We start from the raw sequence: 127,061 nt of genomic DNA on the forward strand, positions 1-127,061 counted from the left end.
TCTGGAACATTAGGCTCCTCAAGAAGTCCCCGTACATGCCCTTGAGCAGAGGAATGCCCATGACCAGCGTGTTGGGCGGAGTCGACAGAGAGAACAGATTAACAGTCCACTCCATGACGGTGACAATGGGAGCTTGGCACCGGGGATCTCCCATTACCACCATGTTCTCACGGAGGCGAAGCTAGAGCCCATCAAGGACATGTGGGACTAATGTCGTCGGCCGTCCTCTTGACTGCCGGCAGTGGAGGAAACCACTGAGACAATGGTGGGTGGGTGCACAAAGACTCTAGTAATGGGTACGTGGGCTTTTTTATGCGGATTATATCCGGAACATTTCTCGATTTTACGCTGCTCCAAATATTAGGTAGAATTAAATTACACTATCTAGAGTTATTTCCAGACCGATTAAATACAGCATAAATTTCTTGATCATGGTATAGATTGCCATCTAGTTTAGTTAAATATAATCCTCTCGATAGTTTCTTGGAGTTCGACAGCAACAGTTTCGGCAATACCTTGGAAGTTCCTTTTAATACGTCTTTCCGAAGCCTCTTCTTGAGCTTCTCGGTATTGTCAACCTTTCTGCTTTTCTTGAATGGTCTAAGAGAGAGACATTGTATCAGTTATGATTTGGGTAGACGTTGTTCTCCTGCCACCATTTTTGGAACAATTTTATCCGGTGAACTCAGACAACGCAAGCCCAGCACACGAGAATCACCGGATCATATCGATCCTAACATCACGGGGGACCAATCTGATATGCATGAGTTTACATGAACTGGGTGTAATAGTTCGTACCTTGATGCTTTTCAATCATTGAATCCAATTTGATTTTTCGTTTTGGAAATTGCACTAACATGGTTTGACCAAAGAAAGGAAAAGACCAAATCAAAATCTGCTGGTACCCTAGAAATGTCAGCTTGAATGTCAAAGAATGAAAGTCGATAAGCAATTGATGACATTGACTATGCAACGACTACAGCTTTGAATATGATATGGACTCGGACCGTTGTTGATAAGAGAGTACTAAGACTAGTGAAGCAAGAGAGAAGTCCTGAAAGCCTGAGCTCTAGTGGTAAAGCAGAGTCATCAACTACAACAATTTAAGGCCAAACTGTGAGCATTGACAGAGTAAGAGAACATGTTGAGTGTCCACACGGGAGGGAGTAAATGGTATCGATCTGATACTGATTGTTGATAGAGTCAACAGAGAAACTCCAATATTGGCTGTCAGAAGCCAATCAAATTAAGGGTGCTTCACAAACAGTAGCTGCACTTGGGTAGAGAGTCTATCAAACAAGCAAATTGCTCAGGAACATTTTGTCCACTAACCGATAGTCGATCCAATGTCAATCAAGTAAATGTCGAGCCAAGAAGCAGTGACAAACCACAATTAGCATTTTCAACTGTCAATGAGGGAAAAGGCTGATCGATGACTCGGAATTGACGATTTCCAAAATCGCGCTGCAGCCCTCATAACAATTAATAGATGATCACAACCGAGGACTGTGATAGCGAGCAAAGTGGGATCACAACTGGTTTTGTAGGTCGTGATCGTCTGTCGATCAATTACACGGACTGCCCCTAAAGAAAGAAAAGAAGTAGCTTCAACCACCACAGACTTAACAAAAGGTCAATCTCCTCCTTCCCCATCCAAAACTCGACGCGTTTTTCGAGATGTTTACCTGTGGTTCCCAACAAAGTTAGTGGGCCTGCACTAAGAGAATAGGATAGGCCTACCCTTCTTCAATGGCTTGTAAAGGTTAGCTAAAGAGATTTTCAGTTCAGTTTAGACCACTTTTCAACGACCCAACAAAACACAGGATTTCCAAATTTTTTAATCATTTGCTCCTCTACTTGTTTTGCTATCCTATAATTATTGAGTAATGAGAACAGTAGACACCCATCAGAAGTATGAATAGAAAACATAAGAGGCAAATCATGAATATAGAGATCTGAATAGCAACTGTTAAATGAACATAGGGTTGTAACTTTTCGACAGGATGGAGGACATTTTTGCCTCATTGACTTCATCCACCCACAGTTACAAATCTCAAGAGAACAGCTGCCAGAGTTTTACAAGTGCAAGATCATTCACTTACAGCTCTCGTGTGATCTATTTTGCCTCGTTGAGAAACTTCAAGCACTAGAAGGAAAAACTTTCTGTCATAATTTTTGTTTATAGCACACGAGACATTGAATAAATACAAATCTCTCCAGCGGGCTTTCTGGGGGAGCTCTGCGCCGGAACCCAAATGCCGCCCGACTAACCATATTTTGTACTTAACAGAACCTAGCAAAGCTCTTTAGCTGCCGCAACGACGGCCTCGGCGGTGATGCCGAACTCCTTGTAGATTTTACCTGCCGGAGCGCTGGCCCCAAAGTGGTCGATTCCAATAGCCTTCCCTCCGCTTCCGACCATTTTCGTCCATCCAAAGGTTGACCCAGCTTCAATGCTAACCCTAGCGGATACGGCAGCTGGCAAAACGCTTTCTTTATACTCATCAGATTGCTCATCAAAGAGCTCCCATGAAACGAATGATACAACCCTCACGGCCTTCCCTTCCTTTCTCAGTTCATCTGCTGCTTTCACAGCAATTTCCAACTCGGAACCAGTTCCCATCAAGATGACGTCAGGCTTATTGCCGGAAGAATTGTCCGAAATGATGTAACCACCCTTTTCAACTCCTTCAATGGAAGTTCCAGGAAGCTGGGGCAGCTTTTGCCTGGAGAGAGCAAGGATAGAAGGTCTCTTCCTGTTGATGACAGCAACCTTGTATGCACCCGCAGTTTCATTCCCATCAGCCGGTCGAAGCATTAGAATATTGGGCATAGCACGGAAGCTGGCCAAGTGCTCAATAGGTTGATGGGTCGGCCCGTCCTCTCCAAGACCAATCGAATCATGGGTCATCACGTAGATAACTCCAGCTTCACAAAGGGCAGAGATCCTTATCGCAGCCCTCATGTAGTCAGTGAAGACAAAGAACGTGGCGCAGTATGGAAGGAGACCGGGGCTGTGTAAGGCAATCCCATTGCAAATAGCTCCCATTCCGTGCTCCCTAACACCGAACCTGACATTGCGTTCCTCAGGGGTGTCTTTTTGGAAATCACCAAACATCTTAAGCAGTGTCATGTTGGAAGAAGCAAGATCAGCACTGCCACCCAGAAGACCGGGCAGCACTTTAGCAAGGGCATTCAGGCATTGCTGAGAGAGATTTCTGGTGGCATCAGCAGGACTCTCAGGAGTATAAGTCTGAAAAATGGAGCAAACAATTACCACGATGTTGAAGTACACTAAATACCGATAGTTTAACAGAATTTACGTGTGTTAATCTCAGATTATAGACAGCGACAAGATAACTATGATACTGCCAGACTATGATTCCCATAGGGGAAAATAGAAAGGATTAGAAGCTAGAAGCATTTAGAAGGTTGTAAAACAAAGCTAGGGAGAATTAATGATTGGATGACGAATACAACTAAGAAGGGTCAGCGTGCCACTTGCTTGAATGTCTTCCCTCAGTATTAAATCCCTTCTCTTCTTTTAAAAGCTCCATAAACCTCATATATTATAAGTGGAATTCTGCAATAAAAGGCTACAATACTCCATAATTTTCTTACCGGAAGTGCTTTTTCCCAACCAGCAGGCAGTTCACCCTTGAAAATGGACTTCAGTTCTGCAGCATCCTCCTTGTACTTCTTCTCATACTCCGCAAACTTGGCATTCCATTCAGCTTCAAGATTAGCCCCACCAGGGACATGGCGACTCCAGTGCCTAGAGAGAGCCACAGAAGTTTATCAGGAGCTCAATTTCGATATCAAATTCGTCTCCATCACATGGCAGAGAGATGGATGGTTCTCAAGATTTTACTTACGCTTTGACATCCTCAGGCACATGGAAAGGCTCGTACGGCCAACCAAGGTTCTTCCTTGTTGCATCGACTTCCTTGGCACCCAGTGCACTGCCATGCACGCTGTATGAGTTGGACTTGTTGGGTGAACCGTAGCCAATGGTGGTAGTCACCTGCAAAGAAAAAGCACGGTTCATCAACAGCTTAAAAAGATGATTATCAAGTGAAAATAAATGAAATTCTTTCAAAAGCAATATAAGAAATACGAATTAGTTGTACTGCGATAAATACTAATATTTCAAATATAGCCTCCACTATATCCTACCAAAAATACATATGATAATATTAATCATAAAGAGTACTTTCTGAAAGTCCATTCCCATGAACTGCTTTTAGCTTCTTTGGATAAGCAAGGACCACATGCCCATGGATACAGTAACTTCAAACTTTGCAAGCCTCGCATAAACAAATACAATTCACATTCCATCAGATTTAGGAGTGGGACCTTAATTAAAGTAGGCTTATCCTTTACAGCCTTCGCTTCCTTAATAGCAGCACGTATTTCGTCATAACCAGTGTTTCCGTTTTTCACCCATATGACATGCCACCCAAGGCCCTCGAAACGGGTGTCAACACTCTCAGTGAATGCAATCTCCGTATCACCATCAATAGAGATGTGGTTGTCGTCATAAAAAGCAATCAACTTCCCGAGTCCCCAGTGCCCAGCAAGTGAACAAGCTTCGTTAGCAATACCCTCCATCTGGCAACCATCTCCAAGGATGACATATCTAAAGAAAAACCACCGAATCACAAGTCACAATGCTAATCATTGTCGAACTCAAAAAGGCACAGTGAAAAGTATCATGGAGGATTGATTTACGTGTAGTGGTCAACTATTTCACAGTCCGGTTTGTTGAAGCGAGCAGCCAAATGCTTCTCTGCGAGTGCCAAACCAACCCCATTGGCAACTCCTTGCCCAAGTGGACCTAATAAACCAAATCATCAAATCAATTACATATCTCTTGTAGAAAATCAGAATGCACGTCTAACACCGCCTAAGTCACATAAAACTACGGAAAAAGGTCAATTTCGAACCTGTCGTAACTTCGACACCAGTTGTCTCAAAGTTCTCCGGATGCCCAGGGGTCTTGCTTCCCCACTGCCGGAAGCCTTTCAAGTCTTCCTCCTAAAATGATTTTCACAAAACAAACACTTCAAATGGAAAAGCTTCGGACAATAAATCATTTAGCACTAGCAACGTGATGTAATCACAAGACAAGCCAACTCTTTTGTTTTTCTCTCAAAAACTTCAGGTGATGGACAACAATAAAACCACTTGGAGACCAACAATTCTCATTTCTAACACCAACCAGTCTAAAAATCCAAAATATTCGGCGTCTAAATGCTCCAACAAAACTAAATTGAGCACACATGTCAATCATAACGACGAGAGAATCCTCGATTCGAAATCAAGAACGATTCACGGTAGCCAAAAAAGGAAAGCACGAACCTTGACGCTGTCATACCCAGCGAGATGCAGCAGGGCGTACTGCAACATGCAACCGTGCCCGGCCGACAGCACGAACCGGTCGCGGTTGAACCAGTAGGGGTTCTTGGGGTTGTACCTCATGACCTCGTCGTACAGGATGTGACCCATCGGGGCGCAGCCCATGGGCAGGCCCGGGTGTCCCGAGTTCGCCTTCTCGACGGCGTCGATGGCCAGGAACCGGATGGTGTTGACCGACTTCTCGACGAGGGAGGCCTCGGTGGCGGTGTCGAGGGTCTCGACGGCGGCGGCCCTGATGGGTCGGGCGGCGGCGAGGCGGCGGCGGCGGCGTCGGGGGGCCGAGCCGGCGGCGCGCCCGGCGGAGGAGGAGGAGAGGGGGGAGAACTTGAGGGCGGAGAGGGAGAGGGAGACGCGGTCGGAGGAGGAGGAACTGGAGGCGTTGCTGGAGATGGGTCGGGCCAAGATGGCCTGGCTGAGAGTCGGGGACGAAGTGGAAGCCATTGCTGACCCTCTGAGAGAGAGAGAGAGAGAGAGAAGTGTGGTCTCTGGTTCGAGCGTCTGCGAGCGACCACAGTTTTTAGTTCAGTTACCAGGATGAATACCGTTTGTGTTCCATGATGTTGGGGTAGTTGCGAGGGAGATGCCAGCTTGGGAAACGATGTCTTCCTGTTTTTGTGTGGACGAAGTGAGGATCAGGACTGGGGGACCACCGGTTTTCCGTCTGGTCTGCTCGGGTACCCGAAAGGCCGTGGCCCTTGGATCGCGGGAGGGACGGCATCGCGGCCGTTGACTCCGGATAGGAAATGCTCGGCCTTTCGTTCCTGCTTAGAGCTCCATTTCTTGGCCCGGAGTAAGGGGGGCAACGCTAAAATCAGTGAAGGATTTAAAGAGCCATAAGCCACTCAAAAGTAAGTTATAAGGAAACATTCTTGTTAACGGAAATGTTATAAACAAGTTAGATCCTATGCTTTGGATATTAGTAGAAAGTAATCAAATTGTGATATCGGTCCTGTTTTATCGTACATCGAAGAAATTATTGTTATGTCAAGCTGAATAGCATTTCTTTTACAAGTCCATAACGAGCCTTCATGTGTGATAACTACCAACTCCCCTCCCCCTAACTCAACGATAGCCATCGATATCTTAGCCTGCTATCGTCTCAACCACGATCAACCTTAGATCGAGGCCAATTGAAGGTGATTGATCCCATTCTGAGATTTGGGACGAGTCAATATCCGAGGCTCGTGCTTGGATGTTCATCTCTATGATCATCCATCATTGTGGAAAGAACTTCTGAATGGAAAATTTCTTCTCCTTGTCGATAAAGGATGAGGCGGTACAAACATTGTGATTGCCTTCTTTGGGCATTATTATAAAGACTCCACGTTTCAACACGGAATGCTCGACTTGCAAGTCTCCCGCGCCTCTCGTGGCATCGTCACACCGGACCTCTATAGCATTAGAACCGTCAACCAACTTTTGAAAAAGTTTTCTTAGGATGGACTAGCACGTCACCGCGATGAGTTCAAATTCCGAACAAGCAAGATTCAAACCTCTGAACGAAAATCGTGTGAGAGTGAATCTTTATCTAGTGGAGTTCCCACTTTGATATTAACTTACTAAGTAAAGTAATTAGGCGTGTCATACTTTCTTGAAGACGAGGGCTGCTCAATTTCATATGCACGCATATTTTTTTGTCAGAAAGAATATGCACAAGCGCATGCTGAATATGCTTTGGTTTTCGAGTTCCGAAGATTTGTACATACAAAACCCAAAGCATATACCATAGCATCTTTCGTGAACGACCTATCGGGTGGTGATAGAGAAGACAATGGAGGACAGAGAGGAGATCAAAAGGAGTTCAGAGCTTAAGCGTTGGCCCCCACAAAACTCGGGAACAAATGGGTCAACCTCTCCCTTTTCCCCGGACAACAGAGTTGGCCACTAGTGGGTCCCATTGTTAGAGGAATAATAAAATAGTACACAAATTTTTTAGGCCTAATCCCCTAAAAAAAACCTCAATTTTAACTCGAGACAATTCTGTCCCAAACTTTTTTTATTTTAAAAAATCTCAAACTTTAGGTTCAATCGAATCCACCACATACTTTAACTCTAGTACTAAATCAACTCTTAGCCGTTAATCGTCCCTAATTTCCCTAATTTGCATATCAAATAACTATTTCATTTTACAGATAATTATCCACATCGCAACATGTTACCGACGTGGAAATGCCACATCAAACAACCAATGGCGATTTTTGGATAGAAAGTTAACGGAGACAGATTTGAGACTTGATTGAAAGTTGGTGAATATTTTTTTAGATAAAAAAAGTTTAGGACAAATTTGAGACTAGAGTTAAAGTTTGTGATTTTTTTTAAACAATAAAAAGTCTAGAGCATTGGGTTTTTAGACAAAAAGAAAATTAATAGAATTCGAATTTGATATAAAGTTAGGGGGATAAGGACATTAGGAGTGCCATAACTTTCGTACGGCTCTCACTTGAGAGCCACAACTTTTTTTTTTGCTCACTTGAGTGCCACATCGAAGTAAAATAGATCATTTGAGTGTCACTTCCGGCGAAAATAGATCATTTGAGCGCCATTTCCGACAAATGAGCTGACGTGGATTTTTTAATTAATTTTTCATCCAACGTGGATTTTTTTAATGTTATTTTATTTTATTGATTTTATTGATTTTTTTAAAATTTTCTTTTTCTTTATCTTTCTTATTTTTCTTTTTCTTTTTTTTAAGGTTGGCAAGGGTCGCCGGTGACCCTCGCCGGAGGCCTCGCCCTCGGCCAAACTAGGCGAGGGCCACCTTGCCATCGGCCGGTATGGCCACGAAGGCTCTTGGCAAGGCCATCGCGGCCTTGCCGCCACGAGCGAGATGGCGAAGACTCTCGCCAGATCCGATGAGGCCGCCTTGCTCGCGGCTACGAACGCCCTTGGCGAGGCCATCGCGGCAGCGAACGCGGTGGCGAAGGCTCTTGCCAGATCCGGCGAGGCTGCCTTGCCCGCGGCCGCGAAAGTCCTTGGAAAGGCCATCGCGGCCTCGCCGGCGCGGGCGAGGTGGCAAAGGCTATCGCCAGATCTGGCGAGGCTGACTCACCCGCGACGGTGAAGGCTCTTGCCAAATCTGGCGAGGCCGCCTCGCTCGTGACCGGCGAGACGGCCTTCGTGGCCAAGGGCAAGGCGGCCCTCGCTCAATCTGGGCCAGGCCTACACAACTGGCAAGGGTCGCCGATGACCCTCGCTAGCATTAAAAAAAATTTTGCAAAATTTAAAAAAATTTGATAATAATAAAATTCAAAAATTCAAAAAAAATATTAAAATATTGTCCATGTCAGTCCGGCGAAGTCATGTCGGATTTTCCGGCTGCCAAATGGCATTTGGCACTCAAATGATCACTTTTTCAAATTTTTCGCACTTAAGTGAGTGAAAAAAAAGTTATGGCACTCAAGTGAGCGCCGTACGAAAGTTATGGCAGTCCTAGTGTCCTTATCCCAAAGTTAAGGTAAAGACAAAAAAAGTTTAAGGCAGAATTAAGACTAAAGTTAAAGTTAAGGGATTTTTTTATGGGACCAAGCCAATTTTTCTCCTTTAGAGCAAATCTTGGAATTGCATCAAGGTTTGATTTTTCTGGGAAGATCACAGGAACTTATAAGAATGATGCAGTAATTTTCATGCGATACTCACTTTAGTGCTATTATTTTTCAATGGATTACTATAATGCCATGACTTTCAAAATTCATCCATTTGAGTTACTTTGGCCACATATTTTCGAAGACGATACGTGGATTTATTGATGCCGGGGCGGGGTGGACAAATGCGTTTTAAGTGACAAGGTATAAATTATGATCACCACCAAGACCTAGAGGATGCGTCGCTAGTCGAGGATAAACTCAGAATTAATAAAATTCACCACTAAGGCTTAAAGAATAAGCCACCTACCAAGGATCTATATAGCGCCGACACGCTTTGGAAGCCTACGTGTCCGTGTCGAACACCAACACGCGTTGGACACGCGGTCAACAAGTGTCAGACATTCGACACGCGGTCAACGCATCAGACACGCCGGCGAACGCAAGTCCATTCATCACCAAGAGAGAGATGAGGAAGAAGGTGCAGATCTCTAGCGCCAAGGATGAAGCCCTCCACGCCGTCATCTCCTTCGCCTCCCGCTTCTCCGGCGCCGAGGACAACGCCCCTCACGCCATCATCTCCTTTGCCTTGTGCTTCACCGACGACGAAGAAGAAGGAAGAGGTGGGAGGAGGCTGTAAGTCACGCGAAGAGAAGCTAGAGAGAGAAGGAAGAGGAGGAATAGAGAAGGAGGATGTTATTAGGGTTTTGACAAAGTGAAAGTGGGTTAGGCTTCCAATAATGGGCTGTGTTTTTTTTATTTTTGATCTTGTATTTTCTTTTTTTGCAAATTTGACTGTGTACTTTTAGTTTCTTATCTAATACATTTATACATAATTATTTTTTGAAAATTTATGCTTACTAAGCTTGCGTGTGTATAATGTTTTTAGGGTAATATATATAAATATATATTTAATATGTAACGTGTCCCAACATGTCGAAATTTTTTATGTTTTAAGAAATAACGTGTCGACGTGTCGTGTCGTGTCGTGTCGTGTCGCATGTCGATGCTACTTAGCCAAGGATAAAGAAGGAAAATTTCAAATAAGGGCATGAAGTGTCCTCATTTTCTCAAATAGGGTCTGAAGTGGACTTTGTGTCAAATAATGACCTGAAATAGCATGTCAGTATCAAATAAGGGATTCAAGTGGCCATGAGAGTTTTAAATAAAGGACTAACTTCGCCGGTCACCGGACAGCGAAATATTCCAGCCGACGACCGACGAGACCAAGGGCATTTTCATCCAAAAATAATTTTAATTTTAAATAATTTTATTTTTTTTTCTTTTTTCCTTTCTTTTCTTTTTTTCCTTTTTTGATCATCTCTTTGTTTTGCCGATGGCCAGGCTGGCCACTGGCAAAGCCCGAGAAGGGCTAGGCGAGGGTGGCCCTCGCCCGATCTGGCGAAGGTTACCCTTGCCAGCTGAAGAAAGAAAAAAGAAAAAAATTCAAAAAAAAGTTAAAAGACGTAAATGCCCCCTACCACTCAAAAAGTTAGGACCTTCTTTGAAACAGAAATAGCCACTTCATGCCTTTATTTGACACAAAATTCCCTTCAGGTCCTTATTTGAGAAAATTATGGCACTTCGGGCCTTTATTTGACGCAAAGTCCACTTCAGGTCCTTATTTGAGAAAATGATAGCACTTCAAACCCTTATTTGAAATTTTCTCGATAAAGAACTTTGGGATAAGAGAAGTCCGCCACCAAGGCCTAAAGGAAAACCACCAGCCAAGGATAAAGGGTTTCTTGATTCACCACCAAGGAAGAATCCACTTTCTAAGGATAAAGAACACAGATAAAAATTCGCTCACACGAAGAAAAATCCCATATATTCTCAATATTCAAGTCATATCCCCTTGACAAATGAGATTACATCTTTATTTATAAAGAAACTAAAGCCTAGGAAAGGCACTAGAAAACACAATAAAGACATAGGAACTAGAAATTGCACACATAGAAACTTGAATTTTGACTCTTTTAAATTTGTGCACTAGCCTTGGAAGCCGAATAGTCATCGTACAAGATCATCAAATGGTACAGTCGGCTAGCACAACCTCCAGTCATTAGGTAGTCGATTGGAAGTCTCGAAATCGTAAACAAATCTTGTAAATCGGCAACTTCATCCTTGAACCAACATAATTAAATTGTAGCGGAATCGGCTTTTGCTTTCATAGTAGCCTGTATGAGCTTCAAGGTGAAACAACGAAAAGTTGCACCACGGAGATGTCGGATGTATCCGTTCGAGTGTCTAAATTGTGGCATCTGCATTTATGGCATATTGGCGAGAAAAGCCTGAAGGTTCTGAGTGAAAGGAATTTGCTGTATAGTTATGTTGCTGACAAACTGAACGTATGCAGGTGCTCTGACTTAGATCAATGGCAAAAACTACAATCCAATACTACTGTCAAAGAAACCACAAAGATTGTAGAGTTAATTTACTTGGATGTACGCAGGTTGTCGCGATTTCTTTTGAGAAAAAAGTGTTGGATTTATACTAACAGTTGTGAACGACTACTCAAGGAAGACTTGGGTATTTGTGCTTAGGCGTTAGGATGAAGCGGTTGAAAGCTTTGATAAACAAGGAGATTGGTAAGATAATTAAGCATGTGTGGACAAACAGTAGCATGGAGTTTTGCTCGGAACTATCAAATAAAATGTGTATGAAGAAAAGTATAGTGAAACACCGCACTAATGCCAATGAACCACAACTAGTTGCAGAGTTAATGAGAAAAACATTACTAAAGACGGCCCATAAAATGCTCTTTACTTGATGAATATGGGTGTTGGACTTCCAAAGAAGTGTGGTCAAATTACATTTCTGATTATTCTATTCTTAAAATATTTGGTTGCTTGTGTTATATTCGAGTGAGCGATGGTAAGCAATGATGAGCGCGACGAGATGGCAAGAAAGTGCACGTTGCTAAGTTACGCACAAGGTGAAAGAGGCTATTGGCTGTGGTGTCCAAAATTAAATTTACCTGTTATCAGCAGGGAAGTTACATTTGATGAGTTTCCAATACTTTTGGCTATGAGTGATCATGGCAATATCCATAAGAATCTAAATGGTGTTCAGCTCAAGGTGGAGTTGTAATAAGAAACCCCTAAGGTAGCGAATACTAGCAAAGTAATCAACATAAATGGTACTTGTAGAGAGGTGGAGCATGTAGAACCAACGGTTGTTGTAACTGCTAATATTGACAAGGTATGTGTTCGATCTCTCAACAAATATGGATGCAATAATGATTTTGCTTTATCTTTGGTATAGGAACTTGCGTCTAGAAATCCTTGTAGAGTAGTTAAGGCTGCGAATGATAACCATTCTGTTTCTCTATTTCTATTCCAGAAATAGATTTGGAATAGAAATTCGTTTGGTAACGCAATTTTAATTTCTATTTCTGGAACAAATTTTCGTTCCAAAAATAGATTTTGAACAGAAATCAGAAGTTAAAATTTTTCGCTTTTCTATTTCTGAAACAGAAATATAAACAATTTCTATATCTTCAGCCTTAAAAGACGTCCACCAAAGACGAAGACCGGCTTTGAACGAAATCTCCACCTCTTCAACAGAGAGACCACAAAAACCCTAGGCTATCCTCCTTGCCGCAACGCCGTCCTCCTCACCACCATCAACGCCGTCCTTCTCGCCGTCGACGCCGTCTTCCTCGCCGCCGCAGGAACGTAGGGAGGAGGAGGAGGAGGAGGGCCGAGAAGAGACGAAGACGGAGCTCCCCCCGAGACCTCAAGCGCGCTGGTTTCCTCACCGCCGCCCATGCTCCACCTCTCGTCGCCGTCGTTGCTCCGCCTCTCGTTGCCGCACTCGTCGCCTTGTCTCCTCTCTGTCTCACTCCAGGTGCGCCACTTTCCTCATTCCTTGACTCTGCCATAGCGCCGTTGCCTTTGCGCTCTCTATGTGCGGAATGACGCGGTCTTGTCAAACGTGTTTGAGTGTCGTGTGGAATTTGTCGAAGTGGATGGCTATGTTATGGTGCTATATGTTAGATTACGTTAGTTGGCTCATGACCGTGGAAGAGTGCTGGAGACATACTTCGGATTCATGTTTTCTTTTTGATGAACTCGAAAGCCGAGAAGAAAATGAAGAAGGATGATTTGTTGGATAGGCTGATTCACATATCCTACCACCGACCCGGTTCTGCGTTGATGTTGTTGTTGTTAGAGAAGGAGCAATTTGCTTAGCTTTGCATGATTACATTCATTGCAAGGCTAATTTCCGCTTCAAGAATAGAAAATTGCGCCTGTTCATTCGATAGTTGAGTATAGGACCAGTTCACTGTTATGTGTCATTAATTGTGCATTGTTGAATTTGAATTTGTTGTGCTGTGTTTGAATGCCTCTGTTTCACATAATTTCTAGTGTTTCCAATAAGTCAATCTTTTTTCATATGCTATGGAATGTGTATTGCTTGCTTGTCTTGGACTAGTCAATGATTGTGGGTTTTTCAAAAGGATTGATCCTAAGTCCTCATTACATGACAGAAAAGTGATTTTTGGATTGATCAATGAAAAGAAATCATTGGAAAGTATGGAAGTCAGTTGAAAGTATCTGAGGAGAAGTGATTTTTGGCTTGATCAATAACCTCTCTTGCTAGTTTGGATTGGATATGTTGGTGATGGTTGTCTATCTCTTTTGCTTTTAGGTAGCATAAGTAGGGGTAGATGCTAGGCAAGACCAATGTTATGATGCAAAAAAAGTGAAACTGTATTCAACTGTGTTAGCAAATCCAATTTCAATTGTGTTTAATTGTTTACAATGAAAGATGTCTTGTTCTGTGTACTGCATACTTATTTCAAATTTGTAGTAATACTATCATGTTATTATGTCGCACGATAAAGGATTTAAGTTCTTAAGCTTTTCAAAACTATGGTGGATTTGCTTGGAGACGAAAAAAGAAAAGAACAGAACAACCATGCATCTACAAACAGAACAACAATCACCAATTTTATGCTTCAGACGAGGTCTAAAAACCTCTTTTCTTGGAGAACTCGAATGATTACATTAAAAAAAACCAACTGGACAAGTTGGCATATGGTTCAGAAAACAGTAAAGAAAAGAAAATTACAACCTACTTAAATGATTACAACAGAAAAAAAATCCAACTAGACATTAGCTACAAAGTTGAATTGGTAGGAGGATGTTTTCTTTCAATTTGACTGGCGCGATATATGCTTGCTTGATATGATAGGATTTGGTTTATTAACAGTCATTACATATTATTGTGATCTTGATATCAAAGCTTCTGCACTTGAATTGGTACATCATATGATGTGGCTCATTTGATGCTCAATCAGTTAAGGTTAAATGGCATCCAACAAAGAGGTTCTTATGGCAAAGTGGACCGAGCCTTTGACCAATATGCTTGTAAATTTGTTGGTAGAAGAGGTAAAAAAAGAAAATCGCACCACATTTACTTTCAACAAAGCAGGGTGGAATTGATGGGGGTGTATAGAAAATCGAATCTGAACGATCAAGCAGAGAATAGAATAAAATTGAATGATGCACGAGTTTACCCAAGTTCACCCCTGAATAGGGTTACGTCCTGCAAATGGATTCCACTATGATTTAGGTTTACAACCACAGCCACTCGTTAAAATAATCTGTCATACGAGTACAATATATATATGACTTAAAATGGGCCCAAAGCCCAAGCCTATCCGAATCCCTTTAATCCCACAACAAATGAACCAGCAAACCCGATGTTGTTTCGGGGGCGCTGCCCCCGCCCGCTCACCGGCGAGCGGGGCCGCCGTCCGCTCACCGGGGAGCGGAACCCCCGCCCGCTGTCCAATCAACGAGACCCCCGTGTCGGGGGCGCTACCCCCAAACCCCCGCATTCCGTGCGCAAGGGTCACATGTCGTCAGATCATACTTCGGTTTCCCTAAGCTTATGATGGCGTGCCCGGTATAAGAAACAAGGGTCCCCGAAGTATTCGTCAACTCCAACATTCTCCCACTTGGTGGATACTTCGCGCAAATGAGAGCCTTTCCAACATCACTCCTCTTCAATCCAATCGCAGCAGAGCACCATTCAAACTTCACAACCGTGACGGCTTTAGTAAGGAAGTCTGAACTATTTTTCACAGTGTGTCGATCTTTTCAAGCCGAACCACTTTCTTCTCAACCTTCTCTCGGATAAATTGATATTGAATGTCAATGTGCTTTGTACGTGAGTGAAACGCTGGATTCTTAGCTAAATAAATAGCCCCTTGATTGTCGCATCTCATCTCTACGGCACCTTGCTCAAAACCAAGCTCCAAGCACAACCGTCGTAACCATATGGCCTCTTTTCCAGCATGAGTAAGAGCCATGTACTCAGCCTCCGTAGAAGAGAGCACTACCACGCTCTGCCTCCTACTCATCCAACTCACCGCAGCCCCAAATAATGTGAAAACATACCCGCTAGTGGACCGTCTACTATCAATATCTCCACCCCAATCTGCATGACCTACGATATCGAGGATGTTTCCATTCCCTGTACCTTCAAAACATAAAGAAAAATTCCAAGTTCCACGAAGATACCTAAAAACCCTTTTTATTGCATTCCAATGTTCTCTACCCGGGTTGAACATATATCGGCTCAAGACTCCCACTGCTTGGGCTATATCCGGACGCGTGCACACCATAGCGTACATTAAGCTACCCACTGCACTTGCGTACGAAACTCGGGCCATCTCTTCAGTCTCCTCATCTGTTTTAGGGCACTGTTCCGCAGATAATTTGGTTCCTAAAGGTATGGGGGTACCAACAAGCTTGCAGTCCGTCATGTTAAATTTCTTCAACATTTCTTTGATGTATTTCTCTTGCCCTAGCCATAACTTCCGTTTTTCGCGGTCCCTCGTAATTTGCATACCCAAAATAAAATTTGCAGGCCCCAAATCTTTCATATCGAACTTCCTAACCAACAAATTTTTCACGGATTTTACCATCTTCACGCTATTCCCAATTAAAAGCATATCATCCACGTATAGCATGAGAATGACAAACTGATCGCCCGCCCTCTTCACATAAACGCAATGGTCAGAATTTGAACGCACAAAATCAAGCTGGAGCATGTATGTATCAAACTTTTGGTACCACATCCTCGGTGACTGTTTTAGCCCTTATAGGGACTTTTTCAGTTTGCATACTAGATTCTCCTTTCCTTTTGCTTCAAAGCCTTCTGGTTGCATCATATAAATCTCCTCCTCCAAATCCCCATGAAGGAAAGCTGTTTTTACATCCATCTGTTCCATCTCAAAATCGTATGCAGCTGCTACGGACAAAACAAATCGTATCGAGGTCAATTTCGCCACTGGAGAGAAAACCTCGTCATAATTAATTCCCTCGATCTGAGAATACCCCTTGGCCACGAGCCTTGCCTTGTACTTCTCCACAGTCCCATCCGGTTTTAGCTTTCGCTTGAACACCCATTTGCACCCAATTGCCTTTCTATCCTTAGGCAATTTACATAAGCTCCATGTCTTGTTTTGATCAAGCAACTGCATCTCATCTATCATTGCGAGCTCTCACTGATTCGCGTCATCCATGGATCTTGCCTCTTTTACAGAACTAGGATCATCTCCGGTAATGCTTAAGGCATGAAACGTACTCAATGCACTAAGTGAGTACCGAAGTGGTTTCCACCTTTCCCGTGTTGATCATTTCGTGAATCGGACTCAGAAACTCGTTGCTCTCGTCCTGGTGTGTTAGAAACTAACTCGGTTACGGGCTTTTTCCATGAAGACGAGTGTTCATAGAACCCGAAACCCATAGAGCAACCTGGTACTCCCTCTACCATTTGACTCGAAGCTAAGGTAGACAAGCCCTTTTCACCAATATGCCCTAGCCTCTGATACCACAACATGGACGTGTCATATCCATCTTCCTTTGCCTTTTCAGAGACGAACCCGCCACCAACAATCACCGTTTCCCCGAGCAGCTTGTACAACGTTCCATAATGGACTCCTTGTGCAATCACAATAGAACCTCGAGTCATCTTACACGATTTTTTATCATAGCTGAAAGTAACCCCTGAGTCAGCCATTGTACCGACTGATAACAGGTTTCTACTCATCGAGGGTATGTGCATCACGTGCGGAAGAGTTTTCACACGTGCCATTACTCGTCCTCGGCTTCACCCCGCCACGCCCGACAATCGAGCTGCAGTGTCATCTCCGAGCACGACATCTCCACCATCATATTTCTCATATTCACAAAACCAGTGTCTATGAGGCGTCATATGATATGAAGCACCGGTGTCAACAAACCAAATATCCTTGTCTGACTGCGCCATACATGCAACAACCACATACATATCTCCTGTCTCGTCCTCCTTTTTGCCCGAGGATAATTCAGCTTCTTTCTTAGAAACGGGTTTGTTTTTACAATCTCGCTTCACATGGCCCCACTCTTGACATCTCCAGCACTGTACACTCCTCTCCCTACTCTTCGATCGTCCATGAGATTTGGATCTAGACCCTCTCCGATTTAGAGCCTTCTCTGCTGGCCTACCCCTAGCAGCCAGCGCCTCTTTACTAGAATTCCCTGACCCCTTTCTTCGTGTCTCCTCTGATAACAAGGCCGAACACACATTATCATACGACAATTCCTTGTCCCCACCACCGATTACCACAATTAGGTTATCCCATGAATCCGGCAGTGAACAGAGTAGTGTTATCGCCTTATCATCATCCTGGAACTTAACACCGATTGATACGAGTTGACTTATCAACGTGTTAAAGTTATACAGATGTGCAGAAAACGAATCGCCCTCATGCATCCGAAGATTATATAGTTTCTTCCTTATGAACAACTTATTTACCAGCGACTTACTTTGGTACGACTCTAGTTTCTGCCATAAATCCCTGGCTATAGGTTCTTTCATCACGTTCGTCAGAATGGAATCTTCGAGACAAAGCCGGATCAAACCTTTTGCTCTTCGATTGATCTGATCCCAGTCCTCAATCTCCTTTGGATCTGGCTGTTTGGAAGTTGCATCCGCATCCTTGCCAATCACGACACTAGCCGTCGCGACAACCGGCCTTTCCCTTACGATTGCTGACCAGAGATCTCGATCACAAAGTAGATCCTCCATCTTCATCTTCCACAGGTCGAACCGCGTCCCATCGAATGTTTCTATCTCAATCCGTGACCCTCCTGACATCTCAAATAAATCCTAATTCCTCGACCTTGGCTTTGATACCAATTGATGGGGGTGTATAGAAAATCAAATCAGAACGATCACGCAGAAAATAGAAGAAAATTGAATGATGCATGAGTTTACCCAGGTTCACCCCCGAATAGAGCTACGTCCTGCAAAGGGATTCCACTATGATTTAGGTTTACAACCACAGCTACTCGTTACAATGATCTCTCATATAAGTACAATATATATAGGACTTAAAATGGGCCCAAAGCCCAAGCATATCCGAATCCCTTTAATCCCACAACAAACGGACCAGCAAACCCGATGTTGTTTCGGGGGCGCTGCCCCCGAGCCCCCGCCCGCTCACCGGCGAGCGGGGCCGCCGTCCGCTCACCGGCGAGCGGGGCCACCGTCCGCTCTCCAGCGAGCGGGGCCGCCGTCCGCTCATCAGGGAGCGGAACCCCCGTCCTCTGTCCGGTCAGCGGGACCCCCATGTCGAGGGCGCTACCCCCGAACCCCCGCATTCCGTGCGTAAGGGTCACATATCGTCGGATCATACTTCGATTTCCCTAAGCTCATGTGGGCGTGCCCGATATGAGAAACAAGGATCCCCGAAGTATTCGCCAACTCCAACAGGAATAACATACATACTGAATTCAATAAACAAGCAGGACTCCAATTTAGTGTAATTCAATTGAAGAACGGGGTAAACAAACTGAAGAGACAGTATGGTAGTTTTAAGAAGCTTATTTCGCAATCTGGATTTGTATGGGATAATGTAAACAAAAAGGTTATTGTAGACGATGCAATTATATGAGAGTCTCACATCAAGGTATTACTTTATTTGGGTCATTTTGTTTTCATTAAGGATGTAAGCTTCAATTATGTTGTTGACGTATGCCATTATTGTGAAAATTGTAGGACAATAGCGAATGGGCTAAATTCAAGAATGATGAATTTCCTTTGTATCCCCAGCTGTGTATTGTGTTTGGTGATACATATACTACTGAGGAGTATGCAGCAGGAAATGTAGAAGACTTGTTAATGTCGGAGGGAGAAGACAATGGTGGTGGTGGTGGTGGTGGTGGTGGTGTTGGGTAGGTGATTCAGAGGAATTTAATGAACACCATATTAATGAGGGAGTCTTTACACTTGACATGACTGCCACCCAAGTTCGTGAGAAGCACAAGTTGGATAGGACTCCAAATTCCAAGAGGAGGAGAAAGAGCAACACATATGATGTTAGTGGCACATGCAAAGCCATAAATGATCAAATTCAGGACGGGTCAATCAACAAGTGGCTCCGTCACCGCACATGCCCCACTACCTCTAGACCCCTACTTAATATGAGTTGTGGTTGCCATCCTAAATGGCATGCCTAACTTGGAGCAGGATCTTTATAACAAAGCTGTGAACCAGGCATGCCTGAATGCCACTTGGAGAGAGGCTTTCATCATATCTCTACCTAAAAGGAGGCGTGAACTTCTTGAATCTCTTTAAGTAGTTGTTGAGAAATATGCTACGGATTTATATTTGGCTTAATTTCATTGTATGACTTATGTACTTGAGACTTTGGTTTTTTTATGATGCAACTACAATGACATTGTAGCTATTATTTGGTTTTTTCTTATGATGTAACTATGATGACATTGTGGCTATTGTTAATTGTTATTGGAGTCCTTATCTGATGTGTTTATGTTTTTATTTCGTGTGATGGCATAGGTAATATGGAGGGGGGTGAAAGTAGCAATTATAACGATGAAATAGCATCGGTCGAATCAGTTGAACAAGACTTTGATGATTTTGATCTTGATATATTGATATCCTGGTTGTGCACTATTACGGTGGATATGTCCATGCACACGAGAGAACCTACTAGAGACAGCGTATTGTCGGGACTCGAATGGGTAAGAGAGGTTATATATGGACATTCAGATAGAGTATATGAAGCTTTTAGAATGGAGAGACATGTCTTTCTCAATCTTTGTGAATTAATGAAAGCAAAAGGTTGGTTGAAAGATAATCGATATATTAGGGTAGATGAACAAGTTAAGATTTTCTTATCTATGATTTATCACAAAAACTCGAATAGAGATTTATGTGAGAGATTTCAACATTCGAGACAAACTATCAGTAAGTACTTTATTATAGTGTTGAAAGCAGTTCTCAAACTGGCAAGAGAGGTTATTGTACCCCCTTCCTTTGATGTCGTCCTAGGGGAGATTCTTATGAATCCTAACCATAAACGTTACTTTAAGGTAGGATTCTCACACATTCCTTTATACCATCAGTTTTATTTTGTTGATAATAATGCATAATATTAGTCTTTGATAAAATGACAGGGTTGCGTAGGCGCTATTGATGGCTCCCATGTTCATGCTTATGTACTTATGGAGAAGTAGATCCCAATTAGAGGAAGGAAAGGAATTACTACTCGGAATGTGTTGTGTTTTTGTTCGTTTGATATGAAATTTATTTTTGTGTATGCTGGTTGGGAAGGCTCTGCCAACGATTGTCGGGTGCTCTCGGCAGCACTTGACTCCTTGCTTGAAATTTCCTCGACCACCACTAGGTATTTGCTTGTTCTTTAAGTAGCAATTTTCTTTATGATTGGATGGCAATTGCAAATCATGACCAATAAATGAATACCTTGTTATAGGCAAATACTACGTGGTAGATTCTGATTATACAGCAACTCCGGGATTTTTAACTCCTTTCAAATGTGAACTATATCATCTAAATGATTATAAGGGTAGAGCAACACGGCCAAGAACAACAAGAGAATTGTTCAACTATAGGCATTCTTCACTAAGGAATGTTATTGAGAGATCATTTGGAGCATTAAAGAATCGTTTTTTCATCTTAAGACACATGCTTTCATTTACAATTTGAAAGAAAGCAGGTATTGTAATTGCATGTTGTGCTATTCATAATTACATCCATGATCAAGATAAGATGGATAAGAACTTTTCCCTATATGGAGATCCGAATTACGAGTTTGAACCAACACAACATGAGGTTACGGATGATACATCGATCGGGGAAAGAACCGAGATGAACATGCTTAGAAAAAGTATTGGCAATAAAATGGCAAGGGATCATTATATGCAGGAGATTCCATGAAATTGTATTTTCGACTTATGTAATGTATTTCCATTATGTTGCCTTTTCCTTCTTGGACTTTCCATGGTTGCAAGTCTTCTGCTACAACAATTATTCTCCATGACATTGTTTTGGAGGCATCTTCAGTCTAACAAGTTGGCTCTTGTAAGGTGATGTGGTATTTGAGGACTATGTTATCAAATGAATTTCTGTTCTAGGAAATTGAAATTTTATGCGGTTATCAAACGAATTTCTGTTCCAAAAATAGAAATTTTGTGTCGTTATCAAACGTATTTTTTTGCTTAGAAACTCGTCCAGAAACAGAAATAGAAAAATCAATTTCTGGCCAGAAATTAATTTCTGGAACATAATGATTGTCATTCGCAGCCTAAATGTGCAAGAGGAGTTGGTGTTCTGATGAGATCTACGGTTATGATGAAATTCAAGCAAGGTTTGGACTTGGACGATGTTTGTGACGATTAAGCCCATTTGGGGCTGTGGGAGAGTCGCAATGAAGTTCATAATTCTAGCGAAACGATTGTATCTTAGCTCAAATATCAAGCCAATGTAGAGATTGTTGACAATATGTCTCGAGTTTGAGCCTAAAAAAGAAACTTTCCTAATTCAAGTATGTTTCCTATTTGAATAGATTTCACAGTCGAATGGTTTCCTAGTTGGAGAATACCTCCTAAAAAGAGGTTTCCTATTATGAATCCAACTTTTGTCTATATAAAAAAAGTGCCTTCACTCCGAAAAGTCTCATAGAGGAACTTTTATTTGTAAATTACATCTTGAAAGCTTTTAATGTTGAAGCCAATTAAATATTGTGAGTAAGATTTGTGAATTTTTTCGTGAGATTGAGAGATTATTCGTGAGGAATTGTAAAATTAAACACACTGTGAATTATTGGATGTAATCGGGACTTGGAAAACACTGAGAATATTTGAATAACTCAAGTATAGTTTTAATCTCGATTGCATCGCTTGATCTACAGTGAAATTCTTTGTAGCTTTTCCCATGAATATAGGTCACACTGACCGAACCTCGTAAATATACTATTAGTGGAGGTAAGTTGACTCTTCTAACGATCTTTTTCTAGCAAAACCCGATGTACTAAGGACTATGCATGCTAAAATGAAGTCTTTGTTGTGACAAATATTCAGAGACATACAGTTCACTATCGTTTAACTAAAACTCTACCAGCACCACATATTCTAGTGCAAAATTTGGACAGGATGCAAACAAGATTTCTAAAAGTAAGTTTCGTACGTAAAATTTTTCCTTTAAAAGAAGGTGGGACCCATGCCTTTGATAGGGGTGCACAAGATTCTGAATGCAAGAACCATCCATCAAATATTTATATGAGGTGTCCCTCAACTTACTTAGTCTTATTTCCATTGTCTTAAGATCATACTAAACTGAATGAAAGCTCACACTTCTTTTCTGTTTGAAAAAAGATCCAAACTTCAAACTTTTCTCACAAACTCAAACTAAGAAGGAGAAGGTTCATTAAACAAGAGAAAGATGGAAACGATGCTGCTTACTGACTTCTCGTTTACTCATATATATTACATGTCACTATTCTATTTGCTTATTTATAACCTGTGTTGCTTTTGAAAAACGGTTTCTTTTTTTTCACTATTATGCACTTTTCTGGCACAGAACCAAGTCCAATCAATCTAAACACAGCCTAATCCCAAGTTTCATTCCTAAATGAGCTCCAAAATTAAGAAACTTAATTTTGTGTTGGACTTATTCTTCTATTTGGGTCTTGATGTCACTTTGATGCTGATAGAACTTCATGCTGTAATCTGTATTAGAATGGTTTGCTTTTTTTACTTATGCTCGGTCATAAAATTGATCAAGCTGGAAACTCAATTCATACCAATTAATGTCAACAACAACCAACTATAACATAAAATGTTTCAACTAAGAGAGACTAATTACATAAATCATTTCATGCCACTTTTAGTACCAAACCCTCCAAAATTTCCAGATACTCCATATTCTTCTCCAAAGCATTGTTCGGCAAACAATTTCAGATATTCCTCCTCCTGCCATTGGCCCTCTTTTCGTCCACTCCATCAAAAAGCTTCTTCTACTTATCAGTGAATCTTTCACATGTGAACCACTTTAAACGAGTTTCTCTCACTTCCACAAATGAAACCACCCAACATTTTGTTATTGCTAATCCTGTCTTTTCTTAAGATATAGAAAATTCTCATCTCCGCTACATTCTTTTTGTGCAGATGGTCAGACTTGATTGCATAATCTCTACGGCAATACAGCAACATCAACCATGTTTTCATCCCATATAAAATGCTTTTAAGATTGGACTCCGAATAAGGTACCAGATCTTCTCCACTTCATTCATCCCCACTTCTTTCATGTGACCATAACCCTTCAAGTTCCCCATCCACCAAATACACATCCAAGATGTCGAGATAGCTTACTCTTTGGTACCTCCAGGTATCCCATATTGACCATTGTTTCATTTGATCTCTTCAGGACTGGCACTAAGTATACTACGGTTTTTCAACCAAAAAGGAGCCTACAGATTCCAAAGTTTCCCTCCGGGATTCTAGCTTTCGATCTACTCCTTCCCTAGTTTCGTGTACACACACTAACTCATCGACCCAATGCATATGTCATTCTTCCTTTGTGGTTTCCCAACAGCTAATGAGCAACGAATTCGACAGGTACTAGCTCTCTAAAAACAGAAAAAGATACTTCCCACGAAAACGAGACAAAGCTCAAGACTACAGCTTCTACACAGAGCAGGAAATTAAAGCCACTATATTTACTGCGCATGGACAGCTTCGTCAATTACAGAGACCAATTATTTAACATTTCAAGCTCTCATTAGCAGGAATCAAACCCCACAACAACTTTTCACAACATTCGATCACCAAATATCCATAATCAAGCTCACAAACCTAACGACGACCCGAAAACAGAAAGGAAAGGGCTTGCTTTCTCACCTGATACCCCTTCCAGGTGCAGTAAGTGGCGGCGGACTGGATGGTGATCCCCTTCTCCCTTTTCAAATCCATGGAGTCCATCTTCGCGCCGACCCCATCCTTCCCCTGGACGTCGTGGATCTCATGGATCCTGCCAGTGTAGTAGAGTATCCTCTCGGTGAGCGTCGTCTTGCCGGAGTCGATGTGGACGGAGATCCCGATGTTGCGGAGCTTGTCCACGGACTCCTTCCACCACGGCTCCTCGTCGTCGTCCTTCGCCGCCGACGTCGCCCGCGCGAGGTTCCCCGACGAGAAGTGCCGGAGGCTGGGGCCGCCGAGGAGGAGCGGCGATTGGAGGTGGTGCGAGGCCGGCGGAGGCGAGGCGAGGCGCCGAGGATTTCGAGAGTCGCGCCATGGCGGAGATGGCGGTGGCGGTGGTGGGAAGTTGGGGTTGAATGGGGATTTCGCCTCTGTAAAACCCTTGCAAAACCCCACACCCTCGTACCAGCGAGCTTCGAAGCGGTTCATGTTCCGTTTCGGACCTCTTTTCGGGTCGGGTCGGGGCTTTTTGTTTTTTGTCTTTTCATTTGTTTAAGTGTAATAAAAGTGAGGTTGGTCTCACTTTTAATTTCTCAAAATCAATCCCATTTTTTTGGCTTAAAATATTTCGCCTACCTCAAATTACATATATAAACACATCATTTTATCAACTTTACTCGGTACCCAATTTCTCTTTTTTTGGTTAAACAGTTGTCGAGTCTTCACATGCGCACATAACACGTGTATCGTCCTCAGTTCTCTTTTAAAAAAGATAATGTTTTGCACGATATTTATCAAGCAACAAAATGATTTAAAGTCTTCGATACATTTTTATTGTATGTGATTGGAATTTTGAAAACTGAAACATTTTTATGGAATGCATATAACAAGCGTTTCAAAAGCAACACATTAACGTAATAATTTCGGCAATATTAGTATTCTGTGTGTCTCGACTTGAATTGTGAAAAAGTTATAGTTGAGGGAAATTAAAAAAGTAGCAGCAGTAGTGATGAAATTAGATAGTTCTGGAAATATGACTATTTAATTTTTTAACATTCGTATGATTATTTATTTTTTTAGAATATTAAATTGATAATCCAATTTATGGACTCGATATTACATGAAGTGAAGGATAGTTTAGCAAGAAAAGAGGAGCATGAAGGGGGACTGTCCTCTTCATGTTAGGAACCCCTTTTGGAACTTTTCTTTGCGGATAGATATGACTGACAATTGTTGAGAAGAATGGTAATATGGGTATCTTCAAAAAGAAAATAATAATTTGGTAACTAGATAGATACAACGAGGGATGGTAAATCTAGTAATATAGTTCGGAATGCGAGTTATAGATTTTGAATAGTGGGGGTGTAAGTTGATATCGATGAAAAAAGTATAGATTATTTTGTAAGCATTCCTTGATTTTATAGCCTCAAACACATAGACTCGTGACGATAAGAGTATCGATTTATGTCCATATATGAACTATGTGCATCAATTCATCTCATGTTCAAATTTTATCTGTCTAGGTCGTGATGTGTCTTGTATCACATTCGTGTCTGTAAATTAATCACGTACAATATTGGACGTGTAGTTTGATCCATGCATTACAAAGCATACCAAAGAGAAGAAGAAAGTATGGAGATAGTATGTTTTGGGGATAAAGGTACCATAAGTCCACTAACGTTTTGAAATTGTTCAATTTTATCTTAAATCTTGTTTTTTGTATAATTGAATCCTTGAGATACATATTTTTTTTTGTTTAAGTTGATATTTACATTAAAAGAGAAATGTAAATGCTTATATGGATTAGCACATCAGTGCCACCTCAGCAATAACTAAATAGGTTGATGGATATGCGTAATTTTCTTTTGCAGACCGGACAAAAGATTATAAAACTTCAAAAACAAACCCTAAGAGAAAGAAAACGAGAAAAGATAGGGAAACTGTAGGGGGTGATTGTCGCGGACGAATAGTCAAAGTCATCAATCCGAAGAGACAAGAACCATTAGACCAATAGCTAGAACTCAACTTCCACCATTGGATAGTAAGAAGAGAATTGATGTCCACCAAAATGTATTTCCATCGTCGAATTGGTTAGACGAGAATTGAATCTCTCTAGCAGTTAGATTATTATAAGGGAGTGACTCTACACCGTCAAATTGGTAGGAGAGAATGGATCTAGGTATGATCAACATTTGTAACTAGAGGAACTCCTGTATAAATAGGTTGCCCTATCAACATTTGAGCAATAAAATCATCATTATCTACCAAAACTTCTCTCTAAGCATTTTCTATGATAAAAAGTTTTTTATGGTATTAATGATTTTTTGTGTTTTCTTTACCCATACTTTCAATATGTTATACATTGATAAATTATTAATAATTACTATTGTAGAAAAAAATAGCTCAATCTCATTTAATATGCATAACAAGTGATTAATAAGAAATGCATTCATAAAATCAACTCGTGTAAAGGCAAATACTTTTATTAGAGCAAAGAAGTCGATCATCCGATATATAACTAATGATATGGTTCATGAGCGAACTTTGCTCTTTGTTGCTCTTCCCATGAACATAGATCACATCAACCGAATCTCGTAAATATATTATTTAATTTATTTTCTTGTTCTATCGATTATATTATTCGATAGCTTATTCTACGCAATAGCTAAACTTTTCCCAGAAAAAACCTCTGCTCCAGGTACTTGGTCTCTGTCTGTTCAAAAAATAAAAAAAGTTACTTGTCTCTGTTTTGATGGCAAATCTCAACCGGCTTGCTCGTCCATTTTGTTCATCGTGCCTCAAACCTCATGGAGTAAGATAAGCCATACCCATTAAAATCCTCGTGATGTAGGATTCAGAACCTTTGATTTAGAAAAGAACACATAGCCAGGATAAATAAGGATTTGAATATATTCAAGATTCAAATCCAAACAGGAAATAAGGTTTTGCTGAATTTAACCCATGCAAAGTGCAAAAGGATGGACGTGGAGTATAAATGTGCTTCATGTGATTCAGCCACAAGTCAATACAAATCTCAAGAAGTAGAAGCTCCAAGTGTTTATACAAATGCAATGTTACTCAATCTGCTCCATTCTGAATCTACGTTTTGCTGCATTGAGGAAATTCAAGCGGTCGAAAACTTCATAGTTCCCCTTTATTAAAGCACAAGAGACCTCGTGAAGATCTCTTAAGTGACGTCTCCATTTAAGCTCTGCTCCAAAACTCAAATCCCAAGAAAAAATGACAAGATAAACAGAGTACCACTTAGCCTAAGACACTTGCTTGGCTGCAGCAATGACCGCCTCCACAGTAAGGCCGAATTCCTTGTATATTTTACCTGCAGGAGCACTGGCACCGAATCTGTCAATTCCGATAGCCTTACCTTTGCTTCCAACGATCTTTTCCCACCCAAAAGTTGTTCCAGCTTCGATGCTGACTCTAGCTGATACAGCAGAAGGCAACACACTCTCCTTGTACTCGGGAGATTGCTCGTCGAAAAGTTCCCAAGAAACAAAGGACACAACTCTCACAGCCTTGCCTTCCTTCCGGAGCTCATCCGCCGCTTTCGCAGCGATTTCCAACTCAGAACCAGTTCCAATCAGAATAACATCTGGCTTGTTGCCTGAGGAATTGTCAGAGATTACATAGCCTCCCTTCGCGACTCCTTCAATGGAGGTACCAGGAAGATTGGGAAGCTTTTGCCTGGAGAGAGCGAGGACAGAAGGTCTCTTCCTGTTGAGAACAGCGACCTTGTATGCACCGGCAGTTTCATTCCCATCAGCTGGGCGGAGCATAAGAATGTTTGGCATAGCACGGAAGCTAGCCAAGTGCTCAATTGGCTGATGCGTGGGCCCATCCTCTCCAAGACCAATAGAATCGTGGGTCATGACATAGATGACTCTAGCTTCAGCGAGCGCAGAGATTCTCATCGCGGCCCTCATGTAGTCGGTGAAGACAAAGAAGGTGGCACAGTACGGGATGAGCCCCGGGCTATGGAGAGCAATCCCATTGCAGATGGCCCCCATTCCGTGCTCCCTAACACCAAATCTAACATTACGTTCCTCGGGGGTATCCTTTTGGAAATTGCCGAACATTTTGAGCAGAGTCATGTTGGAGGAAGCAAGATCTGCACTTCCACCAAGAAGACCAGGGACCACCTTCGCGAGGGCATTGAGGCATTGTTGAGAGAGGTTTCTGGTAGCGTCCGCTGGAATCTCTGGAGTGTATGTCTGGAGAATTGCAAAAAACAGGACTCTCGATTATTACAGTTGACATACAATGAAAAATACTAGACTAACAAATCTGTTGTAGTGAATAGACGTCGACCAATCCTCTGACCAACCAACTTCATGGATCAGAAACCTGAACACTTACAAGCCCCACAACTATTCACATTTTGTTCGGCAAACATAAACTTTTCTTGGGTGTTCACGACATTACTTTTGCTTTTAATACAAATTGAATATTATCAGTTAGATGATTATACACTTTGAAGCTCATTGATTAGATCTAAACTGAATTTGTACTCAGAAAATACAAAAATAGAGTTATAATAACATTTAAGGCGGCAATAAGGTTTCAAAATAAATTTGTACTCAGAAAATACAAAAACAGAGTTATAATAACATTTAAGGCGGCAATAAGGTTTCAAAATTATAGGTGTCTGTACAGCTCAAAGAAGAGAATGTGTAATAACTTCAACTAGAAAACAATTCTGTTGATCTACAGTATGCTCAAATACTCACCGGCAGGGCTTTCTCCCAACCAGCAGGTAGCTCGCCCTTAGTGATAGATTTCAGCTCTGCAGCTTCATCCTTGTATTTCTTCTCGTATGCAGCGAATTTTGCATTCCATTCAGCTTCAAAAGCAGCACCAGCAGGAACATGGCGACTCCAGTGCCTGCAAAAAACCATACACGTTAACAAGGAGTACAGATACCATGTTGGTCTCCCTCACATAATAGAGATAAGAAGCCTTTGTTATTTACTCACTTTTTAACTTCCTCAGGCACATGGAAAGGCTCATGTGGCCATCCGAGGTTCTTCCTAGTTGCATCAACTTCCTTGGCCCCCAGTGCACTACCATGTACACTGTAGCTGTTGGCCTTGTTCGGTGAACCATAACCTATGGTTGTAGTTACCTGCAGAAACCGGCATATTTTCATTATCAAATGCCAGAATAATCGCATTGCATTCAAATCAAGGTAAAAACACTGATTACAGTATGCTATATGTTTATCCTCCTCCCCTGTGTGTGCCCATGTGGGTGGTCATATTTGTGTTTCAACAGTTAAGCACTTCTCCGTTAGCAGATTAAAGTTTAAAAAGAGGGAAAACCAAAGATAATTCTTCCAAGAAGTAAAAGCCAAAAGCTATCCGCAATGGCAGGGGAAAACTAACCTTAATCAAAGTAGGCTTGTCTTTAACAGCCTTTGCTTCCTTGATGGCAGCACGAATTTCATCATAACCAGTGTTACCATTCTTCACCCATATAACGTGCCAACCTAGACCCTCAAAACGTTTGTCGACACTCTCGGTGAATGCAATCTCCGTGTTACCATCGATGGAGATGTGGTTGTCGTCATAGAAGGCAATCAGCTTCCCAAGTCCCCAGTGCCCAGCGAGGGAACAAGCTTCATTGCCAATGCCTTCCATTTGACAACCATCTCCGAGAACGACATATCTAGAATAAGCACCCAAAAGACAAAATTCATTAAATCAACCAATAGTCTGTAAAATCCAACCAAACTAATGAACGCAATGAAGAATTGGGGTATTACGTGTAGTGGTCAATAATTTCATTGTCTGGTTTGTTGAAACGAGCAGCCAAATGCTTCTCCGCAAGAGCTAAACCAACAGCATTGGCAATTCCTTGTCCAAGTGGACCTACATTGAACACACACACCATGCCAATTGTAAAACCCCTAAGGTATAGACCAGGCACGGTAACATCAGAACATGATCCCGTACAGGAATTGTTTCAAAGGAGCTTCCCTCACCTGTCGTAACTTCAACACCGGGTGTCTCAAAGTTCTCAGGATGCCCAGGTGTCTTGCTTTCCCACTGACGGAAACTCTTCAAATCCTCCTCCTAATTCATATCATAAGAAACATTTTTAAGTCAAGTCGCTCAAAGATCCGGCAAGTCGAATCATTTTTTTATTTTTATTTTTTTTTTTGCATTTCTTCCCCTTGAATTGTGCTGCAGATCAAAAAGGTGCACCAACAGAAACAGTAAAGACAACAAGATTCGTTCACAATTGTCATTCTTCTCAATCCTACAACGACATACTCATATTCAAGAACAAAAGGCGATATAAAACAAAGATGTAAGAATGTCTAAAAAACTACACAAAACAGACGGACAGAAAACTATATACAGTGTCTGACCGAATAAGATCAGCTAAACAATACTAATTTCAGAGAACAGATAAAGCACGGATCACTTCCACTTCGATGCAACGACCGCATCATCGTCACTCCCCCAGATCCAAACAAGATAATCAAATGACATTACGTGCGATCATTTCAAGGATCACACGAGAGGTAAAAAGCCAGAGCAGAGCAGCACAATTTACCTTGACGCTGTCGTACCCGGCGAGATGCAACAGGGCGTACTGCAGCATGCAACCGTGCCCGGCCGACAACACGAACCGATCGCGGTTGAACCAGTAGGGGTTCTTGGGGTTGTACCTCATGATCTCGTCGTACAGGATGTGGCCCATCGGGGCGCAACCCATGGGCAGTCCCGGGTGGCCGGAGTTCGCCTTCTCGACGGCGTCGATGGCCAGGAACCGGATGGCGTTGACCGATTTCTCGATGAGGGCGGCCTCGGTGGCGGCGCCGCCGAGGGTCTCGACGGCGGCGGCCGCCCTGACGGGCCGGGCGGCGGTGGCGAGGGCGAGGCGGCGGCGGCGGTGGGCCTGGGCGGAGGCGGGGGCGCGACCGGCGGGGGAGGACTTGAGGCCGGAGAAGGCGGGGAGGGAGGGGGAGGGGATGGAGAGGCGGTCGGAGGCGGGAGACGGGCTGGCGCCATGGGGGACGGCGGCGGCGGATCGCGGCAAGACGGCCTGGGAGAGGGCGAGGGAGGAGGCGGAAGCCATTGCTGCTGGAGCTAGAGAGAGAGAGAGAGAGGGAGGAGAGAGAGTGGTGGCCGGCGGCGGCGGCGGTTGGTGGCAGGTGGTAGGTGGCGTTTCTCTCTCTACTTCTTCTGCTTCTTCGGTGGGTTGGCGTTTTGTAGAGAGAGGAGGGAGGCGGGTGATGGAGAGATTGATGGGAAACGAGGGGTCGTTTTAACGAGGTCCGCCTTGGACTTCTCGTCTAACCAGAAAAGAAAAAAAAAAAAAAAAGGGATGGGGGGGACAGGTGAGGGAGGTGGCGAGCTGACCGTTAGATCCAAGGAGGGGTCAGTCAAGCTCACATCCCACCCCCTCCTTGACCGTAAGTAAGTAAGGCAAAGGCCTTCACCTACACTCCTTTTATCTTTATTTTCTACGTTTACTGTACTTTGGTATAACCACGTAAATGATCCCCGAACCGAACTTTCGTCCTATGTGTAAAATAGTTTTCGAATTACAAATTTGTTCGATAGGATCCCCAAACTCCATCTTGATGCGCAATTACTTTTGATGTAAGTACAATTTCGTCCCCATACAGAATAAAAAAAAAATTTAGTCCTCAAACCTTTTTCTGAACTTAAATTAATGGAATGATAATATTAAACATTTTCATATGGTATAGGGACTAAATTACCAGGGACCAGGGATCACATTGCACTTTGGGTTAAAAATTCAGGAACCACATTGAACAAACTAAAAGTCTCGAAACCACGTAAGTTTATGGATAATCTGTGTCATTATCCCTAATCGTGGGCCCGATTGATTCTCGACCCCCCAATCGAACGGCGTTAGGAGCCGCCACTCGCTCCGTGTATCGCGGCGGAGCATCGCAAACATCTTCGCCAGCTATCTTTAGGATAAATAGGGGTGTATACGGATTTCCAGCGGCGGAACCGTACGCCGATTTTAGGGGTTGTTTCGATAGATAAATGGATGTTTATTTTAAGTTGTACACGGCTGAAGTTGTCCGAAATCTTGGTTTCTCAGCCGCCGAAAGGGTGGGTCGTATTGGCCGGATCCGAGGTAGTTGGCTCTCCACAGAACTCCTTATGCCGTAGATATCCTATGCATGCACGCCCCCTTTTTGGTAATTTCCACCATACAAATTCTAACTCTTTTAATGAAAATCCAACCTTTCTTATCTGGAAATTTTTCTCTTTTTTTTTGGCTAATTTATTGAATTTCGATATAACTTTCATTGTTGCCGCGAATTCTTCTTCCTTCTCGATGTCACGAAGGATTCGACCTCCAAAAAAGAAATTGTTAGAAGGGAAGAGTGCGCATGGAGAAACGTAGTTTTAATTCACTCGGAAGACAGAAATAAAAGTGCTTAAAAATTTGCAAATTAATTTAGGAAAAAGAAGAATCGAATGATTGTAAGATAAGAGATACATGAGATGTTGAGTATAGAAAGTGAGGATGGCTCTTCATATTTCTTTTCATATTTTTTTCCCAAATAGGACAAGTTCAAGTAGGTTTTGATCAAGGGCAATGACACAGCCAATTCTTGAAATTTTTGCTCACTTTTGGATATTGTCCCTCAACTTTTTAAATATAGCTCAATAAAATCCTTCCATCAAGAGAGAAAACAGTATGTGACATCACTGCATTCAATGGAAAAATCGCATTGGAACGGCTTCCGGAAATTCACAATTAGATTGGAAAAAACAGAAAAATTTCGGGGACAACATTAGAGAATAAGAAAAAGTTCAGATTCTAACAATGTCTATCAATACTTATAGGCGACATTCCATTTTGCTACCATCATATGACATCGACCACCAATATCATTAGTATAGTAGCTCTCCGGCCATCATCTTAACACCACATCTAATTATTGCCTTCGGTACACCCATGAAGCGGAAATCCCACAATTAAATAAAAGCACAGCGCGTGAATAATCGCACTTCTTAAAAATGTAGGAATTAAGTCTCATTCAAAAGAAAAGTGTTATATACATCACAAAGTCACTTCTCGAGGTACTTCTTTTAGGGCATTACCTGCGTGGGATCCGAACCGAGCGATTAGAATTTTCAGGCGGGCATCACTAACCGGTCTCCCCGACCCAAATCCGCGATCCCCAAAAGCTTTGAGCAACTCCAAGTCCCATGCACATCACGGCATTTAACATAAAAAAAATAATAATAATAAATCTTGTCTTCATCCGTGAAGTGTTTTTTTTTTTTTTTCCATTTAAACGGCTCCATGTGTCTCTGTCATTCACGAGAGCAATTGATTTGTTCCTTTGCAAAACCATTAACGTACGTTCGTACTAAACTTGATTTTCAGATACGAAAGGTTGGTGGTGGACCTGGTTGGGTCGTTGGACGAAGATTTTGGTTGAACTGGTTAATGCACCGATCCGATGGCGCTGCAGCTGTGCATTCGCTCCAAGTATTCGCCTGCACGTGATTCCAAAGCTAATCAACGTTAGAGTGAATTTAGTTGGTCCGATACTAGGAACAGAGTCAACGTAAGACCGGTCGGACATCTGATCTTCCTTGTCCCCGACATGGGCGGCAATAGGGGCGGAAGCAGGGCGGCGCGGGGGCATTAAACGGGTACCCGACCCGTTTTTTTTTTTTTTTTTAAAATCTGAATGAGACGTCGGCGGGGCTCGGGTTTCGGGTTTTCGGGTGACGGGATGGGTTGGGGGTCGCCTGTTGGAAATCCTACAGCGGTTTGGGACCGGTTTGGAAATTCCGCACACTTAGGAAACCTATTACGGGCGGATAACTAAAAGGCCCTTATTTCATTCATGGTCCTTAGATTGTGTAATAAGTATACATGGATATTCTAGACCTATTGATTTTTCTATTTTTATCCAATTCTATTTTGGATTTACTGAGCGCTCGATAGCATCTATTTGATCTCATATCGGATATTTTTCCAAACAAAGAATGCAATGCCAGATTTACAATGTATCTTTTATCCATTTTCATCTTATCCTATCCCAATTATGTGGGACAAATGCAGAAATAGGGCTAAAGGTTTTGACCCTTGGTTAATTGAGGACTTAAAAGGTTTTTATCTTGATGGATTAAGGATATAAGATTTTTAAAAAAAAGTCATAATCAAGTCTCAAGCTCTACGGGTGGAATTCAGGCATCGGAAATGATAAATGACAAACGATCGAATATTTCAAGTGGGAGCCATTTGGACTTTCAACGCTTGAATCCACCGATGGCGAGCTCGAGACTTGATTGAAGCTTTTAAAACGTTCATGCCTCAATGGACCAAGACGAAACCCTGAGTCCTCAATCGACCAACCGCTAAAACAATTAAGAAATAGACAAAAAGGACGCACTTTGTATGTGCATTGAAAAAGATATGAACGAAATCTCTGCATGTGTTTAGAGGGAGTTCATGTACGAAGGAGCATTTTTCATTTTGATTTGAGATGTTTCGTTCTTATCGTATTAATTTACATTTATGTCAATCGAATACAACATACAAATGCGATTCATCTTAAGTAAATGGACATACATTTTGATGGACATTTCGATCGAAATAGTCTGAGCTTGAAACTAAAGACGAGCTTACTTCTTCTCCGTGGCTATTTGAGAGATTTCCTTGGAATTGATATACTCTTCTATTTTAGTGGACTCAGAATTTAAAATTGATAGTATTATTCATATGGGTTAATACCACAAAAAACCTAAAACTAATACACCTATGATAAGTTTACCCCGAATTAATTTTTTGATCACTAAAAATCCCAAACTGGTATACTTGTGATAAATTTACCTTCCGTTAAATTGGATTAATACCACAAAAAATTACAAATTGATAAATCTGTGATCAACAGAGGAGTAAAACTCTAAATTAGCACATCCGTCAACTGCCGCGTGTCATCCAACTTGGCAAATTGATGATAAAATTTAACGGAAACTAACGGAGGGTAAATTTGTCACAGGTGTACCAATTTAGAGTTTTTGGTGGTCAAAAAATTAGTTGTGGGTAAATTTATCTCAAGTATATCAGTTTTGAATTTTTCATGGTATTAACCCTATTCAGATTAGAGCCCACCAAATGAGACCTAACTAATCACTAGAGCAACATCAATCGAATCAAACCAAACCAACTGTGAGCCGTAATGAGGGAAATTCAGCAATCGCAGCCGGCATTTGACATTTCGTTTGGTGCAACGAAATTTAGTCGAGAACCGGACGCAATTCGCTTTGAGCGGAAGACTTGTTAAGCAACAACCAAAAAGCAAAAAAAAAAGAATAACAATGAATAAATTAATTAATTAAAGTTGGTTGGAAAGGGAAATGAAAAGGCAATTTGTCATTCAAACTTCAACCACCCCAAGTCGTCACCAATCGACCACTGTGTGAGCAGCTGACACCGAACATGTGTACGCGCACAATTTGTCATTCGCTCTCTTTTTTTGCTAGATGCTGAGCAAGAATCTTGCGGGAGCTCAAGGTAGTTTACTTGATGTTTGCTGTAAAAGCTTCTGGACAAGTGATTACAATGCAGGAATCTAGTGTTTTCTCTAGCCCCAACACCTCAGGCTTTTGGAATCAGGGAAGTGAAGGACCCTGGGGAAATGCCTTGGTCTACCTACCACTCCGGGGGAGATCAGGATCTGAAGCTCTCCCTACCTGGGCAAGTCATACAATTGTGCGCGTCCGGGGCCTCATGCGGACCCCGGCATCCCTAGATGTTAAGCCCCTAGGGGATGGAGGCAACTCCCAAGTCTCGATAAAGATAGTGGTTGGAGTTATTTCCAGTAAGATTAGGATATGAACATGTCCTTAAAAAATTTCATCTCGGTTCTTATCTAGATCTTTGAGATCAAGATCTGAAGCTTTGAACACAGTCAAAAGACAAAGTTCTCAGCAAAACCTCCAGGATGGAAGGCTCTGCAGCTCTCTCCAGCTGGAAGAGCTCCTGAGATGGGCTTCCTAGGAGTTTGGGTTTTATAGAGTTTCTTACATGATGTTTATGGCCTTGGGCTTGTCTGAACCAACAGCTTGCAGCAAATTGGTCATCGCTTAAGCCATGTGGGCTTAAGGATTTTGGGCAGCCTGACTAATTAGAGAATAATTTACAGACTTTTAGTTTGTACACCAGCCACGTAAAAAAATCATTACACAAGCAGGATTTTAGGCACTAATACGTATATAATTTTTTTGATCAATGAATTTATTCAATGAGTAGACAAGGATTTTTTTTAATGATTGTTTGTGTAAAAAATATATTATACTGACAGTGCACCTTACTGAAATCCATAATTAAGATAATGGCAAGAAACATAGCTTAGGATATTATTCTCTCCTGAGTAGGCCCGGTATCTATTTATCCGTAAGATTATTCTCTCCTGAGTGGGCTCGGTTTCCATTTGCCCGGTTTCTAAGGAGTGTTCTTTTTTATCTCGATTCAAGTTTTACATATCCCATTTACACTAAGGCTCTATTTATTTCACGAAAAATGTTTCTAGCGAAACATTTTCCATAATTCCCGGTGTTCGGGGGGCAAAAAATAAGTGATCAAGGTAAATGTTTTCTGACGAATGGAAAATATCCTTCTAAAACTAGGGAAAATGTTTTCTTTTCTTTGAAGAGAGGAAATCATTTTCCAATCTTTCTCGCCCTATTGCCCTCACGTCGCCCTCGCCTCCTCTCTTCATTTTCCCCTTTTCTCACGCGTCTCTCCTCCTCTCTCTCTAGAGTTGCTCCGTTTCCCTATCTTTCTCGGGCATTCTTCGTCTCGTCCCTCATCTCTAGAGTCGCTCCTCCTCCTTTGCTACCTTGCGCTTTGTCTCGCCCCATAGAGACGCGGTTCCTGAGGTAATCACTGTAATTAGCTCTCATTTTTGTAAATCAATCTCCTTGCTCAATAGCTAATTCATGGTAAAGTGCAGAAACCAGCTCTTTGAGTTTAGTCTTATAGCAATGTCTTTCCATTTGGCGCTATTAGTAGTTGGATCTTCGTCTATTTGTCTATTCAGTTTGTTGGTCTTCGTCTTAACAAACATTGTGCGATTCTTTTGTTTCCTGAATATAAATTGTGGTCTCTTCGTTTATTTCGTGTTTTTGGAGTGGCTTGTGTGTCCCATGCTATTAAAATGAAACGAAGCCTTTTTGGTGTGATGGTCGTAACCAGCGTAGGTGGTGGATCACGCATAGATAAACTGATGGGTGTTTCAGGCTAAAGGTTTCAGGGCAGATAAAAGATGACTCGGTTTCATTCTAGTACTATGAAAGATGAAATTTGACGTCAGGTTGTTCTGTATTGGCCTTTCTATGACAAGTAATCTCAGTGTGGACTCTGCATTTCAACTTAAAGAATGCTTACCCTTTCTTATGAAGTGATTGTATGTTGTTTATTGGATCTGAAGTTGTGAGCTTTCTCCCTTCCTCATGTCTAGCTAATCGAATTTTAGCTTCTGAAGAATGTCCAACGCCTCATTTTGGTAAAATTGATAGTGTTCTGATAGTGTTTTGATATCTTTCCTATGTATGCATAATTGTCGAAATCTTACTCTATCAAGATCATTTGTTCAAGAGAAGTCTAAAATTCATACAAACTGAAAGGCACAATGGGTGGACCGCCCAAGATGGGCCAAACTCGGGCCATGAACCACAAAGGTCCGCAAGATGGTTATTTGCCTTTTACTATAAATAGTAGACCCATTGGAAAAACCAACGTGATTTTTCATAAGCGAAATAACACACATCTTCGAAAGTAACGTCTTCTCCGGTTTCCCTCCGAAACGTAAGTGGATACGAAAGACGATCGAAGATCACTCTCAAGTGCAAAGTGGCATTTAATCTGTGACAATGTCGGGTATGTTCATTTTGTGATATGTTGTATGATCAGTGATACAAGTTGATGGTTATTGGGCACGTTTTCCGCATTGATCAAATTCGCTTTGAATATGTTTCGAATATGTCGATCGGGAATGAGTTTTCCCAACATTGGTATCAGAGCCCACTTACTTGTTTCCTGATCGTGCATCCGAATACCCTTTGGCATTGAAGTGTATACTGCCTATTTTTCATTTCGATCTCATTTTTGGCTCGTATTCTTCGCGTCGACGTACTGTTCATGCATGTTTCGATTTGTGCCTTTCGTCAAAACTTGTTTTGGATTAAACAGACAAAAAGTGCTCATCGAGATGAGCAAAATGAGGGATGGCGCATTGCCGGAGGAGGCCATACGTGCCAACACGCGCCGTGGGCATGACAGCGTGTGAAGGCCACGTGTGATCATGGCAAAGCGGTGCATCGGTCACTGCCAACCGCCAATGCTGACGTCAGCAAAGCGTGGATCCGGGTTTGACCCGAATCCCGACCCTACGACCCAGCTCGTGACCCGGCCCGACGACCCAGCTCGTGACTCGGCCTGTTGACTTGTCTCGTTGACCAACCCGGTTGACCGTTGATCGGTCAAATTGGACCGATTCAAACCGGTCAGAATGACCCCAGCACGGTTTTTTGGCCCGTTCGAGCTCATTTGAACTCTGATTTGGGCGTTTTTGTTATCGGTATGTTCGTAATGATCTACGTTATGGTGTATTCGTATGACATGTTTGCTGCACTTATGAATGTGAAAATGCACGATGAACCCTCTGTATGTGTATTTTGGGGTATATTATTTGGCATTTTCTCTAGTATTTCTCTATGGTTTTCGAAATACAAGTGCAAGGTCACATGTATATGAATAAGCATTTCCTATCTTAATGTATCATGGATAATGAGTAATCCTTTAGTTCTGCATTCATTGCAGGAACAATGGTACATTAAAGACACACTCTGATAATCCCAAGAACGGCGGCTCAAAAGCAAAAACTTGAGAAACTTAGAATCAGGCTAGCTCTTTATCGATGGGACGCTAATGATGACATGATGACACACATCGTCGAGGTCAACAAAATGATACAAGATATCATTTGGAACGGTTTTATAATGCCGAAATATGTGATGGTCGGAATCCTAAAATGCACTATTCCTAAAGAGTCGGGGAGAATGCTTGATAAGGTTAGGGAAATCTTAGAGAGTCCAAGTTATAAGATGCTTGTGGAGAATTTCCTGCAAGAGTATATAAGGGTCAGGGCAAGGAGAACGTCAACCCTTGCATTGCATGGGTCTCGGCGCAAACCGTTGCCCGAATCTAGAGGTTTTCCGAGAACCTCTATTTTTGTTCCAAAGAAAATAAAATTTCCTAAGAAATTTCATGAGTCTTTTCTTGTCTATATGTTGGATAGGTACGCTTGATGTTGTTATTTTAGGATTTGGAATCATTTGTGTATATGTTTTAAGTTGATATTATATGTTCTTGAAAAATTGTGAATGTGTTATGAAATATATTATTATGGAAATTTGTTGGCTTTTATTTGATAATGCCATATTATATGGCATGTTATGTGGGAAGTTTTTAGAAGTTTGTACAACTTTTGAAGAACTAAATTTTTCTTTGCATAAATGATTATGTTAATGATAATTTCAAATTAGGATTTTTAGACGATGATTGAAAATATGGTGACCTGTTGACTCTGAGACCTTTTGTGAAACTATTCATTAATGTGATTAGTTTATGTAATGATGATGCTAATGAAGCATCAAAATGGGCATTAATAATTCGTGCTTATATGTCTGAAATGTTCAGATACGATAGCTTCAGTAACTAAGAACATAGTGGTTGAACTTAATAAGGGAGAGAAATTGAATGGCGATAATTATGAGATTTGGAATCTCAAAATTTAGTATGTGTTGGAAGAGCAAGAAGTACTCGAAACTCTTAACCGGGTTATGGAAGAACCTGAGGATGGGACTACTGCCTAGCACAAAAGGGATAAAGATGCCTTTGTTACTTGGAAAAGAAAAAACTCTCTTGCTCGCATTACGCTGCTAAGCAGTATGAACAATGATATCATGCGAGAGTCCGGACGTTTTGTAAATGCCAAAGACATATGGGTCGCACTGGTAACAAGATTTGGTCGAACTTCTGTGACCAAACTGAGATAACTCACTATTCGTATTGACTCATACAAGATGTCTCATGGAAAGACCATGAAATAACATTTGAGATAGATGTCGAATATGATAAGTGAGCTGAAGGATGCCGGTCATATACTCACTGATGAACAGCAGTTACAAGCAATAATCCATTCATTGCCACAAAGCTGGGAACACATGAAGATCCACTTGACCCACAATGAGGGTATCAAGATCTTCAAGGATGTTATGCGGCATCTTGAGCTAGAAGAGGACCGCCTCATGGTAGCTAAGCCAGAAACCAATATTTACTTTGTTGGTTCTAGCTCACATGGAGTTTCGGGATCTAAGCGGAAGTACCCTACTAGGTCGAAGAAGTGGAAAGGCAAGGGAGCAAGTCCTTCAAGGAAGAAACCGAGGCTCAACCAATGGGAGAGAGGAAAGCGTCCTTTCAAGAAGAACATTTCAAGGGTGAAATGTTACAACTGTGGCAAAAAGGGTCACTCGCGACTGTGGCAAGCCAAAGAAGGTAGAAACCCTTAGCATTCATGAAAGTGCTACTTATGTGTCTAGTTTAGTATTTCTAACTGAATCTAATCATTTGTGAACTGTAAACTCGGGAGCTACAGACCATGTAGCAAAGGACAAAGAAGCCTTCGTGGAGTTCCGACGAGTTCCATAAGGAACGAAGTGGATATGTGTGGGGAACAATTCCAGAGTGGAGGTCAAAGGCATTGACACCTGTCAACAACTTATGTGCGATGGACGCACATTGTTCCTACATGATGTGTTCTTTGCTCTAGAGATTCGTTGAAACTTAGTTTTAGTGTTGGTTTTAGTAAGACTTGGTTTTAAGGTAAACTTCCATAACAGTGGTGTAGACTTGTCTTTAGGTACAAGTTATTATGATTCCGGATATTTTTTGGATGGTTTCATTGTATTAGATGTTAACTACTATGAAATTAATGTTAATTATTCCTTATTTACATCATCTGATTCTTATAAGAATAATGTGAATGTGTGGCATGCTAGACTTGGTCATATTGGCCAAAAAAGAATGAATAGATTGGCCAAAGATGGCTTAATGGGCAATATTAAAAAGGTTAATTTGCCCATATGCGAGCATTGTCTAGAAAGAAAAATAACGCGGAAACCATTTGGAAAAGGAACAATAGTTGAGTTTGCTTTGTAATTAATCCATATAGACATCTGTGATCCAATGAATTGTAAGAGCAAGGCACATGGTTGTTTATTTCATCATATTTATTGATGATCATACTCAATTTGGACATGTCAATTTGATTTCTTATAAGTCCGAGGCATTAGATTGCTTTAAAGGACTTATGAGCTTAGTGGAAAATCAATTAAATAGAAAAATAAAAGCATTGAGATCCAATCGAGGACGAGAATATCTGTTTGATCAATTTAGAAATTTATGTGATGAAAAGGGAATAGAAAGACAACTGACTATTCCACATACTTCTCAACAAAATGGTATTGCAGAAAGGAGAAACAAAAGCTTAATAGAAATAGTTAGGTCAATGATGGCACAAGCTAACTTACCTATCACTTTTTTGGATAATGCTTTGTTAACTGCTGCCTACATACTTAACCGTGTGCCTTCTAAATCAGTTACTTCTACTCCATATGAGTTATGGACAAGCAAAAAGCCTGATTTAAGCTTTCTAAAACCTTGGGATTGTGCTACATATACTCGTGAGTTCTCTCACAAGTATGGAAAATTAGGCCCAAGAGGCAAAAAGAGTATTTTCATAAGATATTCTGAGCACTCAAAAGGTTATATGTTCATGAGTGAGCAAGAAAGTGGAAGTATAACTGAATTCGAATTACGGGATGTCACAATCTTAGAAAATGAATTTCCTTAAAAGGGCGAAATAGTTGGAGATTACTCACTATATGAATTTGTGGATCGTGATAGTGAAGTCAGTGGGAGTATTGTGACAAGTAGGGAGTTGAGTGCAAACCAGTCTCAATTGCAACCACTTAATGAGACAACACCACCATTATTTAATCTGAGCGGGAGCACAATGGAGCGTGGTGAATCATCAGGAGTACAATCTCTCATACGATAGTCAAGTCGTAATAGGATTCCCCATCGACATTTTGACATCGAAGGAAAAGTTTTCATGATCGCTCCACAAGATGAAAATGAGTCGAAGAACGTGAATGAGGCTATAATGTGCCCTAATAAGGAAAAAATGGATGTATGTAATGGAAGAATAAATAGTCATTAATATCAAACCAAGTTCGGGAATTGGTTGACCTTCCAAAAGGATACAAAGCCATTGGGAACAAATGGGTTCTCAAAATAAAGCGTAAGGCTGATGGTTCAGTAGAGAGGTTTAAGACTTGCCTTGTGGCGAAATGATATAATCAACAGGAAGGATTTGACTTTGAAGAAACTTTTTCTTTTGTGGTTAGATTTACCTCTATTCGCCTTATTCTGATACTAGTAATTAGTATGGATCTTGAATTATATCAAATGGATGTAAAGACTGTATTCTTCAATGGAGAATTAAATGAAGAAATTTATATGGAATAACATGTTGATTTCATTACAAAAAGCCAAGAGCACAATGTGTGTCGACTATTGAGGTCGATATATGTCACGCCCGAACCCTACGGCGCACGACAATCCCTTCTGTCGGTCGAATTTGTGCGACGTCCCATGACGCGTCGCCGACCCAAAACCCAAATCAGAGAATAATACACATGCGGAAACGATCAAACACCCGTACATAATAAAACATGACCAAGGATAGCAACAAATACCATAAACACATATTTACATTAATAAAGAGGATTTACAATATCCATTAACAGAAATATACATAAACCAAAATGGGTCAGCAAGCCACTAACATAAAAAATGGGTACGTGGCTTGAGGCGGTCAGGTACTATCTCTAAAAAGGGCTCTTCCAAAAAGTGTCGGCCCTAAACTCTAGCTATGGTCAAGGCTAACCCCTAGGGTATCCAATCCGGGTCGGATCTCGACGACTCAGACGAATCATCGGACGACTCGGACTCGGAGTCCATAAACTCTGGCTCGGACTCGACCTCCAACGGCTCCTCCTCGGGATCATCCTCCGGCTCTGGCTCCATCTCCATCGGCTCCGGCTCGGGATCGGACTCCCACTCTATCGGCTCTTCCTCCTCACGGTTGGAATCCATGTCGGACTCAAAGATAATGGGCCGGGGGTCAGAATCCTCCTCAGACACGGCATCGGGGCTCGCTATCTCTCCATTTGCAGCATGCGGGTCCCACTGGTCTAATGCGTCGAATGAAACATCGAAGGTCCTAAGGGGTCCGTAGAAGCCAGTCTCGTTCCGATAGCACCAACTAAGATAGGGATGGGCCTTGAGCTGTGGACCGCCCTCGTCGACCCAGACAATAGTATAAAATCTAATATACGCCTCCCCGTTTCAACCTGGGTACTCGGTCACCGAACGATCTATACGATCCGGGATCACAAAACGTAATGGTACGCCTGCCATCCTCAAGACTGGGGGTTTGAAAAGTTGGGGTTTAACAACAATGAGAACGAATCTCAGCGAGTAGACCCCCTAAACCTAAACTAGGCTAATATGCACCTCCAGACAAGCACTAACCAAACAACAGTCCAGTACACAAGCGACTTAGGCTCTCGGGTCCAAATCAAACATATTAGCACCCTGCAGGTTAGGCACATAATAATAACACCGAAGGCAATAATGGCACATACACATTATCGATTGGTCACAATCACACTTGTCATGCACATGTTTGCACTCATTAATGCACACTTCGCACACGTGTCAATTTCTCATTTAATCTCCGACCCACGTTAAACGCATCAGGTCTATCACTTTCCAATTCATCTCCGACCCGCGTTAAACGCATCAGATCCATGACACAACCCACGTGAACGATGCCTCAGGTTGGCCATCTTCCGGTAATCAGGGCATCGTCCCGCATTAAATGTATCAGGACGGGTTCAATACCCCACGTAAATGACGCCTCAGGGCTTATGTGATCACACGTACATAATTCACAAATTATTATCTGAACCTCACGTAAACGACGCCTCAAGGCAATTTAGGTGATCACATACTCAATGCCACTCGTGCAAACTCGCATGATTCACATAACATGCCAACACTCACTATGCACAAATCATGGCCATATCATCCAACACTCGGGGCATCAATTGAATCTACAAAAATCATTCAATTCAACGTATCAATATGCCCAATTCGCCAATTAAAATAATTTAGCCACGATCCACAAATTGGCACATAACAATCATGCAATTAAATCATTGAAATCGCACATGTCCTTGGCCCACAATGCCTCTCATTTCTCGGCCGCACCAAGCACTCAATATGGCATCACATAATTAATCTCAAACCATGCACAAACCAGCCTCTACATGGTCCAATCATTGCACCCCTAACAATTCACATTCAAATCATGATTAACCAACATGTAGTCCACTCAAGTCCACATTAATCAGCCACTAACCAGACCACTCTAGGCCTCTAAATCACCTTTAAATCATCCCACTAGGCAACCAAAATCACCACATTATTAAACCTAATCACCAGCCACTTAAACAACCCCTAAAATACCCTAATTAACCCCTAAACTTGCCTAAAAATGCACATAATCCTAATTAGGGTTTAGGGTTTCCACTCACCCAAATCCTAAGCTCCAAATGTGGGCGGGGAAAGTGGGCTGGGCGGTCACCGGTTCACCCCGGACCGGCAAGGAACTCCGGCGACTCCCACGAGCGGCGATCGGCGGCGACAACGGGCTGGTGGTGTCACGGCTGAGCAAGGTAGCGAGAGGGGATGACAGTGATGGTGGTGAGATGGAAATGAGAGAGAGAGAGAGGTGGCGGTGGTGCGAGGCGTCCACGGGCTGGCGGCGATGAGCGGCGGTGGCGCGGCCAAGGCGGCTGGTCGGTGCTGGTGGTGCGCCGAAATGAAAGAGAGAGAGAAGGAGGGATGGCGAGGGTGAGGTGGCCGAGTGGTGGTGGTGCGTGTGAGATGGTGGCGTGGCTAGCGGTTCCGGCGGCGGTGGCGGCGTGGCCACGGCTTGGGATGCTCCGGCGGTGCTGGCTTCTTCACGTGAGGGGGAGAGAATGGAGAGAAAATGAAGAGGATGAGAGGGAGAGACTTCGACCGATATGGGGAGAATGAGGGGAGAGAGAGAGTGAGAGTGTTTTGTTCAAACCTTGAGTGGGAGTTGGTGAACAACCCCACTAACAATTACAAGACTAACCACCCCACTAACACTGTCACATCCTCAATTTCAGTCCCTGGAAAATGGTTATGGTTTAAGTTTTGTGGTTTTCCAATGGGTACTAAAATTTTTACTCTTGTTTTGGAAAACCCTATTTCGGATCCTTTGTACCCCTTTATTTTGTTATTTTGGGGAGACTTTTGTGATCCGAATTTATGAATACTTCCTTCTTGAAAGTTGTTCCAAACATCTTGAAGTTTTACATACTTTAATTTCAGAATTTTTGGAGTTGATATGAGTGGTACAATGGCCTGATTTTCGGACCGTGTGAAACTGCCCAGAATGGGTATTTCGGTGATGTTCACACCGTATTTATTTTCTACAAGATTTTCTGGGCTGATTTTGGAAAAGTTTCCTTCATAAAAGTTGTTGAGAACGTCCTTTTCTATAACGTATATAGATTTGGGAATTTTTCGAGATGATTTGGATTCTGAACAGAGCTTACTTTGAGAAACAAGAAGTCTGTTCCAGCGAACTGTTTTTAGTCTGTCTTTGAGCTACTAAAAATAGTGTTTACAGAGAGATTTAGATTTTTTATTCTTCATGAAATTTTTTTTTTAAGGCCTTGTTTATGACATATTCAAATTTGAGAATTTTCGGAGTCCATTTACTATATTTTCAAGTCCAATTTCGTGAACAGTGCAAAGCTGTCCGGTTTTGTCAGATTTCAAAGATTCGGCATTTTCTATACGAGAACGTTGGAATTTGGACTTGGTGTCTTCTGGTGACTTAAAGCATACGTTTTGAGCTTTCAAATGAGATATTTTATGCTTTGATTGGAGGCCGTCTCAGGGGGAAAACGAGAGTGAGCCGAGAGAGAGCCGAGAGAGGGAAAGGAAGAGAGAAATCATTAGTGGCTTGGATTCATTGTGCTCTCTTCATCGTGATCCTTTGGCTATAGTTCATTAATGAACTTTAATGCTATCCATCATGACCTTAGACTTTGGAGGCCTCTTCATCATGACAAGCATTAATAGTCTTGAGTGAGGAGCAAGTTTGGGGTTTGATAAATTGAAAGAGGCCATTCGGCCAAGAGAGAAAGAGAGGGAGTAGCCGTGAGAGAGAGAGAGAGAGAGAGAGAGAGAGAGAGAGGAGAACCAATGAGGAAGAGATAATGTTAGCCTCGTCATCATTTTAGTACATTAATAGCTTTTAATGACATTAAATACAAGCCATCATGACTTTTGACTAGTGTGCACATTAATACTTGGCTTCTTCTCCAAGCCTATTTGGCTATAAGGAAGCAAGAAACCTCACGTGAAATCCCCCCCCTTCTCCTCTCTCACGCCAACCTCACCATCATCTTCTTCTTCCTTTGTTTCTTGTTTTTCTCACTTTGGCCGAGAAGCTCACGCCCAAAACAATCCCAAACCGGCCCGTGTTCCTACTCGTTCCCATCCAAGAACCACGGTTTGGCCTTGGTAGGCCTCGTCTTGGTCGGCCAAACAAGGAGGAAGCAAGGAAAGAGCCCAAAATTTCCCGAGCTCACCCGTCTCGACCCTCCGTTCCCTAGTTTTATTTGTCGTTGAGTAAGTGAATTCCCTAATATCGGGAAAGGAAGTTGCGATACGTTGTAACATGGGTTGGTTGGCCCGTTTCTTGGTTTCATGGTTGTTCGTTGTTTCTCATCTAATGATGTTCATGTGTGATACTCACGTTTGATGTTTGTTTGGTTGGTTTTGTAGCATGACTTTGCTATTTTAAATGCCATTGATGCCGGTACGGTAAGAATTGACTTGTGTGAACGACGATTGTCTCGTCCTCGCTTGATATTAGTGTTTTCACTTGCTGAATCTCCCCGACTCATCCCCCGTTGTTTCCCCTTTTTCAGGTCCGTAAGATGGCGTCTCCCCCAGCCCGCGTTGGCAATCCCGTGGAGCAGAGAGCCGAAGTGCTCACCGTGATAGATGTCAGTAAAGACCGCGCCTACCGTCGAGTCACGACGCTTGTGATGTTCGATGAGGCCCTAACGGACTTGGTGCCTCAGGGCGGGCCGGCTCCGGGATAAAGCCACGGGTGGGATGTGAGATGGCCAGGCGGACGGGACCGGGGTGAAGGTGAAGAAGCGAGGAGCGAGAAGCCATAGAGGGGATAGGATCACCCAAGCCGAGTTTTGTTACTCAGTCGGCTATGAAATATGTGTTGTCATGGCCCGAAGGGCTTGTTAAAACATGTTTGTATGCATTGTAAACATAAGGTTTGCTCATGATGTTGTTTGTCTTATTTCCGCTGTGTATATTGATTGTGATTGTCCCGTGATATGCTTCCGCCTGTGTGTAACGAAATATAATAATGAACGGAACGTCGCATGAATGACCCCGAGGTAGGGGCGTCACAAACACAATGATCTAATGGCCAAGATTTGAAGACCCATCAAGTCTATCCAAAACCAAGGGCTAGGATTACATCTAGGACAAAATATCTAGGGGCAACTTGGGGATTAGCAAGGGTGATGAGGGACTTATTCGTCCAACATTTTCGGCCACTATAGGGGTTGAACAAGTCTAATTTACCCTCCAAAAATTCGGAATTAATGCATAGGGCTCAAGGGCAAAATGGTAATTTTCCACTCCCAGTCCAAAATTCCATTTTTCGATCATATCGACCCCAAATATGATTGGCCACACTAATACGAAGTTGTCCTTGCAAATTAGTCGCGTATGTCCGTGAAATTCGATACTCAAGTCCAAATTCAATTCAACGATCAATTTCGCTCAAATGCGATTTTAGTGTCTCTCACTAACGGGCGGCTGTTTAGGGGTTACGCGTATCGACCTAGGGTTACTCGAGTCGCGAAGGTCTCGATTTCCAAGAGAACACGAGGATCAATCGCTAGTTCCGGAGGTCGCGATCGTTCGGAGTAAGTTTAGGATCGTTTGCTACGCGTACTCTCGGTCGTGCGGAATCACCCGCGATCCGATCATACATTGTTGGCAAACTAAATCCGTCGCCCTTCTTGGATCGGCCCACGCTAGCCCAAAATATTCCCTCGTCGTTCCTCGGAATCGAAGCTTGATTCACGGTCGAGTTCTTGGGTCCACGTACCGTTTTCCTAGTTAGCCATTCCCTATTGGTCAGTATCTCGAGAGTGATCAGTTCCGGGCGAGACTTACTAAAACGAAATGAGAAATATACATCCATTTCATTGATCCCGGAAGTGGGTCGAATTCATAATGTCACAATATATGACCTTAAGCAGTTTTCGAGATAATGGTATAAACGTTTTCACAATGCCATAATGGCATATGATTTAGTAATAATTAGTAAAGACAATTGTGTATATATCAAAAGATCCAAAGATCAATTTGTGATTTTATCTTTATATGTTGATGATATACTAATTGCCGGAAGCAGTATATAATTTGTTAATACAGTCAAGAATTGGTTATCTTCCAATTTTGAGATAAAAGATATAGATGAAGGTATATACATTCTTAGAGTTAAGATTTCAAAAGATCACTTAAAGAAATCCCTATCCCTTTCATAAGAGATGTAAGTGAATAAAATTCTTGAGCGATTTCTTATACAAGATTGTAAACCAATAGATACTCTTATTGCAAAGGGCGAAGTATTGAGCGACAGCATGTGTCCTAAGACTCCACAAGAAAAGGAATAAATGGAACAAGTTCCATATGCTAGTGTTGTCGGAAGCTTGATGTATGCTATGATGTGTACGAGACCTGATATTTGTTATGCAGTTGGAATGGTAAATAGATACTAATCCAATCAAGGTCAAGCCCATTGGATTGCCGTCAAAAGAATCCTGAGATGTCTAAAGGGAAGTGCCAACTATGCGCTTACTTATAGGAAGTGATTTGCACCTTGAAGGCTATACTAATACTGACTAGAAAGGAGATTTAAATGAAAGAAAATCTACCTCTATATGTGTTCTTACTGAATAATGACATCCTATCATGGAGCAGTAAGAAGCAACAGTGTGTGGCCTTATCCACAATGAAAGCCAAGTTCGTGGCTCTATCAACAGCGACACAAGAAGTTGTTTGGTTTGGAAGATTTTTGTATCACTTAGGTGTTACTAAGAATGCTGCAAACCCAGTATTGGTCTATTGCGATAGCCAAGTAGCAATAGAATACACTAAGGATCCCAAGTATTATGGAAAGACCAAACATATAGATATCAAGTATAACTATGTCAAGGACATGGTTGCACAAAAGGAAGTGAACGTGCAGTACATATCCATGCAAAGGATAATAGCAGTTCCTATGACGAAGCTAATTCCTATAGAAGTTATCTATGATCATGTGAGATCTCTAGGACTGTATAAAATATGATATACTGAATATTGTAATTTTCCCTGGATGTTCACTATTAATGAAGTTTGCTATTATCAATGCCTATGTGTTTGTATGACGTTTATGAATGTCGATGCTGAGTGCACTCTATGGAAAAGGTATGATGAAAGATTAGCCCACTCACACATGTAATCGCTTCTACTTACTGTATGATAAATAGAGATAAGATAGTTTTAAGCTTGTTATCTAGGTGATAATTGAGAGCTCAGGCTTGAAGCATGGACGTCACCTTAACAAAATGTTAAAATGAGGATATATAGATTATTATGTCCGAAAGTGAAATGACCCACATATTTCACTTTATCTATTTTTAATGCCAGATGTGAGTTCTAATATATACTTATGAATAGAATAGATTTGTGAACTGAAATTAGACATTGAGTATGTCTGAACTATCACATGTACAGTATTGAGAGTAAAGACATGCATTCTATGGGAAAGGAAAGAATACCGTAATACGTATTTCATATTACGTATGCATGGGACGATCGATAGGAGTTGGCAAAAGTTATGATCTCAACTTTTAAGCAATGTGAGACTCTTGAGGAAAATAGTTTCTCAATTAAGTGCCCTCACGACTCTTACTTATTCTAAAAAATTCTATTCAGTATTTGCTATCTTATGATGTTGCCGATGATCATGATAATTCGGTCTAACAGGGCATTTCTAGAAAAGCGAGCTGGACTGAAATGGAAAGGTTTAAGGAAAGAGAAAGATTAATTTGTTTATAATGTCACATTCTATATTTGCATTCATAGGTCGACCAATTATGATTTTGAGTAAATCATAATTGTGAATACAATGTATGAGATACTAAATGAGATCATGAGAGATACAAATGTGACTGATTGATCTAGGGAACTACATACTGATTCTACTCTGGATAATGCACAATTTGAATTGTTATATATTCCTAACAGATATATAACAACGAGCTCTCATAGTATGCTGGTCGCATGGATTATTTGCTAATATGAACTTTGCAAAGAAGAGAGTTGTATTTAGCCCATTGTAGGCGAGTGAGAGATGAAAGGCATAATGGGTGGACCGCCCAAGATGGGCCAAACTTGACCCATGAACCACAAAGGCCCGCAAGGTGGTTATTTGCCTCTTACTATAAATAGTAAACCCCCTTGGAAAAATCAACGTGATTTTTCATATGCGAAATATCTCACCCATTCGAAAGTAACGTTTTCTCCGATTTTCCTCCAGAACACAAGTGGGTACGAAAGACAATCGAAGATCACTTTCAAGTGCAAAGTGACATTTAATCTGTGACAATATTGGGTATGTTCATTTTGTGATATGCCTGTACGATCGGTGATACGAGTTGATGGTTATTGGGCACATTTTCCGCATTGATCAAATCCGCTTCGAATATGTTTCGAATATGTCGATCGAGAATGAGTTTTCCCAATACAAACATTTCGAGGAAGGGATGGGTGTTTGGCGATGGTGAGGGAGCAGAGATGCCAAGTAAGTTTGCTTTGTGGCCTTAAAGGCAAGTGTATGCCCAGATTGTGAAGTTTGGAAAATATTTTCCGATTCTTTTTCACATTTCAGCCGAATACCAGAAAATATTGTCATTTTCCTAGAAAATGACTTCCTAGAAAATATTTTCAAAAATGTCACATTTTTCGCGAAACGAACGGAGCTTAGGTCTTTTGATAGTATTTTTTATGTTTACTACCCTAATGAGGATTCTAAATACTTGTAAATATTTTTTAGAATGTCTTAATTTATAAACAAGAGGTCTTGGCTATTTCTCTGCGTCAATATTCCCCTTTCAAACTCAAATTAATTTGCTTCTATCATTTTAGCGTTTCACCTTTCGATTTCACATCAAATCCTAATAGTAGTAGTCTAACAATGAGTCTATTACCACAAACTCTATATCTAGCCACTTTAAGTACCAAAAAACCAATCATCGGAATAAAACTTTTTAAACTATTAGGGATAGCAGTGGGTCGGGTTCAATACCATTGACCCCAATCCCAAACCGGAACCCGATTAGTCCCGAGAACCCATCTCGAAAACTCGAGAAAGGTTCATAGTGAAGTCTCGAACCTATGAAACTTAAAGTACATGGAAGACCTGGTCTTAGAAGTAAAGCATTGTGGTGTCAAAGTGGTTGGTTGGGGAGAGGTGGTCTACATATGCAACCCACTATCCCCTTCGTGGGATGGGAACACATTGCTCAATGGAAGGATTATTGAGCTATGTACTCGAGACATCCTACGGAGAAAATGTCATAGTGTAAAGAAAGAACGCGCAGGACCATCCAACTCATTTTCATTAAAATGAGCAACACTTCTTCCATTTTCTTATCAATACATGCTAAAGAAGAGGTTTTTGTGAAAAAAAAATTTACATTTCGAAAGATCGTATTGTTTTCAAATGAAATCCCACTTCTTAATCTTGACTCCGAAAAGGACATAACCAGATATGTTTTTGAACTTTTATTCCTATGGAATCTTTGGTCTCCCAAACCAATTGCAATTTCAAAGAAAACAGAGCACAAAAAGAGACTGCTGACCAAGTTGCGCAAAAGAAGCAAAAATTGTAAAAAAAGTCCTAAATCTATTACACTTTTGCCAATTGAGTACTAAACATTTTCATGATTTGCCAATTAAGTTCATCTAGTCAATTTCAGCGGGAAATCATTGACGTGGATGCGAACTGATCTACGTAGCGCGTTTGGCGCTAAGGTGGACAAAATTTTATAATTTTATAATTTTTTTTTTCTTTCTCTTTATTTTTTTTTTCCTTTCCTTCTTCATCCTTTAGCCGGTTGCTGAGGGTTGGTGAGGTCGCTAGTGGCCTCTAGCAAAGCTCACCCGCCTAGCCCTCGCCATGGTTGGGTGAGGCTGACCTCGCTAGCCCTCAACTCTAGGGGTCATCGGCTATCCCTAACGCCTAGCGACCGGCTAGAGGAGGGAGAAGGAAAAAAAAAAGGAAAAACAAAATAATAAATAAATAAATTCAAAAAAATATCAAAATATTTTTAAAAATTATCTACGTTAGCGCCGTCTTACGAGGGATGACCAGTATACACGTTAGAGATTTTCGGCCAAAATTGACCGGATTGACTCAATTGGCAAAATATAAAAATATTCTAGACTCGATTGGCAAAGATGAAAGGTTTAGAACTGAAAAGTGCAATAGGTTTAAAAGTTTTTGGATAATTAATCCCGCAAAAGAAGTAGAAATAAGAGGGGACAAAATGAAGAACACGACAGCAACTCTTTATCTTCTCCCTCTGCTATCTCCGGGGCCCAAAACAACGGGGTAAGTGGGGTGGGTTGGTGGGCAGGAGCAATCGACACCGCAAGAAAACGTTTCTCGCTCGAACCCGTCACAGACAGGCCCTTTTACCTTACCAACCACAACTCACCAACTCCGAATCATCCCAAACCAAACATCACGACACGAGCTCGCAAAACACTTGCCACTGAGGTTTCGCCCGAAGCATGATGCGACCCCACTCCGACATGAGCCGCTCGTTCACGTAATTTCTTGCCAAAAAACCGAGACTTCCCCTGTTACGTGCAACTGCCCGAGTTGGTCGTTGAGAGAGATCTCGTGGCGAGTCAATACTCCACCAACGCTACCAACCACGACGCGAAGACCCCCCATCCCCATTCGTTCTAATTACCTCCTCCATCGCAGAAGCCCAGAAGCGCGATCTTGGCAAGCGAGGACTGAGTTTCTTGAAGGAGAGAGGGGAGAGAGGACAATGGCCCACGCCGTCAGGACTCCAAATTGCCCTCTGAACACGCAGGTTCTTGCCAAGAGCTCGAGACCCAGATTCGCCGCTTCGGTTGCCTTGGGGTCTCAGTTCTTGGGTGTTTCGGAGCTGAAGAAGCATTGCAAGAATCAGGGGATTTCGGTTAAAGTTCCTTCCTTTAAGGTCGCGGCTTCGGTCGCCACGGCTGAGAAGCCGTCCCAGGTACCGGAGATTGTGTTGCAACCGATTAAAGAGATCTCCGGCGCGGTGAAGTTGCCGGGATCGAAGTCGCTTTCCAATAGGGTTCTGCTTCTTGCGGCTCTCTCTGAGGTAAAGGAAAGCCCTTTTTGATTTGTGGGTTGTGTAGGGGGTTCTCGGTTGTTCTACAGCAATTAGATGTGAATTGTGCTGTTGTGTTTACTGTGAAATGGTGGATCTTCTTGCTTGGAGTGAGCGATTTTTTTTAGGTGGAGTCTAATGTGCTGCAATAGAGGTGCTAGTTTTTGCGCTGATCGAATCAGGAAATGACAAGAGACATTTTAATTTGTGTGTGAATTATGGTTAAAAAAAACTAGCCCTTTATGTGCTTGATCAGAAACTTTTGCGAGGGTGATGGTAATTATGCTTTCTCTTGCAGATCACTTGGTCCTACACTTAGTAATGGGAATGTTAGAATTGGTTGCGTATCTTGAACCTTGCGATTTCGCTGAATTCTGTGGAAGGAAAATAGCTTTTGCTCGTCATTGCTGTACTATGGCTATACAGTCATACAGCAGTTGGTACATGTACAAATCTCTATTCATATTCTGCTCTGACCATGACTCATTGTGGTAAACTTAAAAAGAATTTGTTGACATGAGCTGCTGCGAAAATCTGTCGTATACGTTTGACTTTTGATGGTGGCATCGCTCTTCCTATTGAAGTATTCTATGAAGCATCTGCCTCTGTATTTTTTTCCTACAGAAATGCTATTGTATGCATCTTAATGGCTGGTTCATTCTTTGTTTTCGGGTTCTGTTCTGATAAAACATGGTCCTCATTCTTTCTTCTTTTGATTTCTCTCTCCTTTATTTGGCATTCAGGGAACAACTGTTGTAGACAACTTGTTGAATAGTGATGATGTCCATTACATGATTGGAGCATTGAGAGCTCTTGGTCTGAATGTAGAGGAAGACAAGTCTATCAAACGGGCCATCGTGGAAGGTTGCACTGGTCAGTTTCCCGCTGGAAAAGAGAGAGATGAAGTCCAACTTTTCCTTGGAAATGCAGGGACAGCAATTCGTCCATTGACAGCTGCAGTGACTGCTGCAGGTGGAAACTCCTGGTATGCCGTGCAATTCCATTTAGCCAAAGCAATTTAGACACAACGATGGCAGTTCAGGATGTTGCTTTTGATGTTTCGATAATCAATTTTTTGCACTTGTTCCTTTTGCCTTTATCATTTATCTAGAAATAGGACATGATAACATCATTAGACTAAGTACTATGAATTGTACTTCCATTGATGTACTATAGCATCTAACCAAACTGATTCTGGCAATTGCATAGAGAGATAGCATATGCCCATGCCCAGATAAAAAAAATTGTCTGTGCTAAAGTGTGTAGTACTGGCTGCGTGTCTTCTTCTTGATGTTGTTTTGGCAGAAATTTTTTGAAAAAGCATTTTTGATTGGTATCTAAGAACACAGCTGCATCACTTCATATTTGTTATTGTTTCATCTTTCCAAGCTACTTGCATTGCTTTTCTAAAGTATTCTCTTTTCATCTGCTTCCATTTCTGTGCTTGATTGATCTTCATGTATCTGTTGCTTTAAACTACTTCAGCTACGTTCTTGATGGAGTGCCGAGAATGAGGGAGCGACCTATTGGAGATTTGGTCACTGGTCTAAAGCAGCTTGGGGCAGATGTCGATTGTTTCCTCGGCACAAACTGTCCTCCTGTGCGCATTAATGCAAAGGGTGGCCTTCCAGGGGGGAAGGTGGGTGTGCTTTAGCAATCATTAAGCATTTCAAAATTACACAATTACACAATTAATGTTACTGTCATGTTTTATTTATCGAGATTTATGTTATTTGATATAGCTTTACGATGGCTAAATGCAAGTAGTCCTACTCTGCGAGGCACAAGAGCCATTGGATAGGCATGGTACCATTCGTGCACATTCTTTACCCAACCAGTCTATTGCACAGGCCTATCCCTCTAAACAAGTCTAAAAGAGCTAGTGAGAAAATGGGATGGACCAATGGACGTCTATCATCCTGGGAGGCGATTTGCTTTTTATACTGTTTCTGAATTTTCTTTTACCTGTTCATTGCTTCTAGTGACTGTGTCTGAGATTAGATCTCGAAGTAGAATCTCACAGAAAATTTGATAGAACTCCGTAAATGCCTCCACTATGAGTGATAATGTTACTCTTACGTGAATTAAATTCTGTTTCTGAAGATAGCATTTATCACCATGAAATTTATTGTCCACCAATAAAATGTATTGCTTATGGGAATTTGCAGGTGAAGTTGTCTGGATCCATAAGTAGTCAATACTTGACTGCTTTGCTAATGGCTGCTCCTTTATCTCTAGGGGATGTGGAGATTGAGATCATTGACAAGCTAATTTCCATTCCTTATGTTGAGATGACTCTAAAGTTAATGGAACGGTTTGGGGTTTCTGTTGAGCACAGTGGTAGCTGGGATAGGTTCTTGGTCCAAGGAGGTCAGAAATACAGGTAGTCCTTGTGCTATGTGCCTTGTGGTTGGTTGACTTAACAGTTTTCATATCTTCAGTTTAACCGATCCATAAATTGACAGGACTCCTGGAAAAGCTTATGTGGAAGGTGATGCTTCAAGTGCTAGTTACTTCCTAGCAGGTGCAGCCGTCACTGGGGGAACTGTTACTGTTGAAGGTTGCGGTACAAGTAGTTTACAGGTATGTAGACCCAATCTCAGATTCTGTCCTAAAGATTCAACTTTTAACTATTTTTATCACTAAACTATGATAGTCCCTATTTTATGAGAAGAAACGTTGCTGGTTACATTATTCGTGGGCTTCTCGTCTATCAAAAATGTGCCTGAAAAACTTTGGATTGTCAACTGTTTCTAATACAGGGCGATGTAAAATTTGCTGAAGTCCTTGAGAAAATGGGGGCTACAGTCACCTGGACAGAGAACAGTGTTACTGTGACTGGACCTCCACGGAATTCGTTTGGAAGAAAGCATTTGCGCGCTATTGATGTCAACATGAATAAAATGCCAGATGTTGCCATGACTCTTGCAGTGGTTGCACTTTTTGCTGATGGGCCCACTGCAATTAGAGATGGTATGGTTCAGTTATGTCAGTCATTTGCCGTAATGTGTGCATCTGATTTTAATCTATTGTTGGATACAACGTGTAGTCATGTTCTAAGTTAGTGGTATAATACTAAAAGTAAAACTCACCTTTTGCTCCATTACAACTTTGCATTTTCTACTTTTAAACCACTACTTCGCCCCTGTATTTTGTTTGTAGACTTCACATTATACTTGACATTAACTAATATTATAACTCTATATATAAAATTTTCATCTTTCTTCCAAAATACCCATACCACTCTTCTGACCTCATCGACCGAAAACCGGTGGGAGAGAGAGAGATTAGGTGTTTGGGTGTTAGGATTTGCGGGTTATTTGATTTTTGGGAATTTTCGTGTTTTCTCTAGGGAGAGATTTGATCTTTTTAGCTTATGGATTTTTGTCCTGAGAAGCAAAACATCCTAACTGAGTTACTAATCCGCTATCACAAGCTAGTTGACAGTCAATCTTACAGGTGGTTGAACCTAGATGCCTCTTCTTTAAGAACATTGCCTTATTTCCTCGGATATGATAGGCCTATAGTTTTGGAAGATGGCGTTTTCATTCTCTAGGCCCCTTATACAGCAGCACTGTACCTTCTATGGTTATTCTGCGGCCAAAGTAGACATTCCAGTTCGAGTGTACCTAAATTTTTGTTGTCCCCCTTCCTCTTGTGCTTTATAGAGTGACCTCTTTGTGAGCCATGAATTCTTGCGGCCCTATTAGGAAAATATGAATTGCTTATTAGAAAAGAAGAGCCGCTTCTGTCAGCAGTGGGTGCAGAGAACAGCCTAGCTGTGCCTGGCACTAGTGCATTTATGCTACTAGGAAAGCATTATTATCATCAAAGCATCAGGAAATTATTACATACTGTTCATCTCTGAAGTCATTTCTTTGAAAAAGTTGCTCAAGGAAAAATCTCCTTTGAATCTTTGTTTTCAGTGGCAAGTTGGAGAGTGAAGGAAACAGAACGAATGATTGCTATATGCACAGAGCTCAGAAAGGTGAGCTTGTAGTTTCTGCAATATCTAAACCTTGTCCATGTTTTTAGATCTTCTTTGAGGTGAAATTTGGGTTCTTCCAGCTGGGCGCAACGGTTGAAGAAGGGCCAGACTACTGCGTGATTACTCCTCCAGAGAAACTGAACGTGACAGCTATCGACACGTACGATGATCACCGAATGGCCATGGCCTTTTCACTTGCTGCTTGTGCAGACGTTCCGGTTACTATCAAGGATCCAGGTTGCACAAGAAAAACTTTCCCCGACTACTTCGAAGTTCTCCAGAGTGTTACAAGCCGTTAAAAAAATGTGAGCGGGCGTGTTGGTAATGCCCACCACAACCCCTGAGCAATGTCATACCCTGTAGTCTGATTGTATGTTTCCCTATACATGATTATTGGAGCTATGCCTTTCTTTTTCTTCTTTCTTGGACTGTATTCTTGGATCTCACCTATAAAGTTTCAAGAGGGCCTCGTATCTTAATATAATCGGGGAACTGTACTAGCCAATTTTTGTGTAGGCGAGTCGTCCATTAGTACTGTAAGTTGTAGACAACCGCTTGATCATGATGAAGCAACTAATGAAGTTCGGCCAATTAGTTGCTTGTAAGTTCGGTAAGTACCAAGCCATGTCAACATTTTGCAGTCTGGCTTTTCATGAGGCAAATAATCGACATTAAGCTTTAGGCCTTAGTGTCTGTTCCAAGTATTTACTCTCACAAAGTGATAGAACTGCGAGCCATTTGAAAGGGCTGCAGTTAATTTTGTCGTTACAAGATGCGCAAGCCATCTGCGGAGCTACGGCTCTTGGGAGAGTTCTGGACATATTTCTATTGTGACCTAACATGGTAAGACGGCCTATTCACCCTTTCTTGTGGAGATCGTAACGTCCTTGGTTTAACTAATATGGCCCGTGTAGGATTTGTCGTAGAACTAGAAGGTGGTATGCGGAGTACACCGGGTTATTTCTCCTCATCAAATCGGTCAAAGGCAGGCTACTCCCGGCCGAGACTAGTAGTTTTGTGGTGGAACTACCTCTGCTCTCGTGCGGTCTAGACTCCAGATTTGCATGGATTAGAGTCGAACTTGAGATCTCGTGCCTTGACGTGTAATGCCTTAGTCGTTCGATGGTCACGAGTTTTCGCTCCCTTTATTGCTAACCTGTCGTTAGACCAAGGAAAGTTGCTGGTAAGGAAGAAAAAAAAAATGTAAAAACCCGTCCCTTGTGGTAACTGGTAACGGTGTTTGAGATCATGTTTGGAATGACTTTTTTTCCCTTTTTCTGGGTAAAGCTGTAAGTAACTTTTCTTTGATTATCACGGCAAACTGAATACGTAACATTTTGTTAAAAGAGAAATTTGTGAATAAACAGCCTGAGTTTATCTTACCCAAAATGGCAGATCGTTTGAAGTTATAGCATTGGAAGAGTTGAAGAAATGGATTATTGTGGAAGACCATCAAATAGTTGGTGAAATTTCACTTATGAGTATTGCCCTTTGACTCTAATCAAATGCTCTGAAATCCTGTAGGCACGATGCTATTAAATATAAGATCTGATGGGAGAAAAAGTACCAAAACGAGGAGACCACCACGGTCAACGGTAGATAAATGGAAGATAAACATCAACAGACGCCAAGAAAGTCAACAAAGGTCATCTTGCTTATTGCTTATGCCACGGATGTTAGTGAAGCAAGCAATGCAACCTCGTCAGTCAAATTTAGGAAAAAGCTTAGCTGGAAAAAAGCATAAAGTTTCGAATCAAATAGCGGTTTCAATAAGCCCAATCGCGGTCGATAATATGTGCTGAAGTTTTCAATTTCCTTGAGCTTATGATGTCTCTGGCATTTGTCTTGCCACAGTTTCCCGTCAAACCCTTATTGCTTTTTCACTGAATCAAGGGCAATACATAGGGAAACACCCACAAGGGAGATCTAGCAGTTCAAAAATGTAGATTTTGCTTATCTGATGTTCTGATGAAGGCCATAGATGTGTGTGGTGTCTTCTGTCTTGTTCTTGCAAGTTGAGCTGATGTTCCTGTAATCAAATCCACATATTTTATGGCAAGTGGAGGATGCAATGTTTCCTAATAACAAGCTGGAGACATTAAACTAAAACCCATTTACCATTAACCTGCCATTACATTACAAAATCTCCTGCTGTTTTTGTCAGGCAATTTGTCGACTGCCCTCTGGTTTATGCATAAAAAACTAAACTTCAGCTGACAAATTATGTAGAAAGTTTCTGTCCTCTGTTTCATTCCCTTGATTCTGTACGACCATAAGAGGTAAAAGAAAAAAAATTATGTGATGCTACATTTTTTATGGGACAACATGTGAAGAACAGTCACTGATGCAACTCTCCAGCTAGGAACATGCAGGGTACAGTATTTCTATTTTTTAGGAATTCGAGAGTACTTTATATTTGGTATTTTAATTGTATGTGTCAGAGTTGCACTCCGATCTTGTGTTCTGATTAACTGCACAAGAAAGCATGGGCCAGCATTCCAGCTCTGAGAAGACTACTTTGGGAGTGTTCCCTTTGTCCTCTGTAACACCAGATCATCACATGGGGAATCTGGTCTTTGCTCATTGGTATTAGATAATTTTTTCTGATCACTTTTTGCTCATAATTGGTTATTTTTGGGCTTCAATTGTTTCAATGGATTTTCAACTAAAATTAAACAGTCTTTACAAAAAAAAACTAGAAATACTTGGCAAAAAAACTGCGTTTCAACAAAAGCAAAGACTTGGTTACTTTAAAAAAAACATTTTAAACCTGCCAAAAAATACATGATCCTTTACCTTATGCATATAATAGTTTTCTATTAGTGACAACCGACAATTATTCAGATGGTAAAATATGTTGACGAATTTGATCTTTTATGTCTAAACACTTCTCTCATATGAATTATGGTAGGACGGTAAGAAGTTGAACGCAGGAGTTGATAAAGAAAGGAACCCTATTAAGGAGTGAAGGAGAGAAAACAAACTCATGTCCTCTTATTATAATAATATTATCGTGAAGTTAAGTGTTCAACGGTTTAGTCCAAAAGCCCATATTTATGGAGAAAGACAACGGTATGTTTCCTCTGGAATTCCAAACGGTGGGCTTCACCAAAGAATTCAGGTAAAACTCTACTTGTTGCTAAACTCATGCTCTCTTTTTTTTTAATCGAGTGTTCAACTTTTAGCATTGTCTAATCAAGTTCTCAAAATTATGTACATTTTCTCGTCAAGCTCCTCCCAGAACACGTCGTTCACTCTCATAAACTCAATTATTAACTCGAATTATTTTCTAACCAAGCTCTTCTATTTTCCTAATTAAGTTTCTCCGAGAGCGTATTAATCACCCTTTTTTAAAACAAGTCCTCAAACTTGCATAAGCTGTTCAATCTAAGCATCTCCCAGAATTCGTGAATCCCTCCTCTCTTAGTGCCGAATTATAATTTCAAACTCGAGATTTCACTACAATCGAAGCCTGAAGTTCCGATTCTTCGATCAAACTGCCCAAGCTTGAGATTAGGAGCATTCACAAAGAAACTAATTGGTGAAAAAATCATCAGAAACAAAAAACAAAGAAACAGGGGCACCAATCTTCCCCTTTCTTTCTCCCAATCCCATCCCCTCTTGGTTGAAACTTGAAAGACTAGGAAATAGGAGGCCTCTCCATTCTTGACCTCAAGATCCAGTCCCACCTAAAACAAACATTCCACCCCCTAAATAAAGGAGGGGATGGAGGTTAAAAGCACTGACCCAAAGGACATTCATTCATTCATTCCCAACCAATCTGATCAAATCCATCTTTTTGTGGCGGGTGTGTGATTGGAAGATAGACATTGCTCTGCTATTCCTGTCATTCTCAAGGGCTTGTGATATTTTTAGGTAGCCCTAGAGCTTGGATTCCCTATTTTTAAGCATTTCAAGAAAGAACAAGAAAATAAACAGAAACCCCCCTCCAACTCATTCTCATTCATTAATGACCGCTCTTTGACCCTTCTTGGGTCTCCATTTGCTCAAAAGGACTCCCACCCCCCGTTGCCACTTTCTTGATCCTCAAAGATCATCATCATCAATCATCATCACCTTGTCTGAAAATACCATGAACCCCCCAAGGGTAAAGATCACCACCACCACCACCACCACCACCAAACCTTCCATTCAAGGAACCACAAGATTCTTCCCCTGAGGAAATTTTTTTTTAATTAATCACAATAATGCCAAGAAAGAGACCATAAAGGAAAGTTTCAGACCAAAACCACTTTCCCACTTCCCCTATCTTCTTCATGTTCTTCCTCCCTATCTCCTCCTCCTCCACCACCTCCACCGCCACCGCCACCACCGCCCAAGCCGGCGGCGACAGATTCTTGAACACCCATTTCTCCGAATCAGCTCTGAGCTCGTGAAACTCCCCCCCTGAGCAAGAAGCAGCCCGCTTGATTTCTTGAATTGAGGAGCAGAGAGATCACATCAACAAGAAGGAAAATCTTGGGCAGGCGTTCACAGATCCGGCATTGTTACCAATGAAGCAAATCTCGCATCTGGACAACATACCTTCGACGCCGGGCAAGTTCAAGATGGACAAGTCCCCCTACAGCCGCCTGAGGTGGCACTCCTCCCTCGCCAAGCTCACATTCTGGTCCTTCATCTTCCTCGCCCTGATCTTCATCTTCTTCTTCCGATCCCCGTCCTCCTCCTCCGCCCCGCAGGCCCTCTCCGACCCCTCCCGCCGCTACCTCCAGAACTACAGCTGGGGCGGCGCCGCATGGGAGAAGCGGGTCCGGTCCTCGGCCCGCATCCGGTCCCGGAACGGCATGTCCGTGCTCGTCACGGGCGCCGCCGGCTTCGTCGGCACCCACGTCTCCGCCGCCCTCAAGCGCCGCGGCGACGGCGTGCTCGGGCTCGACAACTTCAACGACTACTACGACCCATCCCTGAAGCGCGCCCGCCAGGCGCTGCTGGAGCGGACCGGCGTGTTCATCGTGGAGGGGGACATCAACGATGAGGCCCTCTTGAAGAAATTGTTTGAGGTTGTGGCCTTCACTCATGTGATGCATTTGGCCGCTCAGGCTGGAGTGAGGTATGCAATGGAGAATCCTAGCTCTTATGTGCATAGCAACATTGCTGGTCTTGTTAACTTGCTTGAGGTCTGTAAGTCTGCCAATCCACAGCCTGCAATTGTTTGGGCATCCTCTAGTTCTGTATATGGACTCAATACCAAAGTGCCCTTTTCGGAGAAAGATCGGACAGACCAACCCGCTAGCTTGTACGCAGCCACGAAGAAGGCCGGCGAAGAAATTGCACACACTTACAATCATATCTATGGTCTATCTTTGACGGGGTTGCGGTTCTTCACTGTTTATGGCCCTTGGGGAAGGCCTGATATGGCCTACTTTTTTTTCACTAGAGACATATTGAAGGGAAAGTCTATTTCGATCTTTGAGGCTGCTAATCACGGCACGGTCGCGAGGGATTTCACCTACATTGACGATATTGTGCGGGGATGTTTAGCGGCTCTGGATACCGCGGAGAAGAGCATGGGAAGCGGGGGGAAGAAGAAAGGACCGGCACAATTGAGGGTGTTTAATTTGGGGAATACTTCTCCGGTTCCTGTTTCCGACCTTGTCAGCATTTTGGAGAGGCTTCTGAAAGTGAAAGCCAAGAGGAACATCCTGAGGTTGCCGCGGAATGGGGACGTGCAATATACTCATGCCAACATCAGCTCGGCTCAGCGGGAGCTGGGATATAAGCCGACCACAGATCTTCAGTCCGGTTTGAAGAAATTCGTTCGATGGTACCTTAGATTTTATGCCGATGGCAAGAAGAGCGGTGTATGACATTCTTTTGGTTGCAAAACATTAGCTTTCTCTCTAGATCCTATTGGTTATGATTCTTATGGCCAATTTCTAACATTTATGTGTTCATTTCCACGATTGTTGTCTGTGCCTATATAATAGCGGTGCCCATATCGGGGGGGATCTCGTCGTAGTATGAAGTTTTATGGTGTAAATGGACATTGTTGGCAGAGATTCCCCCCTAGCTGTATCAGATAAAATGAACCACCTTTCTTTTGAATTCTTTTTAATCATTGGAGAATGTAATTCTTGTAGTTTTGGGTTGTAGAATTAGTGATTCATAGAGCATATGAGGATGGATGGACATGTATCCTTTCCATGAAGTTTCAATAAAAAAGAGGAAACATTTTAATTTAATGTAGGTTATCAAGTTGCATTTTCATGGTATTGCTGTGTTTCTTGCTTCCTCCAAGGGCTTCCCATGTTGGTGATGTTATCATCTTGATTATCCTTATGTCTTGATGCGGCTGCATCAGTGATATTTGAACTTACTATGATCTTGTAGCTCTCAATTAGTTTGCAACTAGCATTTGTTGGATTCAGCCCTAGTCAGATGACAGCTGAATCAACAGAGTTGGCTAGGTGGTTGAGCTACACAGAAAGCTTATATCCAGTATCTGGTCTTATCTCTATCCCTGTTTACTTCGACTACCTGTGCCACTGTAGTCTGATTCTCATTGCTCATTCCTCGTCTCTGTCTGATTCGTTGTTGCATTGTCAGTAGTGTACGTGCTTATGAGGTTAACGGTTTTAGCTCTGTTTTTGTCTATTAGCTTCCATAATGAGATGTTTTTGCTTGTGCGAGGTGGTCACTTGGAGCATGACCCTATTGTAAGTTACGGCTTATATTTCAGCTTAAGTTACTCCTGTAAGTGTAAAGACACAGCAAAAACCTAGGGATGGTGTTTTGCGATAAAAAAAATTAGCAGTCCGGATGGAAGAAGTCGGGTGTAGATATGAATGTTATTAGAGGTATATGCCTGATGTGACCATGTTTTTAAATCTCGGAGGGTGTGGAGGTGGATGCTCGAATCTGGCCGTGAGGACTTCTTTTCCTTGTTTGCCAGGCAATTTGTTTAACTACAAGTAGGCTCGATGTCGCCAGAATTAACGAATTCGTTAAGTGTTCTAGTTAGCTAAACAGGAGATCCATACTTAGCATGTGCGAGGAAAACAATTATTGTTAATGGTCGGTCCGTCGCTGTCGTGCATTCTTCATATTTGATCTAGGTTAGATGGGGTCTCTAGGACATCCTCACCATTATTTAATTAGGCAATTTCCACATTAACTGGCTTTTTCGCTTTCATTGCACCTACCGAGTCACCAAATGCAAGCTTAGGTGGGTTCAATATGGCCAAGCAATCAGTGGGTCTTTGTCAGAGGAAAGCTGTGCAGGAGGTAGTTGAGTGAGATGTTTTTGCTTTTATATGCGAGTTAAATGCAGGTGGTAGTTGAGAAAGGAATATATAGCCCATGACTTGGTTTGGTGCTCTTTATGTGCCATTGTAGTAGAAGCTTCTGCTTTGGCTTAAGGTGAACTGAACTTCAATCTCATTCTATAAGATTGAATAATGCAAGTTGAGGAGATCAAGTCATCTGTTGTTTTCGTAAGGCTAGAATATGACTTTCAGGTGTCTTTGTTTCCATTATCTCACAGCCAATCGTGGCCAATAAATGGACTCTTGGGACTATTTCGATGTGTCCGTGAAGCTTCTGCTGCTACGCGCTTTGGTACGAATGTTATCATTTTCGATGTATAAAACTTCATGTCTTCCGACAAGGAAAAGGAAGCCCTGTGAGCATTTACTATAGTTCTGCACCGGTCAATATGGTTTCCTTGATGTGTTTGCAGTTTCGTGAATTTGTGGAGATTAATGGGAAAAGGCTGGCAATTCAGGCGTGTCTCGTATTTTTCTCTTTACTAAGTATGACGGAGCCAGAACAAAGCAAATGAAGGAAACAACAGCAAGCAACGCAAGAAAATATAAGGCAAAAAGAGAAGAGAATCTGCAGCATGTCCTGGACGTGAAAAGCAAGAAACCAAAAGTGAAGAAAACAGAACAAAAGCACAAAGCGAGCGGTCTAAGTGGTACAGTAAACGAGCTTTTGCACCACAAGAAACAAGACTCTAGGATCGTATTCGGGGATGGGATACGCAGAACTTAACAACTTAGACAGGAATCGAAAAGAAAAAGAGCCGGTTGGAGCTCTCTTTTCCGAATTAACAAAAGTAGAGAAGTAGACGCAAACCAGACATTGCATAATTACATTGAGTTCAAACCATGTCGCCGCAGTGAAATGACTTCATCAATCATCGCTGCAGATGCTGCTAAAAAAGGTGGAAAAGATGGGCTAGGGAAAAGAATGACATCCTATTCCGATCATTTACGATGAGGACCTGCATTAGGTTCACTGAGGTCATCTAAATAAAGGTGCAATGTGCTCTATCCAGTGTCAATTGTGATCTGTAACATCAACCTGCAAAACTCAGACGAAAGAGTTGAAGAGGATAAAAAGACGAGTGCCTCTTTCATTTCGTGATAGGCCTTCGATGCACAGACCTTCCCAAACGCATGAGGTTCACATCAAGTCTGATCTCACATTTGAGTGTCGGGTATGGCTATGTACCCGACACCAAAAATAAAAAAACTCTTTAGAATGTGATATTGTATGAATGTTATGGTGCTCTAATAATTATTATCCTTCAAATTTGATAAATAATTTTTGGAAACTTTTTAACAATGCTTAAGTAGTGGAATAGTTGTGCAATAAGACACAACAAGAAATGTTCTACAATGAGAACTTCATCACACGTTATAGACACACCTACGCCATATCCTATTGGCACGGTAAGCAACCAAAAAAGAAGAGTTGGAGTAACATAAAAAAAATGGTATCTTTGTTAAGCAGGAAACTAAAGTACAAAGAATGTACAAGGAAAAAAAAGGCTCTTAACATGGAAGCTACTAAAAATGTATATCTAATCATTTCATCAGATAAACATACATTTTCATCCAGAAATTGATAAAATTGCCGATTTATGATCTGCCAATGTTGAAGGAAAATAGGAGCACTCAGTAGATTCTCTCATGTAGCTTTTGTTGCACTACATTCACTTTTTTTCAAAAGGTATGACTTGCTTATCTGGCCATGATAATATCTTGTCAAAGTATTTAACAGGTACAACCCCATCAAAACCTTCAGTCAAGATGACCTGATTGTCCGAAATGTAAATCTTCATCCCATCTATCAATAAGACATAGAGTAGGAATTAATCATCAAGAGTCTTGCTTGACGATAGTTAACACGGTACACACAGTAATAAGGCAAATTAGTAATGTACAAAAGATTTTTCAAATAACCTTCTGGAATGATAAAAATTGAGAGAATTTGGAATTCAGGATGTACCTTCTAGAGCTTTTCTTACGTCAAGGAAGATCAGAACATTCACGTTCTTCCTCATGCCTGGAAAAGTAGAATCACGCAACTATCAAAAACACATGACAGCCATATCATAACACAACTAGTACTTCCTGTTTATAAATATGCAGAAAGGAAGCTACCCTCTGGACAATGAGAGAAAAGGCAAAACTCTAATTAACTTTTTCCTTGGTGCGTTACTGAGAACAAATGTCATAGCGAAATGAAGTTCTGAGAACGAGCATGCATTTCTAAACTTCCTTGCTGTACAGCAGCACTAAAAGCAAAGAAAACAAAACACAGAGGAACCAGGACAATGGATAAACTAATTTTCAAACAAACATGCCAACACCATGCTTACAAAACTACGGAAACTCCTGGCAGTATTGATAGACACAGTGGCTTTAGGCCATCAACTTTCGTTCCTCTCTTTTCATTCCTTTCTTGGATTTGGATTTATTTTGGGACATTGTTTGGGGAAGACAAAATAAGTCAGTGTCAAGTTGTCTGATGCAATAACCAAAGGATGAAGTCTAGTGATTAAATTAATCAGCACAAATCATAAGCTTCGTACAATTGCCAAAGTTCAAAATCTATCCACCATGTACTAGACATGAAAAACCGTCGCAACTTTTTGGATACTAGTGGAAACACTTATATTGCTTTAGCACTCCTGAGGACTAGAAATTATCTCTAAGGTCGATCAATCCATAAGGAACGCCAACTGAAATGAGGCAAATCTATTTATTTTTGAACGGATGGCTTCACTTGTGCGGCAGTCTTTCTATTCCCTTTGTCCATCCCATATAACTACATCAATTTAAGTTTACCATGTTCATCAAGCAATTGTGATTAGCAACTATACATAATATCATCTTTGCAAAAGCTCAAGATATTGAACGGTAGGCAAGAAAACTTTCATGAGTGCCTCACCACTTATTACTTCCCCGTTTGTTGGCAAGCCTGATGAGAAGTGCACATGCAATCTCTGCATACGCTTCAAACCCGAATCCAATATAGACTGCAGACTTTTCTTATAGGTTCCATGCACACATACTGCATTTGAGAGAGGGAGAGACAGAGAGACACGGAGCAGTAAGCATCATTTAAAAGAAGTTCTACACATGGGAAGCCTAAAATTGCATATCCTCACCTGAAACTTCCTCAGCAGAAAGGATTGGCTCCAGCAAGCTCTCAGACTCAACAGTCTGCCAGAAACAGTTTAAGATGCCATTCAGATTCTTTGCAGGAAGAGAAATCTTAACATATCTAAGCAAGTTGCAATAGGACCAATTGGATTTTGGAAAAATGAATAGACACCTCCGCTAACTCAAAAGTTACATTTCCTCCCTCAAGCCCAATTTGAGTCCACAACCTCTTTATTAATTGCTCTTTCAGTTACATAAATATCTTTTAAATGCCATATAGGATTATATTAGCTAAGATCGACTTTTCTCCTTTGTCATATCACAGATGAAGAGTATCACAAAATTGCTAGATCAGAAGGCAGCGATCAGTCAGAAGGGGAGCAATCAAGTCATCAATATGCAGCATCAAAATATCCTAACAAGAGAGACTGCACCTTTATAATCAAGAGGAGATCAACCCTGCATATTCTTTGAAATTCAATATGTTGCCAGAGCAATTTACCCTTTAATAAGTCCATTCTTTATGCAATCCATACGCTCCCAAAATATTTAAAGCATAATGCTGCATAATTAGGAAAAGCACAAGCCAGAGATGCAACCTAGATATCCTGTTTTTGATCTACAAGTATATCCGCGGTATTTATAGATTGAAACCTCTTGTAAGAATTCTGAGCAAAAATGTCATAACAAATAGTTAAAGTACAATACATCCCACTTCAAACAATATCCCCACACAAAATGTATCGACTGTCTTTAATGTAGAACTGGCGACAGGACATGCTGATTTAGAACCTTGACAAGTATATTTACAGTAACACATATGACAGCACCCCATGCAGCTAACATAGCACGAACATTAAAAACAACCCAGTCAACGTGGATAAATCTTGATGCAACATCACACCCTTAAAAGAGTCAGTTAACCGACAACTTTAACAGCATAAGTGGAATTGCCAGATTAAGATCTTGATTTAGAAATGTTTCAGTATTGCTACCGAATACATGGATGAAAGAAAAATTCTGGCATTGCTGGCTAATACATGGTTGTAAGGGAAGAAATTGAGGACTCTACACAGAGTTACTGACTATCGAAGCAACAGATACGATACATCATTCTAAAGTGAAGCAATCTATGCACAATCAATTGGGTTTTGATTGCAAAAATAAAAAATAAAAAGCAACTTAAGAAAGTATCTGTTTAATCACCTTTACTGTATGACCTTGATTTGCACGTATTAAAAGCTCCCCATTCTCTTCTAAGAGGCTGAACCGCTGCTTATTATCCCTTCTCACTGCCTGCAAGATAGAAACAGAAGGCCCATCAGTCAGGTTAGTCAAAGAAAATATAATATCAACCCTGCGAAGTGATTTCCGTGGTAACTTTTAACCCTTAAATTAGAGGATTTGGAAAAGTCCATCATAAAATATGAGCACGATCCTCACAACCATAAGAAAAAATGAAATACTATCACTAATGTCACCATTTTTTGCTGGAGTATCTCCTGTAACTTCAAATCAAGATACGAATCACGTGACTGATTCACAGGACATCTATCCCATCCAAGCTCAACTTTCTGATGACTAAATGAAAAGAAAAGAAAGTTGCAGCACCTAATTAAGATCCATGACTACAGCTGCTCAAGATTGTTCAATAGAGTTAATTACTAGTGAAAACCTCCAAATATCTCAACTGTTGGGGATCATAAATGCAATACAGGAAGGAGGTTTTGAACTTTGCTCTCTACAGGAGTACTTAATTTTCAGATTTCTTCTTTCAGTGGATAGCAAATTTTGCTCTAATACCACAAATGTCTTTTTATCTCTGAGAACATATACGTTTAATCTTGCTGGTAATCTTTTCGGAATATATCCGTCTAGATTTAGTAGAGCAGTTTTGCATCAAGTCAAATTCAATGCTAAGGCATTACCAAGCCATCTTCATTGAACAATTAAGTGAATCAGTCCAGGCAACCATCAGAGTAATATGGCAATAGTCTGACCTCATTGGCAATGCCCACCAAAATAAGGGGCAACCTTAGGCTGATGTTACTATCTAGATTCTAAACACATTTATGGTGCTTGGTTCAAGCACTACAGGATGACTACAGTACTTCTTTGATCAAAACTTAACTTCCCTGTGAAAAGAAATTAAAGAGCAGAAATGACTATTCCTCTTAATTACAAGAAGGAAAAGTCATCGTCAAAACATTCTCTACGTCCAGACATCATAGAAGGACAAGGCACAATATAGCAAATAAGCATCATAAACTCCAGTCACCACATTCAAAGACAACTTTTGTAAAGACTGGACCTACAAAATCAATGCAGAGAAACAATACATATGCGTGACCAAAAAAAACACAATACATATGACCGGTCATACCTCCTTTATTTCATCAACCGTGTGCGCCCTCAACTGTACATTGGCAAACGTTTTTATATTCAACTGAAGCAAATCTTGAGCTTTGACATACCCATCACTCCTCATATTCAAGTTTAACTCAGCACTCATGTGGCGCAAAATGCGAGTCCTGAAACAAACAAACAAATTCTGAGACACTTCATTCGAGAACAGAACGAGAAAAGACCGATAGCACCGGTTTCTCTTTGCTTGGAATGACAGAGAACACAGAAAAGATCAAGTATCTTCAGCAAACCACAAAATTTACACTAACGCCATCATCCCCCATGTTTCCAATGAAACAGAGAGGAGGGTGAATAATAATCATGACAAATTCAGTGTCACTGTCACCCATTTAGCTCAAATTCCAATCAAACAAAAGAGCTAAGAAGTTCAAGAAAACAGACACAATCAATGAAACAGCGTCAGAGGATTGAACTCTCACAAGAGTCTCCCGAGAGCGTCGATTCTATCCTTGCCAGCACCGCCTCGACCTCTCGTTCGTTCTCGATCGCTGCCCACGTCCAGACTTTTCCCTCTACCGCCACCGCTGCAGCTCCCGACCCAGAAGACAAACAGAAAGAAGATCAAGTTCCGACCTTTGACACCAATTGCTCGTCGCAGAACCGGACCCAGAAATGAAATCGCAAAAACGGGCAGATGGGGGGGGGGGGGGTGTCGCGCTTTTACCGTTCACCGGGACGAGAGGAGTCGGAGAAAGAGGAGCCCTGCGTCGTCCTTCTGTTGGGGTCGGCCATGGCGGTCGGAGGGAAGCTCAGGGGAGAGAGATGTCCGCGGAGGGAAGGGGAAGGGGTCGAGAGGACGCGTGGAAGGCGACGGTGGAGGGAGTACAGAGCCCGGATGCTACCGCAGGTCATGGCAGTGGCAGATGTGGAGGACATCGTCAAAACTGGAAAGAAGTTGATCTAGTATGGAATGGTAGCAGAGATATGTCATCTTAATATGTATCCTGATTTTGAAAAATTGTAATTTTTAAGTGGTTGCTTTTAATTTTGATTTCAATGATTTATATAGATAATTTATGTTCTAATGTATTTTTTGTAATTACCATCTATGTTTAATAAATTGATCTAAAAAAGATATGTGTTTTGATCTATATTTAACTATCTTATCTTGAATTAGCACCAATAGAAATACAACACGCATATAACCTCTCCCGTTTCGCACTCTGGCAGCCGGCCAGCAGCCGGATTTCCCTCGCCGCTAGTCTTGGGTGGGGGGAGATTCGGATCTATTCTGGTGGGTACACCGTGGAGCGGTGAAGAGTGGAGAGAGGTAATTTTTATTTCAATTATTAATTCGGGAAAATGGCTTTATATTTTGTTTTCGCCCTTCTAAATTTTGAAACTTATGAAGTTTACATTTTATTATAAACAAGTGTTTTTGAGGTGTTTGTGTATTTACTCAATAAAGAAATATTGCGATCCGTAGAGTGCACACAGTTCCTATCAGTACTTAGAAAATTAAACACTTCCCTGTGAATTATGTTTAATAAGTGTCCTGAAAATATTCAAAGTGAAACTCCAATTATTCTTGTTGCTGCTGTTGTTCTGAATACATACAATTTCACCAAAGTAAGTTAAAATTAAATATGAAACACATTTTTTAATCAATGAAAATGAAAAATAAAACTCTTAAAAAGGATAGTAAACTCCTCTCTCTCACTAAAGATAAATTAATACGCAGCTCTGTTTGTTTGTTTCGTAAAAAATGCATTATTTTCTTGAAAATTATACTCGACAATCGCTATTGTGATGTTGTACAACAATTTTACCCGTTACGACGATTTTTGTACTCGATCACGACATCGCGTGCAACGAGTACTTTTAAACTAGTACTTTCATGCTCTATTTCCCCTTAACATGAAGTCATCAAGTAAATTGTTTTGACAGAAACTTCCTGGCTATAGACTTAAGGGTCCCAACGAGGCTAATCCCACTCAAGAAATTCGCAGATTATCACGGCCAGAACAGAAAAAGAACAGATACATGGAGGATAAAGACCTGCAATCCAATCACTTTCTCAAACAGGAAAATGACCTGCAATTCAATTTCTCAAACAGCCCCAAAACTAAAGTACTGATGATCCGAAAACTATATGTTCCGTCCAGTAACTTAAGCGACAAATGTAAAAAAGGTGAAGAATGTGGCGTCCCTTGGAAACTCCCATCAAGTGTTTACGCCACAAGAGTGCTCGCCGTTGTAGATTCGCTGCAAAAAAAGAAAAGTAGTTCGAATTGAGCATGTAGTAGTACAGGAGGGAATAAAACGATTAAAAAGAACATTGCCGCTCAATTTTTCGCGACATGTCATCCGCTTATATAACAAGCCATCGCGACACGGCCTCAGAGAAAAATGTATCAGGCAATTTCCATATAAGAACAGAAACATAAACTGTCCTGTCGTAACTCGTAACATTCTAATCCAGAAGAAAGAATAAACATATATCTTGTTGATGCTTACTATAACATTCTCAACAAGTCAGTGAAGTCGTAGCAGCTGAAACATAAGGTATCATCCTTGACTAACAAAGATCACATATTTAAAATTTAAAGCTACGCAAAAAGGCCATTTTCAGCCCCAGCATTAAACAAAGCTCTGCAAATTTCCATCCTCTTACCAGATAAGACTTAATTTGTTTTCAATGCTTGGGCGAGCATCAAATCAATTTCATTCTGTTCAACTGCTACCAGACAAGAAAGTCCATTCTCCCTCTCGAGGAAAAGTATTCAGTAGTTTAAACCAGAGAATATTTCTCCATGTTATCCAAAATGAAAAGAACCCATTCTAGGAGGTATTTTTGGTAAAGCAACATGCACACGCAAAATCAATTGATTGTTAAGAAAAGAACTTCTGAAACCAAACAGAAAAAGAACAGAAAAAGAAAATAACAACTTCCTAACATAGTGGAACATCAAGAGGCAGATGCAGATGCAGATGCAGATGCTTCTGAAAAGAAGAACACAGAACGCGTTGACATTTTCATAGATGAGGATACAATAACCAATCTGAAACACCTTATATACAAACTCTTCTCGATTAGCACCATCCCACATACACAGTGGTAAGCAGAACAGGCCAGAAGTAAGTTTGTTCATCTACAAATCACCAAGGAATAAACAAAAATAGCATATAGAATCAATAATGAGAGTGATCCTCATGAAAGAAACAGAAATTAGTTGAGACCCAACCTTCTCTAAGGAAAAATAGAATCAAAAAGCACGATTCAATCTAGTTCCTCTACCCAATATGGTACCACTAAAATATGAAAGCTAGAACTAAAATAACATGGTATCTCGTTTTCCTTAAAATGTCAATACATGGGGTGTGAGCAACATTCATACAATCTCAACCTGTTACTTGTGTTATATACATCTCTTGGAATACCTATATTCTCAAGTGGCTAAACCATGGACGCTCTAATTCAGAGATTTGTTTCAAAGACCCAACCAATGCATCATAGAAGGAGAGTCAACACTCATATGGCAAAGAACGCAAGGAGAAATGAGAGGAAAGAACATTACTATTTCCAAACAGGCGGTAGCTTCTTGGTCTTCTTATAGTACCGAGCAAGACGGTGGATCCTGCTCTCAACCAGGATGAGTCTAAACTTGGAATCTTTGTCCTTTCGGTTCCTCTCCAAATGCTTCCGAATGGAAACCGCTTTCTTGATAAGGTGGTACAAATCCTCAGGTATTTCAGGCGCCAGCCCTGACCCAAAAACATCGGTAAGATTCAGAAAGAGAAAGCAAAGCATCACCTAAATGTCTCTTGACTTGTGGGTTCACAAAAGGGGGGGGTGGGCGCAGATGAGACAGATAGACATAAAGAAAGAAACAGCAAGGAGCCGTAAAAACTCTCACCATGGGCCTTCAGTATACGCAGGATCTTGCTCCCAGTAACACTCTTCACCTGAGCAATACCATGAGAATCCCTAAGGATGACACCGATTTGTGATGGAGTCAGACCCTTCTTGGCGAACTTGCAAATGTTCTCCTCGACCTAACATTTCAAGAAACATATTCCTGACAATCAGTTTTTAGTGTTCTGTTATCGGGACTCCATAACTCATGCAGCAGCGAGCCAGAAAAAATCAGATCATGCTCAAACGTCAGAACTCGAAACTCATCACTTAATAGTCACAGAAAACTATCTGGATCAGATCATGCTCAAATGCATATGGCCGCACCATTACGCATGGAAGAGTACCATCATGTTAATGCCCTTTCTATTGGAAGCCCACTACTATCCACATGCACGCCTTATTTCATCAAAGAGTGGACAGAAATTTAAACATAACAACAGGCACCAAATTGCGCAGAAACCAATACCGCGCAATTAGACAGATAAGCCCAGAAAGAGGAAGTGAAACAGCATCCACGGCTTCCTCCCAACAGTAGTCGGGTAAACAAATTACAAACACCATTCTAAATGGATGAAAGTGACAACATCACTCGGTTTCGGATAGGATGTCATGCATGGGTATAGGTCCGGTTTCCTCCTAACGAATTCGGTACAAACTACCAAGACGAACTTCATAACTACAGCAGAGTTGAGCTTCCCGGCGACAGCTACAAACTACACATTACATCCCACAAAGCCAAAACAAACTCAGTCGAAAACGTTCTTACATCCTGAGAAGAAATCTTGAGCCAGCTCGGAGGAGTCCTCTTGTAGGGCAGAGCAGAAGCTGAGATACCCTTACTGCCAAGAATCAAGAAAACCCACGAAAGAGGGACACCCAGAAAACAAAAGGCAAGAGTGAGTGAATCTTGCAACGAGTCGGGACAACGAAGAGGCAAGAAACTAGATGGGATTCGAGGTGTTACCCTCGGCTGTGCATGCGACCCATGATGGCGGCGGACGAAGCGGGGGAGTGGGTCTGCCTCTGCTTCTTCGGTCGGCGTCGGCGGGCGGTCTAGCTGCCCTCTGGGAAGCCGATGGTCGAGCCTGGCTCTAGGGTTTTCAATCCGAGCGATGGTGGGGATGAAGACGATGATGGTCAAAGTGGGCTGGCTATTTTGTACGCGGGTTGGGTGGTGTCCCTTTCGCTTTCAGCTCGATACGAAAAGAGAGCCCATTGGGCCAGTAAACTAAGGTGAAAAGCAGTCAATTGCAATGTCGTGCACTAGTTAAAATAACTTGACACGGATGGTCTATGAATTTTGATCCAATATACAATAAAATTCATAAAATTTTAAATCGTTTAATGTGATTTCTAGACTATTGGTACATATTCAATTTAGTCTCAATATTGAACATTTTCATATAGTTCATGAATTAAATTGAGCATGTAACAATAATCCAAGGATCAGGTTGAACAATTTAAAAGTTCAGAGACCTCATTGCATATTGAACTGTAGTTCAGAGATCACATTGAACAAATTGAGAGTTCATGGACCATATTGCACATTGAGTCAAAGTTCATGGACTATTTGTGTTATTTTTCCTAACTAAAAATGAAAACAATACTTTCTGAGACATCCTAAAAATGAAAGAATTACACATTTTAACAAAGTTTTGAGGTCATAGGATCTACCTCAGATTGAGGTTGTCGTTTCTATGGTCCTGGATGACCACGATGTCAACCGTGCCATGGTCATTTGAACGGTATTTATGCCCAGTGTGCTCATAAAAAAAGAAGAAGAGAGATTAGACGAGCCAAAGGTTCGAATATCCCACGTTGATTAATTTTACATGTATGTCAACGTGGTAAATAATTAGTATCTTATTTTTTTTTTCTCTTTAGTGAATATGTCATTATTTTTTTCAGTTATTTGGTTTGTACTTGCTCCTTAATGATTTGAGAAATAAGTGCACTGAAAATCCTAAAACTTATTGCGCGAAAGTATAATTGAACCCTAAAACTTTTAAAAAATACAATTGAATCCTAAAACTTGTTAGATTGATGTAATCAAGTCTCTCAATCAACTCCATCTACTTTGGCAAACGGAAAATTACTTTCTCAAGACATGTGGCATCGATGTAGTGCCACCAAGTGCTGCATAAAAAAAATTAAAAAATTTTAAAAAAGAAAAAAATTTTAAAAAGTTACAAATTATCCTCTTGAACCTTGTCACCATTGCACAACAGTCCCCGAACTTTAAAAAGTTGCCGAATACCCCCCAAACTTTGACTTTTGTTGCGGTCTCTAATTTTTTCCGTTTGTATGGTCGCCAAGATTTACTTGAAAACGGATTGACTCATTTATCTTGACCGAAATGACCTTTATTAAATTTTCTTAACTTCATCAACATACTTCCTCTCAATTTTCTCAACTTTATAAACACGTAATCAAGGTTTTATACTGGTTAAGGAAACTGACTTAGCCCATTTTAAAGTGATATTTAACGATTATGAGGACAAAAGAGAAATTGACTAACAAAAAAATATAAAAGTTCAGGGGAATAATCTGATAATTTCGAAGTTCATGGCTATTATGCGACGGTGCCAAAGTTTAAGACGATAATCAGCGACTTTTCTAAGTTCAAGGGCTATTACATAGTGGTGTGAAGAAATTACCAAAAAAAAAGAAGGAAAAACAAAGCAGAAAGAGCACAGAGAAGCCAAAGTTCATTTTACCTTAACTTCAGTGAATTGTTTTGACAGAAACTTCCTGGCTATAGACTCAAAGAGTCCCAACGAGGCTAATCCATTAAAGAGATAGCAACTTATCATGGCGATAACAGAAAAGAACATAGACACGGAGGAATAGACCTGCATACAATCAATTTCTCAAACAGCCCCAAAAAAACTAAAGTACTGATGATCCAAAACTATGTGTTACATCCAGTCTTAAGCAATGAACATAAAAATGTGAAGACCGCGGCGTCCCTTGGAAACTGCCATCAACTGTCTACGCCACAAGAGTGCTTGCTGTTGTAGATTCACTGCAAAAAAAAATAAAAGTAGTTTGACTTGAGCATGTATGTAGTAGTAGTAGAAGAGGGAATAAAACGATCACAAAGAATATTGCCGCTCACTTCCCGCTTATATAACAAGCCATCACGACACGGCCACGGAGAAAAATGAATCAGGCAATTTCCATGGAAGAACAGAAACGTGAACTGTACCATAGTAACTTGTAACATTCTAATCCAGAAGAAAGAATAAACATATGTCTTATTGATGCTTACTATAATATTCTCAAGAAGTCAGTAAAGTAGTAGCAGCTGAAACCAAAGGTATCATCTTTGACTAACAAAGATCCCATATGTCTACTGTAAAACGACGCCAAAAGGCCATTTTAGCCACAGCATGATTTATCCCAATCAACAGCTCTGCAAATATTCATCCTCTTACCAGATTATAAGACATAATTTGCTTTCAATGCTTCGGCAAGCATCAAATTAATTTCATTGTCTGTTCAACTGCTGCCGGACAAGAATGTCCAGTCCTCCCTCTCAATGAAAAATATTCGGTAGTTTAAACCAGAGAATATTTCTCCATGTTATCCAAAATGAAAAGAACCCATTCTGCGATGTGTTTTTGGTCAAGCTCAGAACATGCACCAGCAAAAACAATTGATTGAAGAAAAGAACTTCTGTGACCAAACATAAAAAAAGAAAAAGGAAAGAGCAACTCCTTAACATAGTGGAACATCAGGAGCCAGATGCAGATGCTTCTGAAAAAGGGGGAAGCAGAACACATTCACATTTTCATAGATGAGGACACAATAATCAGTATGAAATATACAAACACAGTTGTAAGCAGAAAAAGGCCAGAAACAAGTTTGTTCATCTACAAATCACCAAGCAATAAGCAAAAATAGCATATAGAATCAATAATGAGAATGCTCAACGTGAAAGAAATAGACATTAGTTGAGACCCAACCTTCTCTAAGGAAAAATAGAATAGAAAGGCACGGTTCAATTTAGTTCCTCTACCCAATAGGGTACCACTAAAATAAGCAAGCTAGAACTAATAACATGGTATCTCGTTTTCCTTAAAATGTCAATACATGGGGTGTGAGCAACATTCATACAATCTCAACCTGTTACTTGTGTGATATATCTGTTGGAATACCTATATTCAGGTGGCTAAACCATGGACGCTCTAATTCAGAATTTAGTTTCAAAGACCCAACCAATGCATCATAAAAGGAGAGTCAACACTCATATGGCAAAGAACGCAAGGAGAAATGAGAGAAAAGAACATTACTATTTCCAAACAGGTGGTAGCTTCTTGGTCTTCTTATAGTAGCGAGCAAGACGGTGGATCCTGCTCTCAACCAGGATGAGTCTAAACTTGGAATCTTTGTCCTTTCGGTTCCTCTCCAAATGCTTCCGAATGGAAACTGCTTTCTTGATAAGGTGGTACAAATCCTCAGGTATTTCAGGAGCCAGCCCTGACCCAAAAACATTGGTAAAATTCAGAAAGAGAAAGCAAAGCATCACCTGAGTGTCTCTTGACTTGACTTGACTTGTGGGTTCAGGAAAAGGGGGGGGTGGGTGGGGTGTGTCGCGCAGATGAGACAGATAGACATAAAGAAAGAAACAGCAAGTAGCTGTAAAAAACTCTCACCGTGGGCCTTCAGTATACGCAGGATCTTGCTCCCAGTAACACTCTTCACCTGAGCAATACCATGAGAATCCCTAAGGATGACACCGATTTGTGATGGAGTCAGACCCTTCTTGGCGAACTTGCAAATGTTCTCCTCGACCTAAAAATTCAAGAAACATAATCCCGACAATCAGTTTTAAGTGTTCTGTTATCGAGGCTCTATAACTCATGTTGCATCAAACGTCGGAACTCGAAACTGAGCCCATCACTTAATAGTAACAGATCAGATCATGCTCAAATGCAAACGGCCGCACCATTTCGCATGGAAGAGTTGGAAGCACGCTACTATCCATATGCACGCCTTATTTCATCAAAGATTTGACAGAGATTTAAACATAACAACAGGCACCGAATCGTGCAGAGTCCAACACCGAGCAATTAGACAGATAAGCCCAGAAAGAGGAAGTGAAACAGCATCCACGGTTTCCTCCCACCAATAGTCGGGTAAACAAATTACGAACACCATTCTAATAGATGAGAGTGACTACATTACTCAGTTTCGGATAGGATGTCATGCATGGGTACAGGCCGCCCTATTTCTTCCAAACGAATTCGGTACAAACTACCAAGACGAACTTCATAACTACAGCAGAGTTGAGCTTCCCGGCGACAGCTACAAACTACATAGTATCCCACAAAGTCAAAACTAACGGAGTCGAAAATGTTCTTACATCCTGAGAAGAAATCTTGAGCCAGCTCGGAGGAGTCCTCTTGTAGGGCAAAGCAGAAGCCGAGATACCCTTACTGCCAAGAATCAAGAAAACCCACGAAAGAGGGACACCCAGAAAACAGAAGGCAAGAGTGAGCGAATCTTGCAACGGGTCGGGACAGCGAAGAGGCAAGAAAGCAGATGGGATTCGAGGTGTTCATACCCTCGGCTGTGCATGCGACCCATGATGGCGGCGGCGGCGGCGGCGGCGGCGGCGGCTGACGAAGGGAGGGTGGGTCTGCCTCTGCTTCTTCGGTCGGCGTCGGCGGGTGGGGAAGCTACGCTCTTGGGAAGAAGCCAATGTTGGAGGCTGGTTCTAGGGTTTTTGTATCCGACTGATGGGGAAGATGACTGCAGTGGGCTAGTTTGTGTGCGGTTGGTGCTAGCTTCCAGCTCGATACGAACTTAGAGCCCATTGGGCCAGGAATGGGCTATGGAAAAGTAACACATTTTAATTAACTTGCTTCAAAAAAGAATTGACTTGAAAGCAAATTTGATAAGACTTAAAAAAAAAAAATATGTCCAAGGGGCACTCTTTATATATATTTTTTCCTTATTTACTAAAATTTCATTTCTCGAAGTATGCGGTCAATCCCAAATAGTAACAATTTTGATTAACAATAGGCATCGCTTACTGCGAAACTAATAACACCGAATGGGCTGGCTATTAGTATCGGTATAACATCAGGAGAATGTCACGAATTGTGAAGATTTAACATTTTACTAAGGGAAAATTGAATAAATATACCGTAGTGCTCACTTGTAATTTTCTATTTTCAAAAGCACATCTTTGCATTCTCACTTCTCTAGTTAAACATCGAATCCCATCTCACGACAAGCATTGTTTATCAAATAGGCACTTTTCTCCTCAAAATTTCCATGTCACTTTTCCTTGTTAGCTAGGTGCACTGCCATGTGGAGGAAGTCCAATGAATTACAAGCCCAAGGCTTGAGCCCATATGACATATGATAATCAATATGGAGAAATAGGGTTTTTCATCAGCAAACACGAGTAAATGATAATCCTTCACATACAAAAAATCTTCCATTTTTCCTTTCCAAACATGATAATTCGAACCATTCAATGTAACCATTCTACTCGTATTCATTTCCATCGTTTAACATAAGGTAGAAAAATCAAGCAAGAACCAATGCTCTGATACCACTTTGTTGGGAGAACAATAACCACTTGAACAATATCAGATTAGCACAGCGAAATAAAATAATCTCCCCTCTTATGCAAATCTAACGGGAAACAATATAATAGAGAGAGATATAGATACCAAGCACGCAAACACAATGTGATTTTTTACGTGAAAAACCTAAAAATGACAAGAGCGGAGTCCAGCCAAAATCTTCACTATTAGCAAAATTGGGTGAACAAAGTACTTCTCTAGTAAATACTAGAGATACATAGCAGCAAAAACATTAAGAATATTATTCTTGGCAATACACATGAACTTCACAAGAGACAAAGGATAAATCTCACCAAACACGGACGTTCGGTTCAACCCACAAAAAACCTGATGTAATGAACTTCAAGTGAAAATCTAACCGATCATACGAAAAGAACGTGGCACGAGCACGCTAACAAAATTTCAGCTCAATCGGACCATGAACGACCTCCAACGGGTCGCCTTGATAAAAATCATATTCATCCTCAATCCAGATTTTCTGCTCTCTTTCTCTTTTGTTACTCGTATCATAAAAATTCTTTTTGCAGCTACCACGTAATGATAGTGAGAAATCCTATTTCTCCATATGAATTATCATATGAGTTAAGCCTTGGGTTTGCAATTCATTGGTCTTCCTCCATAGTGTCGTGAGGGAGATTTGTTGGCGGGGTTCTCAAAAAAAGAACTTTTTTAAAAAAAGAACTTTTTTGAGATGCAGTAACAAGAGATATTCATAATTTATTTTCCTAAGCAAGCCAAACGTTGAAAAATTAGGAAAATGTTTTCCCGAAAAAATATTTTCTATTAAACAAACAGACCATTAATTACGTATTATTTTCATCTAGATTTTCGTATACAAAATTAAATTTTCCTCTGCAGTGCGTTAAAGACAATAGTTTATAACTCGTAGTTCAACCAACATAGCCCATTTTCGATTGGCGATCTCTAATCTAATCTCAGTTGCAATATAGATAAATGACATGCCTAAATATACGTGGATAATGTTGCGGTTCTTCAAAGATTGTTTTTAACTCTTAAATGAAAATAACATGTGCACTAAGCATTTACAAAAAATAAACCATGAGATTCTTAGCCAAAAGAAAGCAAAAGGCCCGATGAATTGATACCAACATAAATTGGTATGGTACCCATTTATTAACGCTACCTTTTTTACACTGAACCACCACAAAAGATCACTGACCCCTTTTCTTATCTTATTTATCTAAGCCTGTTTAAGGACCTTCTTGACATTTGCAGCTAAATTCACCACTGCACTCAAAGCTGCAGGCAATGTAGCCATGATTATACCTTATTTACATGAGCAAAAGGTACACATCAATCTACCTACTAATATATGTTGATGACATAATTATTATGGGCAATGATGAATCTGCTGTTAAAGAATTTAAGAAGTATTTGCACTCTACCTTTCACATTAAGGATTTGGGACCTCCAAAATATTTTCTAAGTATTGAGATTGCATGATCAGATAAAGGAATACATCTTAGCCAACAAAAATTTGTCCTAGAGATACAATAGAAGGAGCTCTGTCGAGATGCAAACCTGCTATCATTCCAATTGAGCAAAATATTAAGTTAACGGCGTTTGAGTATGACACGGGATTGTCAGCTCTAGATGTGGATCCATTGAGGTATCAGAGACTCGTTGGAAAACTCAATTATCTTACCATGACTAGACTTAACATATGTTATGCAGTGCAGATCATCAATTAATTTATGCATAATCCAAAGTAGTCTTATACGAATGCAGCTTTGTAAGTCGTGAAATACTTGAAAGGATGTCCAGGACTATGAATAATTGTATCTCGAGATTTTATTATTTTGTTGCTAAAATTGTATCTTGAGATTGTAATGTGGAGATGATGGCTTACTATGACACGGATTATGCCACTTGTTTCATGAGCAGAAGATCTATTATTTGAATTTGTGTTAAGCTAGGAAAATCGTTGCTTTCATGGAAAAAGAAATAATTAATTGTCCCATTGTCATCAACTGAATTTGAATATTGAGCCATGACTAAGACCATTTGAGAAATAGTCTGGATTCAAGGTTTGCTTCAAGATCTTAGCGTACGGGTAAAAGACCGACTGCCTTATTTTGTGACAATGATGATGCCGTTCTTAAACTTGCAGCAAATCCGATAATCCATGATAGAACGAAACACATAGAGGTTGATTGCCATTTCATTCGATAAAAAATTCAGGATGGAATAATCAAGACAAGAGGAATAGGAACTACGTAACAGCCTGCGGATATCTTTACCAAACCCTTATGTCAAAGACAGCACACGTATCTATTAAGCAATCTTGGCATTTTCGACATATATAAGCCACCAGCTTGAAAGGTAGTATTGGAGATACCATTCTTTTTCTTGGAGTGATTGAGTAAATCTATTTAATTGGGAATTCAATCGTGTACAATTAGGAAAGTATCTTCTATATATATTTTCCTTTATTGTGTCAATACATTGTATTATAAATAGAGCCTTCTATAAAAGGTCTCTCTAAGTAATACACTTTTTATAGATTTCCCCAATCATCTGTTTCTTCTCTATTTTGTGTCATATTTATCTCATCCTTCAATAATGGAGTAATTCTTGTTGAGCAACCCATCCTCGCTCATCCTAGCGAGCGCCTGCTCGAGCTGGTCCCACCTTTGCTCTAGCGTCCCGGTGTACCCGATCGAAATGCGCACGAGCCCCGGAGAGATTTCGGCCAGAGCCTGCTCCCCCCTGCTCAACTCGCTGCTCGTGCTGCTCCCCGAGCACGACATGAGCGTCTCGTGGTACCCCAGGCTCACGGCCATGAGCCCGAACCGCGTGACGTTCTGGAGGTGGTGCATCAGCCGATTGGCACGCTCCTCCGTCTCCATGTCGACACACAGGATGCCGCCGTAACCATAGTCCTTGTTGGCCATTGACTTGAGGAGCGCATGCTCTGGGTGGTCCTCGAGGCCCGGGTATATGACCTTGAGGCCCATCTTCTTGAGTCGGGTCGCGAAGGCGAGGGACCGGTGGCAGTGCTCCTTCATCCTGAGGCCTAGGTGGGGGATCCTCTCGGAGAGCTCGAACGCGACCTTGGCATTCATGGTCGGACCAAGGAGCATCAACGCCCCTTGATGGAGGTCCATCATCGAGTTCACCAGATACGCCGGACCGCAGACCGCGCCTGCATTATTTCCAAGGAAAAATATATTGCATGTATCAATACTAGGTTATTCATCATTTCTTGTTTTTACCAACATGCAATACGTGCGAAATCGAAATCAATCCCAATAAAAGGAGATGTGTACTGCGAAAAGAGAGAAGCGCACACCTGCGATGATGTCCGCCCCTCCGCTGATGTACTTGGAGATGCTGTGCACCACCACGTCGGCGCCGAGACGGGCCGGGGACAGGACCATCGGCGCAAAAGTGTTGTCGACCACCACCGTCACTCCCTTGTCATGGGCCAACCTGCAAAGCTCCGGTATGTCGGCCACAGTCAGCGTCGGGTTCGACATGGACTCAAAGTAGAGCACCTTGGTCCGGCCCCGGACCATGGCGGCCTCCACCGCGGCGTGGTCCCGGATGTCCACCAACGACGTCGCGATGTTGCACGCCCTCGGGAGGAAGTGGGTCAGGAGAGCGTGGGTCCCGCCGTACAGCGTCCTGGATGCCACCACGTGTCCCCCGCTGCTGCACAGCTGCATTAGCACCGATGATATCGCGGACATCCCTGCGTAGGTAGGCTCCGGGATTAGCTCAATGCATCACCCAAAATAAACACGCAAATGATGAGAACTGATGGGCTTTACCGCTAGCGGTGCAATAGGCGGCTTTGGTTCCTTCGAGGGCGGCCATCTGACGGCCGAGGTTCAACACGGTTGGGTTGAAGTGGCGGCTGTAGATGAAGAAGTCGCGGTCGGGACCGAGCTCCCCGGCGAACATGCGCTGCATCGTCTCTGGCTCCATCACCGTGAAGGTGGTCGACGCCTCGATCGACATGTTCACCCCTCCGTGCTCTCCGAACTCGTGCCTCGCGCTTGCCAGCGCCGCCGCCGGGTCCTCCCACACCGTTGCCGCCAGGGCAGGCGTTATCGATTTCTTGGCCACCATCGCGTCCTTGCCGCGATCGGCGCCATTGTAGCCCGGCCTCTTCTTGCCAGCGTAAACGAAGCCATGTGTTCTTACTTCAGCCATGTGCGCAACCACCACTTAGAGAGAGAGAGAGAGAGAGAGAGAGTTGAGGAGGGGCTGTGGAGGTGGTGGAGATGGTGATGATGAGCTATAAATAGCGAAAGGGCGGTAAATTTGCTTGACATCAACTACAACTGTGCTTGTGAAATTTTAACCTGCACAGGGATTAGAAAACGACATCCAGGGACCGGATGATTAGAGCACATGTCAACCCAATGAGTATAATCCACCGAAGTTGACCACACGAGACAATAAATTATATATTAGTATAAGTATGAACACGTGTACTTTGTGGATTGTCGCAGAAGAGATTGTAGTGACTGGATGATAAGGCACATGTAAACCGGATGAGTATAATCCACCGAAGTTGACCATAAGAGATAATAAGTTATAAAAAAGTATATATTATATATCGGTAATTGTATAAGTATGAACACAGATTTTGTGGATTGTTGTAGGAGAGATTAGCATCCAATGACCGGATGATGAGAGCACATGTCAACCTGATGAGTGTAATTCGCCGAAGTTGATCGTACGAGACTATAAATTATAAAAAAATTATACATTATATATTAGTATAAGTATGAACAAATATATTTCGTGGATTGTCGCAGAAGAGATTAGCATGTAGTGACCGGATAATAAGGCACATGTCAACCCGATGAGTATAATCCACCGAAGTTGACCATACAAGATAATAAGTTATAAAAAAGTATACATTATATATTAGTATTTGTATAAGTATGAACACTGATTTTGTGGATTGTTGTAAGAGACACTACAAAAAAACATGTAATTTGCGACGAAATTTGCGACGGATTATATTTTCCGTCGCAAATTAGCGACGGTTTATTTCCGTCGCAAATTTGCGACAGAATTTGCGACGGATGAAAAATCCGTCGGAAATTTGCGACGGAATTTTTATCCGTCGCAAATTTGCGACGGAAATAAAAAACCGTCGCTAATTCCGTCGCAAATTTGCGACGGAAAAAAGTTCGTCGCAAATTTCCGACGGAAAAAAAAACCGTCGCAAAATCCGTCGCAAATTTGCGATGGAAAGAAGTTCGTCGCAAATTTGCAACAGAAAATAAATCCGTCGCAAAAAGTTCGTCTCAAATTTCCGACGGAAAAAAAAACCGTCGCCAATTCCGTTGCAAATTTGCGACAAAAACGAACGTCCGTCGCAAATTTGTAGTTTATCAGTCCCTGATATTCCAACCCTATCTCTCTCTCTCGCTCTCTCTCGCTTTTCTCCCTCTTTCATATGTCTGAAATCAGCAAAATCCGCGCACGCATATATTAATCTCGGTGAAGCTTTTGTACCGGTAAGTATCATAGCTAGCTTTGTGACTATTCATCGTTGAATTGTAATTTTTTTTATTTTATATATGTTTGTGTTTGTTTTTTTTTCGTATCTGCATCATCGGTTTAACGACCGGCGACCGGCAACACCTCGCCGGCCTTTGGATGAGGCCGAACGGCCACGCCGTTTTGCGACGGAAATAGTTTCCGTTGTAAATTTGCGACGAATAAATGAAAATTCCGTCGCAAATTTCCGACGGAATCAGGGATCCGTCGCAAATTTTGCGACGAATTTCCTTGATTCCGTCGCAAATTTGCGAGGGATGAATTCCGTTTCCATCGCACATTAAAAATTATTAAAAAATGATTCTTAAGTGATTATTCTTTTTGGGTATGTGTCTAATTGAAGGTCTCGCAATCCAAGTGGACGTTGCAGTTCTCATCAAATTGACCACTTTCTCCTACCAATATTTCAGTCAAATATTTGGGTAAGTCTTCTTTACATGGTAATTTTTTCTATTTTTGCAATTTCATATTAATTGTTGTGTGAATAACAAAAATTATAATTTCCAAAATTTTATGGTTTTAATTAAGAACAATAGATATGATATTTTAAATATTTTACCAGAATTTTTTATTTTAATACAGACACAATGCAAAGAGAAAGGGCTTGGATGTATAATAAGAACTTACCTGGACGTCAAGGATTGACGAGATGAGTTTCAGATCGGGTTGGAACTATTTTTAGACTTTGCTAGTAGTAAATATGAGTTCATGGATGGAAATAAGTTAAGGTGTCCGTGTAAAAAGTGCGGTAATGGTAAATTTCTTGTGTGTGATCAATTTAGAGAACACCTTACTAGATTTGGGTTTAGTCCGAACTATTATAATTGGACTTCCCATGGTGAACCATTTATATCTGATGAAGGATACGGAAGAAGTGACCAATTTTCAATTAGGGAAGAATGTGGCTATTATGAGCAATTGAACCCATACGAGAGAATGGTGATTGATGCAGCTAGTTATAATTTTGTCACAGAATCAAATCATGCAAGTACTAGTTTTACTCCTACACGTGAACAAGTGGGTACTAGTCATGCTTCACAATTGGAAGATATATGAGTAACGGGTTTTGATGAGAATGTCTATAATGAAACTTTTCAATCTAATCAGTTCTGGGATGTGTTGAAAGCAGCAGATGAACCTTTATGGGCGAGGTTGTGAGGACCACACTAAGTTATCGGTGACACCCGACTATTAAATATCAAGGCAGAGCATAATGTGTACGCGGATCGCTTCAACTCTTTTGTTGAAGTAATGCGGGAATCATTGCCTCGTGATAACATCATGCCAAGTGATTTTTATGATATGAAAAAGCTAGTGGATAACTTATGTCTTCCTGTTGTAAGGATTGATATATGTAGTAAGGGTTGTATGATATATTGGAGAGATGATGAAAATGCAGAATCTTGCAAATTCTGTAGCCAACCTAGGTACAAGATTAACAGGAGGCCGGGTCGTAATCAGAAGCGTAGACCATGCAAGCAAATGTTTTATCTGCCCTTAATCCCCAGATTGCAAAGGCTTTATGCGTCTAAAGCCACTGCTGAACACATGACTTGGCATGCAAATCATGAAACAGAAGAGGGTCTAATGTGCCATCCTTCAGATGCGGAGGCATGGCAACATTTTGATAGAACATACCCTGAGTTTGCGATGGAGCCTCGGAACATCAGGTTAGGTCTCTATGCCGATGGATTTGCTCCATTTGGGAAAACGGGAAAAAGTTATTCATGTTGGCCAGTTATCTTAACGCCGTACAATCTTCCACCTGGTATGTGCATGAAGACACCTTATATGTTTTTGAAATTGATCGTGACAGGGCCGCAAAATCCGAAAAAGTTGATAATGTTTATATGCAACCATTGATTGAGGAGTTACAACGGCTATGGGTTGAAGGTGTCCCTACGTATGACGTTTCTACCGATCAAACATTTGTAATGAAGGCTGCCCTTCTTTGGACGATAAATGATTTTCCAGCTTACGGAATGTTATCTGGATGGAGTACAGCTGGGATATTAGGATGTCCGATATGTTTGGAGAGGTCAAAGTCATTTAGATTAAAACATGGAAAGAAGCCCAGCTATTTTGATCTATGATAATTTTTACCGCCAAGTCATCCTTTCGGAAGGAATAAGAAAGAGTTCACCAAAAATAGGACTGAAAGAACGCGTCCACCATTGAGGTTGACCGGCGATCAAATTTGGGAGCGTGTGCAGGACTTTCCAACTGTTGTTGAGAACCCGCACGGCACGACTTTTGCGTACGAAAGTACACATAAGTGGACAAAACGCTGTTTATTTTGGGATCTACCATATTGGAAGGCCCATCTTATTCATCATAATCTTGACGTCATGCACATAGAAAAGAATGTTTTCGACAATGTCATAAATACTGTGATGTATGTCGCCGGAAAAACAAAAGACAACTTGAACGCAAGAAAAGATATGAGAGATATTTGCGATCGGCCAATACTAGCTGTGGATGCAAGCAGCAGGGGACCAAAACCAAAAGCAGTTTATACATTGGATAAGGAGCAGAGGCGAGTTGTTTGTCAATGGTTGAAATCTGTGCGGTTTCCTGATGGATATGCTTCGAACCTCGGGAGATGTGTTGATTTGAATGAATGCAAGTTCACAGGTTTGAAGAGTCATAATTGTCACATCCTGATGGAAAGACTAATTCCAATAGCTTTGAAGGAAGTTCTACCGAACTTTGTATGGGGCGCCATTACAGAGTTAAGCAATTTCCTCCATGATATTTGCTCGACAGTGTTAAAAGAATCGCTCATGGAAAAACTAGAGAGAGATATTTCAATTATTCTTTGCAACTTAGAAAGGATATTTCCTCCAGCGTTTTTTGATTCAATGGAGCATCTCTTAGTTCGCTTGCCTTATGAGGCCAAAGTTGCAGGTCCCGTCCAATTTCGATGGATGTTTCCATTTGAGAGGTAATGTTTTTTTTAAAATACAGTTCAAATTAGTTTATCATATAATATGTTCCGATAAGCTTCTTTCTATTTCAACTAGATTCTTATATCATTTGAAGAAAAAAGTGAAGAATAAGGCACGTGTTGAAGCTTCAATTTGTAATGCGTATATTGTGGAAGAAGTGACAACATTTGCATCATACTATTTTGAACCGCACGTTCAGTGCAAGAGGCGGAGAGCAGGCAGAAATGATGAGGGCCCCATTAATCCCAATTACACAACATTCTCTATTTTCAATTATCTGGATCGACCAAGCGGCGCATGTCAGTTTCATTACTTATCAGGCGAAGAATTTCATGCAGCCCGTACTTATATTTTACTGAACTGCCAAGAAGTCAAGTCATACTTCAAGTAAGTGTAAATTTGCAAATATATGTTTTGTGTGTCAAATATTTGCTAATATTTATATGGTTTTTAATATTAAGATTTTCCAAACTTCAATATTTGGACTACAACCAAATGAGTTTGACCGTTTGTGCGATGAACAATTTGCAGCATGGTTCAAGACATATGTAAGTTGCCTATGGACCAAAACCAAATTATTAAAATTATATACATCATTTAGTATAATATATATTATTGACTTTGCATGTATAACCTTAGGTTCACAGTAATTATTATAAAATTGAAGGGCAAGGATTGCTATATCATCTGTCATGGGGTCCACAGTTAAGAGTTCGAAGTTGGCCAGCATATTTCATAAATGGATATAATTTTCATACTCAAGAATATGGAATGGGAAAATCCACAATGAATAGTGGTGTGTCTGTTCGGTCATCCAATGGTAGCAGTTCAGAAGATGATTTTTATGGCTTGTTGGATGAAATCATAGAGATAGAGTACCCTGGATCATTAATGATGCGGGTTGTGTTATTTAAGTGCACGTGGTTCCACCCCGTTAAAGGAATGAAGGTGCATACGAAGTTCAATTTGGTTGAAATAAATCACAACAAAAGGTATATGAAGTATGAACCATTTGTCTTGGCACAACAACCAATTCAAGTATGTTATGCATCATATCCTAGTTTGAAATGTGACAAAGCTGATTGGTGGGCTGTATGTAAAATCAAAGAAAGGAGGAAAATCGAGGAACACTGGAAGGATAGAGCCTACCAACAAGAGGAAGTGTGTAACACGGTTGAAATTGAGGAATATAACATACAAACTTTACGAGATCCGTGTGGAGCAATGATAGATGTGGATCCAACTGAAATTTGCGAATTAAATGTACAAGAATATTCAGAATCTGATTTTCAGACAGATGACGAAGACGAGGACGAAGACGAAGATTAAAACTTTAGTCACAAAACACTACATATGTGTAATTATTAATGCTACAAGTGCTATTTTGGTTGTTATCATTATTGTTCTTGTTATTATTGTTATTGTGCTTTTTTATTATTGTTATTGTCGATTATTCTTTTTATTTTAATTGATCGTCCGAAATTTTGTCCCTAAATGCCAACAAGTCAAATATTATTAACTTGCCCTAACATTTCCGATATTCTAATTTCCATTGCAAAATTTGAGATGCCAAAATTTTAGACTGAAAAAAAGACGTAGCAAATTTAGGACCCAAATAAATGATATGCTAAATTTTTGACCGAAAAAAAGACGTCACAAATTTACAACGATCATGTAGTATGTCCATATTTGCGACGGACCAGTATAGTCCGTCGCAAATTTGCGACGGACTCAATCTGTCCGTCGTAAAATTGCGACAGATTTTTATTTTCGTCGCAAATTTGCAACGGATTTTTTTTTACGGCGCAAATTTGCGATGGATTTTTATTTCCGTCGGAAATTTTTTGTCAGTCGAAAATTTGCGACGAACATAGAAAGTTCGTCGCAAATTTGCGACGGAAAGTGGAGTTCCGTCGCAAATTTGCGAAGGACCAGTATAGTCCGTCACAAATTTGCGACGGACTCAACCTGTCCGTCGTAAATTTGCGACTGACTATACTGGTCGTCGCAAATTTTGCGAGGGAATTTTTACCGCTCAAAATTTGCGACGAATAATTTAATCCGTCGCAAATTTGCGACGGATTTTTATTTCCGTCGCAAATTTGCAACGGATTTTTTTTTACGTTGCAAATTTGCGATGGATTTTTATTTCCGACGGAAATTTTTTGTCGGTCGAAAATTTGCGATGGACATAGAAAGTCCGTCGCAAATTTGCGACGGAAAGTGGAGTTCCGTCGCAAATTTGCGACATTATTACCCCCTGCTCCTCCTCCCCTCCTTCCCCGACACCGCCCAAGCCCGATCTGCGCAGCTCCCCCGCCGCTGTTGCCGTCGAAGCCGGCGCCGCCGCCCGGCCTTGCGGCCGCCCCGCAGCCCCCGCCGTCGCCGATCGCCCCGCGAGTGCCCCCGCCCGTCGACGGTCGCGGGCCAGCCCCTGTAGCCCCCACCCCGCCGTCGCAGCCAGCGGTCGCCGTCGCCGTCGCCGTCTGCCTGGCTCGCAGCCCCGACCCGCAGCCTCCCCGCCCGTCGTCGTTCGCCACGCAGCCCCCCGCCCGTCGCCGATCCACGGGCCGCCCGCCCCGCAACCCCCCGCCCGTCGCCCGCCCCACCGGTCGCGCCCTCGCCCCGCCCCGCCTCGCCGCCTCGCCGCGTCCGAGCAGCGGCCCGAAGCCTCGCCGCTGCCGACCAATAGGCCAGGCCGACGCGTCGCCGCCCGGCAAGATCGCCGCCTCGCCCCCTCGCCGGGAGGCGCCCCACGCCGTCGGCCCGCAGCCGCCGCCGTCGCCGTCGCCGCCCACCATCAGCCGGCCGAGGCTCGCCGAAGCAACCCCGCCCGTTGCCGCCTCGCGGAGGAGCACTGACCACCGCCGCCGCCGGCCAGCCGTCGCCGATGCCGTCGCCACCGTCGCCGCCGCTTCGCCCTGCAGCGCCGCCGCGCGCGCTCGGCCACCCGCCTCCTGGGCCGCCGGCCTACGCCTGTCGCAGCCGCCGACGCTGCCGCAGCCCGCCGACGCCGCCGTCGCCGCCGCCCGACGCCGCTTGCCGCCGCCGACGCCGTCGCCGCCGAGCCACCGCCGCTCGACGACGCCGCCCGACGCCGTCGCCGCCGACCGACACCGTCGCCGCCGAGCTCCGCCGTCATTCGTCCGGTCGTGGCCGAACACCTTGCCGACTAGTCACCATTTGGGCCCACGCCCGCGCCGGGACCGCCACTGTTCGATCGGCCGGTTTTTGTTGTCTTTGAACCAAGTAAGCAACTCCCTAAACCCTAGTTAGTATAATTAAGTAATTAGTCGGACTTGTTTAGGGATTATTTAGGATCACTTTTCGTTGGCTAAGTTACGGGTCGATTTTAGGATTGCATGTGGCTTTGATCGATGGTCAACTGGTTAATTTGTCTATTATGTGGATGATTAAGTGTTAAATGACGATAAAGTGATTGATTAAGCGTTTTCACAGAAAATGCTTGAAAATTGAACAATTCTATAAAAAATCATGAAAAATTACGGAAAATTAAAAAAACGGTATATGTTGGCAACAAATATGAAATTTGACCGTAAAAGTTTTTTAAAATTTTTAAAAAACTAAAATTTCATAATATCACAAAATGGCAAAAATTAATAGTGACCACCCATTTTTAGTGAAATTTAGATTTTTTAACGTTCCGGGACAAAAAATATTAAAATATTAAAAATTTTCATAACCTTATAAAATGGCTTAAAATAAATGTGGTCACCCATTGTGAGGGAAATTTTTATTTTTTTTGGGTGAAAAAAAAATTAAAAAAATATAAAATTTCAAAACTGCATATAATTGCCTAGAAAACATGAGGCTATCAACTTGCAGTGAAATTTTAATTTTTTTAGGTGGCCAAAAAAAATTAGAATTTAAAAATTTTCAAAATTTCACGGAATAGCTTATAATACCTGTGGCCACCCACTTTTAGTTATATTTAATTTTTTTAACGCGCCCTAAAAATTATTAAAATAAAGAAGGACAAAAATTTTGGAAACTTTACCTAATAGCTTAGACTACCTGTGGCCACCCAATTTTAGTATGGAAAAAAAAAAATTTATTTCACGGAAAAAATTTTATATTAAAAAATAATAATTTAAAATTTCTAAAAATTTTAAAATTTCAAAACTTTACAGAATGTCTTAGAATATCGGTGGCCACCAACTTTTAGTGAAATTTTTTTTTAAGGTCCCAAAAAAAATTTAACAATAATAACAATTTTTCTCTTATAAAACTTTATAGAATGACTTAGAATACCTGTGGCCACCCACTTTCAGTGAAATTTAAATTTTTGTACGTGGTCAAACAAAATTTATTCAAAATGAATGCGATTCATATAGTGATGTTTGATACCTATGGCCCCCATATCGTGCTCATATATTGATGTTTCATATCAAAATGAATGGGATTCATAGTATATTTGTTCGTAGGAAATTGCACGTCATAAGCACTCAACATTGGCTCATTTCAAGGAAACATTTTCTTAGTCTTTCCATCAAAATGGTAAGCTTCGTCATGTACATCATTATGTGTCCGTAATACGTGTCAATAGTTCTTTACATATTCGCATAACCTTCCTACTTGTCAGTATAAACGTGGAGGTCATTCGTATAGAAGACAAGCCTCTTCCTCGTCCTCATCCCCGGCCCTTTCCTCTTCCCCTGTCCCGTCATCTAACCCTCAACCACAATATGGTCCGTCATAATATGGACACGTTGGCCCTTCCTCGAACACTCAACAACATGTTACGGGACTTGGCCACATGCGAACTGAATCTCCTCCAGTTCAATCTCCTTTAGCTCCCTCTCCTTCCGTTCCACCTCATTATTCGGCGGAACAATCGAATATTGACGGAAACACAGGTCAAGAAGATAACCGATTCTTCATATGCCCATTTGGAGATTCGTAAGTACTTCATTTTTATTTTAGTATATGTAATATTTAAGGCTTTAGATATTGATGTCAACTGAATTGTCGATGTTGCACAATATCCGTATGATTGCAGATTCACGGATGCTCCATCTATTGTGAGGGAATTGAACAAAATAGTAAGAAACTTTTGGATGGGAGAGTATATTACTTACAGAAGTGTTCCACAAGAAGTGAAAGAAATGTAGTGGAATGAGTTCAAGGTAAGTTTTACATATTTTATTTTCTCACCAATTAAGTTTGGTGTAGTATATTGATGGTCAAGAATGATGTAAAGGGACCATAACAACTCTGTAGTTTTCGATACCTAAAGGACCAGATATTTTCCCCGACATGAACTTTACAAAATATGTCTATATTTGTCTGGTGCATGGTTATGGATATGTGATCATCATAATAACTTTCAATTTGTGTTTTTATTCATTGCAGCGAAAGTTCAAGTGGGAGAGGAAGCGGAAGACAATGAAGTGAGAAGAATTTTCGATAAGAAAAACGGTGATTTTATGCGAAATGTCATGAATTAAGCGAAGATCAAGCAAGTGAAGCCGTCTTTCTTTACAGCTGACAATTGAGCGGCAATTAACAAATTTTGGGCATCCGACCGAGTCGACAACTCGTGAGCGGAATAAGAAGAATCGATCTTCTAGTTCTAGTGATGGGTCACCACATATCTTTGGGGCTCTATCAACACTGCGGAGCATCGCAAACGACTGGTAAGTCTGTTAAATGAGTTATAAGTTAATTTAATTCAATTACTCATGTTTACATTTTGTAGGCACAAGAATTGGGGACGGAATCAACATTTGCAGCTACATTTGAACGCACATTTCAAAAGAAAGATAAGACATGGACTGGCAATCGAGCAAAAGCTATTAAGGTATGTAAGGTTATACTTTGGCTTATATGTAAACTATAATGAAAACCGTGAATGCTTTCAATAATTATGGTAGATATATATATATAGTGATTTTATTTTCATGTACATTGTTAATGTAGAAAAAATATGATGAACTTTTAATGAGCAGTGCTAGTGGTAGTGATGATTGTCCTGAGTCCGGGCCATCAGTTAATAATATGGCATTATGGATGGAGGCAACGGGTGGGGTGAAAAAAGGGAAAATATTTGGGATGGGATCGTTGTCAAGGATGTACATGCCGAATAATCCTGGAAGTTCATCATCCACTGCGACTGGTCGAAGGAGGTCATGACAAGACGAGCAATTGACCCAAGAAGTGCATCGTCTGAATAATTTACTTGTTCATAAGGACGAACAAATAAATAACTTGGAACAATAAATGAGACTCGTTATGCGACACCTTAACCTCAATCGCTATGACGATCCTCCTGTACCTCCAGCCAATCCAATAGGTGATGGGCACAATGATGACCAACACATTGATGCCGAGAATGCTGATGATGATGATGATGATGATGATGATTTTCTCTAGACTTTCTAGTTAAAATTCTCAAAATCGGGGGTAAGCTTGCTTCATAATCTTGGTTTTTCATAATTTCACTCATATTCATATGTAAGAACAGTTATGTTAGTCCTGAAACGTATTTTTGTTAACCCTCTTGTTATTTTACACCTAGTTCCACATCCATGCATAAACGCTTCTTTTATATTCTGGACTGATTTATGTATCGACATTTCCTCAGGTCTCGACAAAAGTGACTACTTTTGGTGTCCTGCCATCGTACCAAAGCTGCGTCTTCTTGTGTATGGTTTTTCTACGTCTTCTATGGTTGTCCTGTCTCTTAGTTCATGTTTTGAATGTATTGTAAGATTGGATATCAAATAGCATCATGTCAGACTCTGCAACTTTCCTTCAGTTATTTGTTTCAATTATATGTCATTGTGGCTGGTTTGTCAGAATCTATGATTTGTTCGTTTTTCTGTTTCAATTATATGTCATTGTCTCCTTTGTTTGATATGGACAAGAATTTATGGCCGAAATGATGTAAAAATAGTGACGAATATTTTAAGCCGAATTTTGCGATCATTACAGTTTGTCGCTAATTTGCGACGAATACATTTTGCAACGAATTTTGCGACGAAATTTGCAACGAATTTGCGACGAAATTTGCGACGAAATTGCGACGAATTTTGCAACGGATTGTATTCGTGGCTAATTTGCGACTAATTTTGCGACGAATTTTGCGACGATTTTGCGACGAAATTGCGACGAATTTTGCGACGGATAGCGTTCGTCACAAATTTGCGACGAAATATTTGCGACGAATTTTGCGACGAATTGTATTCGTGGCTAATTTGCGACGAAAGTTTGCGACGAATTTATTTTCGTCGCAATTTTGCGACGAACTTTTAAATTTTCCGTCGCAAAATTTTGCGACGACCTAGTAGCGACAGAATTTTTTCCGTCGCAAAATTCGTCGCAAATTCGATTTGCGACGGATTTTTCCAAATTTTCCGTCGCAAATTTCGTCGCTAATCCGATGTTTTTTTGTAGTGAGATATTTGTATCCAGTGATTGGATAATGAGAGCACATGTCAACCTGATGAGTATAATCCGCCGAAGTTGATCATACGAGACTATAAATTATAAAAAATTATGAATTATATATTATTATAAGTATGAACACATATATTTTGTGAACGTTTTTTGTTTTTTGGTACCTGCTATCCATGATTAAATTAGACCCTGTGTTTGCCTTCCTTCCTTCCTTTCTCTCATTCGTTATTTATTTAGTGTCCTTTTTTTGTCATTACATTAAGTTCTTCATATACATGTTAAAGTGAAACTTACATTAAAGTAAAAAGCTCAATTACTTTTTTTACTTTCCCATCAAAATTTGAAACCTAAAATCGTGTGGAAAAATATGTAAATCTGCGCGAAAACATTCGAGTGTTATGAAAATTTCAAGAACTTCGAATTCAATTAAAGTCAAAGTCGTGAAACAAGAGATTTAAATTAAGCAAAATGTAAAAGTCTTGCAATCCACGTCATGTCATATCACCATACGAAGAGAAGGATTGATCAAATATTTTATTGAATTGGCATGTGGGGCATGTGTGCCACCCCTCCAATTAAATTGGAAAAAAATAGTCTTTCTATAATTCGTGGAGTTACGTGAGCACGGAATCTTCGGCCAAGAAAATAACAAAGCGAGTATCAAATCAACAATAACCACCTAACGTAGCATACCTACGCGAAGTCTAACTCAAACACAAATCTACGTATTCATTGTGTTCTTGTCGTGGTGCCCGATGTTGAGTTCCGGCAAGACAAGGCACAAAAACATGAACTAAGAGAAAATCTTGAAAGCCTGAAGGTTCATGCCCGATCCCGGATGAACCAGCTCAAGTCACCTGACACGAGTGCCGTCACAACCGTAGGCCACGTCCGAAGCATGTTCAGATTGAACCCACGGGAGTCACATCCAATCCCTAGAAAGGCGGCAAATGGCGGATTGAGTCGGTTTCAATTTGGTTTTTGGAGCAGTGTACAGATCACCTCCAAGCTCAACGTCAATTTCGTCCTTCCTTATGCGTCGGAGCTGTCCTAAAAAGAGTAGAGCTCAGTTGGCTGAATTACTCATTTCCGTTTGGACTCCATTTTTTTTTGTTAATTGTGGATTGGTTATGTACGGATCGCCGTGGCAGCCAAGTCCGTGAAATCGCAAAAATCGGCCTCCAAGAACCTTAATCCGGTGAGTAATTGCTCCCTAGGAACAAAATTCAAGATTGGAAGTTCGTTTTGGCGAAGAGGAACGCGAGGAAAGGGGAGGTCAACTCTGGATGAGCGGCATTTGGAGACTGAGATGGGCGAGGCCAAATATGGACGAGTGGCTCACGAGCAACGCCAACACTCATCCATGACCATCGTCAGCATCATTTGGCTAGATGTGGTCGCCTCGCTTTGTGCTAGTGACTCCGCTAGTGGCAACGATGGGGGAGGGGCGGAGGTCGAACTCGGAGGAAGGGGATGACCAGATGGGTTTCTCGAGTAGAGGGACCAGAGTCGTGCAAGTGAGGGAGAGGGTCGGAGGGAGAAGGAGAGAGAAGAGAGACAGGGAGAGGAGGAAAGAGAGATGCCATTGTTGCCGAGAGTGAGCTTAGAGAGAGGGTAACTGAGGAGAGAGATAACGAGAAGAAAAATGAAATGTGGGCCCCACTCGGACACAAGGAAGTCCACATGGATTCGTTTTTAATATAAACATACCAAGTCAGATTAAACTTTTTATTATAAAAGTCACGTAATATTTTTTCGCAGAATTTCTCGTTGGAGATACTTAAGTGATCGTTTTTCTCCGATTTGTCACTTAAACGAGCCAGCAAAAACTTTTGATACTAAAGTGTACCGTACAAAATTTTTGACACTTCTAATGTCCTTATGCCCATTAGATTTGGATTGTTGTTGAAAAGATTCGCTGCCATATTTAACTACATTGGATGAAATTTGAGTCCAAATAAACCAGATCTTGTTACAAGGTGATAATAGTATATACATGCTTGGTTTAGTCTAATTGTTCATCATTAAATTGAATATTTTTGTCCCCTATGTTAGACTTATTATGAATTTGCATACTCTTGAGTAACTCTGCTTCATGTAGCTACATTTATTGATTATGCTGAACATGGTTCCTTTATTTAAAAAAAAAAAAACAAGTGATGTGTTTGATAATGATACAATAATTGAGATAATGCATACAACAGAGTGCAGAAAGAGAATAATGACATTTTGGCTCCGTTTGTTTCGCGGAAAATTAATTATTTGGAAAACATTTTTCGAAAAATAATCACTTGTATCACTTGAAATAATTAGTCGATGAAAATATTTTCATTATTGACAACAATTTGTGTCTAAACATTTTCACAGACGAAGATAAAATATTTCATTCATTCATTTTTTAAGCAATACAAGTAATCATTTTTAGGAAAATGTTTGGAATCATCCATTTTTCGCGAAACAAACTGAGCCTTTATATATTGGATTTCTCGCTGTATTAGAAGGATAGTGTGACACCAACTAGATTTCAGATTCAGATGAGACAAAATCCACCAATGGATATGTGTTTACCCATGGTCGATGTATAGTAACTTAGAAATTAACCGAACATAATTGTGGGGAAATGACAATCCTGCTAAACCAAAAATCAACTTTGTTGAAGCAAATGACTTTCATGATGTAATTACTATGGTCATTTCCCAAGCCAATATTTTGGCTAATGTGAAAGAATGGGTGGTAGACTTAAGTGCACCAGGTATATATGTGCAAACAAAACGCCTCATCCTCCTACCCTCTAGTAGAAAAAGGAGAAAAGATCACTTATCTTGGTGATTGGAGAACTGCTCAAGCTCTTGGGAAAAGGAAAATTCTTCTCAAACTCAAATCTAGAAATGAGACTAAGTAGTTAAGAAACTTCTTAGCAGATATTCCTTTGGAATAAAAACCGAACCTTTTGTGTCTAGGTATTGTGATTGCCAAGAGCAATAGCCATTGCAAAGAATGAAACTTTCAATGGTAAAAAGAGACACATTCGGTTGAGACGTGATGTGGTAAAGCAATTGCTTGAAGATGAAATTATGTCTATTGATTATATGAAGTTAGAAATGAATTCAGCCAATCCTTTAACTAGTACATTGAGGGAAATGGTACTTAAGCCAGTTGAGGAAGATCAATAGTGATGGTAACACAACCTATGTGATTGGCGAATCCATGGATTATGTTCATATGGGTAATAACAAATCATTTGTTGATCTAGTGAGGCACTATTAAAAAATTTGTCCTTCCTAAAGTGAAAATAATGCAAAACTACAATGAAAGAAATGTTGAGCTAAGCTCTTAATGATTTCCATAACCATTATTGGTGGAGTATTAAACTGCAGTATACACTTGATAGAATCATCTACATAAGTCTGGAGTGGGGCCGCTCTTATGAGAATTTTGGCAAAATCTCTAGAGCACTTACGAATAAACCAAGCACGCGCATGACCTATTAGCACAGAACTACGTTGAACAACAAAGTTTTTGAGAGCGTAATGTGATTGGTGAAAATTATAATCCACAAAAGAATTTTTTGGTTCATAGAAATTTCAAATTTCACAAATGATTTTGTGAATTATATTTCATTCTTTCTAGGTTTGGTTCATAGCCCAAAAGGCCAATTCTGGTGCATTACATTCCATTGAGTTTAACCCAACATATATATTTCCTTTCTTTTCAAAACCTTTTGAAATATGTGGGAGATTGTTGGATATTTCAATAGTGTTGAAAATTTAAAGTCACTGTTTTGTAATGGTTTCAAAAACAGCTTTAATGGAAATTATAACCGCCATCAATTTGTAACAATTTCATAACACCTAATTTGATTTGTTTCTTTATTAAGCCTCTCCTTTTGACTATAAAGAGAATCTCCAAATCACAATCAAAATATACCAAAAACATTATTTTCTCTCTTTTCTTTCTATTTATTTGCTAAGTTTTGCATATAACAATATTGTTCCCGTTCCCTCTATTATTCTGTGCGGAGTAAAGAGGTATGGGAAGGATAGCCGCTTGAGGCTATCACACCGAGTTTCCTACTCCGAAAAGTGAAATTATCCTTAAGAACAGCACTTACACGCGTCCAACAATTGATCTTAATTTTGTCATCTTTTCCAACATATTTCCAACAATTCTTATTTCCATCTTCTCCAAATTTTTCCAACAAACGGGACACATTATTTTTAGGGTTTCTATGCCGCCATCTCTCCTCTTTGTTCTACTTAAAGCACTTCAAAATTGTTCGTGATCTCATGACTCGCGACTTGTCTTTCAACATCTCGTGATTCACATTAGTTCCCTCAGCGAGTCTAACATGAGAAGCTGCGAGTTGCATGTGTTACTTAGGCACGTGACTTCCCCAGACCTTATCTTAATCGTATTTTTTCCAACTTCTGTCTATTAAAAATTAAGATTATGTCACTGATTATGTCACTATGAATCTAGTTGCAAGGTCAAACTTGCTTCCATACGCGCTTATCTATCTTAAAAGAAGGGAGGCTTCTTCTTTCCTTATCTTTCCATGTGCTTTAATTTTAATCAGTAGCATTGTATTGTATCATATTATAACATAGTGCTACAATTATTTTTCGATTTATGAACATGTGTCCTTCTAACTATTTGTTGAAGTGTCACGGTCTGTTCAACTTCTACTAAACAGACTATGCATTCATTTACTTTTTTGTTTCTTGATTTACCTAACGGATTCAATATTCCACGTAACACGTGGGTCGATGACTAATTGAATATAGCGTTATGTTTTTCGTTGTCCATATCTCAGCTTCGACTTTTCTAGACAACTAGCCCAATTTCAATGCCAAGTACATGCAGTAATTTGATATTTATCATTGTCTATATTATCTGAAAGACCCTTATGAATACGATTTCCTTAAAAATATAACGATCTTGTTATCATTACAAAATACATAGTTTTTCTAGCGAAAAAGAAATCATAGAGTCATCTCAAAAGTTGAAAAGAGAGATGACAAACACAACAACTTCTTATAAATTTCATATTTGTTATAGCTGTACCATAGTTGGTCATGCAAACAACAACCGAAGACTTAAAAAGTGTACATAATTATATTTTTGTTCTTGATTAAATTTAACAAACCAAACAGTAACCTTTCATGCGTGTGCGAAAAGTAATTTTATAAAGTACAATCTTTCATAACTAAGCTTATGCTTAACTTATTCATTATAAATAATTTCTGTCAATAATGCTAAACTAAGAAAAACTCATGATGAATTATCATTATCTCGTGAAATGAGTTATATAGAGCCAAATTTGTGAAATCATAATGCATGAATATTTGACATGAAATAGGCTACGGATCAAAGAGGTGAACAAATCTAGGCCCTATTTGTTTTGCGGAAAATATGAAATTTCTGAATTTTTTTTTCTTAAAGTCATTTTCCAGGAAAATGACAATTTTTTTACTGTATGGCCGAAACCTGAAAATGAACTAGAAAATATTTTCTTTCATTTGGAATCGAAAATCCAATTTGATTTTCCTCTGTGCACTCCTTTTTATAATTTTTAATTATTCTTTTTCTTTTAAAAAATCAAAATTTTATTTATTTTTAATTTAATTTTATTTTTTTATTTCCTTCTTCTTCGGCCGATCGCTGGCCCCAATGACAGCCAATGATCGGCCACAAGCTGGTGAGGCTCGAGCTCGCCAGATTCCAACAAGGCAAGCCTCACCTATTCCTGCAAGATCAAGCTCGAGCTTCGCTAAAGGTCAGCGAGGCCCGAGGTCTTACTAGATTCCAGCGAGCCCGAGCCTCACTAGCATTGGGCAAGCTCGTCCCTCACCTGTGGCCGGCAATCGGCAGCAAAAGAAGGGAAAAGAAAAAAAAAGAAAAAGAAAGGAGAAAAAAATTAAAAATTCGATTTAAAAAAAGAAAAAATTATTAAAAGGAGTGCACGGAAGAAAATGTACTTGGTGTAAATGAATGAAAGAGGAGGGAAAATGATTTCCTTTTTTCAAAAAGAAGAAATCATTTTCCTCACTTTTTAAGGTGTTTTTTCCATTGACGGAAAATATTTTCATTGACATGTTTATTTTTTGATGTTGGCACCTAAATTTTGGCTAATTATTTAATAATTTATTGCATAGAAAATTAGGGATCGACCTCGGCCCATAGCAAAAATAATTTTCATATTATTACATATAGTTTTTAGAAGCATTCATGGGACCGGCAGTGGATTAAGGTTATGAACTTAATTAAATTATATGGATCAAGTTAGTAGGAAGGACATATTTCGGCCAGGCCTTGAGGAGTGTTGGTGGCCAAAAATTCCAAGGCAAAATACAAGGTTCTGAGCTTTAATTGAGATGAGTTTAGCATATATGACTAGGGTTGGAATTTATTAAGAGTTTTGAGCTTAATTAAGCCCATAAGCAAAACTGAACTAGGCCAAGCCCATGCACATTGCCTTCGCCAAAACCCACTAGAGATGGGAGGCTTTATTGAGTTTAGTTCAAACAAAGTTAGCCCATTACAGTTTAATTAATGAAAGGCCTTAGGTTATTAGACCTTGTTGACACTTGATTTTGCCAGTTGAGATTTCGCCATAAAAAAACGAAAGGAGGGACAATTAGGTGAAATAGTAAAGTTATTAGAAATTATATCCTTAAAAAATATTAAATCAGGGGTCGGTTCAGTCAAGTGAGACCGGTTTAGCCCGGCCCTTTCGCAAGACCCAACTCGCTTGAGCCTAGCCCTCGACCCAGCCTTTCTAGGGCTCCTTCTCGGTCCGGCCTCTTCTCACACAACCCCTCCCAGTTTTTCTCTTCACTCCTATTTCCTTCCCTCGGCCTAGCCAATCTCCCTTTTGCTTTCAGCCCAGCATCCCCTTTTCACTCAACTCTGCCCTGCCTTCACTTCTCCTTCGCTCTCCGCTTGCAACTTTTACAGAATTTTAAGATACTTGCACTAAATAAAGGTTTAACTCGAAAGAGACTCTTATGTATGTATATTAATCTTACGAAATTTTTTTTGCTGTATATTTTTTATATTTTATTTTAGAAAATTTTGTTTTACAAGCAAAATGAGGGATTGTTGGTAGTTTATTTGTAAAACAAATCAAGAGGTGCCTTGTCCCTATCCCACGTCGAAAAGATGTGAGTGGTGATTATTTTACAAACTAAGAGTCGTCTTATCCCACATAAAAAAGATATGAGTGGCGATTATGTTATGGTTATTTTTTTATTTATTTTTAATTTCTAATTACAGTTAAAAAATGGTTAATACCACGAAAAACTCCAAACTGGTATACTAGTGATAAATTTATCCCAAACTAATTTTTTGACCCCCAAACTGGTACATTTGTGACAAATTTGCCCTCCGTTAGTTTTCGTTAAATTATACCGTCAAATTGTTAAGTTGGATGACGTGTGGTAGTTAACAGGTGCACCAATTTGGGTTTTAACCCTTCGTGGTATACTAGTTCGTGATTTTTCAAATTATTAATTTAATTTAACGAAGGGTAAATTTATTACAAATGTACCAATTTGGAGTTTTTAGTAGTCAAAAAATTAGTTTTGGGTAAATTTGTCACAAATGTATCAGTTTGGGGTTTTTGGTTGTCGTAAAATTAGTTTGAGGAAAATTTGTCACAGGTATACCAGTTTGGGGTTTTTCGTCCTTAAAAAAATGAATAGTTGTGTTTTTTTTGTAAATACTATGTTCGTTCACAAAAGGATTTCGCTATTTATTATCAACGTTTCTAGTTCAATAACTACCTCTCTTAATTTTCGTCTCTTTCTCAAAAGATATACAACCATTCTTTCCAATTTCGTTTTTGAGAGTTTTTAGAAAAATGCCATAGTTGCTATATGGTATTATCAATTTGGTATTATTATTCTGAGACGTTGTATCCTAGAGGATTTTTGCCACTAACTATTAGCATTGTTATGGGACAAATAATTTCTTAAATAGAGTGTTATCATGCTTTAAAGTTTGATTTCATCTTTCTTCTCGATTGCTTAATTTTTCCCCAACAAATTGAACTCGAGAAAAAATGCTAAAGAGTGCAACGGAAGATGCGAAAAGACTCTTGGTTTGGACTTGCTGGTGTTTGATAGTTGGAGACGGTGGACGAGAGATTAATATCATTCTCCACAAATCAGTTTTTAAAGTGGTTAATTCTCAGATAATTTCCTACCCTCTTGAAGGAGCCAAACTTCGTATTCTCCATTTCTGGAGAAATCAATTCAAATTTGTCAAATTTTCTTTTAAGTTAACAAGCTAAAACACAAAATTGAATCGCAATCCATTGGTTTGATAGTTCGACGATGCAATCACTTGAAATTCGCATGTACAAACCTAATAAATTCAATCCAAAAGAAGGACGGCGATGATGTACCCAAGTCGCTAATAACAATCACTTGCAATTTATGGAAAAAATTGATGATTCGAAGTTCGTGGAATTTCGTCTGACTGATTGATTAAGGGAATATAATGAACCTACATAATTCTAAGCCGATAAAATTGAGGATAATTATTAAAGAAGTCCCAAACCTTTCAATTTGGCCTATTTAATCCTAAACATTTGACAATTTGCTAATATAGTCCTTCTCGCTAAAATCTCTGATGTGGACATCGGCCATTCTACGTGATATGGCCAACGATCCTAGTACTGCTACAATGAAAAATAAAATAAAAAATTCAGAAATTTCATTTTAATAAATTGTAAAAATTATCCATGTCAGTACCAGCCATACCACGTAGGACAGTCGTCGTCCACATCGGCGATTTCCTGCCAAAATTAGCTGGAAGTACTACATTAACAAATGTCAAAAGAATCGCAATCCATTGGTTTGATAGTTCGACGATGCAATCACTTGAAATTCGCATGTACAAACCTAATAAATTCAATCCAAAAGAAGGACGGCGATGATGTACCCAAGTCGCTAATAACAATCACTTGCAATTTATGGAAAAAATTGATGATTCGAAGTTCGTGGAATTTCGTCTGACTGATTGATTAAGGGAATATAATGAACCTACATAATTCTAAGCCGATAAAATTGAGGATAATTATTAAAGAAGTCCCAAACCTTTCAATTTGGCCTATTTAATCCTAAACATTTGACAATTTGCTAATATAGTCCTTCTCGCTAAAATCGCTGATGTGGACATCGGCCATTCTACGTGATATGGCCAACGATCCTAGTCTGCTACAATGAAAAATAAAATAAAAAATTTAGAAATTTCATTTTAATAAATTGTAAAAATTATCCATGTCAGTACCAGCCATACCACGTAGGACAGTCGTCGTCCACATCGGCGATTTCCTGCCAAAATTAGCTGGAAGTACTACATTAACAAATGTCAAAAGATTTAGGACTAAATTGGCCAAATTAAAAGGTTTATGACTAAATTGATATTCGTATAATAAGTTAATGAATTTTTTGGTTATTTTTCCGCAAAACTGCTTACCCATCAATAAGGTGTTGGCTTAGATGAGTTCGTTCCTTTTCTTGTGGTCTTGGGTTTAAGCTTTTTTAGAGTATACACTACAAAAAAAGTAGGTTTTAGCAATGAATTTTGACACGAAAAATTTGGCAAAATTCGTCGCTAAATGAATTTGCAACGAAAAAAATTTCGTCGCCAATTCGGCGTCGCTAAATTGCGATGAAATATATTCGTGGCAAAACTCATCGCTAATTTGCCACAAATTGTATTCGTGGCAAAATTCGTTGCTAATTAATCGTGGCAAAATTCGTCGCTAATTAGCCACAAACTATATTCGTGGCAAAATTCGTCGCTAATTTTTTAATAATTTTTTGAATTTTATTTATATTTTTTTCCCTATTTCTTCGCCAGTCCGGCGACTACCTGAGGCCAGCGAGTTCGACCTCGTCGGCTATGGGCGAGGCTGGCCCTCGCCAGCAATGGCGAGGCCGCTCGACTTTGCCCAGATCTGGGGGAGGCCGAGCGACCTCGCCATGGCCACCACTCGACCTCGCCGTCACCCAAATCCGTGGCGACAGCGAGGTCGAGCAGCGGCCATGACGAGCCTGCTCGGCCTCCCCTAGATCTGGGCGAGGTCGAGCGGCAGCCATGGCGAGGCCACTTAACCTCACCGTCGCCCAGATCTGTGGCGACGGCGAGGTCGAGCAGCCATGGCGAGACCGCTCAACCTCGCCCAAATCTGGGAGAGGCCGATCGGCCTCATCATGGCTGCCACTCGACCTCGCCGTCGCCCAAATCTGTGGCGAAGAGCATAGGCGCAGAAGAGAGAGAAAGTGTTGTGGCTCGCCCTCGCAATCTCCCACTGATCCATCATCCATCGAGGTACGCAGCACTGGTAGCTTGACTCCAACCCTAGAATCTTGCTCGGTTCCTCCCCCTTTCGGCGCCAAGCGCCGTCGTGTTCTTCACGGCGAGCTTGGGTTTTCGTTCCGGGTCTCGCGAGGGCGTCGGGTTTGAATCGCCGTTTGTTGTTCCCTCGTGCTCCGGTTTTTGTTTGTGATGGTTCTGCGCATTGTGTTGTTTTTTATGTGTTGAGGCAATGGGGGGTGTTTTTTATTTTCTGGGTTCTGCGGAACGATGCATGTGGCCTTTCCCTGGCTCTTGATTTCGTGGGAATTTGAGTAATTTTTTTTTCATCTCAAATTAGCGATGAATTCAGTTTTCGTCACAAATTCCGTTGCTAATTTGCAACGAAAATTTTTTTTGTCACAAATTGCATTGCTAATTTGCGACGAATTTTTTTTTCGTCACAAATTCCATCGCTAATTTGCGACGAATTTTTTTTTCTTCGGAAATTCTAACGCTAATTTGCGATGAATTTTTTTTTCGTCGCTAATTTGCGACGAATTTTTTTTTCATCGCAAATTAGCGACGAATAATTTTTCGTCGCTAATTTCCGTGGCTAAATCCTTGTTTTTTTTGTAGTGATAGAGAATTCAAATCTGAAAGAACTAGACCGACACGGGGAGTATACCCTTAAGATCGTCTCGGGAGGTGGACTAGTTATGGCGCACAAAAGCTAACCTAGACACCCCCTACCGCTTTAACCAAAAAAATATTATTGTCATTTTATCAGCGTTGATACAGCAATTACTAGATAATAAAGGCAAATAATCTTCACAAAGTAATATATTTTCGCACTATCGGCACGTTTATTTTCTCCAAATAGTTTCACGATTGAATTGATGGCGAAGCCAAATCCGGAGTAAATTTATGTGCCCTCAAAATGCATGACATTATTTGCAATATCGAAAAATAGTTGTATCTAATAATACCTGTTATATTATTCTAATTTTTTTTTTTCATTTGAAGCGCAAACAATGCAATTCAAAATATACATATAGTTATATGAGCAAAGCATTAACGGGTAACAAATGTTCCACATCGAAACCAAACTCTTTGTTGCTCTCTCTAAACTCTCTTGCAATTCTCTTTCCAGTGGTTACAAGTATTCTGAAGGATGTTCAAAATCAATGACTTTGCTTGCCAAATCCTTCTTCTTGCATCCACTTTTCAACGTCCCAAGTGTCACGCCAATTTTGATCAGAAGATTGCAGGAATTTGAATACAGCAAAGCCCATCTTCTCTCTCCATTGTTCGAATGGTGGTAGTCCCAATTGACCCACAAGCCACTTCTCATACTCAAACTATCAAGCACATGAAAAATAAGATCAACTTCTTCGTATGGGAAACAAAAAAAAATTAAAGTAGCCTCATTTTCATAGTTAATAAAATGGTCCTCAGCCAACATAGTTCAAAAGAATTGGTGGGGATCATACTATTATTGTGCTCTATTGCGGATTTTGCCCACTATCAGGATAAATTATTATATGAGTGCAACATATTTACTAAATTGAATATGGATCATTGAAGATGGTCAGTCTCACGTGTGTCGTACCAGATTTGACGTTCCAAATTGAGTATAGTATACGTACTAGGTTCATGTCAGGTGGGAGAAAAATAGGTCTAGTGCTGGCTTAAGAAATGCTTCGCACAATTACCGTTGGATAATTGACATACGGAAGAATTCGGTAAGAAAACCAACTCTAAAAACACACGTCATTCATCCAATAGTAACCGTTTAAATCTTTTGTTACACTAGCAGTGGAACTAATTGTAATCGAAAAAGTATTGTCTTTTTAACTTTATGAGGTGTCCAATTTATTGAAAAATTCAAGCAATATGAACTGAAGAATGACAAGTTAGTTTCAACCTTTTCCATTTCAAGCTTGTGAGTGTGACGCTTAGGCCATCCCAGTTCTTCGATGCGCTGGTAATGTTCTTGAACAGAAGACATCATCTCTTCTTCACTTGGCAACACCAATTCTCCAGATAGAACCTTGGCCACCCACTTTGACTGTAACTCGCTATGGTATGCATGAACAGTCTAATCCCGGTCGAGACCGATGGAGAGAATGTGAGAAAAAGGAATTAAACCAAAGAATTAGCGAACTGGAACCCACGCAAATACATTAAATTGCTTCCATAATTCTAAAATCATGTTTTGATGAAATGTCCAAACCATAACTATGGCATAAAACTGCCAAATTAGAAGTGTTTCCTTTTTTATCTTTGCATTTTCATCTATTGTGAAAGGTTAATCCTTACATCTTTGGACTTTAACTGTAAGCAATCAGTGACCGGTTCTCTAATTGCTTTAGAAAAAGTTGTTAGTTTGGCTCAAAACATGTACTAAGTGTGACCTTTTACTATCATATATCAGTTGACTTTCTTCTGGCAGAACCTTAATCTCTAGTTAGTCTACACGATGGAAGATAAAATAATTTATATAAAAATTTATACCAGAAAGGGTATGTCAATGAAAGAGAGCCGTGGAGCTAGGCTTGGTGGGAAAACATGTTTATACAAAGGCCCCACGCAGTTGTTGTCCACACTCACAAGTCCCTTCGTCTTCAGAAATGGGAAATGGTAACTATATCTGCAACATGAGAATCATATACATCAGGCAAGTCTGGCAAGATACAACACCGTATATGCATATTTATTATCAGGCATATGTGAAATTACTGGTGGAATTTGTAATAAATAAACGAATAAGTAACAGCGGAAAACTAAATGGTTTTTGGTACCCAGTGCAATGGATAATAACATCTGCATATACAGACGATCCATCCTGGAAAACTAATCTACCATCTTCTTCCCCGCGTGCAATCTGCCAAAAGACAACCAGCTTAATGATATGAGATCAGATTGGGGATGATCACACCACTTAATATTTGAGAATGGGAATTAGCACTCTTAAGGCTGCACTTGGATTCTTATCTAAACTTAGTTGCAATTAGGAAAAAAAACAAAAAGAGGATACAATTGAATGTAAGGTACCATGGTATGTGGGAAGACCCCATCGAGTTTTCTCAATTTCAGGACATGGGCATTTGTTTCTCTTGAGGCTTGATGAACTTCTCTGGCAAAAGGTAAGATGTCTTTGGCTATTTCGATTGCGCTAATCCCTTTTCCTATTATCACCACAATCTGTCGTGCAAAATAATGAAAAACAATTCATACATAAACATAATGGGAGGGAGTTGTCAGTTGAAGGCGCATACGACGTTATTGTAAGTTACGAGAAAGTATTTGCGTTGTGATTCATGAGTAAGGACACTTCCAACTGAAAAGATCATCACTGAGGTATACTTTTCGACGACTTGACTCGTGTATACCAGGCCGAAGTAGGAACTAGATGTGTATTTCAAGGACCAATTAAGTCCCAGCCATCCCGAGGAAGGCAGGGAGTAATCCTTGAGGGCTGGAAAATGTAGACAAAGCACACTCCTCATAGTTTTCTAGTTAGAATAGTGAAGAGAGCAGGAATGAACCGAATCACATGTTATATAATGAATGTATAATTGGACAATGGAAGCTACTCCTGAGAAGGATGTCAGTGTTTTATATAGAGGAATTCATAACATCTCTCTAGTCATGAGAGTGTGCTTGTGATATTTTCATCAAGTAAAAACTCGCCCCTAATGAACAACACTTAATACTCTCTTTCGAGGGTTGGCTTACGTAAATCATTTGATTGTTGCATGTAATCCAAGAAACTTCATAAGTTAATTCGAGATTATGTTTGCGGAAAATAAAGAAGGCATATCGATCATACCTTATCTTTATATGGCTCGGGAACTCGATAATTACGACTGTGTAGTTGTTCTCCTGGCCATGTTGATCTCCCTGTGAAAATGATTTTTCTAATTAGAAAGTAAATTAACAATAAAGAGAGACTTCAGAATCGTATAGTATACATATAATTACAGAAAAAGACGAGAAAACTATTCCAAAGAAGCATATGTGTCGAGTTCATGTAATTCATTTTTCATAATGCAATCCGACATTTTAAGTAGATTATTTTAAAACATAGGTCCACCTGTTTGCAAATGAGTTTAACTCATGTAATTCTATCTTTGTGTTTGACAAGTTTGAACACATGAATAATCCTCACTACTCTTGCATCTTGACTCATATTCAGAAAATACTCCTCAAATGACTCCAAGATAGAGCACAGGAATGGAATTATGACTACTTTGAAATTGATAAAATAGAAGTTGCCCAATTCACTATACTTATATTGGATGTCTTATATACATAAGATATCTTTTCTCTTAACCAAGATAAATACCGAAAAATATTAAATTTTTTCAAAGTTTTTTCCCAAACCCTCATTCTTTATAAATTTGCTTTCCAAAAGAGGGCACTTTCGATCTTATTTATCTATTGGACTTTGTGCCAAGTAATCATCTACGTGGTTTTTTTTAATATTTAGAATTATCAGTTTTTAATATCTCAATCAATAAGGAGAAAAGCAAAAAATTTGCCTTTTTTTATAGCACAAAAAAGTTTTTAGCAAAGATTTACATTTGGTATGATAAAATAAGTTTACTTATACAACAAAACACTTGATGATGTAATTTAAAAGGGCATTGTGCTACTAGGGGTGAGCGGTCCCTGATCCGGTCCGGTCTAACCCAAAAACCGGGAACCGGACCGGGAGGACCGGTTCCCAGTTTCTAGGACCGGAGACTGGACCGGCTAGTCTTGGGACCGTGGACCGAACCGGAATGGTCCTGTTTGGTCCGGTCCGGTTCCCACCCTAGAACCGGGAACCGAACCGCCCGAAAACCGGTTCCACTTTTAGGAACCGGGAACCGGACTAATATTCTCGAGAACCGAACCAAACCAATCGGTTCGGTCTAATCCGGTTCCTACCCTAGACCAGGAATCGGACCGTCCGGAAACCGGTTCCACTTTTAGGAACCGGGAACCGGATCGATATTCCATAGAACCGGACCAAACCGGTCGGTCCGGTCCGGTCCCGATTTGGGCGGTCAATCTTGCTCAACCCTACGTGCTACAACATTCTCAAACAATGTATATTTTGATACATAACAATTTAAATGATTGCTAATTATTAATTCCCTATTATACACACTACTATAAAATTCTCAAAAGCTCCTTTAATGAAAAGAGGCAACTACGTTACAAGTTACGGTAATCGGTATAACAAAGCTATTAATACATGTGATCTAGACTTATATTAAAATAACTACATAACATATATAGTGATACATAATTAATTACTAACTAGTTTACTTTACGTAATTATAACATTTAAATTTGCTCTTGGAATCTTAATGCTAATGATAGAGTAAACTTTCGTGGTTTAAGCTATCATTGCCCAAATATCGAATCATAGCTCACTTCAACTGCAGATCTATCATCTATGTGACTGGTCTTGCTCGAATCGAACAGGGGTTCGTGCAAAAAAATTTCAGGCAAGAGAAGATGGTGATGTTTCAGGCCCAACTACTCTGCAACTTCGCCGATGCTTCTGGTTAAAACCCTGGTTCCTCTTGAGGGCAGCACGATGGTGGATGGATTTCTCCAGTAGGTACCACAATTAAGGTGAACATCGATGCAGCTTTTAGAGAAGAAATTCATGAAGGAACTATGGCGTGTTTTGTAGAGATTATGGTTTTACCTCATGACCTAGATGCTATTCTGCTCTCCATGCCAAGAGTATTGCGTTGTTTGAAAGAGATAATCCCTATTGTGGGGAGTCAGACCCTCTAACCCTAGTTAAGGGTGCTGCAGAAAATAGCTCGTCTCCTTGGGAAGTTCGTGATCTACTTTTTGACTGTCAGATGCTGATGAACTCCTTCCAAAGTCTCTTGATGGTAAACCTATACCTGAATGGGTTGCTAAGCAGTATAGTTGCGATCCCTAATTGGTGTTTACTCGACTACCAAAACCGATGACAACAAATTCAGACAAAAGAAATGAAAAAACAGATACTGACAAAGAGAAGCAATTCGACAATGATAACATTACTTCGGACGATTGTACCTGGAAATTCAGCAATCTTTGGTTGGGTGTGCTTGCCGTTACAAACCACCACAGCCTCAAAAACATCCACGCCCGCCGCCTCCTCCCCATTGCACGTCCGCCACTCCACAGCCCACTCGTCCCGCCTCCCGTCGATTGCATGCTCAACCCGAACCACTTTGTGCTTGAACCGAATCAACTCAATCAGCCCGAAATCCTCCGCAAAGCGGCGGAAGAACCGGAGCACCTCCTGGTGACCCGGGAAGGTCCTGGGGTCCCCACATCCCTTCTCGAGAAATGGGTAGTCCGAGAAACCCATGAGTTGCCTTGGGAGGTTCGTCCGGAGCGACTGGTATATGCTGGCATGGACAACCTCGCGGTCCGGATCAGACCCCAGCGGGTCAGTTTCGACCCGAGGGTCATACAGCCAAGTGCCACCGACATCATTGCTACTCTCGAACACAACCACTCGGTGCCCCTCGCGACGGAGCTCCCTGGCTGCAACAAGACCCGACATGCCGGCTCCAATCACAGCCACCTTTACGTGCGGTTTTGCCATCGTTTTGAAATGTTTAAACTAAGCTAAATTGTTTCGACAAAAAAAAAAAAGAAACTAAGCTAAACTGTTCTCGGGCTTGAATTACTTGATTACTTGATCAAGTGGAGCTTGCATTTGAAAGCAATTAGATTTAGGTAGCTCCATAGTCGAGCTCGAGTTTGGAAATACTTTGATTTATATATAGACTGCATTGGTAGATAGATCTAAGTGAGTCAACTCTTGGACTGTGCAAATTAAGGTAGTTCTTTTTTAAACGAGTAATTTCATTGCTTGATCAAGTTGAGATAGAGTATGAAAATTGATTCACTTACAAGATATCTTACTTGGGAAAATTGTCCAAAAAGTCTTAAACCTATTGTACTTTTATCAATTCAATCCTAAACCTTTTAAGTTTGCCAATTCAGTCCTAAACATTTTTATTTCTTGTCAATTAAGTCCATCTGGCCATCGTTGATGTAGCAATTTTTTAATATTTTTTTTCTAATTTGTTTTCTTTTTTTTTATTTCTTCCCTCTGGCCGATCCAACGACTGGCCAGATGCGAGGGCCGGCAAGGTCGACCTCGCTGGCCTCTGGTGAAGCTCACCCCCGCCGGCCACTAGCGAGGGCGAGCCTCTTCGGCCCCTGGCTAGGCGAGGTCAAGCCTCGCCTAGCCAAGGTGAGACCGACCTCGCCGTCGCGACCCAGCTCCCTGCCTGAGTCGCAACGGCAAGGTCGGCCTCGCCTTGGCTGGGCGAGGCTTGACCTCCCCCAGATCTGGCAAGGCCGACCTCGCCCTCCCTAGTGACCGGCGAGGCCGAGCTTCGCCAAAGGCCAGCGAGGTCGACCTCGTCGGCCTTCGCCTCTAGCCGATCCTCGCCGGCCAAAGGAAAGAAGGCAAAAAAAAATCGAAAAAAATTTAAAAAAAAACGAAAAAAATAATTTAAAATTACAACGTCAGCGTTGGCAGGACGGCCGGCACCGGCCAGGTCCACGTCAGCTCCAAAAGGCCAAAATTGGCCGGATGGACTAAATTGGCAATAAGTGAAAAGATTTAGGACTCAATTGACAAACTTAAAAGATTTATGACTAAATTGGCAAAAATACAATAGGTTTAGGACTTTTTAGATAATTTTCCCTATTTTATTTTGTTAAATAGATTCCGGAATTTGTTGTACCGGTTACTTCTACAACAAAATAACTGTTTCTTCCATCATGTGCTTTTATATTAATTTTATAGGTTAGATTAATAAAATTTATATAAATGTGGGAGTTTCGTGTATTGCCCAAGAGCCGGTGCGGGGCAAGGTCAATGATATTTGCCCCTTCTTTAAGGTCAATATTTTTACTCTACTTTAATATTACTTGTTTTTGGGGGGAGAAATTAGACAGCGTTGTCTCGTCAGTAGTTATCTAGGACTAGGTTTTCCCCTTATTCGCCGGTTAGCACTATTGTCTAAAGTGATTATGATCACAAACTAAAAACGATCCTCAGAATGACGGCATTTCTCATCCCTATCTAATTTTTCCATCAAAGGCTAGGAATTATAATCAATGGCGTCGCGGCCTACCAGTGGGAGTTCCGGACAATAAAAGGGTCGAATCAGGACAATCCGGTGTGCCGTTGAAGAGCCGATCGACTCGGCCGTCTTCCGTGCAATGAATGCCCATGTCTCGACCTATGTGGTGCCCATAAGTATGACCGTCCGCGGAGTGTATACAATTGGGGCTGATGCCATGATGTTACTCGTTCACCTCCATGGAAAAAGATGAGTTGAGACCAAGAAACAGGAGAAAATATTTGGTGGTTTGCGAGCTATTGACCTTGGTCCGACTGCTCGCTTCGAAGTCAACTGAGAGCACTTGAAAGCCGGAGGTAAATCAACTCAACTTTTGCTCTGCGCACTTCTAGATTAGAGTTATTACACATTTGCGGGCTTCACAAGTATATGCTGCAGCACGAGTTCTTTTCTTGCGTTGCCTTCGACTGGTCCTCTACAGTTTAACTTTCGTCAGCACAAAGTTCTCTTTCGATCTCTTTTGTTTCGTTTTGGCCCTAAGTCTTCTCACGGATTGTTTCTGCTATTGTTAATATTTAAGGTTGTGTCGCTGTCAAACAAGGGTAGACTTCCATGCGTTGCTTAAATTCCAAGGCCAGTAGCATTAAACTCTATTATATATTATGCTTTTTGGGTGAAGATCCAAGGTCATATTGGCCAGATTCCTTAAAGAGCTACAAGCAAACAACTTCTGCGCAATTGGTGGAACGTCTCAGTCTGCTCAACTACTTCTAATTAATTCATTTAAGATGACTAAGGTACTCATCTACCTTTTTTTCTTTTTAAATTGACCTACACAGCGCCCGGGTCAATGGCTAATCATAAATATGTGTTTTCCTCGTCCGTTTCTAGGCTTTGACTTTTCAATACGACAAGCTCAATTCCCATGCCAAGCACGAGCTGTTTTTTAATGTTCTCTCATATAATTATGATCTGAAAATATCTTACGAATACGATTCCTAACAATACATTACTAGAATCGTACCGGATCTGTTGCACAAATGAAAATAGTGAAATGATCTTATTATCAAGTTCTTATGACTTTCAAACTTGTTATAGTTTTGCCACATTGATGTGATGATTCTTTTTGTATCACAACTACTTTATCATTCACTCAAATGCAATTATAATATAATAGTATTTACTTTTCACTGGCACGCATCCACAGACACACACAAGCACTCTTCAGCGCATAAACAAACTCGAATTACCTTGGTATGTAAGCATTGCGATCGTGACTGACATAATCGTGAGCTGTTTCTCCTGCTCTTGCTCTCTATTGCAAATTTTGGAAGGTAATTTTGCCCCAATTCCTCAAATTGGGGTTAGGTTTTGAAGAACACACCTAATTTTGCCCTAATTCAATAATATTGGGCGAACAAATGAGCCAAACGATGTCATTTACACGCTCGCTTGCTGACTTCATTTTGCCAGCGAATCAGGCGGTTTGGCAGTTTATAGTAAATCAATGACATGTCGCATTTTCCATTTTTTTGAGTCTGTTGTGGTTATAATTCTGGAGATTCTGAGAGGAGCAACGAGCGGGGCGTTTCTGGGTGAGGCCTTGATGTTGGTGGCTTGTATATGGACTTCGGTCATTCTTGGAGTTCTAGTTGGATGGTCATGGAGACCTGGATGGGCAAATCTGAGTAGCTTAAACCAGACATTTTTGAAATCTTTTAGCTTCCACAGATGTGAGTTCTTTCAGAACCAAAAGAACTTCAAAAGAGAAGCTTGTATTTGCCCTTACACCTTCTCGCAGAAGCCCGTAGCCGTTGCCTCACGGGCGAGTCACAAAGACAACGGAGGAGGTGGCAACTGGACGCGGCAGAGGTCGGCCTGGACGCGGTGCTGGCGACTCAACTGGGGCGATGGTGGGGGCACATATTTTTAATTTTTTATTCATTGTAAGCTGCTGATGTTATAATGTGATGTGGTACTGTGATGTGAGGTCAGCTGACTGTGGAGGAAGAAGAGAGAATGGGCAGACTTTTAATTTTTTTATTCCGTGTAAGCTGCTGACGTTGTACTGTGATGTGAGTCATACTTATTGTGACGGTGAAAAAAAGAATAACTACCACGTCAGCCGATGACGTGGTACTTGCTCGCCACCCGAATACTTTCTCCTTTTTCAACTACTATTCCTCTATTGTGTCTTTCTATTATATCTAAGGTTGTTACTGCCAAACAAGTTGCGTGGTCAAACTTGTTTCCGTCCGCGGTACTCTATCTTGAAAGGAGGGAGATTTCTTTCTTTATAACTTCCATCTATCGTTTAAATTCCAAAGCCAGTAGCACTCTATTGTATTACATATAATGCATAAACTATACTTTAGTGCAAATTCTATTCGTATTGTTCTTTTTCCGAGGATCATGTAGACCAGATTTTTAAGAAAGCCACAAGCAAGCAACTACTTCTATTCAATTGGTGAAGTGTCTTCGACTACTTCTAATTAATTCACTTAAACAGACTATTATTCATATACTCTATTCATTCTTAATTGATGCATGTGCCAAAAGTAACTTTATAAAGTGCAATCTTTCATAACAAAACTTTTGCTTAACTTATCCACCATAAATCATTTATGTCAATAGTCCTACACTGAGAAAAACTCATGACGAATTATCATTGCCTCATGAATCAGATATATAGAGCCAAATTCATGAAACCAAAGAGGTGAAAGAATCTAATGCAAAGTGAATAATCAATATCTCGTGACGGCGACGGCTTGAGGTTGGATTAGGTAATATTTAAAAGTTCGAAATGGTAAGTTTAGTGCAATTTCTTTTATTGTAATTGTGGTGAATAAAATGATATTCATGTTTATAGAGAGCTATCGATAAATGTCTTGTTCTACATTCAAAGTTAAGGGGGATATAGCAAAACATATAATGACCTCGCTTGAGAACATGTTATGGGAATACACTCATGTGGATGGCTATTTTCTCAGCTAATGATATAGTTTTACCATGATTCAATTAATGCTCTGTTTATTTTGCGGAAAATGAATGATTTAGAAAATATTTTCCTAAAACTGATCGTTTGTATCACTTGAAATAATTAATCAATGAAAGATATTTCATTATGGATAACAATTTATGTCTAAATATTTTCGCGGATGATCAAATTTTTTTTTTCGCTTGTTCATTCTTGTAAGCGATACAAGCAATTATATTTAGGAAAATGTTTTCCAAACTGTTTATTTTTCGCGAAACAAACACACCCTAAGTCTAGTAAATAATTTGTTTAACTTAAGATCCCCCACTAAACATTGTCCATTCTATATATCATCACCGTCAATATATTGCTAATAAAAAGCTTGAATTCGATGTCTATTATGTGATTCGAAAAATTTGGGGTGCATTATTTGAAATTCAAAGTGTCCTTAGCAAATATGCGTTGTTTCTTTCCGCATCATAACTATTATCTGTTTTGTCAAATACTATGTTATTTGGTTAGGCAAAAAGAGGAAATGACTTTGCACCCACAATTTCAAATGACCACAGCCATATCATCCGTCAAGAAGAAAAATGATAATATCTATTATCTATTTTCAAAAATTAACAAAAGCTAAAAGGCAGTCCACAATGCTATTAACCACATCACCAAAACACTAATGCATCCCAAAAGAACACACAATCTTGATTCAATATAAAGCATCGACAAAATAAATTAAGCAAGCCAAAACGGTTACCTTCATAGCCAAAAGTAATTATTTTTCTCTATAGTTAATCATCCAACGTTGCATCATACACAGTCGTAGCACTCTTTTTCCATTAGCATTCAATTGGATCACTTCAACCGGCGACTTATGAGGGTCGATAGGGATGTTTTGATAGATAATTTGCGTCGCCTTGAAGCGAGCACAATTTATCAGTAAATATGTCATGTTTGTTTAACTTTGCTATTAACTAATACCAGCATTACCCACGTTTTACTTTTACGTTTATCCTGTGTTTGTAAGCGTATAATATATATAAATTCGTTAAAAAAAAACTTTGCAAAGCTAATGATATCCTCTCATTGCTTTGTCATTGAGATGATGATGATAATGATGTTTGCTTTGACTTTTCTCAGAAAAAGATGGAGATATACCCTATGTTATTATATTGGGAAAGCTAAAAAAGACTTTCCTCTCATTTGCAAACTGCAAATGGTAAACATTCCTTGATTGTTATTATATTGTTTTGTTTTTTTGCATGCTTTATATGTTTCGTTAGGTTCTGTTTACGGCCCGGTTGCTTAGGCTCGATCAGGCCTCGCCATTCTATGAAAAAATGTGATATTTTTTATCATCATGGACAAGGACTTTTAGATATGATACCAAGCCCAATTGGCCCATTGATAAGGTCCAGCTAGAGGCACTTGTTCATTGGGAATGAATTAGAGAAACTTTGTAGTTTTCAATACACCGACTATTCTGGTACTATGTATAACCAATGCTTTGAAAATTGAGCGATTTTGTATTAGATATACTTAACAAGTTTCAGGGGGTACTCATTAACAATGGATAGTCTACCTCTCTGTGAACTGATAGTTGGCATCCACATGGTATTCTCCTTGAAAATTCTCGTAGGAGACTCCTGTATGATGCTACTTCGGCAATAATCAATACTGTCATGTCTGATTCTGTTGACCTGGTTACCATTCGTTCCCCCTTTGTGCGGTACAATTTATCCTAACTCATTAGTTGAGGATAGAGCTATCTGTTCTCTTCGGTTGCGGCATGGGAAATGGTAGAAAATAGAGGTACTAAGGTGGATGGTCCTCGTCTTATTTGGTTTTCACCCAATGTGCCTAGAGTTGCCTGGATTTCCTGATGACTATATGTTGAAAAAGCTGCCTACATTGAGTAGAATTAGTTTCTAGTTTGCTCCCTCACTTCCTACTTTTTTATGTTCTCTTCATGAAAATGTGGCTTGGGAGATTTGTTCTTGTTGGCAGATCCCCTTTGGTAAGTGCAGGATCGACTTTTCCAAATTTTGTCCTTTAATTTAGTGGAAGTTGGCGTTGGAGTAGGAAAATACGTGACCATTTTGAAACCGAACTTCTTAAGTAGTTCTCTTGGTGGATGTGGGTTCCTTTGTTTCACATAGTCTGTCGCAGGCTTCCTAGAAATGAACTGCCAAAAGGAAAGCTAATAAATTACTAAGCCGATGGACTTAGCACAAATTCTTCCAAGCTCATATTAACCGTAACTTTTGGCTTTACTTGGGTTTCTAATTAACTAAAACAGATTAGTGGGGACTTCTAATCGAACTAATTTGCATGTTAAATTGATTAAATCAAAATCCCAAAGTTGCGATTTGCGATTGGTATGGGCTTGGGAGAGCCGGCGCTAAGTCTTTGACTTACTAATACATTAGCTTTCCTATTGATGGTTCACTTCGGGCAAGGTCGCGACACTCCCCGTGGCTCTCTAATCACACAACACATCTACTTTGTTTTGATTCTTCGGGTTGTTTCTTTTTCTCCACATGTAATGTCTCGATTTTCTTTTTCCTTTTTTGATGCTAAAGACTTTTGCTTATGATCATGACGAGTATTCTTATTCTTTCTTTAAATAGGATTCGTTGCATGAAGTAAACTCTTATTGTACATTATACTATATATTGGTTTGATTAGGTTATTTTAATATAATACTTTTCTTTTTGTTGTCTAAGTTTGAATATGACTTTCAAGACCGTTCTTCAATAACAAAGATTGCAGATATATAGCAGCAGAGGTCCCAAACAAAAGATGCATCACATCTGAGGAGCAAAGAGTATTACTCGCTTCACAGACAGGAGATTTGATCGTCAGAACTAATTAGAACTCACTCTGGGCTATTATTTTTGCGAGTTGGCTAGGTATGATGGTCAACTTGTTTTGGCTGGTAGTTCATGTTGCCTTTCTGTATGTTGCATGTAATGGTTTGATGAGGGATAGTTTTGTAAAAAAGAATTCTTTTGACTCTCATATTCTTGATGCTTCTCATACCTATCAAGATGGAAAGCAACGAAATCACTTAAAACTTCAAGTACATTCATCAACAAATAAAAGTAGTTTTTCTAGTTGATCATTTGAAATAGTTTTGAGGAGTGTATGATCATTCTTGGGTCTATTCCTAGTATATGTAAGAGCTCTCTTAGGCCGAGTTATGGTCGTTTGCTGATTTAATGATTATTATTATTGCTCAAACTCGTTTGAATTATAACTTCAGTATGAAATTACTCAAACATTCGTGTACGTGAATCAATGAGTTTATTCGCCTTTTATTTTTATTTTTCTAACTCTTCGATCTTTTCTTCATGTGACAATTTTGTTGATTTTTCTATTTGTCCTTGAGTCACTTCTGCAACATTTATTCTGTGATCCTTAATTTATCTGGACATCAAGGTCATTGTTTGCCCGATGGCAGAAAATGTATTTGATCAACAAGTTCATTAGGTGAATCACTTACACAAGTTCTCTCTCTCTCTCTCTCTCTCTCTCTCTCTCTCTCTCTCTCTCTCTCTCTCTCTCTCTCTCTCTCTCTCTCTCTCTCTCTCTCTCTCTCTCTCTTAAATATTTCCTTCAAACCAATACTTGCGCAAGGTTAACTCACAAGAACCGACATGCTCCTTCCAATTCAAAATGAGTATTCAAGGTGCGACTATTCTAGGTCACATTTATGGCGTCACTTAACAATCTCTCACCCATTAATGTGAGATTCAGGGTGTCACTTGCATTACTTAGTTATAAACTGAGATATAAGATTTATGGTTATATCTATTCTTATAGCAAGGTCATACGAGAATTCGACATTTATGTCTCCTTCAATTGTCATGAGATGGACACAACTCAAGCCATGATTCATCAGTTCTTCAACTATCCAAAAGTACCAAGTTGCAATATTCGGCAAGTGCCCACATGGGAAAAATATTTCTATAATTTGCAAAGTGCAACAGGCAATTCTTCTTGAGATAAGTGCGGAAATTTCCTGTCATGCAAAATTACTCACCGTCTGCAAAGTGGGCATAAATATAGAAGAAACGAAGTTGACCCAACTGACATTTTTTAGGTGAAATTAATACAATTCACTTTCTAAACTACCATAGATTCTCCCTATCTTCTGCTTGTTTGATTAAAACAATCTTCACTCTTTTAAAAATATTTGTCGTACTAGTTATGTACAGGACCATTCACTTGGGTGTCGGTTAAAAACTTCGAGTTACTTTTGTAGATCAAGGGAAGATATCACCTGCTGAGGAAAATCACCATTTTCCATTTGGGAATTGATTATTAGCTTTGATGGGCGATGTACGGGAGCTGGATCTCGTTTCGCCTGATAAAGAAGAAATTTTGAGACCAAGCAAGTTGTACAAGTTACTAATCCATAAATTGTAATGTGTGATAAATTTTGTGATCATGCGATTTTGCAAACGAAAACTAGAAATGATTGTAGTTAAATAAAGGGAAAAAGCCACCAAAAAAACCTCCCAAACTATACTTAGTGTGACGCATTTAGCCTAATTTTTTTTTGTAACATTAAAAATCCCAAAATATACGCACCGTGACGTATTTATCGTAAAATTTTTCTTGTGACATAAAAGATCCCAGACTTATACCTATATGACACATTTACTTTTCGTCAAGGTTCCGTGAGATAATTTTTCAATCAAAACAATGTCGTTTTTAGTTCACTTAAGCCACATGGGTGCCATTCCATGTGGGCAAATTTTTAACGGTGCTCAGTGACAAAATCTTAATGGAAGGTAAATGTGTCACACAAGTATAAGTTTGAGATTTTTGGTGTCATAAAAAAATGTTTAAAGCAAATGTATCACGGTAGACATAGTTTGGAGTTTTGGTGGCTTTTTCCCTAATAAAAACACATGATGAAAAAACACATGACTGAGAGTGTAGAGGCTAAAAGCAAAAGAAAAAAAGAAATTAGACATTACCTGTGGAGGAAACAAAAAACAACCTAAAGAATCAAAACAAAGTAGAACAGGACAAATGTGTTGGCTGTTCAGAGAGCGATGAGGAATGCCAAAATTACGAAGCACAGACCGAACAACTAGTTCAGGCATTATCACAAACATGTGGAGTGTCTCCCTAGTGAAACATGTTGGACATCTTCCTTTCTCTATGACATTCTTGGTAAAGATTGAAGAATACGGAATTTTCAACTGTCCAGCAATAGGCATACATGAAACTATCACTATTGTCCAACATCACTGACTGATTAATATGTACTTATGCATTCACCCCAGGACAGATAAACTACAGAATCAGCTATAAATGCCACCAAAATGCTAGGAACAACTTGACTGTGCTAGTTAGCATGTGATGATGAATACATTCCGAAGCTCTCTTGTGCTTGGATTTAAATGCAACTCCGGGAGGCGATAATGACCAGAAATTAGTCAGATAAGCATAGGGGCAAGTGTCGATAATTATCTAAAAAGTCATAAACATATTGTACTGCAGCCAATTTAATCCTAAACCTTTCAATTATGCTAATTTAGTCATAAACCTTTCAATTATGGCAATTTAGTCCCAAACCTTTTAAAATTTGCCAATTTGGTCCTATATCTATTATTCGAATAATTGGTCGGAATGACTACTTTGGCAAATTATCAAAAGGTTTAAAACTAAACTGACAAAGTATTAAAAGATTTATGACTAAATTGACGGGAAAATTACCAATTCAGTTCTCAACCTATTGCATTTGTGCCAATTCAGTCCTAAACCTTTCAATTTGGCCAATTCAGTCCTAAACCTTTTGCAAACCAGCCAATTCAGTCCTTTTGGCCGGCCGGCGCTGACGTGGCCGCCGGCCGGCGTCCACGTGACAATATTTTAATATTTTTTTATTATTTTCGAATTTTTTTTTTCTTTTCCTTCTCCCCCTGGCCTGTCCGGCCAGGGGGGAGGCTCGCCGGCGAGGGCCCAGCTCCGGCGAGGCGAGCTGGGCCCTCGCCACCGCTGGGCGAGGGCGGAGCTCGCCCAGCCAAGGCGAGCTCCTCCTCGCCGGAGCCGGGCGAGCTCCGCCCTCGCCCGGATCCGGCGAGGCGGAGGTCGCCATGGCGGGACGAGCTCCGCCTCGCCGGAGCCGGGCGAGGCTCGCCCGCCGGCGGCGAGGCGGGCTCGCCTTGGCCGGGCGAGCTCCGCCCTCGCCCGGCGGCGAGGGCCCGGCTCGCCTCGCCGGAGCCGGGCCCTCGCCGGCGAAGCCTCCCCCCTGGCCGGACAGGCCAGGGGGGAGAAGGAAAAGAAAAAAATTCGAAAAGAATAATAAAAAAATATTAAAATATTGCCACGTGGACGCCGGCCGGCGGCCACGTCAGCGCCGGCCGGCCAAAAAGACTGAATTGGCTGGTTTGCAAAAGGTTTAGGACTGAATTGGCCAAATTGAAAGGTTTAGGACTGAATTGGCACAAATGCAATAGGTTGAGGACTGAATTGGTAATTTTCCCCTAAATTGGCACAATCAAATGGTTTAGGACTGAATTGGCAAATTGTCAAAAGGTTTAGAATTAAATTGGCATGATTGAAAAGTTTAGGATTGAATTGAACACTGTACAATAGGTTTAGGATTTGACAATTTTACGTCTTTCGTTTGAAAGCTGATTTTTTTATAGAAATCTAAAATATTATTTGGATTTTAAAAAGTGTCAAAGTTATATGTGTGGAAAATTTCTAAAAAGGGTTTGAAACGAACCCGTACATTCCAAAGAGAAACCAAACTAAATTTTCTTTCAAATAAGCGCCTTAAGGGCCCGTTTGGCAACGTGCCAAACAGTAAAAATTTCTGTTCTTTTGTTCCCAGAAATAGTTTGGGAACAGAAATGCGTTTGGTAAACTTTTTGTTCCCGGGCACATTTTTGCAAAAATTTGTGCCGAGAAATAGTTTTGGAAGAGAAACAAGAAGTAAAAAAAAGTTGCTTCTTGTTTCTCGACACAATTTTGAGAATCAGTTTTTTTTCTTCTCTTTCTTTTTTTTCTTTTCTTATTTTTGTGTTGTTCTTCCCACGATTTGGGCCGGCCGCCGGCGACCGGCCACGACCCAGGCCGGCGAGGGCGTCACGGCCCTCGCCGGCCGCGGCGGGCGAGGTCGCCCTCGCCGGCGAGGGCGAGGCTGGACCCTCGCCGCCTAAGCGAGGCGGCCTCGCCCGGATCAGGCGAGCCGAGCCTCGCCGTCGGTCGCAACGGCGAGGTCGGCCTTGCCCGGAGACGGCGAGGCTCGGTCGGGCCGGGCGAGGCCGAGCCTCGCCGTCGGTCGCAACGCGCGAGGTCGACCTCGCACGAGACGGCGAGGCTCGGCCTCTTCCAGATCTAGCGAGGCCGAGCCTCGCCGTCGCGACCCACGGCGAAGCCGACCTGCGGGCGAGGCCGAGCCTCGCCGTCGCGACCCACGGCGAGGTCGGCTTCGCCGTGGGTCGCGACGGCGAGGCTCGGCCTCGCCGGATCTGGGCGAGCCCGAGCTTCGCCGTGGGTCGCGACGGCGAGGCTCGGCCTCGGCGAGGCGGCCGAGCCTCGCCGTCTCGGGCGAGGCCGTGTTGGTTTTCTACGGAACATGCATAGTTAAAATTAAATATAAACGCAGCGGAAAATTATAACCATACATGTATCTCCAAAGGCGTTGTTCGTGCGTTTCAATCAAAAATCGAAAGACCATAGGGGGTTAAACGGATTACCTCTCGTAGAGTGCCCAAAACGATTTCGGTTCGGATGTTCTTCAGTTCGAGCCCCACAACCGTCGGACCTCTAATTCAGACACACCACCAATCGCACGACGAACGGAAGAAAAAACTTGCGGATAATCACCAATAAAATTGTGCTAGCAATCTTGTTGCAACAATTCTTCGCACTCTCGATATTTCAGTCACGGCGTCGGAAGAGAGAAAAAAATGTTTTTCTTAACTCTTACAAACACATAATTAATTGCATACGCTTTCTTCATCATATTTGCAACTGTTGCTGATCGCGCCATTGATAATGTGCAATCAGCAACAGTTGCTGATCGCATCATTAATAATGTGCGATCAGCAACAGTTGCTGATCGCATGTGTGCACGTTGCACGCGATCAGCAACGGTTGCTGATCGTGTGTGTCATGCACACGGTCAGCAACCGTTTGTTGACCGTGTGCCATGCACATGGTCAGCGCTTGCTGGCCACGTGCATGCGACAATTTTTTTTTTTTTATAAATAAATATAAACATGTATATACAAATATAGAAGTGCATGATCAGCATATGTGTATTTTGTGAGCATCATATGCACACACGCCCATGACAAAAATTGAATTAAATTAAATCCCATTTAATTTAATTTCAGTCCGATTCAATTCGATTGCAAACATATTTGCTATATCGTCTCTTCCGTACTACGTCATCCAAAATTGGTTATGGTGTGTGACATCCCTAAGTTCATCACTGAGCTGGTAGTA

The 127,061-nt window shown here is 40.8% G+C and overlaps 9 protein-coding genes and 1 pseudogene across 10 annotated transcripts; 3 read left to right on the top strand and 7 right to left on the bottom strand.

The window, feature by feature from the left end:
• Positions 1-1,939: 1,939 nt before the first annotated feature.
• On the bottom strand, positions 1,940-5,989 carry LOC115666779 (transketolase, chloroplastic). The gene is made up of 7 exons (XM_030588436.2): positions 5,362-5,989; positions 4,947-5,037; positions 4,732-4,837; positions 4,357-4,639; positions 3,876-4,024; positions 3,622-3,775; positions 1,940-3,253 (listed from the first exon to the last, which is right to left on the bottom strand). Exons 1-7 carry the CDS (start codon positions 5,857-5,859, stop codon positions 2,294-2,296), a joined length of 2,241 nt encoding a protein of 746 aa, XP_030444296.2. The 5' UTR covers positions 5,860-5,989; the 3' UTR covers positions 1,940-2,293.
• A 12,640-nt stretch (positions 5,990-18,629) lies between these two features.
• On the top strand, positions 18,630-19,825 carry LOC115662850 (uncharacterized; annotated as a pseudogene).
• Positions 19,826-23,104: 3,279 nt separating this feature from the next.
• Positions 23,105-75,803, bottom strand: LOC115687182 (40S ribosomal protein S13). Of its 2 annotated transcripts, XM_056318248.1 has the most exons (6): positions 75,642-75,803; positions 75,444-75,516; positions 74,676-74,814; positions 74,337-74,523; positions 72,979-73,023; positions 23,105-23,114 (listed from the first exon to the last, which is right to left on the bottom strand). In XM_056318248.1, the coding sequence occupies exons 1-5, from the start codon at positions 75,662-75,664 to the stop codon at positions 72,990-72,992; spliced, it is 456 nt and encodes a 151-aa protein (XP_056174223.1). In that variant the 5' UTR covers positions 75,665-75,803; the 3' UTR covers positions 23,105-23,114; positions 72,979-72,989. The 2 variants fall into 2 exon arrangements, with proteins under 2 accessions (XP_056174223.1, XP_030468523.1); XM_030612663.2 differs by lacking the exon at positions 23,105-23,114 and having other exon boundaries at positions 72,803-73,023.
• On the bottom strand, positions 27,224-31,380 carry LOC115662849 (transketolase, chloroplastic). The gene is made up of 7 exons (XM_030584937.2): positions 30,815-31,380; positions 30,237-30,327; positions 30,018-30,123; positions 29,638-29,920; positions 29,230-29,378; positions 28,984-29,137; positions 27,224-28,467 (listed from the first exon to the last, which is right to left on the bottom strand). Exons 1-7 carry the CDS (start codon positions 31,337-31,339, stop codon positions 27,508-27,510), a joined length of 2,268 nt encoding a protein of 755 aa, XP_030440797.2. The 5' UTR covers positions 31,340-31,380; the 3' UTR covers positions 27,224-27,507.
• Positions 53,317-58,481, top strand: LOC115687164 (3-phosphoshikimate 1-carboxyvinyltransferase 2). The gene is made up of 8 exons (XM_030612639.2): positions 53,317-53,979; positions 54,732-54,973; positions 55,474-55,627; positions 56,157-56,371; positions 56,454-56,571; positions 56,751-56,961; positions 57,915-57,976; positions 58,057-58,481. The coding sequence occupies exons 1-8, from the start codon at positions 53,659-53,661 to the stop codon at positions 58,273-58,275; spliced, it is 1,542 nt and encodes a 513-aa protein (XP_030468499.2). The 5' UTR covers positions 53,317-53,658; the 3' UTR covers positions 58,276-58,481.
• Positions 61,761-64,179, top strand: LOC115687165 (UDP-glucuronate 4-epimerase 3). The gene has a single exon (XM_030612640.2). It carries the CDS (start codon positions 62,491-62,493, stop codon positions 63,802-63,804), a length of 1,314 nt encoding a protein of 437 aa, XP_030468500.2. The 5' UTR covers positions 61,761-62,490; the 3' UTR covers positions 63,805-64,179.
• Positions 66,701-71,735, bottom strand: LOC115687138 (uncharacterized). The gene is made up of 8 exons (XM_030612608.2): positions 71,483-71,735; positions 71,238-71,342; positions 70,775-70,922; positions 69,598-69,687; positions 68,397-68,451; positions 68,177-68,299; positions 67,232-67,288; positions 66,701-67,069 (listed from the first exon to the last, which is right to left on the bottom strand). Exons 1-8 carry the CDS (start codon positions 71,692-71,694, stop codon positions 66,936-66,938), a joined length of 924 nt encoding a protein of 307 aa, XP_030468468.1. The 5' UTR covers positions 71,695-71,735; the 3' UTR covers positions 66,701-66,935.
• Positions 75,804-77,500: 1,697 nt separating the features above from the next.
• Positions 77,501-80,316, bottom strand: LOC115687183 (40S ribosomal protein S13). Its single transcript, XM_030612664.2, has 5 exons — positions 80,247-80,316; positions 80,046-80,118; positions 79,336-79,474; positions 78,973-79,159; positions 77,501-77,702 (listed from the first exon to the last, which is right to left on the bottom strand). The coding sequence occupies exons 1-5, from the start codon at positions 80,267-80,269 to the stop codon at positions 77,669-77,671; spliced, it is 456 nt and encodes a 151-aa protein (XP_030468524.1). The 5' UTR covers positions 80,270-80,316; the 3' UTR covers positions 77,501-77,668.
• Positions 80,317-83,674: 3,358 nt separating this feature from the next.
• On the bottom strand, positions 83,675-85,495 carry LOC115687181 (methionine gamma-lyase-like). The gene is made up of 3 exons (XM_030612662.2): positions 85,074-85,495; positions 84,593-84,994; positions 83,675-84,445 (listed from the first exon to the last, which is right to left on the bottom strand). The coding sequence occupies exons 1-3, from the start codon at positions 85,456-85,458 to the stop codon at positions 83,850-83,852; spliced, it is 1,383 nt and encodes a 460-aa protein (XP_030468522.2). The 5' UTR covers positions 85,459-85,495; the 3' UTR covers positions 83,675-83,849.
• Positions 85,496-108,679: 23,184 nt separating this feature from the next.
• Positions 108,680-114,108, bottom strand: LOC115687200 (flavin-containing monooxygenase FMO GS-OX5-like). The gene is made up of 7 exons (XM_030612679.2): positions 113,571-114,108; positions 111,331-111,401; positions 110,553-110,702; positions 110,300-110,382; positions 110,013-110,148; positions 109,423-109,596; positions 108,680-108,856 (listed from the first exon to the last, which is right to left on the bottom strand). Exons 1-7 carry the CDS (start codon positions 114,106-114,108, stop codon positions 108,680-108,682), a joined length of 1,329 nt encoding a protein of 442 aa, XP_030468539.2.
• Between the last annotated feature and the right edge of the window lie 12,953 nt (positions 114,109-127,061).

This window comes from Syzygium oleosum, unplaced genomic scaffold (assembly GCF_021117445.2).
Source record: "Syzygium oleosum isolate NSW1041296 unplaced genomic scaffold, Sole_v2.1 Sole_v2.15, whole genome shotgun sequence".
Classification (NCBI taxonomy): domain Eukaryota; kingdom Viridiplantae; phylum Streptophyta; class Magnoliopsida; order Myrtales; family Myrtaceae; genus Syzygium; species Syzygium oleosum.

Excerpts from the sequence above, each read along its gene's own strand:
- LOC115666779 (XM_030588436.2), bottom strand. The coding sequence starts at position 5,859 with ATGGCTTCCACTTCGTCCCCGACTCTCAGCCAGGCCATCTTGGCCCGA. Across the intron at positions 4,838-4,946 it reads TGGTGTCGAAGTTACGACAG|GTCCACTTGGGCAAGGAGTT; the intron begins GTTCGAAATTGA and ends TTGGTTTATTAG. Across the intron at positions 4,640-4,731 it reads GAAATAGTTGACCACTACAC|ATATGTCATCCTTGGAGATG; the intron begins GTAAATCAATCC and ends GTTTTTCTTTAG.
- LOC115662849 (XM_030584937.2), bottom strand. The coding sequence starts at position 31,339 with ATGGCTTCCGCCTCCTCCCTCGCCCTCTCCCAGGCCGTCTTGCCGCGA. Across the intron at positions 29,921-30,017 it reads GAAATTATTGACCACTACAC|ATATGTCGTTCTCGGAGATG; the intron begins GTAATACCCCAA and ends TGCTTATTCTAG. Across the intron at positions 29,379-29,637 it reads ACAAGCCTACTTTGATTAAG|GTAACTACAACCATAGGTTA; the intron begins GTTAGTTTTCCC and ends CGGTTTCTGCAG.
- LOC115687164 (XM_030612639.2), top strand. The coding sequence starts at position 53,659 with ATGGCCCACGCCGTCAGGACTCCAAATTGCCCTCTGAACACGCAGGTT. Across the intron at positions 55,628-56,156 it reads GTGGCCTTCCAGGGGGGAAG|GTGAAGTTGTCTGGATCCAT; the intron begins GTGGGTGTGCTT and ends GGGAATTTGCAG. Across the intron at positions 56,962-57,914 it reads GCCCACTGCAATTAGAGATG|TGGCAAGTTGGAGAGTGAAG; the intron begins GTATGGTTCAGT and ends CTTTGTTTTCAG.
- LOC115687165 (XM_030612640.2), top strand. The coding sequence starts at position 62,491 with ATGAAGCAAATCTCGCATCTGGACAACATACCTTCGACGCCGGGCAAG.
- LOC115687138 (XM_030612608.2), bottom strand. The coding sequence starts at position 71,694 with ATGTCCTCCACATCTGCCACTGCCATGACCTGCGGTAGCATCCGGGCT. Across the intron at positions 70,923-71,237 it reads GACGCTCTCGGGAGACTCTT|GACTCGCATTTTGCGCCACA; the intron begins GTGAGAGTTCAA and ends TGTTTGTTTCAG. Across the intron at positions 67,070-67,231 it reads CGTAAGAAAAGCTCTAGAAG|ATGGGATGAAGATTTACATT; the intron begins GTACATCCTGAA and ends TCTTATTGATAG.
- LOC115687182 (XM_056318248.1), bottom strand. The coding sequence starts at position 75,664 with ATGGGTCGCATGCACAGCCGAGG. Across the intron at positions 75,517-75,641 it reads GGTCGCATGCACAGCCGAGG|TAAGGGTATCTCAGCTTCTG; the intron begins GTAACACCTCGA and ends GATTCTTGGCAG. Across the intron at positions 74,524-74,675 it reads GCGTATACTGAAGGCCCATG|GGCTGGCGCCTGAAATACCT; the intron begins GTGAGAGTTTTT and ends TTTTTGGGTCAG.
- LOC115687183 (XM_030612664.2), bottom strand. The coding sequence starts at position 80,269 with ATGGGTCGCATGCACAGCCGAGG. Across the intron at positions 80,119-80,246 it reads GGTCGCATGCACAGCCGAGG|TAAGGGTATCTCGGCTTCTG; the intron begins GTATGAACACCT and ends GATTCTTGGCAG. Across the intron at positions 79,475-80,045 it reads TCAAGATTTCTTCTCAGGAT|GTCGAGGAGAACATTTGCAA; the intron begins GTAAGAACATTT and ends TTGAATTTTTAG.
- LOC115687181 (XM_030612662.2), bottom strand. The coding sequence starts at position 85,458 with ATGGCTGAAGTAAGAACACATGGCTTCGTTTACGCTGGCAAGAAGAGG. Across the intron at positions 84,995-85,073 it reads CGCCTATTGCACCGCTAGCG|GGATGTCCGCGATATCATCG; the intron begins GTAAAGCCCATC and ends CTACCTACGCAG. Across the intron at positions 84,446-84,592 it reads AGGGGCGGACATCATCGCAG|GCGCGGTCTGCGGTCCGGCG; the intron begins GTGTGCGCTTCT and ends GAAATAATGCAG.
- LOC115687200 (XM_030612679.2), bottom strand. The coding sequence starts at position 114,108 with ATGGCAAAACCGCACGTAAAGGTGGCTGTGATTGGAGCCGGCATGTCG. Across the intron at positions 110,149-110,299 it reads GTTATTATCCATTGCACTGG|ATATAGTTACCATTTCCCAT; the intron begins GTACCAAAAACC and ends CTCATGTTGCAG. Across the intron at positions 108,857-109,422 it reads ACAAGCTTGAAATGGAAAAG|TTTGAGTATGAGAAGTGGCT; the intron begins GTTGAAACTAAC and ends TGTGCTTGATAG.